Source organism: Babylonia areolata, chromosome 1 (genome assembly GCF_041734735.1).
Source record: "Babylonia areolata isolate BAREFJ2019XMU chromosome 1, ASM4173473v1, whole genome shotgun sequence".
NCBI lineage: Eukaryota > Metazoa > Mollusca > Gastropoda > Neogastropoda > Buccinidae > Babylonia > Babylonia areolata.
Genome location: NC_134876.1, coordinates 39,369,495 through 39,513,673, shown reverse-complemented (window position 1 = coordinate 39,513,673; position 144,179 = coordinate 39,369,495). Strand labels below are relative to the sequence as shown.

Genomic DNA, 144,179 nt, shown 5'->3' with positions numbered 1-144,179 from the left:
ACACACACACACACACACACACTCACACAGTCTCTCTCTCTCTCTCTCTCTCTCTCTCTCTCTCTCTGTGTGTGTGTGTGTGTGTGTGGCGATATTGGTTGTGGAAATGGAAATGGTGATAGTGTACTTACCTGAGAGACAGATAGATATATGCAATATATCAATGTGAGATAATCCATCACGACTGAAACGTAACTCGGAAGAAATAATTTCTTTTTGATGGATAGTTTGATTTGCATAATAGCATTGAGAAAGGAGATATTGTGTTATCCGGTTAAACAAAAAAAAAAAAGGAAAAAAAGAAGAAAAAAAGAAAGGAATTACAGCCCGGGGGCAGTGAGTAGAGACAGCCTGTGGTAGGTCATGACAGGACATCACTCTGCCCCGTCCCGGCAGGCCCAGCTGGGCTTCCCCAAACAAAGCAAGCAAACTGACATTGGAGCATGCCAAACCATGATAAACACAAGCAACAAAGATTTCTTGGCTTGGGTATTGCAGGTACCAAGAAGACACATCTCTCTCTCTCTCTGTCTGTCTGTCTCCTTACATTATTGAGGTTACTTTAAACAACAAAAATTTAAAAAAAGAGTGGGGGTTTCATCACACCTGCGCTTGTTGAAGTATGAAGTGTGGGGATAGATCTTGTTGGTGGTGGAGTGTTTTTGTTGTTGTTGTTGTTTTGTTCTGTTTGTTTGGTGTGTTTTTTAATGCAGAAAGGGACGAAAGGAACTCAGTCTGTCCGGCTCCATTTAATAATATGTCACTCTGCCCTAAACCGCCGTCCATCACACCATTGGCGGACAGGTTACATAGTTAGTGAAGACAGACAAATTCAGTCCATTATTAATCTAATCTAAAACAGCTAAAGCAGAGCCCGCAAAGCTATTCTGCCAGCAACGTGAATGGTCCAATTGTTCAACAACAACAAAAAGGAAAAGAAGAAGAAGAAAAAAGTTATTCAAGTTATCTGGACTGTCAAATTTGGGAGAAAAGGGATTGGGCTTAGACCACAGCCAGCTCTTAAGGAACCTGGACTGCCAGATCCTAATAAAGAATTATTTAGTTATTTTTCAAGCAGTTAGTTCAACATCAAAGATACCAGTAGGTTTAGAAAAGTCTGTTCATTTCAGGTATAAAAAGGTGAGAAGTACTTTAAGAGAAATCAGCGAGAAGAAAAACAAATACAAGCGTTTTCTAATCCAGGGGAGACGTTGTTAATTTACGAAGTGATCAGAAGACATTTAAAAAAACGCGTTTTCGGCAAATCAACAGAATTCATGTCTCATCCTCAGTTTGCATCTGCAAAGGGATATAGTGCCTAAATGGTAAAAGGTATGTTGTGTATTGTTAATAGATATCAAACGTTATTTTGTTTGTAAATAAAAGCACCTTTTGTGTTTTTGAGATATAGAAAATACAACTTTTCTACAACTGAAAATTGCTTACAGATGACATGATACCTTCTTCAGCAATGGTGTTTACAAGTTGATAGGGAGAATTAAATTATGGGACCATTTATATTTTCAAATTTATCCAAGAATAAGTACTTTTCGATTATTGTTTAGAAATGATAAAAGTAGTTAAACAGCCCATGTTAAGTCAGAAAAAAAGCCCACAAGAAAACAACTGGTAAAACAAAAACAAAAAACGACATTGTTCATCGTATTTTCAAAAGATTACCCAAACTGTTGTAAACCTGAAAATGTCATAACAGAGAAACAGGGGAGTGATGCTGAAAGTAAATCTCAACATTTAACACCTTCGTCAGACACAGTGATTCTTTTTCAGTGGGCAAAAATATATTTACGATATTTTTATACTTTAGACGGCTTAATGAAAAGTCTCTGAAGAATTGAATTCCGTGCTAAACCATTACGAAAGTGTGTGGTACTTTCAGAGACAGAAGATCATCGGTGGGGGTAGGAAGCTAAAGGTGAAAAGAAAAGAGAGAGAAGGGGAGAGGACATGAGTGCCGCGCGCGTGTATGTTTTCTGTGAAATCTGGAGCTGTATGTGTGATGGTTCCATGTGTGGGGTCCACGGGAACAGTAGCCGTGCCCGGCGTGGTCTGTTGCCACACGATGTGAGCGGGGCGCCCTGTGTGTGTGTGTGTGTGTGTAGGGAGATATCGGAATGCCGGGCGTGCCGGGGCCCAGCGGACCAGCAGGCCCTCAGGGTGAGAAGGGGGACAGGGGCGCGAGGGGAAAACGGGTAAATAACTGAGCATGGTGTCCACCACAACCTTAGGTTTGTCATGGCTCACTCCTCCCTCCACCCTCCCCCATCCCTTCCATCTCCTGTCAGCCCATCATCCCTGACAAACCACACTTTCCAGCTCACAATTTTTCCTTCATACCATCCCCCCATTCGTAGATTAATCTTTATAGGTCATCATATCTGGGAACGGCATCGTTGTACCAATGGTTATTATTATTATGGTCTGGTTTATCAGTACTTTTGGTGTCATATCTTGATAACACATTTGACTATCCAAATGACTTTGGTCATGTTTTTCCTACCAAATTCAACAGAGGACCATTAGTACAACCAGCCGTGTCCCTGTGCCGTGTCATAATAAACATTATGTCTTGACCTCAGTAATGAGTTACTTGCTGCATGGTGCAGACATTTGTTATGGTTTCAACCTCCATCACCCAGTGTCATCTTTCTGTCCTAATAGTGCGCTATCTTATAACCTTCCTTCATTTCTTTGTGTATGCAGATGATACGGTGGACAAGCGGACGATAAACAATAATGCCAAAGTCGGGAAAATCGTCATGAAATTTGCGTCTCACTGTCGAGAGATGCTTACTGTCATCCCCGTGTTCGTGATAATGCTTGTTATCGCTTGCAGACCAAACACATTTTATACAAACCATAAGTATTTCTGCGCGTTAGTTTACATCAAAGACATTATGAATTTCAGTCGAGTAAATATTTATGTTACAAGTTTTATTTTCACTTAAACAATGAACAGATTTACATTCTTCATTGTGCAGTTTTGGGTGTTTCACAATTTCTTTGTCAAATGATGAAATACGAATTACGAAAATGCATTACACAGAAACCTTTAATTGAGAATGATTCGGTGGACACGCTGCACAAAGGAAGTGGGCAGTTGATTTAACGGGGTTTCAGAAGGGTAATCGTGTTAAGAAATTAATACGAACGTCAAGTCGAAATATTATCTAATTTCTTATAATTTGCAAAACCAGCAGCAAAAGGAGGGATACAGCCTGCCAATGACGAAGTAATGTCTCAATTCAGTTCAACGAACACTTAGCTCTTGTCATCAATGCATAATGTTACCCTTCGGTTAGTATGCAAGACTTGAAGGAACAGGTCCGTACCTTTCCGGAGCTCTTGTGATTATGTGGTGTGTTTACTTTTCATCTACGCTTAGTTGGGCCTCTAACTTCTTTTGAGAGCATGGGTCATCAACAACAGGTTTCCTTCTTGTTCCGTCCTGAGCGGTCTGGGCAATCTCGTCGTCACAAGTGTATCCTGCCCTTCTCATGTGCATTGTTTCTCTGCCCTTGTGGTATTCATACAGTAGTCTGTCTCGTGGTATTTATTTGATTCATTTTTAAACAAAGTGTGGCCTTTCCAATGCCAGACCAAGAAATGTTTCCTCTGCATCTGTTCACATTTCTCCTCCACAAGTTGTTGATGATGGTCATCACAGACAGAGAATCCTACAGACACACACGATGAACTTCCACGGCCTTTTTATTACTTGTGACATTGATTCTTCTTATTTTGTGTCAAAAGTACAGGACCGACCTCGCGTTAGATATAAAATTATTTAGTTTCGTCTGTCTTTGATTTAATCTTTTTTTTTTTCTTTTTTTTTTTTTGTTATCATATCTCGCCACAAAAATGAAAGGCCCGTGAACAGTTTTGTTTTACATCTGTGCCGTTATTTTCATTCATTCATTCATTCACACACACACATACACACACACACACACACACACACACACACACACACACACACGGGGCGGGGGGGGGGTGCAGTTGGGTTTGGGACAGGGTAGACAGTTTAGTCAATGTGTTGTCACAACAGGAATAATCATGTGTGTAAAGAGACAGCTTATGCCCATGCAGTTTTACTGGTAACTTCCCAACAGACAACAGTAAATGGGACACCTTGTGGGGCCAGTTACGGCGACGTGTGCAGCAAAGACAGTTTGTTTATACCCAGTTTTTCTTTTTTGGATAGAATGCAGAGAATAAGGTACTGCTTTTTATTTTGACAGAATACAGATAATAAGCGTTACTGACTGTGCTCCCTTAAAGCCAAAGAAAATATAGTCACAGACGTTTGTGATGGGAGTCGGAATGCACAGTGTGACTGTTGTCATTAGCCTTGCTTTCATCGTGCTTGCGTGTGTGTGTGTGTGTGTGTGTGTGCGCGCGCGCACTAGAGACTGAAAGGAACAGAAGGATTAGACACTACGTTTTCACTGTATTGCACTTGCAGTTCTGCATTGGTGGTTTTGATGGTTTCCTTTTGAGTTTTGGTAACTGACTCTGTGCTGAAGTGTTGGCAGCCTGTTTTTTTCTGAGCACCTGCATGCAGACGGAAGCGTAACATTATGCAAATATTGCTAAAGTTTGTGTTGGAACAGCACTGCGTGTTTATATGATTTTAGGCGTTTTCTTTCGGTTTAAAAAAAATTCTTTTTTCCAGTGTTATCTGTGTAACGATTACAAATCATAATTTTATCTCAGTCTTAGAAGTCAGCGTCCACAGTCGTTGGTATCCTCGTGCTTTGGAAAACACATTCATTCGCGATCAGACAGCGGTTGATATACTCTGATAAATATCTGTTTCTGTCCATCTCTCTCTCTATTTCTCTCTCAATTTCTCTCTCTCTCTCTCTCTCTCTCTCTCTCTCTCTCTCTCTCTCTGCGTCACGCTGATCAAGAAACAAAGAATTTTACCCAATAACTGCATTTTTTATCATTACGATCTTGTGGGTACTGTTCCTCCCGTGAAATCTTTCACCCTCCCCTTCCCACCCCCCTTGTGTTGACATGACAAGCAGTTTTCTTTCACCTTACTTTAACTTCATTGTATGATTTGATTCTTGTTTGGATTGAGAGCATGGATTGTAAAAAAAGAAAAGTCGGTTCGTGCATTTTAAAGTGATTGATGCATTGGGTTAAATTCTTACCTGTGTCTTGGCTAATGCATTTCTTCTTTTGAAGATGAAATCTTGTTTTCACATTTGTGCATTTCTTTTCATTTTATTTGATTGTCTGGTTTTTAACTGTAATGGAAAAGATTTCTTGTTCAGCGCATCATAAATAAAATCTTGTGAAATCCAGATAAAGAAAAGTTTCTTATTATTCAGCGACAATGTTAATGTGACTCACGATAAAACTGAAGAGAAACTGATCAAACTGGATGTAAAGAGTAACAGCCTAATTGGATGCCAAGAATAATAGCCAAGCTAGATGACTGGAGTAATGGGCATAACGTGCGCTGCACTGTACCCGTAGGGTCGCCGAGGAAAGAAGGGCAAGGCCACCTTTATGGGCTTTCCTGGCCCTCAAGGCCCACCAGGACGTGACGGTGTCCCAGGACCCCCAGGACCCAAAGGAGCCTTAGGGCTTCCAGGTCAGCAGGTAGGGCAGCCCGCACACTTCTGCCGCCTTAGCTTTATCACGTCACCTACATCTTCACATCTTCATGACAGTCTGTAATGTTTCTGTTTCCAGCGTAGACTTTCTACCTCTCTTCTGTCACTGTCGCATGCTTCATATTTTGAATTGCTCAGTCACTTCTCTGTAGTCTTATAGTCTTGCTGAAGTCGGTTCGAACTGAGGAAATCATAGATAGATGTTCTTTTTTTGCATACGATCGTCTTCTGACTTACAGCATAAAACCTTATTTTTCAAGTGCATTATTCTTTCTGGTATTTTGTACTTTTTTTTTCAACCATTTTTATCTGTTAATTTCAGTAGTCACAGATACGAATACATAGAAGTATATAGAAGTCTAGTCAACTACATGGATCAGGCAGACCTCTCTGTGTGTGTGTGTGTGTGTGTGTGTACCCCAGAATTTGAGATGATTTGTTTTCTATAATTATTTCGATGATGATGAGTGATGGTGGGGTGTTGGAGATGCTGCTTTGGGAGTCGAGCTCTTTAGGTTTGGGACCACTTGACTAGACTGTGCTCTCCGTATAAATCCAGTCGTCAACCACATAATATATTCAGGCGTCAAACAGACTGAGATACACGCACCAGCAGTGTTGGTCACGAAATTTGAGCAACACGCCCAAAGACTTTTGATAGGGCTCAAATCTGCGTCAACCCGGTCGTCAGTCCGCGAAGCTAACCATTTCGCCACATCGGCGGGTAGTCTTTGTAACATGGTGCTGTGCGATCCAGAAATTTGTTTTAATGAAGTTTTGGTGTGCATACTTGGGAGAGAAGTAACAGTGGTCAGTAAGAGAAGAGAATAATTTTCGTGATCTTTTTTTTCTCTTCGGTAGTTAAACGCTGACGTGATTGTGGCAGTTTCGAAACAAATTGCATATTATGTGGCGATGTGGGAGAGAAGTGGGGAGGGGTTGACATAGCCCAACTGTCTGGGCGTATACTGGAAAGCATTTATGGAGAGAATTGTGGATTATATTTAGTCAAATTTAATTATTAGACAGTTTGTGCAACACCTGCGGAAAAGCTGAGGAAATTAAGTCAGTCCTTTGTAACCAGTACTTTCTCTTCCATTCTTGTGAGATTTTACTGATTTGATAGAAATTCTCTCTCTCTCTCTCTCTCTCTCTCTCTCTCTCTCTCTCATCACCACTTAGTGTTACTCAGTTTTTCCCTCACATTATTTCCTTGTTTTGTTCTTTGATTCTTTTCGTTTTTCCTTTCGTATCGATTATCTTCGAAGAGAGAAATGGGCAACGAGAAAACAGAAAATATTTGTAGTATATAGAAACTGTTACTGTAGCTGTGTCGAGCTTTGGTGTTCTCTCAGAGTCGACTTTCACTGCCGGGGCCATGACTTGCTGCCTCTTTATGTGGACCGTTATCGTTGCATACAATATAAGGTGTATATCTTAACTGGGTGTTATCCTTAAGTTGTTCCATTCCTGACGCAGTCTCAGTTTAAATCCTTTGATGGAAGATACTGAATGAATAGATTTCGTCATTTGTGAATGAATTTGTCGCTTCTCCTCGTGACATGGTTAATTGTTAGCCATTGCTGCGGTTTAACATTTTTTTTTATCAGCTTCCGCACAATCGGGAGTGACGGGATCAGTTGTCATTCAAACAGAGCAGCTTTTATCGTAATTCCACACAAACGTAGCATCTTTATATATTGGGGGGGGGGGGGGGGGGGGGGGACACTGAAAAAAAAGTTTGACTGAAGATAGTGCCAAATGTGCTTGCTTTTATAAGTGCTCAAGGCTTAGTTAGTCAGTATTCTTGAGTTTCTTGTTTGAAAGGAAAATGTATCAGATTTATGGACTATTAAAACGCTACAGCATACGTTCGTCTTCACTTTTGTATGACATAACCGAGATCAAGCAGCCCGGCGAAAGTCTTCAGAGTAGACTGAAAGCTCGTCACAGTTAAAACCTTAGATTTCGCAGGTAAAAGGATTTTTCTTTGTAAACGGCATATTCTGTGAACATATATATACCTATATGCATTGACAAGGACATTCTGAATAGGCCTCTCTCTCTCTCTGTCTTTCTGTTAAAGTCATACACTATATTTTGCACAATATTTTGCACACACATTTTGCATGAAGTTTAATACTTCTCTCAAATTCTTCGCATGGAATCCAAAGAGGTATTTCATATAGTCTTGGAGTGCATTTAAAGAGCAAGGAATAGTGAGGGGAGGTCTAGTATCATGTGTGGTGGTAGTCAGAGCAAAGCCTGAGCATGAGATTTGAACTTCTCTCTGTAAAAATGAGTAATAGACAAAGGTTTGCTGTTAAGTTTGAGCATGGTGTTGTGCCCATTCAAAGCCTGCCCCTGGCACCTTGCAGGGACAAAAGGGAGAAGCAGGAACGTCAGGCAAGAATGGACGTGACGGCAAAGACGGTATCGTAGGCAAACCTGTGAGTGCATGAGTGGATGCATGTCTTCTTTTGTTTGTCACCATTGTCACTAGGAAATACATTTGAACGTGAGGGGTTAAAGCAGTGTGGTAGAACTACGGATATGTGTACACTTAATAAAGCAGCATTCCAATGATAAACCTCCGTTATTAAGCAGAAATTTGTTGTTTAGTGTTTCAGTGCGTTGTTGGCATACTGATGTGGGCCACTTGGCATTTTTTCAAAATTGTTGTTTGTACATCATGCGAATATGGGTGAATTTATCAGTATTTTAAAGCGTGATTTGTCATCTACCAATTAAAAGAAAAATCACATCAAAATCAGCTTTCTTTTCTGAAGGATTTTTTTCATCATTTTATACTGAAAATCTTATCTCGGTAAATAATTTATGAAGATTTACTGACATTGCCAAACGGTTAACGGTTTCAGTCGTTCTTGAACTTCATTTTGCATGTACATCTTTCATGCATGATTTTCTCTCAAATTTCTGGCATGAAGACTGAAGACTGAATGATGCAACAAGAGATGGAAGCGTTTTAGATAAGGTGTGGATGGCGAAACTGGTTGTGAGATGAGGTGTTTACTGGCGCTTGTCGGATCACTGTGTAGGGCGTCCCTGGTCTCAAGGGAGACAAAGGAGAAACAGGACCGGCAGGGTTACCAGGCATGATCGGACCCCCAGGCCTTCCTGGCCCCCCTGTGAGTTCTCTGTCTGCATCAGACTGTCAGGCATCCACTTGTGACCTGTTCAGTTTTAGTCCTGTTTGGTTTGTGCTATCGCTACCATAATTTAGAATGGCGTTGATTTCAGTTCCCTCATGGTGATTTTTACCCTTTTTTCTGTCAAAATTGACAGTGTCACGGAGCCAGAAGTCAGTGCCTCAAAACTTAATTAGAGTAACTGTTGTGTTGTCCAGAACGTATATTAAGAAACTTTCATAAAATGAAAACCGGTAATGTCGGTCTTAAACTGAATATAAAGCATAAATAGTTTGCTATTGAACTTTAAAGGCAGGCACACACGCGCCATATATATAATATATAATTATTTTATGGTTGGAGCTGGAATGGGATAGTCGAAATCAAGATCTTGTTGAGTGGTGTTTTGTGGGATTGAACGAAGTTATCTCTACCTTGTAAAGATTCTGATGCTTTTGCCAGTGAAGGAGAAAAACTGTCAGTTGGGCACACCTCCAGGACAGAGTAACAAGTTTCGTTGCTATATTTGCTTGTCTGTGTTCGGTGTCATTGAAGGGTTGTTGCTGATAGTCAGATGTCAGCTTGTTTAGTTGTTGTGAGCTTATGTGTTGCATGTCCAGGAACTAATGCTTACTGTTTTGTTTGTGTGTTGCTAGGGAGAGCCAGGCGTGGTAGAGGGAGGAGGCGGCAGTGGTGAAGGGGTAAGAGGATTTCCATCTTTCCTTAGTTCTTGATCGACAGTGGTCAGTCTTGTCTCATTTATGTTTCCAACATTGTTCTCAGTTGCTCTTTCGGTGGACATGTCAATGTCCTTTTTCTGTTTTTTTTGTCAGGACATTATACATGGTGGTTGATGTTCTATTGCTACCAGACTGGTGGTTTAAGGATAGTCTTAATTAGGATCAGTTGATAATCTTATCAACACTTGTTTCAGCATTGTGGGTGTACACAAATAATAGACTGTCAGGCATAACCTGAAAACAGTGTGCACCACAAAATGTATAATTAATTCCAAGAAAATTAAATAGAACCAGTAAGGTTTCTGGCAAAACGGCAGTGACTGCAGATATTTTCCTACATTGAATACTGAGGTTGTTGTCATTGGTTGGTTCATAAGTCTGATTGATTCTGAAAAAAAAACCCTACCTGCATGTTTGGCATGCAGGGGTGAGGGCATGATGTCAGAAGGGTGTCGGGTGAACAGTTCCCTGTTTTTTTTCAGCTTCCCGGGCCCCCAGGTCCTCCTGGACCGATGGTGAGTTAGTGGTGTCTGCACAGGACTTTGGTTATCTAAAGGTTGGGTCAGTTGTTTGCGCTGGACTAGTTGTATCACCTGAGAGAATAGAAAAAGGAATAACTTGTAAGGCAAAAACAATGATAATGATAATAAGGGCATGTGTTAAACACACACACACACACACACACACACACACACACACACACACACACACACACACACACACACCAAAAAAACAAAACAAAAACAAAAACAAAAAAACACCTAAATATATGGAAATCAGCATTCAGAGATTAGCTCTATCAGTTTCTGTGTCTGTGACGGTGTCTGTCTTTCTGTCTGTCTGTCTCTCTCTCACTCTTTCTCTCTCGCAATTTTTTTTCTGTGGATGTAGTATCATGTGTTTGTGGGATATTTGAAACTGTGGATGTTTGAAATTGTGGATATCTTATATGTTTTGGAAAAGGCTTTATTTGTAAGCTGTCCGACAACCTTTTCCGGCAGTTTTATTACAAGAGATTTGGTAAAGGTCTTCAAGCATTTTTTTCCCCCAAGCATTTTGTTTTCGTAATTTCCTAGTCCATCATTTCAGTATATCATGTCAATAACAAAAAACAAACAGATAGTTTCCTCACCTTATGTTATGTCTGCCATCCATTGGAAGAAAACTTGTGCTTGGGGTCGTCAGTTGGTTATCTCTTCATCTTCATATCTTGTTCTGAATTGACAGTTTGAACACTTTTGTTCTTTGGTAGTCTTGAAAATTCAGTATCTTATGGAAATGAGAAATTGGAATGGGAAGGAAATATCAGGGCTCTTTTATGGTTAACGTTACACACTGAGAACATGTATCTGAATGCTGGTTTTCTATTGGTTTGCTTATCAGGGACCCATGGGATTACAAGGACCCCCGGGTATTAAGGTACTGTTGGTGTTGTGAAGTCTTTCCTCATCAGTGCACTTGGGTAAATAAGAAAATTGCAGACTATGCAGTCTCATTTTAATCATACAGGTTTCTGGCTCTTAATATGTAAATGTTTTCTGAGCCAGTTGTTTGATTGCTTTTCCTGAAAATTATGATAAATTTAGCCTATCCAAGTTAGTGTCCTTACTGTTTTTATTTGGTTGGTTGGGATTTTTTAGGGGAGGGGGAGAGGGTGGGGTGGGGGGGGAGATTAAAAGAAACTTTTTAACAGGTATGTTCATAAAATATTAAAAGCAAACATATTGTCCATTATTTTCAACTGCAACTGGTATCTTTTAATTATAATCATTTCCAGTACACACTTTCATGAATTTGAATCTTCTGAAATTCTAAGAAGAGTATAGTAAGAGCAGTAACTTACTTCAGAAAATCAGTTATTAGCATTCTCAATTTTCTCCAGAGAAACCCAAAACAAAGTTCTTTCTCTCATATATTAGATAAGAATTAGTTTTCTTGTTTGGCAGTGTTGCATTACCAAGTGGTGATTGGTACTTGCAGGGTGATCGAGGACCTGTGGGCTTAAAAGGGGACATTGTAAGTGTTCTGTGTGAACTTCCTGTCCATATTTGTGAAAAAGAGTGGATGTTCAGTAATTTTGTGCATGATTTCCAGACATGGAATTTAAAGATACCATTAAAAAAGATTTCATCTGTGTTTTATATATATATATTGTAATGGTAAATGTTAATGAATGTTTATAGATGGATTAAGCACATCTCATGAACATTTTGAAGGAATTAAAACCAAGTATCACTATAATTTTAAAGATAAAACAGGGACAGACTGAGACCATAATCTCGGATTAAAGAACTGAGGTAATTCTCTTCATTCCTCACTGTGTGATGTGTGCCCATGCATACTGTACTCATGATGCTCCAACCCTCATTCTCTCACATCACTTTTTTCAGCCCTGTCATTTCCTTCTGTCCGTTATATCCAAGCCCCATGCAGTATCCAAGCCCAATGCACAGGTGTGCACATGCTCATATGCATGTATGCACTCATACACATACACATGCATGCACATTTTTTTCTGCTTCCTACTTGATGTTTGAACTGTGTAACTCACATCAGTGACAGTGTCAGTGTATGTTTGTGACCGTGCTTTTTGGATGTCGTTAGATAACAGCGTTGCCAATGTGTCACGCTATAGCTGTGAAGCTGTGCCTTACTGTGCTGTGTTGTTTCTGCCAGGGACAAAAAGGTGAAATGGGTACTCCAGGCTCCATTGGTTTACCAGTAAGTGTATTTCTTGCAATGCATGACCTCCTTCTCTTTCTGCAGGTTGCCTCCCCTGCTAGGAGAGAGACTGTGGTGGTGTCTCCTTTTGCACTTTTTGTAGTGAAATGTTGGTATTGTTGTGATGGAACAAGTGATGTATTGTCTTTGAAGGGGTCCGGTGACATGTAGATTTGTGCTTATCTAACACTTTGAAGTTGTACAGTGCATTTTTTATGCTTACAAATTTTTTTTAAAGTAGTAGTCGACAAATATTCTGAAAATCCAAGGACAGTGTTTTATTTTGTGGATGATATTGAGAGTACCAAGATGACAGCATGTTGTCCGAAATATGTGGAACAGTATAGCTTCCAGCTGTTTTGCAAATTGTTGGTCACCTTCAGCTGTAATTCACATTGCAACAGTATTTCTGCAATTGCACATATAGTGTGCACTTTTATTTGTCTTGCTGGTATCCTTTAAATTTACTAAAACATATATACAATGATGCCCAGTGTACATTCTGCTTAAAAATGGGCATGTTGATTAATATACGTTTTGATTCAATGGGAAATGGTTCACAACAAGATATTTTCAAAACAGAAAGCAGTTGAAGATCAAATTTCAGTTGCTAAATCACAAAATAACTGTGTGTATTTACTGAGTTAGGTTCCTATTAATACCTAAAGAACAGATTTTAGATCCCCCTTCATTTCTACCTCACCGTAGGACAGGAAGGGATGTTCAGCACTTGAAAATTAGATATTGATTTCAAGTTTATTTGATATTTCTATTTCTAGTTCTGCTTTTCATTTTGTACAATTTTATTGTGTCTTGGTGTGTATTGGTCTCTTTCTTTAAGGGTTGTAATTTGCATTTAGTGTGTTGCATTCAAATCAAGCTTTCATTTGTGGATTTTCCTTTCCAGTAGGACTACATGACTATTTGCTTATTTTCCAAAGTATTCCCTCTCCAAACCACTACAACAAGAAAAAGAGTTGCCTACTTCAGATTTTCTGTTATATATTTTTACATAAACAGTTTAACACACAGAACCACAGTTTATTGTGGTTTTATCAGCATCCCTGGGTATTATTTAACCACCAAATTAACATCTCTGGCACCATCATTCTTTGATTATCGACATGTCTGAGAGTAACAGATAGTTTGGCATATGATGACAAATGTTTACAAATACTGGCCAGACAGATTCTTATTAGCTATCTTCAGTCCTTACCTGGCTTTGTTTTCATGTCTGATTAACCGTTCAAATAGAAATGGATTTCCAAATTTGTTTAACATGTAACAAAAACAAAGTGCCTTCAGTATTTTGAAGAAATTGATTTCCAAGTTTGTTTAACAGGCAGCATTAAAAAAAAAAAAAAATCCACTTGTATTCCAACAGGGTTTTTTTGTTTGTTTGTTTGTTCTGTATAACAAAATAATAAGTTCTTTTGGTATTGCAGAGCTAAAATGCTGTGTTTGCCTTTCCTAATGACTCATTTGAAACCAGTTATTTATTTGTCTATGTGTAGTGTTTCAGTAAATGACCTTCAGCTGTTCTTTCCTGAAAAAAACAACACAGATTGGGAAACGCATGTTTTCATTGTCAACAGTAGTTTTTGAATTGGATTCATATATATATATATATATGCCAGGGTGTTTCACACTCATTTTTGAATCAAACAATTTTTAGTAAAAATCACAAATTTTTAATTTGAATTTATGCTCATATACAAATTCAGTTTTGTGTTTTTTTGTTGGTTTTTTGTTTTGTTTGTTTGTTGGTTGGTTGGTTTTAGCAGGTGTCACTGCACCATGAAAAGAAAAGAAGGGGGGAAAAGGAAGAAGGGGGAATTGAGCAGTTGATAGTATATTTGTCAGGCACAGAGTACTGTGCATGCTTATAAGCAAGAATGACAAATTCAACAACTGTTTATTGACAGATTTCAGTTGTGATCCACACATCCACCATAACAGCTACAAGAAATGGCATATTTTGAAGGCTGGCTGACTTTTTTTTTTAAGTCCTAATACTGATTCTGCAACTTGTTTATTTCATCGTCAGACTGGCTTCTCCTGCAGGTTTCAGTAAGAATGTTCATTATGTACTGATTAGAATCACCCGTTGTCGTCCCATTATCCCTTTACTTTCCTGGTCCTATTGGTTGTCTCATAGCATTAGATTGCACTTTTTCATCCCGTTGCCATAACTGTAACCCCACCTTGTGTAGGGTTCAATTGGCCCCAGTGGTGCAGAAGGCCAGAAAGGAAGCAGGGGCGATGTAGGCCCTGTGGTGAGTTACAGGTTTAAACCCCCTGCCAGTCTCCTGCCATCAGCATTGCATGCTAACTAGGTAGTCTCCCCTTGTAGCTCTTCACTGTGGACATGCATGACATTTTGTAGGCAGGTAGGCAGTTGTGTGACAACAAAGTTTATTTTCTTTACTTTTTGCTGTAGAAAATCTCTTAATTAATCAGTTTCTCATGTGTCACAGAAGCAGCGCATGACTGATAATAGAAGTTTACTTTTTATCATTATTTTGTTCCTGTATTTTTCTTCTTTTTCCTGTATTTTTATGTTCATTTTCTCTGTTGAATGAATCTTTGATTGTAACCTACCTAGTCTACATTTGCAAAAATGAAAGGCATATGATGACAAATGTTTACAAATTTAAGAAATACAATGACAGATATACAGAGTACTAACAGAATTAACAAGAAATATTGACAAAGGGAACTCTCTTTCATCATCACATCTGCAACTGATGAAAGAATAAATAGATATGGACTCGCTTTTGTTTACACAAGTGAGTCAAAAAGTAAATCTTCAGCACTCTTCAGTCTTAATCATTTCCACATAAAAAGCTGTAACAATTAAAAATACAGTCATTGACATCCAGACTTGCAGGTTTTTTGTGAATCAGTTTCGTTAATTTCAGAACATTTTATTCATAACATGCAAACTGCTTTTTTCAGCCTGTACTATGCATGTCAGTCCAATTTGAACAGCAGCATTGTATCCAAATACATTTCATCTCTCTCTTTCTCTCTCTCTCTCTCTCTCTCTCTCTCTCTCTCTCTCTCTCTCTCTCTCTCTGTCTGTCTCTCTCTCTCTTGTTCACATGACTTGCTTACATTCTTATACTGTATTTCTAAAACTTTTTCGGCACTACTTGTACTTTAATCATCTCAAACATAAGAATTCTGTCAAATGGTTTAATTATTATTATGCACTTTTCAGATATAAACCTCTCTCTGTCTTCATCACTGCAAGTCCAGTTGTTGTTTTTTTATTCATGTTATTATGTTTAAAGTCCAGTTAAGCATTATAATTCATGGACTCTTCATTGGCATCTTCACAAGGTTTCCTGGCAGTTGAACTGTTAATGCTTTATATTTGTTAAGCCTGCCCCATGAACCAGGCTCAAAAACCTTTGATTTCTTCTTTGTGAATTTCTTCGTACAGGGAATCTGGTCTGTGAGAATTGTGTCTCAGTAGGGTTGCCAAGACTGGAGTGTGCTCCCCTGAGAATGTCTATTTTTGTGTTTGATTAACAGACTTGTACTAAATTAATGACACTTTGTTCTCTCTTGGTTATCTGACAGCATGTATCTTTTGTTTTGATGTTGATATTATTCTTTATTTGCTGCACCCAGGCTGCCTTCCTGTCTGTTGACTGCATCAACACCAATTTATTTTCTTCTGTTTTCTAATTGTGTCAGTTTTTGTCTGCTTTGGTTCTCAGTAATTGATGTGGATGATTTCTTTTTATTTTATCTTAATTTTTATTTTAGTTTACCAGATGGCTTCTGCTGAACATGTGTCAAATACTTCTATGCTTGCTAAATGCTCAACTTTTTTCTGTTTGTTCATGTGTCTGTTTAGTTCATCAGTTTGTTTTATGTGCTGAATAAAAGCAAAATGTTTGAAATGGTCTTCATTTCTTTCAACCTAGATTTTACTGATGTTGGTTATTTTAAGAAGACCAAGACTTGGAAAATGTGTGCAGGGGGAAATATGAAAAAAAAAAAAGATGCTTTGTTTTATGTTCTTTCTTTTCTTTTCTTTTTCTTCATCTAATATTTTTGATGGTCAGATGTCTTGTGAATTCCTCAGTGACAAGGGAAGGACATAAATCTTTCCATCAGTCCTGAAAACTTCATACAGAATCATGCACTAATCCAGAATGCTTTTCATTTTAATCTTACGAAGTAAGCTGGAATTGGGAAGGACAAAACTCATCCCTTCAAGTTAGTTCCTCGAGCCTTTTTTTTTATTTTTTATTTTTTATTTTTTTTAAAACTAATTCTATCAAATGCGCTTAATCGGTGGAATGACTAACACATTCCTTTCATTGTTTCATTAAAGTTATTCAGTAAATCTAAATAAAACTCTTTTTTTAATGTTTGGAAAAAAATTTTTTTACTTCCTTCTGTTACTGTTGTTTGCTTTATTCTTTGCTTTTGATGTTGAATCATTGATCATGTAACTCTGCAATATAGGACAGTGTAACTGAACTCTTCTGTATTGCCACGCAGCCTTCGTCTTCTTCTGTTTCTTTTTGTATTCATCTGCAACTTTCAGAGTGAATGTGCACAGTATGAAACAAGTAAACTTTAACTCAAGCAATACACACATGCATACACACACATGCACTTGTGCACACACACACATTCACATACTTGTTCACATGCACATAATCATCTGCTCAAGATTACTTTAATACACACACACACACACTTGCCTGCATGTATGCACATGTGCAACTACATGCACATATGCATCCGTGCATGCATGCAAATACACACAAAAAATATTGTGCACATATATTGAATTACACACAGAGATTAGATTAATAGCATTTTGTCACCATTTATCCCTGTTCTTTTTGGTTCAGGAAATAGCCATTTTTCTTCAAATGAATGTGCACACACAAGCACCTCACACCCCCAACCCCCACCTCCCATTTTTCATCATGTATACATGCATACTGACCACATGAACTTCTGAACGCATGCACACATCACACACACATGCATGCACATGCACACACACACACACATGCAAACTAACTCGTACACACAAACACACACATTTGTACTTATGCATACACACATTGACATTGTCTAGTATGCATATTTATATTTCCTTACACACAGGTATTGTTAAATATAATGAAGCAGATCTTTATTTACTTAATCAGATGTGTATTACTTTTATACGGTTTAACGAGGAAAACAAAACAGATCATTACAGTTTCTTTTTTCTGAAAAGTAATGAAATTGATATTGATGTGCTGAAAGCCTGTTGTGGACATGGTGTACTAAGTGTTTGATGATGTCCCTGACAGGGACCTCCCGGTCCCGCCGGACCAGTCACCTCAGTGGATGGACCTTGCAAGTGTGCAAAGGGAGACAAGGGCGACCGAGGAAGACCGGTATGAGAACCAGATAGCAAACTGTAGGGCTTGTTTTCAAAGCAAACTTCAGAGCTTGTACATAGAAGTTGCATTTCAGGTTCTGACTGATACTGTGCATGTAGGCTTTTATATGTGTCTTTTTTGTTTGTTGTTTTGTCATGTTGTGATTTTACATGACACAAAGAAGAAGGGGTGGGAGAAAAGGAGAAGGAATTACAATCTACGGAAATTTTGGAAAAAGTCACATTGGTCAAAAAGAATGGGGAAAATTGAGAAATGCAGAACATGATATGATATGTAGATCTGCACATGCACACAGATACACACCTCAACACATACACACGAGGATGCACATGCACACACACACATGCACACATGCATGCATGCACACACAGAGACACATGCGCACGCGCGAACACACACACACACACACACACGCGCGCGCACGCGCACACGCACACACACATGTGGACTGATGAAAAATTAGGTATCCAGAAAAAGACCAAGATAAAACAAAAAGAAATGTTGTTCTGACAGTCTGATATCTGTGTTTTAAAATATATTTTGCCAGGTACTGGGTTTGAACACACACATTTGTAGTAATTGGTTGGGTTTTTTGTTGTTGTTTTTTACATGATCAGTCTTGTGGCCTCGGAGCTTCCACAAAAACCAAAATAGCATACAGGTCTTTGTCGTACTTTCATTTTTTTTTCCTTAGCTTGTTAATAGTTAGAATGATTAATAAGTAGCTAGAATCGCCTATCAAGGTTTTCATACTGTTACCACCTGATACGTAACTGGAAGACAAAACCCTCATGATCATCAACTGACACAGATAGCCACTGCATTGTTAAGTCAGAAGAGTTAGGCAGGAAGTAGGCAAATGTATATTGAGAGAATTCATCCTCCCACAAAAGAAGGAAAATTCTTATCCTGCAGAATGTATACGATTGTTAGGGCTTTGGCATGTGCCTTTCAATTCTTTTTTTTTTTTCTGGAGAAGGAGATGGTCCAAGTCCTCTTCAGTTTGCAGTTCAAGGCATGGATGACCACCATTGAATAGATTCTGGTTCTTGTAAAAATAACCTTTGTGAATGGAATTACATACTGTTCTGAATGTTCTCCCCCTCCCCCTTTTTTTATATTTTTATTGTTCTTTGCTATTGTTTTATTCATACAATTAGGTAGGTATCCTGACATTGTACATGTAATGTTTTGTATCTTATGTACCTGTCCTGTTTGGGGAAAAATACATCTTTTAAAAAAAAAAGTTGATCCGTTCGGTTTTGAGAGTTGAAGGTTGCCATGTGTTGCATAATAGAGGTCCTTTGACTGATACTGTATAGGGCATTGGACATCCTGGACCACAGGGTCCGCCAGGCCCGGAGGTGAGATGTTTGAACCTTGTTCCTGTGCTCACAGTGCAGGCTGCAGACTTAACACAATGAGTGACAGTAACGTTAGCACAATTTACTAATATTGTTCTGGAACTTTTTTTTCTCCCCATGATGTCTTTCTTTCTTGTGACTTTATTGTGCAAGAACAGAACTCTTTTCTTTATTGTGCAAGAACAGAACTCGTTTCTTTCTTGTGACTTTATTGTGCAAGAACAGAACTCTTTTCTTTCTTGTGACTTTATTGTGCAAGAACAGAACTCTTTTCTTTCTTGTGACTTTATTGTGCAAGAACAGAACTCTTTTCTTTCTTGTGACTTTATTGTGCAAGAACTCGCCAGTGTTATGGGTTGATTGAGATTTGGGTCTAAACTGTTCTCTTCAGTTTGCCTTTAATCCAACATAGTAGTGGTGGAGTTGACTGTATATGTTATTATTGTTGCTTTTTTTTTTTCTTCTTTTACCTTGTGAGTAAATCTAATTTTCCACATATAATTCTCCATCCCCATCGCTCTTTATCTCTCAGTCTCTCTCTCTCTCTCTCTCTCTCTCTCACACACACACACACACACACACACACACACACACACACACACACAATGTTGGTGACTGAATGGCATTAGTCATTTACTAGCACACTTATATCGTTCTCTCTTTTTTTTTCTTCTTTTTTTTTAAGCAATCATTTTTGTTGTCTCATGAGTTTTTTGTTTCTGTAGAGATAATAAATCTAATGCACTTTTGAAACCATTGTATGCTGCATGTTATCACACTTGTGTGATCAGAGAAAAAACAAAGATGGACTTGGTCACTGCCACATGTAAAAGGGTCTGTCAGAATATTTGACAAGAAGTGTTGATGCATGTGGTTCAGAAACAGACAGTGAAACACCATCTTGCTGATCAATCCCATGGATGAAATTACTAAACGCATTTGTGCTGTTATCTCATGTCATTGGTGATCCCAAGAGGAGATCCCAAATGAGACAGTAAAGTGACAGGGTGTCAGATAAAAAGGCTTTGAACATTCAGTTCATTTATGAAATAATGCAGGGGTGCTTGACACAAGTTCAGGAGGCAAGACATAAGAATCGTGGCCATTAAAACAAGATTCCTGGAGAAACAGTCAAGAGAGCCTAGAAAGTGTGTCAGCAGTAATATTCAATACAAAGTTCCCCCAGGTAATCAGTGGAAACAACCACCTGTAGCTCCATCACACACTGACACTGTGCAAGATGTGGAACAGTGAGTGAGCACACAGGACACAGTACACACATTTAAGGAAGGATTTCTCATGGATGTGAAAACTCAGCCATGTAAACTCTAAAAGATAAGAATGGATTTCCTTGCTCTTGGAATGGCAGGACCAGAAACAAATTTTTCTTTTCCATGTGACAGACTTAATAAGCTGCATGCACTTTTTCAAATTACATTTGTTTTTATCGGTGTTATTATTTTTTTTCCGAAGAGAGTCCTCTTCCCTTCTGCATGCATCTTTCATAATTCATCTTTGGGTTTGTCAGTAAACTTTAAACTACCTTAATTGTTTTCAGCTAAATAAAGTAACATTTTCACATTCCTTTTATTTTTCTCCACCCCCATCTCTTTTTTCTTCTTTTGTCTTCTGGTCCTTCCTTCCCATACTGATCTTCATATATGCATTGTAATCAAATTTTGTCTGCAGCTGTGTCCTGTTTTACTCAGTGTTATTGATTTGCACACTTGCATCTTTAAATGCAGCTTTGTTATTTGTCATGGAGAGTACAATGTCATAATTTTGGTTGATGAATACTATGTGAATGTTGGTTTTTTGTTGTTGTTGTTGTTGAAAGGCCTCAGAATTTGGGGCTTTTTATGTTGGATGATGATGATGATGACAATGTTGCTATGAAGGTCTGTTAGGTGTAGGACTACATGACAATGCTGTACTGTACGCTTCCTTTCATGATGATATCCCAGTGTTAACCAGGCCCGAGAGACACAGCCATTTGCAGTGTTGGTCAGGAAATTTGAGCTGCTCATCCAAAGACACATCCGTGAAGTGGATGATACTCAGCTGTACAGCCCCAGTCTTCCCATTTAAGCCCATAGCACACTAAACTCTGATACCATGTGAACTTGATGAAGATGAGTGAATGAATAGGCAGAATCATTTTTATCTATGCAGGTCTTGAATACTCTTGCACAACTAATAATTTTTATTCATGAACCTTTGGATTAAAAGTCACATCAGTAATACTGGTTACAACAAGAAGTTTTTGGAGTGTCCACAAAAAAACCCCAGAAACTTTTATTTTAAGAAAAACATTTTCTTGCATTCTAAATTACTTGTGCTTTAATTAATTTTGGAATTCAACAGATGGATCATACTTCTGCTCAGTCTTTCACAAAGGATAATGATAGCATGAAGACTTGGGTAACAGAAGTGCATATAAAGTTTGTATAAATCTTTTTCAAAGTTTAAATCTGCATTCTTCAATGTTTGTAAAGGAAAAGTTGGGGAATGATTGGTGTACAATGTTCTGTTAGGTTGAAATCAATACAGTAACATGTGGAAGACAAACTAGTCTGGTGACAAACCTACACAGATACCGGTGATTTACACACTGGTACATGAAGTATTTTCTGCACAGAATCCGATAATAAAACAAAACAACAACAACAGATAAATAAAAACACACATAGAAAAGCCTGTTATTGTTTCGCCATACCTAATGCTAGCCGACTGTTAAAAAAATTCCTGCCACAGGGTAAGATTCCCCCCACCCCACCCCACTCTCTCCCTCTCTCTCTCAAGCACACACACACACACACATACATGTGCTTTCATGGACAAACATACATGTATGCTCACACTTAAACCCAGAAGTGCTTTGCCAATAGATGCATTACAATAACCACACAAGCAATATATGATGCAATGCACATGCATATAGACATAGTAAACAACACGATAAAGGGAATTATTTCTGCACATCTCATTGCATTAATTATCCTTATGTTCTGTGATGATGGAGTGAAGTATTCTTTGCCCAGGGCAAGAGAGGAAGACGAGGCAAACGCGGCCATAAGGGAGCTAAAGGAGACCAGGTAGGTCAACTTATACTGTACTTCTTGACTGCTTCTGCACAGGTAGGGCCCGTATGTCCTTCAGCACTGCTTATAGTCATTTGTGTGCTTTCTTTTGCCACTCTATGTTTGTATGTGTGCTTTTATTTGTTGATTTTTGTGTTTGTTTTTGTACTTTTAGTGCATATGCCTACATTTTGTACATTTGCAGAGCCTGCCATACTTTTTTCCAAATATTTTCATTCTTTATTTTTATTTTGTATGTAGAAAACAGGATTTAAAGAATGGGGGAGTAAAATTTTTTAAGAAAATAAAATGTTTCCAATCATCTGAAAGCCAGTTGAATTTCTGATGGTCAGTTGCAGCAACTGACTGCATCTGCATGGAAGAAGATTATACGCTTAACTCTAATAGCCAATCATACATCTTGTGAACGTGACTCTCAAGTGGCATGTTAGTATCCATACAACTGTGCATAAAATGTGGTGGTAAGAGTAGATGCAGCAACTATTGATCTTGTAAATTGGACAAGGATTTTACTAAGTGTTGTAATACTGAAAAAGAATATGTATGACTACAGTCACATCATTATTGTAAATTTGCTGAATCAGTTTTGTTAATTGTGTTTTGTGTACCTGTTGGTTCTATACTTCTTTTTTTCCCCCTACATTGTAAATTTTCCATTGTTTCCAGCTTTGTTTTTATCTATTTTTCTGTTTTGCTTTCTGTTTCACAATATGTCAAAAACCTTTTTCTTCATCAATCAATACGGCTTGTCGTCTGTGAAAATAAATACAAGCTTGTATATTCCATCATCCTGTAACAGAAATTAATCACTGCTTTCTTGTATAGCTGTAGACAGAAATTACAACTGCTGTTATGTAACCATGGTTCCATGGCTCTTAACTGCTTTCTGCTTGCAATAATCAGTGATTTGTATTCATTACTCTGCTTAAAATGTACAAGCAATTTACGCATCCTTAATCAGATTCATGCTTTTAAGGTAAGCACCAAGACAGGCACCATTTATGCTCAGTGTATGTTTTTGTAGCTAAATTGAATGGAAAAGTATTGTGTCACAGCTGTGGTACAAGTTTTTGTTTATTTCAGATGTTTACCATATTCTAAAATGGCTTTTAGAATGCGTTTTTGGTCTGATCCTGTGTGTAGTTATTTTTAAAACTAGAATGGATTTAACCAATGAATTTCTTTTTCCCCATATAACAAGAATTTCTTGGAAGAAAATTTGGAGCATGACAAGGAATAAAAAATTAAACTATTCTTCTAAAAAAAAAATGCACTGTGAAGAATTTATACTGTGTGTATGTAGTTACCTAATGTCTCTTGTAATATATGTCATGTTTGTTGAATATTACCAGTAAATAAAAATCAGCCACAGCATTTGTGGCCCAGTCAAAAGTGAAGATAATCTCTGGGCTGTGTTTAACAACAAAAAAGTGAGAAAACAGGTCATTAATCAGATATATAATCTCTCTCATTTTCTTTCACTGTACACCTTAGTATCTGTCAAACATCTTTTCTTCAGCTTATGTCTAATAATGGAACATTCCTGCTTGCTTATTCTGAAAAGGTATTCAAATACTAACATGAAAAATTATTGTTGCTTCAGCAGAAATGGTGCTATGAAAGCCTGTATTAACACATATAGTACACACACCCCAGTCAGAGCTGCCATCATGCCTGGTTGGCTCATGCCTGTGACTGGGGTCTCCTCTAGTCAGGAAGGAAAGTTTTGGACAAGAAAAGCTTTCTTCACAGAATGGCTGGTAGCAATGCCTTGGGTCATACTGAGTGATCAAGAAAGACTCACAGCTTTGTGCAGTGCTGTGTGTTGGGAAAGGAGGCTTGTTGCTGGTGTTGGTGTGAAGCTTTAGGAGAGGAGCACTAACAGTTGTGTGGCGGTTGGCTGCTGTCCCCACAGGGCAGTCCTGGCCTGGATGCTCCCTGTCCCCTAGGGCACGATGGCCTGCCCCTCCCTGGCTGTGGCTGGGTCCTGCCAGAGCAGGTAATGCTTTTGGCTTGCTGCGCTTGTCTCTGCATGCCTTGCATCGCTGGCTGAGCCTGGCTGCCCCTTTTTGGTGTCTGTGGCCTGCAGGGATGCTGCCAGTTGATTAAACTTGTCCCATTGATATTGTTTAGTGTACCCAGGCTTTGTGAACAGAGCAAAGGGTGAATGTCTTGACTTCAGTGTTGCATCAGTTTCTTGGTTTGCATTTTGGTACATTAAGCAATAACTTGATGAGGACTGTTGCATGTATGACAGTATTAGTAGCTGTCTTTCCTTACTGAAAATGAAGTTTGACTAGTGTGGTTGTGGACTGCCTCCTGGTTTTTGCCCAGTGGTGAGTGGACAAGCAGTTCTTTTCAGGGAAAATCAGACCAGAAAGAATAATGCACTGTCTGTTCAAAGTAGTGCATGAGCAAAAACAAAAGAAAAAACCCAAAACAACAAAAAAGTAGTGCATGAGCAGATTACTGATATTATTTGTGCATGTTCTCATTCGTTTGATTACCTGGCCTGGAAAACACTTGCTGCAATGGAAGACACAATAGAGTGAACATTTGTGTTCAGTCAGTCTCCTGAGAACATGATTCAGAATAGTGTAATGGCTATTTACCATGGAATAATACAGGACATTCAAGATCCAACAATACTTCATTGATAGAACTTTTGATTACATCATTAAGAGTGGGAAGGGGAACTTTTCCATTGCATTATAGATGGTGGATAAGGGAACTTTTTATCACATTATAAATGGTGGATGAGGGAACTTCTGATTGCATCACAAAGGGTAGGTAAGGGAACTAATGACTGCATCAAAGGGTGGATTAAGGAACTTATGGCTGCACCATAAAGCCTGGGCAAGGGAACTTTTGATTGCATCATAAATGGTTGGTAAAGGAACTTGTGGTTGCATCATAAAGCCTGGCTAAGGGAACTTTTGATTCCATCATAAATGGTTGGTAAAGGAACTTGTGGTTGCATCATAAAGCCTGGGTAAGGGAACTTTTGATTACATCATAAATGGTTGGTAAAGGAACTTGTGGTTGCATCATAAAGCCTGGGTAAGGGAACTTTTGATTACATCATAAATGGTTGGTAAAGGAGCTTGTGGTTGCATCATAAAGCCTGGCTAAGGGAACTTTTGATTACATCATAAAGCCTTGGCAAGGGAACTTTTGATTACATCATAAAGCCTTGGCAAGGGAACTTTTGATTACATCATAAGTGGTTGGTAAAGGAACTTGTGGTTGCATCATAAAGCCTGGCTAAGGGAACTTTTGATTACATTATAAAGCCTGGGTGAGGGAACTTTTGATTACATCATAAAGCCTGGGTGAGGGAACTTTTGATTACATCATAAAGCCTGGGTGAGGGAACGTTTGATTACATCATAAAGCCTGGGTGAGGGAACTTTTGATTACATCACAAAGGGTAGGTAAAGGAACTCTTGATCACATCGTGTAGATTAGGTAACATCTGTAGAGAGATTAGGGAACACTTTTTGTATCACAAAAGGGTGAGTAAGGAATAGCTCCTGATTGTATTATTTACAGGTGGATAGGTAATAAGTTTTGACTGTATCACCAAAATATGAGTTGATTCTGCATTTTTATTGCATCACAACTGGTGTGTAAAAAAAAAAAAGAAAGCTTTTTATTTTGTTTTTGATGGATGGGTATTAAGTAATAACTCTTGATGTTATTATGACTAATGGGTAAGGAAACTACTCTTGATTGTATCACAAACAGTGGGTTAGTGAACACCTTGATTGTATCACAAACGGTGGGTTAGTGAACACCTTGATTGTATCACAAACGGTGGGTTAGTGAACATCTTGATTGTATCAGGAAAGGGTGACGTAAAGCGACAGGATGAGCAAGGAACAGTGTCTGACAGTGTCATCAACTTGGAATGTGACTCATATGCATTGTATTCTAACTTCTGTAATGCCAAATGAAAATTGATATGTGGGAAAATGGTGCATGTATGAACATTTCTCCTGTCTCAACAGGCATGTGTTTTACACCAGCATTTTTGTCCAGTGTTTCCATGTGGTTTTTTCCTCTGTGCTCTTGCTCTCAATCCACATGTGAATAACAATTTGCACAACCAACAGTTGTCCCCCCCCAGGCCCCCCCCCCCAAAAAAAAGAAAATCACAAAAAATGACACTTGAGAGTGATTGTCACCCTACCATTTATTAGCCCTCCCGTTGGTTCCCCAATACCCCAGTGGATTTTGCATGCCGCCAATTGTTGCCTTGTGTGCCCCAGGGGATGCCCGGGTTGGATGTACCATGTCCTTTAGACGCAGACGGCTTCCCCATACCCGGATGTGGGCGGGACAATAAAGTGACTGCCTCTCGAGGTCGCTACCCATAAAGTGGAGGTAGGTAAGGTAATACATAATATCAGCATACTCAGGAATGAAGAACCACAAAGCAGTTTGCTAGTCATGGTAAGTCACCGTTAGTGATACAATCAAGAGTATTAAGTTGAGCATAATGTTTTGTAAGTTTTCATTTTTTTGTGTTTTGTTTTGTTTTATAAAGAAGTCTTAGATTTCTTTTGTTTTCCACCTGGTTTCTTTCCAGTTGAATAATGTTTACATGTGTACTTGTGTGAGGTTTATATGTGCAGAACCTTTGACAAGTTTGACAAGATATTCTCTTCTGATTTAAGTACAGCATTGAGCGGCATGAAATTCACTTTTTTTTGTTTACAAGACAATTGGGTTTCAAATGGTGTTTGGAAACTGGTTTTTAGTTCAGCATACAGAAAGAAAACCTTTCTTTACATAATATTTTGTGATGTTCTATGCAAGAGCATGTATCATGGGATATGTGCATCATTAGTGTTGCTGTACAGATGCATTTCTTACACACACACACACACACATACATCATGAGATATGTGCAACATTAGTGTTGTTGTATAGATGCATTTCTTACACACACACACACACACACACACACACACACGTACAAAGAAACATAACTTCCAGTAAGCAAGTACACCACATGAATTTCCACTCAAATATCACAGTTTTGTGGTTGCTTGCATACGTCCTTTATTTGTGTTTATCTTTCACTGTGTAAACATTTCTCGCAGCTCCCTGAGACTTGGGTTTATGTTGTCCCTTGAAATAAAAAGTACTTCCATCAGCAATAATCTTTCACATCAACAAAATGGGAAATATTGTTCATACTAGTGATACATCTTATCAAGATGTCAGATTTGAATTGTTATTGATGTCAGTAATAGAAAGATAATATTCACACACATCAATTTTATCAGATGCAACATTCAAAACGCTATTGTTCTGTTTGGTGTTAACCTGGAATGTAATTACAGGCAAGCATGTGTGTCTGAGTGGATGTTTCAGAGGGAATTTTAGATTTCTGAAACAGGTAAATTGAAGCTTTATGTTACACATCTTTGTTGTTTGTTTTCAGAGGTGAAGACGGATATGCGTATCAAGCTGTAAATATCTTGTTGGCCATGACTGGACTGGGTACATTTCTTCATCACATTTGTCATCAGGATCATCACTGTCATCTACAAGGACCGTCATGCCACTATCTTCATCATTCTCATCTATATTTACGACAGAGAAAGATAATTGCTTTGTATGAATGTGTGTAATAAGAATAGGAGAGTGTGTTTAAACTAAATTGAGTCCATGATTGCTCATGTTCTGTTTCAAAATACACAAGTTTGTTTTTGCTGTTTCTCATATGTCCCCAACCCCACCAATCCCACAATGTTTTCATTAAAAAAAAAAAAAAAGAAAAAAAAAAAAGAAGAAGAAAGCACCTGAAAAAAAAGAAAAAAAAGAGGAAGGTTCTACAAATTAGCATTTGGTACCTTCAATCTGTGTATACTGGAAATACGTATATATGCATTTTCTTTCTTCAATTTTACTTTTTTTTTTTCCCCTTTGCTGATGGGAATTCAAGCAGCAGACAGTAGTTATCTTTATATGTGTGTGTGTGTGTGTTTTACATTGTTTTGCAACTCAAATACTTTATGATTAGAAAAAGAACTATCCATTTTTACTCTTGGTAATATATCATTTAAGCTTATGTTTTATTTTGCAATGACTGTAATCTGGGTTTGAGTAAACAGCATTTTTTGTTTTTGTTTTTACAAATCAGTGACTAAGAAAGAAGGATATAGAGAGCTGTGATTTACATGACTGAATTTTCAAACAATTGAGAAAAGATGAAAAACCTGATGGCCTTTGATTAAATGGTTAAACTGATTGTTACGCCTGTGAATGCAATACAATGTTGACATCATTTGTGTCAAAAACTGCTGTGGCATAATTGTCTCCCTTAACCATATTGGCACAAGCATTAGGAGCTGCTCCTTGAGCCAGTTAGCATCATGGTGGAGAAGGACTGTTTGAACCATATGGTCCCACCTTGTCGGTTAGCATCATGGTGGAGGACTGTTTGAACCATATGGTCCCACCCTGTCAGTTAGCATCATGGTGGAGAAGGACTGAACCATATGGTCCCACCCTGTCAGTTAGCATCATGGTGGAGAAGGACTGTTTGAACCATATGGTCCCACCCTGTCAGTTAGCATCATGGTGGAGAAGGACTGAACCATATGGTCCCACCCTGTCAGTTAGCATCATGGTGGAGAAGGACTGAACCATATAGTCCCACCCTGTCAGTTAGCATCATGGTGGAGAAGGACTGAACCATATGGTCCCACCTTGTCGGTTAGCATCATGGTGGAGAAGGACTGAACCATATAGTCCCACCCTGTCAGTTAGCATCATGGTGGAGAAGGACTGAACCATATAGTCCCACCCTGTCAGTTAGCATCATGGTGGAGAAGGACTGAACCATATGGTCCCACCTTGTCGGTTAGCATCATGGTGGAGAAGGACTGAACCATATGGTCCCACCCTGTCAGTTAGCATCATGGTGGAGAAGGACTGTTTGAACCATATGGTCCCACCCTGTCAGTTAGCATCATGGTGGAGAAGGACTGAACCATATGGTCCCACCCTGTCAGTTAGCATCATGGTGGAGAAGGACTGAACCATATAGTCCCACCCTGTCAGTTAGCATCATGGTGGAGAAGGACTGAACCATATGGTCCCACCTTGTCGGTTAGCATCATGGTGGAGAAGGACTGAACCATATAGTCCCACCCTGTCAGTTAGCATCATGGTGGAGAAGGACTGAACCATATAGTCCCACCCTGTCAGTTAGCATCATGGTGGAGAAGGACTGAACCATATGGTCCCACCTTGTCGGTTAGCATCATGGTGGAGAAGGACTGAACCATATAGTCCCACCCTGTCAGTTAGCATCATGGTGGAGAAGGACTGAACCATATAGTCCCACCCTGTCAGTTAGCATCATGGTGGAGAAGGACTGAACCATATGGTCCCACCTTGTCGGTTAGCATCATGGTGGAGAAGGACTGAACCATATGGTCCCACCCTGTCAGTTAGCATCATGGTGGAGAAGGACTGTTTGAACCATATGGTCCCACCCTGTCAGTTAGCATCATGGTGGAGAAGGACTGAACCATATGGTCCCACCCTGTCAGTAGCATCATGGTGGAGAAGGACTGAACCATATAGTCCCACCCTGTCAGTTAGCATCATGGTGGAGAAGGACTGAACCATATGGTCCCACCTTGTCGGTTAGCATCATGGTGGAGAAGGACTGAACCATATAGTCCCACCCTGTCAGTTAGCATCATGGTGGAGAAGGACTGAACCATATAGTCCCACCCTGTCAGTTAGCATCATGGTGGAGAAGGACTGAACCATATAGTCCCACCCTGTCAGTTAGCATCATGGTGGAGAAGGACTGAACCATATGGTCCCACCTTGTCGGTTAGCATCATGGTGGAGAAGGACTGAACCATATAGTCCCACCCTGTCAGTTAGCATCATGGTGGAGAAGGACTGAACCATATGGTCCCACCTTGTCGGTTAGCATCATGGTGGAGAAGGACTGAACCATATAGTCCCACCCTGTCAGTTAGCATCATGGTGGAGAAGGACTGAACCATATAGTCCCACCCTGTCAGTTAGCATCATGGTGGAGAAGGACTGAACCATATGGTCCCACCTTGTCGGTTAGCATCATGGTGGAGAAGGACTGAACCATATGGTCCCACCCTGTCAGTTAGCATCATGGTGGAGAAGGACTGTTTGAACCATATGGTCCCACCCTGTCAGTTAGCATCATGGTGGAGAAGGACTGAACCATATGGTCCCACCCTGTCAGTTAGCATCATGGTGGAGAAGGACTGAACCATATAGTCCCACCCTGTCAGTTAGCATCATGGTGGAGAAGGACTGAACCATATGGTCCCACCTTGTCGGTTAGCATCATGGTGGAGAAGGACTGAACCATATAGTCCCACCCTGTCAGTTAGCATCATGGTGGAGAAGGACTGAACCATATAGTCCCACCCTGTCAGTTAGCATCATGGTGGAGAAGGACTGAACCATATGGTCCCACCTTGTCGGTTAGCATCATGGTGGAGAAGGACTGAACCATATAGTCCCACCCTGTCAGTTAGCATCATGGTGGAGAAGGACTGAACCATATAGTCCCACCCTGTCAGTTAGCATCATGGTGGAGAAGGACTGAACCATATGGTCCCACCTTGTCGGTTAGCATCATGGTGGAGAAGGACTGAACCATATGGTCCCACCCTGTCAGTTAGCATCATGGTGGAGAAGGACTGTTTGAACCATATGGTCCCACCCTGTCAGTTAGCATCATGGTGGAGAAGGACTGAACCATATGGTCCCACCCTGTCAGTTAGCATCATGGTGGAGAAGGACTGAACCATATAGTCCCACCCTGTCAGTTAGCATCATGGTGGAGAAGGACTGAACCATATGGTCCCACCTTGTCGGTTAGCATCATGGTGGAGAAGGACTGAACCATATAGTCCCACCCTGTCAGTTAGCATCATGGTGGAGAAGGACTGAACCATATAGTCCCACCCTGTCAGTTAGCATCATGGTGGAGAAGGACTGAACCATATAGTCCCACCCTGTCAGTTAGCATCATGGTGGAGAAGGACTGAACCATATGGTCCCACCTTGTCGGTTAGCATCATGGTGGAGAAGGACTGAACCATATAGTCCCACCCTGTCAGTTAGCATCATGGTGGAGAAGGACTGAACCATATGGTCCCACCTTGTCGGTTAGCATCATGGTGGAGAAGGACTGAACCATATAGTCCCACCCTGTCAGTTAGCATCATGGTGGAGAAGGACTGAACCATATAGTCCCACCCTGTCAGTTAGCATCATGGTGGAGAAGGACTGAACCATATGGTCCCACCTTGTCGGTTAGCATCATGGTGGAGAAGGACTGAACCATATGGTCCCACCCTGTCAGTTAGCATCATGGTGGAGAAGGACTGTTTGAACCATATGGTCCCACCCTGTCAGTTAGCATCATGGTGGAGAAGGACTGAACCATATGGTCCCACCCTGTCAGTTAGCATCATGGTGGAGAAGGACTGAACCATATAGTCCCACCCTGTCAGTTAGCATCATGGTGGAGAAGGACTGAACCATATGGTCCCACCTTGTCGGTTAGCATCATGGTGGAGAAGGACTGAACCATATAGTCCCACCCTGTCAGTTAGCATCATGGTGGAGAAGGACTGAACCATATAGTCCCACCCTGTCAGTTAGCATCATGGTGGAGAAGGACTGAACCATATGGTCCCACCTTGTCGGTTAGCATCATGGTGGAGAAGGACTGAACCATATAGTCCCACCCTGTCAGTTAGCATCATGGTGGAGAAGGACTGAACCATATAGTCCCACCCTGTCAGTTAGCACCATGGTGGAGAAGGACTGAACCATATGGTCCCACCCTGTCAGTTAGCATCATGGTGGAGAAGGACTGTTTGAACCATATGGTCCCACCCTGTCAGTTAGCATCATGGTGGAGAAGGACTGAACCATATGGTCCCACCCTGTCAGTTAGCATCATGGTGGAGAAGGACTGAACCATATAGTCCCACCCTGTCAGTTAGCATCATGGTGGAGAAGGACTGAACCATATGGTCCCACCTTGTCGGTTAGCATCATGGTGGAGAAGGACTGAACCATATAGTCCCACCCTGTCAGTTAGCATCATGGTGGAGAAGGACTGAACCATATAGTCCCACCCTGTCAGTTAGCATCATGGTGGAGAAGGACTGAACCATATAGTCCCACCCTGTCAGTTAGCATCATGGTGGAGAAGGACTGAACCATATGGTCCCACCTTGTCGGTTAGCATCATGGTGGAGAAGGACTGAACCATATAGTCCCACCCTGTCAGTTAGCATCATGGTGGAGAAGGACTGAACCATATGGTCCCACCTTGTCGGTTAGCATCATGGTGGAGAAGGACTGAACCATATGGTCCCACCCTGTCAGTTAGCATCATGGTGGAGAAGGACTGAACCATATGGTCCCACCCTGTCAGTTAGCATCATGGTGGAGAAGGACTGAACCATATAGTCCCACCCTGTCAGTTAGCATCATGGTGGAGAAGGACTGAACCATATGGTCCCACCTTGTCGGTTAGCATCATGGTGGAGGACTGTTTGAACCATATGGTCCCACCCTGTCAGTTAGCATCATGGTGGAGAAGGACTGTTTGAACCATATGGTCCCACCCTGTCAGTTAGCATCATGGTGGAGAAGGCCTGTTTGAACCATATGGTCCCACCCTGTCAGTTAGCATCATGGTGGAGAAGGACTGTTTGAACCATATGGTCCCACCCTGTTGGTTAGCATCATGGTGAAGGACTGTTTGAACCATATGGTCCCACCCTGTCAGTTAGCATCATGGTGGAGAAGGACCTAACCATATGGTCCCACCCTGTTGGTTAGCATCATGGTGGAGAAGGACTGAACCATATGGTCCCACCCTGTTGGTTAGCATCATGGTGAAGGACTGTTTGAACCATATGGTCCCACCCTGTTGGTTAGCATCATGGTGGAAAAGGACTGTTTGAACCATATGGTCCCACCCTGTTGGTTAGCATCACGGTGGAGAAGGACTGTTTGAACCATATGGTCCCACCCTGTCAGTTAGCATCATGGTGGAAAAGGACTGTTTGAACCATATGGTCCCACCCTGTCAGTTAGCATCATGGTGGAAAAGGACTGTTTGAACCATATGGTCCCACCCTGTCAGTTAGCATCATGGTGGAGAAGGACTGAACCATATGGTCCCACCCTGTCAGTTAGCATCATGGTGGAGAAGGACTGAACCATATGGTCCCACCCTGTTGGTTAGCATCATGGTGGAGAAGGACTGTTTGAACCATATGGTCCCACCCTGTTGGTTAGCATCATGGTGGAGAAGGACTGTTTGAACCATATGGTCCCACCCTGTCAGTTAGCATCATGGTGGAAAAGGACTGTTTGAACCATATGGTCCCACCCTGTTGGTTAGCATCACGGTGGAGAAGGACTGTTTGAACCATATGGTCCCACCCTGTCAGTTAGCATCATGGTGGAGAAGGCCTGTTTGAACCATATGGTCCCACCCTGTCAGTTAGCATCATGGTGGAGAAGGACTGAACCATATGGTCCCACCCTGTCAGTTAGCATCATGGTGGAGAAGGACTGTTTGAACCATATGGTCCCACCCTGTCAGTTAGCAACATGGTGGAGAAGGACTGAACCATATGGTCCCACCCTGTCAGTTCGCATCATGGTGGAGAAGGCCTGTTTGAACCATATGGTCCCACCCTGTCAGTTAGCATCATGGTGGAGAAGGACTGAACCATATGGTCCCACCCTGTCAGTTAGCATCATGGTGGAAAAGGACTGAACCATATGGTCCCACCCTGTCGGTTAGCATCATGGTGGAGGACTGTTTGAACCATACGGTCCCATCCTGTCTGTGTGAACTGTACACATTGGGTTTCCACAAAGTGCAACCGAAACTGATGGATTGAAATTATATTGAAACTGTGTGCGCACAGTGGCATGATTTGCAATAATGTTTTTTTAAGTTTATGCTATAATGACATAACTTCATGGTATTATATTGTGAAGAGTAAATACAATAGAATCTATTATCAGTCTGAATATTGGTACCAAGCATGTCTTGATTTTGAAGCTGTATCAGACTTGGGTATCTAGTCTTGGTTTTTCTTTGACTCTTCTGATTTGAGTATTATTATTCCACAGAACATCAGACCTGTCATGAAATAACGTCATTGATTCTGCTCCCAACTTATACAGCTTGATATCTGTTGTCTTCTTATGTGGAACAGGCAAGGTGCAGCCAAAGGTATCTGCCCTAAAACAGGTTCTGATTGGCTGAAAGATGGGACCCACCCATTCTTGTACATTGTGCTGTATGTGAAATGGATGGGACTAACAATGCATTTGATGTTCTACTCAAATGTTCATTCTCCATACAGACAAAATGCATGCTCATGGAGCAGTTCCTTCTCTTTAAACTCTGAAATACTATGAAATTGGAACAAAAAATGGTGTATGCTTTTGTTGTGAGTTTGGATGGGGGGAAATAGATTTTTCATTCATTTTAGAGTGTTGTGTATAATTGTTTTTTCATGTTTGATGAGGTAGCCCTTTATCTGTACAAAATCTTTCAACCCCCCCCGGAGTCATACAACTATGATCAAGTACTGAAAATGAATATTGAATTACCACCAAGAACACCAGAAGCCATTGTCAGGGAGTATATTTTATTGGATACCAAGGCCTGTGGCAAATTCTGTTCTGGTCATAAAATAAATGCTTCCATTAGAGCAGATATTGGAGGGGCAGCAGATACAATGCAGGGGAAATAATCCATCTTTGAAGCCTGATAGAGAAACTCAAGTCAGCTATATTCTCTCTTGTGAGAAATTTAAACCATACCCCACCCACTAAGCATTGCCCAAACAGAGCCTGTTTAACAAGCCAACAGCTTGTGGTGTAGGGTTTGAAGGTCCAGGCCATTCATGCAATGTCAAGTGGCAGATTATACAGTGTTGAATCTTCAGTTAACCTCTCCCCTGTTAAAACAAATTTCAGTGGGTTTTTTTTTCTTTTGGATATTCTTTTTCTTTCCTCAAGAGTCAGGGACCCAGGAGAACTCTTGTTCCTCAAGAGTACATCTTTGGTTTTCTTCATGTCACTTCATGCTTTTGTAAAACAAATATGTAAATCTGAGTTGGTGTCTTTTAATTGTTTATTACAAGGGAGTCTTTAGAACTGATTGTTTCTTCAGTCCACATATCAAGGACTTTCTCTCTCTCTCTATCTCTCTCTCTCTTTCTCTCTTTCTCTCTCTCTCTGTATGTCTATCATATCTCTGTCTTATTTAATTGATTTGTTATTTTTTCTTTTAAGTCTAAGATAGTTTTCCTATTATCCACTCACAATGTAGCATTGTATGTATTAATGTCACAAATTGGAATTATGAGCATTTGATAAATTTAGTCATGCACTGTTGCCTTCAGATATGTGCAGTTGAAGGTTCATATCATTTGTCATCCTGATTCATGGGTCTGCTATCTTAATCCTTTTTTCATATATTAGGTTAATTATCTAACATTGCTACATTTACACTTAGTGTGTTTCTCATTAGCTTTATTGTATTGTGCCTTTATGAACAAAAATGATTTTTTTTCCTTTTAGAAAAAGAAAATGGTATTGTAACTTGCTTAACAAAAAAAAAGAAAAAAAAAGGGGGAAATAAAGAATAGGCATTAAGGTGTTTAAAAAAAAAATCATTGTACCTTCCTGATCACAGTAATACATATATTGACAGACTGTCATGTTTGCTTTTTACAAGGGTTTTTTTGTTGTTGTTGTTGTTGTTGTTTTGTTTTTTGTTGGTGTTTTTTTTGCTCTGGCAATAAGTTTAGTAATGTTGTAAATGCTGGATTGGCACTAGCTGTCTGTTATGAGGTGTTATCCTATAGGCTTTTTTATATGTATTTTTGTGTAGCATTGAAGTATTCCTTTATCCTTTAGTCATTTTTCGTGATCTGGGGATGAAGAATCAAGTGGAAGGGCTGATGTCCTCAACACAGCTGAGTCTTATTTGACTTCGGGAGTTTATTGATCAAGATTATTAGTATGTAGATCTTGAACTGTGTGGTTTTGCAGTTTTTTGTGACAGATTTCTGTGTTCAGTGCAGTTGAAATTTTCATTTAGTTGGGCAGTCCTGATGTGGCCTTGTGCAATCAGTTGAACTATAAGCAGCAATGTCTAATGGCTTTGTCAATTCTAATGGCTTGTCAATTAACATTCTAAATAAGGATGGAATACTGAGTTAGCTGAGAAGACATCTCTGCATTAAGGCTTTTTTTTCATATCTGCCAGAATTGGTTCCTCTGTGTTTGCAGATACCTCAAGCCCAGAATGTCACATCACTATATGCAGTATCGTGATAACAATATCAATGGCCCTCAGGTTGAATGCTTTGGAAAACTATTGAAGGCTGGAGCAGCCTGTCACAGTATTTGTCTGTCTGTACATTTTTGTTGTTGTTTTCTTTTAACCACTTCATTCACCTGTAACAAGATAATCCAGAATGAACTTTTATATGACATGTGTACTTAATGTGATTAATACAGGATCCTTCCCACTTGTCCATTTAACTACCATTTCATCATCAAGCTGTACCAAGTTCATTTTCACTGTAAATTAACTTGCTTCATGTTATTCTGTGCTTACCTTTGATATAATAATGTGCTGTTTTGTTTCAAGCATTTTATCCTATTCAAAGTATTTTATCCTTTTTTTCCAAGATAATGTAACTGGAGAGATAAGTGGCAGTATTTTGCTGCCATACATTTCACATGCCCCACATTGTGTCACATGTGGCAGTTGTTGGCAAGGGGTGAGAGTGGAAGCTGAAACAGTTTTTACTTTTCCACTGGACACATGTATGTAGTGTTTGTTTTGTTTGTGTATGCATTGATTTTACCGAGGGCAGCAGCCTTAAACTGAATATATGTACCCCTCCCCAACCCCCCACTCCCCACCTTTTTTTTCTTTTTTAATGTTGTTTTTTTTATCGTATGTACTGTGTTGCCCTAAATGTGTGTCACACAAAAAAATCTGTACAAATACTGGGATATGAATATGTATTTTGAGTGGTTGCAATCAAGGTGTATCGGGCCTTTCTTTTTGTGGTTCTCCTGGCTTTTTGTGTCTTGGTAAGATTTCTTTGAATGATGCACCTATTTTTCCTCACAGCTAAGATATAAATCCTAAAAGGCAGTTAAAGGATATACTGAAGTTTATAGGCAAAAGTTATCAGTATGCTAGTACTCCTGTTTGTTAATAAAGGAAAAGAGAGCAGAGTACATTACTTTTTCAAAAAATGTTAATATTACTAATGTAAAGACAGTAATGAAAGTCACAGTTTTTATTGTTGAAGAGATTGGAACAATTCCATTTGACACTTGTTTGTTTAAACCTTAAAGTGTTGTTGTTGCTTTGTACTAAGAAAACTGATACACAATCATACTCTACAGTAGATTCCGCCGAAGATATTACACTCTGGTTTGTAAGATCATGATACACAGTTAAATATGGAGGCAAAATTGGAAAATGGTTGAGGGAGAACAGAGTGGAAACAGCTTCTTTTTCTGAAGTGCATTGGTCATATTTTGTGTGTGTGTGTTTTCCAGCAAAAGATTATTGACTGAAGGATTTCAGTACATAAAAAAGGATATAGAAATTTTTGTTATTGAGAAAAAGTCTTCATGCATCCATGCTTGCAAGTAAACACTGTAAAGTGTTTTCCATACAGTACCTTTGGTCTGTTCTTGCTTGATACTTTGAGCTCTTTAAAATATTGAACCTGAAGTGCAAGAAAACAAAACTAAATAATGACTATCAAGTCACACACGCATTGCCATACAAATTCACCTGGAGATAAGCATTTATATTTTCATTTATGAAATTATGTTAGTTTGTGGCACACTCAGTCTTGGTCTCTGTAATACATGCAGTTCATGTTTGAAGTTCCAGGGAATGAGAAATTCTATACAAGTGTTCTTTTCTTATAATCTGTGTAGGTAAATGAAAAATCATATCTTAAGTGTGGATTTGTTTGTTATATCCATATGTTGCATAGATCACCTGATAGACCAGCCAAACCCTTGCCGGGAGCTTGTGACCTCATTGTTGAGAGAGAGAGAGAGAGAACGAGAGAAAAGCAAAGAGAGAGACTGGCTTTGAGCTGCAGGAAATTGTGCATGCAGATGCCAGTATTATTGTGAATCATCTGTTATTGCTTCCATGGTTTGTCATGTTGTCTTGCCACTTAAAAAATTTGTTTACCCTGTCATCCAATATTTTATCCTTTTTTTTCTTGTAAAACATTGTACACTGTGTAAATGTTGAGGTGTTCAAGTAGTCTCACGCTTTGAATAAATATTGTTAATACATATGATTAATATTATATGATCATTTTACATAATGTTATTATCCCGGCTGTAATCAGAACTGTGCCAGTAGATATAATCCACTCTTCAGCAAAGTGTTTTGGACGAAGGACATATGTTGTTGTTTTTCAAACAAACATCTTTTGTCATTAATGATCTATCATTCAGAAGTTCCAAGGTACATTTCTCATGCTAGTTCCAGTTTAACAAGGAAATAGACATTAATTCAAAGAAGACCTGTAGTCCTTTTTTCATTGTGAATTCAGTAATACCTTGTTCCAAAGGTCAACTGAAAACAGTAGCACCAGATTGCCTTTGTGTAACTTACATTTTTGTGTGCGTTTTATTCAGTAAGTTTGAATTATTCAGTAATCTGTTGCAATGAAATGAGGAGCTGATCGATACTTGTCACTGCCTTGCAACAGAATATTTTTTAAATTTTCTGCACACACACACACATAACACACACACACGCACGCACACATGTAACACACATACATAGACACAATCATGTATATAGTTACACATGTCAATACATGTACCTTTAAAACACTATGACTTAGTCAGGTGGCTATACAATCCATGTGTTGATTAAAGAAAATGTGGCAAACTTTTTTTTCTGTTAAGAATACACACACACACACACACACACACACACACAGAGAGAGATAGATATATCACAATCAGAACAGACTGTAAGCTACATGAAGACAGAAAGTTTACTGCATTTACTTCAGTTATTATTGTGACAGATTTGTGTTATTAATAAAAAAAATAACATGGAACCACATATATTCTCTTCTGCTTTAATCAAGATGAGCATGCTGATGAAAGTGTGTGTGATGAATTGCTAATCTATTAGTGTAGCGGAGTCTACTTTTCATGAATTAAGACAAATGATGAAAAAACCCAGCAGATGAGTGTTGGTGGGGGATGCAAAGTTTGCCTGTGTAAATCCAAGCTATAAATGTAGAGCAGTCGGCCAGCAGTGTTTCAGTTTTAAGGTGCCAAAACATGTTGACTGATTCATGTATATATATGCTATACCACATTTGCTTAAAAGGCAAAGCTATAAAGTGTACATAAATAATACATGCTGAAGAAAACTGTTATCACTAAAATCGTTCAAGACCTTTCCCTGCAAGACCACAGAAGAAGGATTGCCTTCAGCAATCACATTCAGCATGAAAAAAATCCTGTCAAACAGCTTTTTAAACCAGGTCAAAGATTACACAAACTCCGGAATTGATTGTAAAACATGATACTCTTTAAAGAGTTCTGACATGTCTGATTGTGATTGTGCTTCACACTGTTCAGCAAGAGCTACTATCTAAATACTATTATTGTATTAATCATTATGGACAGGCTGTATGGAAAAGCTGAAGAACTCTTCCATGCAAACCACAGACTGTGTGTAAGCAACACTGAACTACTATCAAAAGCTGCATTATGAAATGAAATTTCTGCCTGAATCAATTCTTCACGAAAACATTTTAAAAGTTTCACAAAGTATACTTACCTGGTGGGGGAGTGGAGGGGAAGTACATAAAAAGGTACAAACATAAATAAAAAATCACACACAAACACAGATACAGTAGATATCAGTATACATACAGGTGCATATCAATACAAACACGTGCACACTCACACATGCATGCACACACACACACACACAGATACAGATATATCACAATTGAACTGAAACCTTATGTTACATGTGAATGGGGGTGATGACTAGATCTTCAGGTAGATGGTGGTTGATTGCACAATTCTATTTAATCATACTGGATTTGTTTGAGAGACAGAGAATTGACTGCTTTGGGGAATAAGGTATTGGCGAAGCGATTCGTCCTTATACTTCTGTACCCTCGACCTGAGAGGAGCATCTCGAAAATCCCAAAAGCTGGATGTGATTCATCCTGGCTGATTGATTTTACTTTTTTGAGAAGTTGCTCATAATATATGTTGTCTAGAGAAGGTAGATCAGCCCCAGTGATCTTGGTGGCAGTTTTTACGATTCTGTTCAGGGCTGCAACTTGTGCCTTGGAAATGTTTCCGTACCAAACAGTAATAGCGAAGGTTAACACACTTTCAATGACTGCTCGGTAGAAATCAACCATGATTTCTTTTTTAATTCCAATGCTGGAATTATTTCTGACCTTGAAGGTTTTCTTGAAAATTTTCAAGAGACATGCCAACCACTGTTCTTTGACCGTGCTCCTATGTGTGTGTGTGTGTGTGTGTGTGTGTGTGCATATTCAATGCACTAGGTTTTATTCTGGACAATGAAAACCTGTCCTTTCTCACACACCACACAATTTTTTTATGGATCCAGGTCAGATGATGATACATTTTGCTTCATTTTCTATTCTACCCATCTACTCAATGCAACTCCTCATTCAAGTTTTGGGAGAAACACTGGTGTGCTAATTATGTCCCTTTTTCACATTTACAATGATGGAGGAATAGTGAAAGCAAGATGGTAAGAGACTAGACACTGGATTTGCCAGAAGTACAGACAGTGTGATGATATAACAACAGCACCAACATAAGCCAAGTGTGAGATCAGTGCATGGAATGGAGTTGGAGACAAACTGGGACTCCATCCTAAAAGCAGAACCCTCAAAGTGATGAGAAGAGGGTGGACGAGTGAACAACAGTGTGAAGTGCAAAGGTTGCCTATGTTTACTTATACAGTACCTGTAAAATGACTCGGCATAATCTCGTGTAAACATTGGCTGAATGTGTTTTTATTCAACCGGTTAACATGGTATACTGAGCAAGGTACATGAGTAACCCACAAGAAAACATACGGTTGTGGCCACGCGATTTAACAATTACAATTGTCTGTGTTATCATTCATAAGAAAACAAACATGCACAGTGTGATATAAAGACAATGCCACCTGCATGCTGTTACATACTTTCACTGTTCAGATCTTTCACCCACTGTCTTTCACACTGAGAGAACAAAAATCCCACACACCAAATCGTTTGATAAAGTATGTATGACACTTTATTCACCCACTTTGGAAAGTTGTCATTTGGTAAAGCGCTTGTAGAAAACCATTTACATACACCTTTGAAAAAATGTTTACTTGCATCCAAACTGTACTGTAGTATCAATCAAACTGTATTCATGAGTTTATCATGTCTAAAAATGTACAAACAGAATGCTCAGAACTGAACCAGTAGGTAATAACCAATTTAAATATGAATTTTAAATAGTAATTGTTGGCAACTTTAACTAGCAATGAAAGATTGAAAAGGCACAATATCACAACCAAATGTTTCAAAGCATTGCAGCATTGGAAGCAAGCATGTCACTGGTACCTACAGAAATCCCCCCCCACCCCCCATTTGTTGCTCGGAAATGCTCATCAGCTAGGCTACATGTATAGCCAAGCGGGAAGAACTTCATCTGATGCAGCAAAATATAAATATATCAAACACACATGGAAGCAAGCATTTAAGTGTTTCTCACTCTGAAGGAAATCAGCCTATGTGCATATCATTATAAAGGCTATTTTTTGATTTGTTGTTAATGTTAATCATAATTTATTGGATGGCACTCCACTTCAACATGAACACTCCTTACACACACACATAAAAACACACTTCAGAACAGTTTCTTGTGTAAACACGTTTCCCTCTAAATAGTGTAAATATTTCAGCTCTGCCATCCACTTGCAGTAAAAGCAGGTAAGTACAGGAAGTTGTGACCTCGATAATGCATCCATTATCAGTCCAGTTATTTTTCCATTGCTATGTTCTCTTTCATATGTGGTAATATATTTTGAAGGGGTTTAATAGGGGTTAAAGAATGAAAAGTGTACGTGGTCTTTTTGTGTGTATTTGGATGGGTACAAAACTAAGTATATGCACTGGAACATTGTTGGTTCCTGTGACCTTTGATCACCATCTGAGGGGGGAAGCAGGAGTGGCCTCTCTTGGTATAAATCACTATATCCTCACTGCCTTTGCCTTCTCTCACCTAACTATCAGAATGAATTACAGATTATTCTAAAAATATTAATCAGCTTTAACACACATTTAGTATTCCAAAACAAAGATGTTTCAATGTAGTTCATTTTCTCCAGAAAACTGTCACTGCTGACATACATATAAAACAATGTAGGAATGTGTATTGTTATTATAAAGTAAAAACAATAACTTCAGTTACAAAACCTTGCATTTTGAAACTCATTCATTGCCACACAGTATAATTTTTTTTTTTTAAAGTTCAACCTTAGTTTTCATGTTCTTAACATGTCTGAAACAACCTCAATATGTACACAATATTACTATTAAGTTTATGAGTGAGAATGATCACCCAATTATATAAAATTTGATAAAATAAAAATCTTAAAGATAAAAAAACAACAAAAAAACACCACATGAACCCCACCACCCAAACACTACCATCACAAACAGAAAAGCTGTGATAAAACCAAAAAAACATGAAAAACAGCAACATCTATACGATGCCCACCACAGTTACATCAGTTGTTCATTTTATGCCCAACTCCACAAATGGAACGGGTCCTGCCCATTCAGATGAAAAAATATTGACTCGTCATTACATGTAGCATCACATTTATATCATAAAAGACCATCTGATGAACAGAACTTGTGAAATTCAAGCTGAAAGAAACATCAGAACCAACATACAAAAAAGTTTTAAGATGTTAAACACCATGGTGTTTTTTTGTTCTTGTTTTTTTGTTTTGTTTTGTTTTGTTTTAAACCATACATAATAAACAAAGTTCCCTCACCTTTCTGAACACCTTTTAACTTTTCAGCAGCCTGCCAGGTTGTTTTGTTTTGAACTATCAAAGGATTCAGACTAAGAAGGGTGTGCGTGTATACAATGCATGAGATGGGTGTTAACCATATCAAGTATATTAAAGGCATTGACACAAATGGCATTTCAAAAGAGGGCATTGTGATTTTCACTTGATTCACAGATTTGTCAATCTCTTCAGCTCTGTACCTCTGCATTGCTGGCAACACCAGAATCAACACAGTTCTACCCTAGATGAAATTCCAGACAAGGTTTTCTGTGAAGAGGCCGACTGGCAAAGAAGCAGCATGGTTGGTGTCACAGTCAATATCAAGAACACAATGAAGCATGTAACTATATTTTCTGCCAAAAAACTAAACCTGTCCTTGATTTTTTTTTAATTTTTATAAATGCAGTGAGGAAGATTTGAGGGTTGGGGTGTATCAGTCCTTTACCCCCTACCTCCCATGCACCACCCCTCCCACTAACACGATGAATGAAACTTGGCCAGATACATGTCCCTGGTGTTACTGTATATTTTCAACTTTCTATGGAGGGTGGTTGTACTGTTTAGTATTTGGTTTGTGCATGTAAATGAAGAAAAAAGAAGGGTAAGCAAAATGTATTGTAAGTTGTGATTTTAAAAATGTTGTGTGTACGCTTCTCTTTCATGTAAGTCTGAATTTTGAACTGACTTGCACCAAAGGTGATAATAGTGATAATAATCAACAAAATAGGATACAGATTTTTTGCAAGGCAGATGTGTTGTGTACACACCCACCACAACATACAGTTCTGCAAAACAAAAATAAAAAAAGCAGTAAAAACAAAAAAAGTTATTGATCAACCAAAGAATAGCAGACCTCTTTCTATGTACAGCAAATACAATGACTGTCTGGTATATTCAGGCCACATGCGTAGTCTATATGCCATTTGAACCTGAAATAAACAGCCCTGTAAGTCACATGCAAAAGATGTCATCCACACTACGAACCAGTTTTCTTCTCAATTTTTTATTAATATCATTCAAATGAAAACGCTCCAAATTACCTTTCAGTGGTAAATATACCTTTGAAAAAATTCTCACCAGATTAAAACTTTGAATCTTCCAGGCTAAAACACAAAGAAAGAAAATGTCAACATTTTCACATCTGAAATGTAGCCACTGTGCACAGATGATGATATAAAAATGACCAACCTTGGGAAGAACAAGACAAATAAAAATGGAGCAGTATCAGAAAGAAATGGCAATAACACCATTTCTGCATGTTACATAAATATTGAGAAGGAAAAAAAACCACAAAAAAACCTTCTCTTGAAATGGCAACATAAATATTTTAACTGACAAAGTTTGAAAGAAACAAACAAACAAAAATGGCAACAGCAACATTAAAAGAGAATCCTGACAGTAAAAGAAATTTATAGCAACACTGCAAAACATCCAGAGAGTAAAACTAAAAGAAACAACACTGAAAAAGACCCAAGAGTAAAATAACTCTTTCACAAAATATGAACAAATTCTAGACCAGTCAGAATTGAAAACAGACCATTTTTGACAGTAACTGTGTCTTCTGACACGATGATTACCCTTGGTTCCAAGTCTGTTTCAGCTGGAATCTGCTCGAGACAAATTTGACATCTGATATCCCAACAAATTCCAGACAATGGATGCCTAAAACCTTGATAAAGATTTAAAAAACAAAGCTTGCTTGCCTCCAGAGTTATGTTGGTTGTTTCATTTCTTCTCAAAACAGAGGAAATTAACGCAACAGAACCAAAACATACAAAACAGCCTCTTTCATTGTTAGCCTATGTACTAATTTCAAACCATTTTTGTGTAATATGTAATACAATGTTGACACTGGTGCTGACATGAACTATAGGTTTTTGCAGTTCAAAATTTTCATGAACAGATAAGAAAACTGAACCTTGATTTCTGTATATAAAACAAAAAACACACACAAAAAACCAAAAAAAAACACACACAAATCTAGTTGGATTTTTGTACCTGGAAAAATAAACCACCAACTAGATTTCACACACACACACACACACACACACACACACACACACAACCAACATCACCTAGGTGTCTGGCAAATGTTAAGTTTGTCAGACAGTTTGTGTGAACAAGCATTCTAATATTATGGGGTGGAAAGGAAGTTTTCACATTTCACACCACTTCAATGCTTAATTCATAAATATTTTCATGTACAGAGTACTGCTTGGACTAAACTGACTGCACAAGGTTATCAACTTTTTCCTGAACAAACCTGGTTTTAAGGCCTCCCAAGTATGGATGAATTAAAACTGAAGGGACAAAACTTTTGCTGACTAAGTGATTGGATTTTCCATTTTTCTTTCCTTCAAAATATAAAGACCAAATGTAACCTCACCATCAAGGTCTACTTCAAAACGTGTGTAAGACTGTCCAGTCTGTTCATAAATTTGTGTTTTTATAAGACAATGAAATATGCAAAGATGATTTGTGTAACAATGCAGTTTGCAGAGATGGTGTGCGCAGATGCTTGATTGTTTTCATGCTCAACTGAGGTAATTTGTGCATTACAGGTAGATGTATGCGCAACAGTTTTTGCCCATTATAAGTAATGAGCAAAGTGGCTTACCTGTTACAAGAAATAGGCAAAGTTTTGCACATTACCAATAACTGGCAAGCGTCTAACATTGTTCATTACAAAAGACTAAAGTGAAATCAGCTGACATATTTTCTCTCTCATGATTCTTTTAGCATCACCATATATAAATATATATGATGATATACATATTTCACTAATATTTTCTCACAGTTGTCAGCGTGGATCAGCAAAGCCAACACAAGTTTAAAGACACCAAAGCGCAACAACTTAACAATGATCACCATCTTTGGTTCATATAAGAGAAATTGCAGGCACTGAAAAACAAAGTATTTCAAAAGAGAAGACCAGGAAGATTCCAGAGGATAATGAAGTTTTCATAAGTATCACACTGTTACTTTTGAAACTGACGTAAAGCTTGTACTAACTGGCTCTAATGTCTATTCATTCCAGTTTTTTGTCACACTAGAAGTAATAAAAAATACTCAAGTTGGATGTGAATGTGAGGGAGAGGAAAAAACAAAAAAAGAAGTTAACATATATACGCAAATGTGAACTGGAAGCAGATCCAGATGATTCTGTCCAGGTGTGGGAACTATCAATTGAAAAATTCTAAACAGAACAGAGGTGCTGTCATGGAACCAATTTTGACGAGTTTTCACTCATGGACAGGTGAACCTCATCGATATAAAAATCATACAGTCAACCTTGTTCTCTTCTCTCCAACCTTATTCTCTTCTCTCTTTCTGTCTTTCATGTCTAAAGTTATCAATCAATCACTGGTACTGATCATGCATGCACAGGCACACACATACTCACATCCACATTACTGAAATTAACAGGCAGAGAGAGAGGGACAGAGACAGTAAGATTTTACATTATACTGAATTTTCTTTCTTTCAGTTTTATTCCGCCATCATTTTTAATTCTTGTTTTACTTGCTGATCCAAGGAAAAAGAAAACACTCCCTGTCCATTACTGGTAATACGCTCAAGCTGCCTTGCCCATCACTGGTAATGGTTAATTACTGGTATACAGCATGACATATACATGCAGATGCCTGTGTGATTATTATGCATGTTGTGTGTGAGTGCCCTATGTTGTATAAACTGCATGAGCTTGATTAGGGTGTGACAGGGTGTGCATACAATGTGTATGTGTGTGTGTGTGTGTGTGTGTGTGTGTGTGTGTGTGAGAAATTATTCTGTTGTGTTGTCTGTGTAAAAACTGAAAGTGTGTGGTTCGATTCTGATAGAAGAGAGAGGGGAGTTATGCAGGGGGGATATAGGGTCAACTAATCATGCACTCACTCACTCTCTCCTCACATCAATAGCAGGGCCACATGGAGTGGTTTTTATAGAGTGTTTACTTTACAATACAGCACACAGGAAAAAGCTCACCCTACACCTAAAGCAGCACCTATGAGCAGCACGGTAAAATTCACCCTAAACCTAAAGCAGCACACAGCCCAACAGGGATTTCCTTGTTCCTCACATCACTGATCAGTCAGTCACCCTGTGTCAGTCAGTTCTTCTGGGAGACAGCCAAGAACTGGCTGTGCTGACTGGTTTTATCCCTTCCCACAACATACTGTGTATACTAATGCAAGCTACAGAATGATCTGATTCGCTACAATTCAACCCACTTGTCTATACACATTCTATGATGACAAGTTCACCCATTTACGTCACAAAGAGATTGGGGAGACAGGACAATACAGCTCTCGGCCTGTTAGCCGGCTTGATCAAAGTTCGCATTAGCATAAATTCTCCCTAGCTTTCGTTCCGAAGACCCGCCATCTACCTCCGCCATGTTTGTGAACGGGGAGAAGGGGAACGACTTGAAAGACAGGCCGCCACACGGGATATACCAACATGCCGTGCTCGTCCGTTTCGAACACGGGGATGGTGGCAGACATCACGTAACTGCACGTATTCCTATAGCTGGGGCGGGTGACGCGGCGTCGCTGACCAAAGAGGGCCGACTAGGGAGTAGGGGTGAGGGAGGGTGAAAGGAGGGAGGGTGGCGCAGTGTCGGCGTGACCTCAAAGACTGGACTTTGGATGGCGCGGGAAGGGAGATAAAAAGGAGGGGGGGGGGGGGACGAAGGGATGGGGAGGGAAGGGGGACAGAGTGCAGGTGGTGGGGGGTGACACTACTGGCGCACTATAACACCCACCCCCGGCTTTTGAATGCAATGTCCTCATTGCTGCTGACCACATGCTGACGACTGCCGTCATCAATTAATGCTAATGGGGAGATTAGTTCTCTAACCCAAAAATTAGCAGAAACATAAACATGTGAAAATGAAGACATTACAGGACAAAAGAAACCACCAAAATTACATTTCAAAATGATACAGCTGTACATAAAACCATAACCCAGAAAAGCATACACAAAAAAAAATCAAACAGAGCCAGACAACGCAAAAATCAAATAGAGTTCCAGCTGACACACATCAGCGACCTCAAATCCTGGAAAGAAGGAAAACAACAACACAGCATGACATACAGTTTTCCTCATTCAGATTATCCCCTAGCAGGCTGTAGCAACAACTCTAACCAATGCCGGATGGCTTGCACGACTCCTGTCCCTGGCTCTAACCCTACAGCTTGATCCTGACAGTTTCCCAACCCTGTCAGTCTGAGCTAGGACCATGGCACCTGCGCATGTCCCATGCACCCCAGGCTTCGGATGAGACCTGGTGCCATTCTCACACAAACCGGTTACCACCGGTCTGTGTGACCATCCTGGAGACCTGACTGCATCCTGGCAGTCTCCATTACCTGTGCCCTCCCTTGTGGCACATGTACTAGGAACACCTGGATCAGGTGGTATGGGCAGCAGCACCCATTCACCCTGGCAAGGATCATCCTCACAGTCAACCCTTGTCCTGACTGGAGTCTTTTCTTTCAGACTCGGATCCTGCCTCCTGAGACTATTGGGCAAGTCTCTCTGGTTCTCATTGTGGAAATCTCGGTACTTTTCCTTGGGGAGAACCTTACCCACCTTTGGGGAAATCCCATTTCCCACCACTGACTGACCTTTCCCTTTCCTACCTCTGTTCCTTCTCTTCCTACCCACAGCCCTTTTCCCTAACACAGCCCCATCTCTCTGACTGACTAAATCTGACACTAACCCCTGCATGGACCTAATACTCTCTTCTAACAGTAACAGTTTATCTCCTAACTGTGCCGTCTGTTCCCTGGCCTGTTGCTGTCGTTGGTCCTCCTCCAGCTCTTGCTGCAGCCTCACAGCTTCATCCCTCGCCTGGATGAAGGTGGTGTGTGGCTCCCTCCTCACTACCTGGCGCAGCTCCCTTTTCAGCAGGAGGTTCCAGAGGCCATCAATGAAGTGGTCCCTCAGCATCTCAGCGGTGAGGGCCCCAGTGCTCTTCGTCCGGATGATCCTCCCCATGCTGCACAGAGCATGGGAGTAGTCCAAGGTGGACTCCTCTGGCAACTGCTCCCTGCTGAAGAAGGTGGACAGCAGTGTGGTGACATGCCGCCCGTCACCGAACACCCCCAGCAGAATGTTGATCACCTTCTCTGGGGTGTTGGTCTCCTCCAGGTCCCGCAGCATCAGCTCCCTGCGTGCGGTTCCCTGCAGATGGCTGTACACAAAGTAGGCAGCCATCTCATCTCCCATGGGGTACGCAGCCAGGACTCGCTTCACCTCCAAGATGAAGTCCTCAGCCGACATCTCGCCTGACTCACCAGTGAACACTGGGAGTGTGGGTGCCACGTACCACCCCATGGGAAACTCCTGCGCCATTGTAGTTGGGGTTGTCATCTCTGGGCTGTGCTGGGCTGTGTTACCTGGCTGTGTTACCTGGCTGTGTGCTGTTTAAGTCCTAACTGCTTAACCTTCCTATTGTGTCAGTAAATCACTCTACCTGCCTATCCTGTCGGCGACGCCAAGTTGTAAAAAGGTGTAAGTGTGGTTCGATTCTGATAGAAGAGAGAGGGGAGTTATGCAGGGGGATATAGGATCAACTAATGATGCACTCACTCACTCTCTCCTCACATCAATAGCAGGGCCACATGGAGTGGTTTTTATAGAGTGTTTACTTTACAATACAGCACACAGGAAAAAGCTCACCCTACACCTAAAGCAGCACCTATGAGCAGCACGGTAAAATTCACCCTAAACCTAAAGCAGCACACAGCCCAACAGGGATTTCCTTGTTCCTCACATCACTGATCAGTCAGTCACCCTGTGTCAGTCAGTTCTTCTGGGAGACAGCCAAGAACTGGCTGTGCTGACTGGTTTTATCCCTTCCCACAACATACTGTGTATACTAATGCAAGCTACAGAATGATCTGATTCGCTACAATTCAACCCACTTGTCTATACACATTCTATGATGACAAGTTCACCCATTTACGTCACAAAGAGATTGGGGAGACAGGACAATACAGCTCTCGGCCTGTTAGCCGGCTTGATCAAAGTTCGCATTAGCATAAATTCTCCCTAGCTTTCGTTCCGAAGACCCGCCATCTACCTCCGCCATGTTTGTGAACGGGGAGAAGGGGAACGACTTGAAAGACAGGCCGCCACACGGGATATACCAACATGCCGTGCTCGTCCGTTTCGAACACGGGGATGGTGGCAGACATCACGTAACTGCACGTATTCCTATAGCTGGGGCGGGTGACGCGGCGTCGCTGACCAAAGAGGGCCGACTAGGGAGTAGGGGTGAGGGAGGGTGAAAGGAGGGAGGGTGGCGCAGTGTCGGCGTGACCTCAAAGACTGGACTTTGGATGGCGCGGGAAGGGAGATAAAAAGGAGGGGGGGGGGGGGGACGAAGGGATGGGGAGGGAAGGGGGACAGAGTGCAGGTGGTGGGGGGTGACACTACTGGCGCACTATAACATCTGCATCACTGATGTTTGTTTTTTTGCAAAGCACTCTAAGACTATACAAGAGAACTGCACTAAAGAAATGTTTCACTATCATCACAATTACAACACTGTCCATTCCCTGCTGACAGTCTTTTTTCTTTCTTTTTTTAACATTGATTTAATCAATAAATGTTATTATTTCAAACTGAAGTCTTTATTCAAGATTTTTTTCCTTTTTTCATTATAAAGTTTCATGACTGTTTTACAAACAATTATGGGGATTTTCACTGCTGACACTGACATGAGTAACAGACTAGGATATCATATGGCAACTGCCTAAATAGAAAAAAAAAATCAAAATTGTAACAATTTCAATGATGCAGTTAACATCATGCATGTTGCCTTTAAGTAGCATGAAACTCCATTTATTTATTTCTGCCTGACCTGGATATTCTGAAAACAAAATGTCATTCATTATGTCCAATACCTTTTCAGCAGTCTTGATTCTATCAAACATGGAGATTATTTGTCAGTAAAACTCTAAAGGCCAGCACTTCTAGTTTTATCGTTCCAGAAATTTCAAGTTCTGCTAAGACAAGGTCAATTTCTGCTGCACAAGCAACACCACTAATGCTGGGTCAACTGCAATCAATAGAGCATTAGGGGTTGACAGAATTAAAATTAACCTGTTTATCTTCAAGTAAAAAGTTACAAAAGCAAAAAACAAAAACAAAAATTAGTAAAATAAGCTGGATTTTCTGTGACTGAATGAATTTACTGGATTACAGGTACAGTTCAATAACAAAAAAAAGGCTTGATCAACTGATTTACGTTTGTTAACTGACCAAAATTTATGCAAAATTAATAATGACATACACATTTAATGATACATGTAGTATAAAAAAAAGTTTACAGTGCGTAGATTCATGGACAAATCCTCTGACACTTATATACATCTAAAAATGGCAGTATGATCTGAAAAGACTAAGACAGGCATTTAAATGTTTGGTCTTCAAAAATTACCTTCACCTCTGCATAACTTTAATTCAAGTGTCCTTCTTCCTGCTTGTGTGAACGTATTTGGTTTTTGTGCCATTTTCATTCTATGGTTCTGCCTTCTCTGTAGATTCATTTGCACTTTGTTTTACATCCCTGAAAAATTTAATACTAAACAGAAGCAAGAATACTCACGATCACAAGTTCCACACAAAACATTCTTACAGAACTAAGACACTTAAATGGTCAACATGTCATTCTGGAGTGAATTCGGGTAAAATAAGTTACTGGTTAAATAAGCTGAGCTCTCCAATTGTTCACACAGTGCTCAATCAATATTTACATATACACATAATTCAGAACATACGGATAAAAATACGCATCACTCTATATATGACCCCCAAATGACCAAATAAAATCTTTTTTAATAACAAAAATGGACAAATAATATTAATAACAAACAAAAACATGTACAATGTACATGCACAAAATTTCAACATATTCTCAGAGACAACATAATGAACAAATAAAAATGTATAGACTGATCGATATCTGTTAAAACCTGATGTAAGGCAATCTTGAGTTCCAGTGTGCCCAAGCTCTAAGTACAAAGACACTGATCCAGCAGTGAGATTTGGCAAGAGGTGATGGTGGGTCACAGGCAGGGTTCACAAGGCAGTGTTGTACTGTTCTGGCTCCCTGTCTGTATCCCCACTTGCCCTGCTATCATCATTATCCACTACAACCCCCACGTCTGCATCATCCACATCACCACCAACTGCCCCACATTCAGAAGCAGACTCCACCACCTGTGCTCTGTCCACAGAACTCTTTTTTACACTTTGATTCTGGGGCTCTGAAGAACTAGTATCTGACACTGACTGCTGAGTAGCGTTGTCTGGTGGAGACGCTGAATCCCTTTCACTTCTCAACACATTCTCTCTACCACTTCTCACATGCATCTCCATATGATTGTCTTGAGTGCTGACACTCTGAGTTCCGCTTGCCATGCCCAGATCCAGTGAAGATCCTCTTTGGTGCTGAACTAGTTCTGATCCCTGTGCCAAATCCAAAGAAGCAGAACGAACATGACCAACATCCGTTCTTGAAGTTTGCTGCCGTCTGCGATTTGTACCAATGATCTGTTGTACATCATCTGCTGTCAGCATTGGGCCTGCAAATGACACATCAGCCTGAGCACTGCTTGAAGGCCAGGGCTCAGAATCATCCATTGACAAACGGGGTCGTGGATGACTATTGGCTCTGGAACGATAAGTTGGTGGACGTGAGTTGGGGGCAGAGTCGTGGCCTGGCGGGAAGGTAATATGTACACCAGAGTGAATAGTGGAAGCTCTGGAGCGGTAGGATGGAGGGGGAGAGCCGGGCAGACTGTAAGTGTCCTGACTGTTGTTGTTGCTGACCAGGGTGATGGTGTTGTTGTTGGACTGCGTATCCATCATCTGGGCATGGTACGCTTGCATGGAGGCTGCATAAGATGGAGGTGGTCGCCGGTACTGGAATTCAGGGTACAAAACTCCTGAAACATAAACAATAATGCTTTTACAAAATGCTAATGTATCCAGAATATATTTTGCTGAATATCCTACACCTTAATTGAACAATAAAATCATGGATGATAAAGCAGGCAACAGCCTAGAGACATATATCATATATATGCACAGTTTCAGATGAGGGTAAAACAATAACAAATTTAAATCACTTCAGAAGGTGCTCAACTTCTCTCTGGATCCTCCTCAATGGACCACAATAGAAGTGATGAACATTCTTTTATCTTAGATTTGTGAACATTGGTTGCGAGTGCCGAGTTCTCCAACTTACATATGCAAGAAACTGTCCTCCAAAACTAGAACAACTTCAAGTGGACAAGATAAATCCAACCCAAAAATTTGGATGAGACAATAAACCGAGGTCCCATATGCAGAATGCACTCAGCACATGTAAAAGATCCCATGGCAACAAAAGGGTTGTCCCAGGCAAAATTCTGTAGTAAATCCACTTCAATAAGAAAACAAAATAAAACTGCAAGCAGGAAAACAAAAACAAAAAAACTGGTGGCACTCTCAGTGTAGCGACGCGCTCTCCCTGTGGAGAGAAATCTGTTGTGACAAAAAAAGAGAAATATAATACAAATCTGCATTCATCATGAAATGGAGATCATGTCTTCAAATGCCACCCTGATCAAATTAATGACTCTTTATCAAGAGAACAAGAACATTAACATTTTAGATATATTTTATCATTTATTTCTAAATTCATTGCCTATTTGAAATAATGACTACAAGAACAGGTCAGTTATTTACACTGATTAAAAAAATGAAATTAAAAGCTTGTGATATACTTTAAGCATAACTGCTTTCTAAGAAATCTGAAAACAATGCTTCCAGTTGCTTATGAAACCAACTCATTCAGCACATAAAACTTCAGAACATAACACAATGGCAGACTATCTGTTTCATGGTCATGAAACCAACTCATTCAGCACATAAAACTTCAGAACATAACACAACGGCAGACTATCTGTTTCATGGTCATGAAACCAACTCATTCAGCACATAAAACTTTCAGAACATAACACAATGGCAGACTATCTGCTTCATAGTCATGTTGTCTGACTTTCCCAGTAAATGTTTCCAAAGAAAAGATTGAAATATTTCATCTTTAAGGTTTTCACTTTTCAATATTTAATTGGAAATACATATTTCTGAAAAAAACATGCTAAATAATCACAAGCTGCAAAATATGTTTGAATAATGCACACTCCTGTGATTGTCCCACTCTTTAAAAAAGTAAACAAATTTCCTGTGACTAAAATTCAACAACACATGGTGCATATGCCTTATTTCAATGTATCCCTGCATTCCTTTACTAAACAACACCTGTTTTTGATAATTTTTTTTTTTTAATTTTTATTTCTGTAACCCTACTGGTTGAGAACAAACTTTTGGTACATTCTCATATACACATGTTAACGCAATAAAATGAAAAGACAGGACTTTGTGTCTCTGGGAATAATGAAACAGGTGTGGTCTTCTGTCAAGGCAAACTAACAACAATTTTACTTCTCACCTCCATGCCACTGACCATCCCGGGTGCGGCGTGTCCTGCGAGGGCGACGCTCTCGGCGACTGCTCTGGGAATTGTTACCAATGTTGAACAGAGCATGAATGGGCTCTGCTCCTGGAGGTGTGGTCTTCCAGGTCACAAACACCACAGCAAACAGAAGCACACCAAGACCTGCACACAACAAACAACATATGACTGCCAAGGAATAACAAGAACAACAGCAGCAGTTAATTGTGCTTTCTAAAATCTCAAACATGTCTAAGAGCTTTACAATAACAGAACGTAAACATATCAGCCAGACACAAGGCACTCACAAACACATCCTATCATTCTCATTAACAATGAAAAAAAAGGGGGGAGGAGGGAACGTATCTCATGACTCTGCCAAATACATGAAAATAGGCACTAATCTCTTGCATGACCTTCAGGAGCAATGCTCACATTCTGCTAAGACAAGGTCAATTTCTGCTGCACAAGCAACACCACTAATGCTGGGTCAACTGCAATCAATAGGACTGCAACAAAAGACAGACAATGAAGACTGCAACTGCTACCCAATCGAGAGTTGACCACCTGGCCCCAGGACCTACAGACTCCCCTTCCGTGGCTGCCAACCACTGAGGAAGACTCCAAAAATCACAAGATGCAGCCTTCCAAAGACACAGGCACAGCCTCACATGCACCTGAAAAAGACAACCTGAAACTTCACACAAGCATTAGTGAAAAAATACAAGCCCGAAGGAAACGTATAACTTTATAAGACAAATCGCTGTGCTTATACAATGGTCACCTTAAACAGTTGGGAGAAGCAGCAGAACACAGCAAGAAAAACCAGTTGCTTTCCAAGAATAGAATGCCCTGTTTAAAACTATCATAAAATAAGCTGGTTGTAAAGAATGATTGAAACTACAATCTCTTTGACAGAGCTGTATGTACTCTTCTATTTGATAAACCTATGTCTTTCAATGCAGATTGATCTATACAATGCCTGCTTAATTCATGTGAACAACTGGGCCACGTTCCTTCACCAGTTCCGAATGGCATATTAAAAGATCTAATACAGAAATAGAAATACAAAACCTTTTTATAATCTGCAAACTATTTCAATGACAATATTTATGTTTCTAATTCTACAAAGTGTGGGAAAATTAGAATTTAGATGCTAATAACTATGTGCTAACTGCTGATTCTCTAATTTGAGTCACATGTTTTACATTGTTTTCTTTTCTTTAAATAAAAGCTTGGTTGCAAAAGTATGGTAATATTAAAGTTTTCATAAAAAGAAACAATCTATTGGAGTGATGTAACGGCAGAGGCACAAGGGTCATTCAATAGATCAAGCCCTTGAATATTGCTCTCTCTCTACTTCAGTTTTTGTAAGCAGTGATGGGTGGTGGCAGTAGTGTCTGTGTACAGAAATAAATATGTGTATGAACTATGATTATTATGTGTATATATGTATGCATGTGTGTGTATGATCAAGTCAGTCGACAAGTTTTGCTACCTGGGCAGCACCCTATGCAGCAACGGAGCCCTTGATGCAGAAGTGACACTGCGCATCGCCAAGGCCAGCTCCGCTTTTGGCAGACTCAACAACAGGCTGTGGAACAACAAAGGCATCAGGCTCAGCAACAAAATCAAAACCTACAGAGCTGTTGTGTTGACCACCTTGTTGTACTGCTGTGAAACATGGATGACGTATCACCATAACACTTTTTTCAACAGCTTGAGCAGTTTCACCAGAGATGCCTATGAAAGATCCTTGGCATAAAGTGGCAAGACAGGGTCTCCAACCTCCAGGTCCTAGAGAGGAGCGGCCTGCCCAACATTGAAAGCCTGCTGATCCAGTGCCAGCTATGCTGGACAGGACACGTTGTCCGCATGACAGACAGCAGGATCCCGAAGATCCTTTTGTATGGCCAGCTGAAGGAAGACCACCACAAACTTGGAAGACCCTGCAAGCGCTTCAAGGACTAGTGGCATAAAGATGTTTGAAAATAAGAGAACGCTGGCCATTAAGGAGAAGTGTGAGCAAAGGAAGCAGGGCTCAACTTCTGGAGTTGTTTTCCCTTGCAACACCTGTGGGAAGTGCTGCGCATCCAGAATCGGCCTCGTCTCCCATATGAGGACCACACACTGACAGATAAATCTGCCTGCCTACTCATCCGTCGGACCGACAGGAGACTCCATCATTGTGTGTATGATTGTGTGCGCATGTGTGTGCGTCATTCTGTGTGTGTGTGTGTGTGTGTGTGTGTGTGTTCAACACTATATCATGTCTGTTGTGTGTGTGTGTGTGTGTGTGTGTGTGAGTGTGTGTGTGTAACACTATATCACACGTCTGTTTAGTGTCGTCTGTCATTCTTTGTGTTCTGAGGGACATGTTCAGGACTAAAACTAGAAATGCTTCTATTTGCAGGGCATCCCTTCTTTCAATTTTCCCAGACCAATTACACCAACACAGTGATGAAAAGAATGACGCAAAACTAATCATCTTCCAAGCCATATCTATATAAAAAATATACACAAAATTTATAAATTCCAAATCTATAGTTAACTACTTCATGTCGAGCAACATAAAACTAAAGTGAATGAATAAAGTAATTCAAACTGACAAATTTGTCTTTCAGTCTTGAATTCTGTATACCTCTGAGTATGAAAATAAAACTACCATTGGCTAAAATAAAACCAAAGGAACTAAATTCAAGCAAACAAAACTGGTCACATACCATTAAGCTGTAGTGCAAAGTATGATAAAGAAATAACCTGCACCAATTCTGCCAGCATGGATTTAAGACTTTAAGTATCAGAATCACTGTTACGGAATTCAAGACCAATCTAAACCAATTTTGTCTGATTTTACATCTTTTATCTCCAATACATAATCAGTTTATATTGAAGTTATTCAATTCAAATCAAACCCATGTTGGAATGACTTCACTGACCCCAAATGGTAATATGAGGAGAACTGGTTTAATACTGTACACATACATGAACAGCAGTACACAATGGAAATAAGACTTCAGAGCCCTAGCGCTTTTGTGAACACTACAACATGACAATCAGGGAAGCCCAGACCAGTTTAGCAAGGTATTTCAGCTGTATGACAGACAGTGGCACAACACGGAGTGCAGTGAGTGTTCATCTGACAGCTTTTGGGCCAGGCCCAGCTGATAGGAGTAAGAGTATAGTCATGCATACACTTCACCTTCAAACAACATTTGATTTGATTTGATATGGATAGTAATAATGTATATGGGACATGGGGCATTTCTGAGAACTGGCCCTAACTGGTGAAATGTGATAAGGCTTTTTTTTATTTTTTAAAGACTACCATTATAGCATGTTATATATATATATATATATATATATATATATTTAATATGGTAAATCTTACTGCAGTTATATCAAATCAGTTATAATACACTTCATCAGTCACTCCACCAACTACCACAAGTTGCCCATCAACTGATCAATTTCTCAAATCAACACACAGTCGACTGATATTTTACTTTGTGCTAGTACCTGCATTCCCAATGAGGAATGACATAAGCAAAATGACACCAGCAAAGACCCCATGGTAAAATAGGCATTTCGTGGTTCAATGCTTCTCTGAAGATACTGAAGGTACAGTCTAAAACAGGACTATGGGCTTTGAGATAGTGACAGCAACTGTTAAAAGGTTGAAAACTGACACAGTGACAGCTTAACCCGCACAATTCATGGGAACAGCAAGGCAGTGGAGGAAGACCAGTGTAGGTTAACAAATTCTCTGTCATACAACTAAGAGAAAGAGATGGCTTGGGTGAAATAATACTAATAATACTTGTATGGTGCAAACTCCCCACAGGCTCTAAGCGCCATACATGAAACAACATGCATGTATACAATTGTGCATAATAACATACCCCTGCACATAAAAAAACAACACATCAAGACAATACTACAAATTGCAGGTATGAACAATGTATGAACAATTACACACACACACACACTCGCACACACACACACACACCCACCCACCCACAGCCACACACTCTACATAACTTCAGTAGTGGGTAAAGTGGGATGGGTATGAGGAGGAAGAAAGCAGACATTAATTAACAGGACTTGTATGAGGGAGATGGGGGGAAAGGGCCTGAGGGGGAAGGGAGTTGGGGCTGGAAACAGCCATTATACTGGAGGCTGTGGTAGTGGTGCTGATGAGTATCTTTCTCTCACGCACGAGTGCATGCAAGAGTATGTTAATGAAGGCAAATATGTGCACACAAACTAAAACAATACTGAGTAGTATCATTCAGAGTCTAAGCAAAACCGTTATTCATCTTTACACCATCTGTCTGTTACCAATAAATATGTAAGGAGTCTTATGACTTATGAACATTAAACCAACTGGAGAGTCTCTCTCTTTCTCTGCCACTTGCAAATGAAGCGATAACAATCTTGCAGAATCATACCATCGCCTACCACTGGCCCATACTGACCTATGAAGACCAATGCGTAGATGAGGAAGTTGTTGCCCACTGCATGCAGAGCCGCCATGATGACACCAGCCACCAAGAACAGCACTCCGAGAATGCTCAGCACCACAATCACCCAGCGAATAGATGTCACTGCCACCATGCACTTCACACATGGCTCCTTGCACCTGCCACTGTCTGCCTGTGCTGATGATGAGGACTGGGTGCGGCTCCTTCGCCGCTGCTGTGCAGAATGCCCGGAGCTATCCCTGCCCCCACTTCTCCTCCTCCCATGCCCACCACTGCTGCTCTGCTGCTGACGCTGTCGCTGTTGTCTGCTGACAGCACCAGCAGCTGTGGTGCCCGAACGGTGGTGGTTTGGTCGAGGCGGCAAAGCGTGTCCTACATTGTGGGAGTGGACAATGTCTGGTAGTCCGTCCCCACCCATGGTTAGTCGGTTAGTGACCACACTGGGGTCAGTGCTGTGATGGTGCTGGTACCCTGCCATGGCCAGATTGGTCACTGCCCCATGCCCCGCCACAGGGATCCCTGGGTGTGAGGTGGGGAGATGGGGCAACTGTGGGTACATTGCCGGCAGCAAGCTAGCAGCCAGCACCTGGTCCCCAGCTTCTGCAGGCAGAGGTGCCCGGGAGTACGGGGGCGCCATGGAGTAGTACTGGTGAGACACGGCTGCAGGCTGGGGGTCCACATGCTCTGGGTCAGAGTCAATGTGGGCCGAGTGACGTGTGCCAGCCAGTGTGTATTGTTGTGGAGTCAGCACTTGTTAAATAAGTTCTGGAGGAAAAAGGCCACTTTGGTGTGGACAGCATGGACGATTTATCACTGAAAGGACCTCAGCAAGAGTAACATGTAGAAATTATGTATACTGGATTGTCTATTATGGATCTCCCATTATGAGATTGTTTTCCAAGGTAAAAATTGGTGTTATTTTTACAGGCTTCCTTGTTGTGCTGGACTAATCACTCTGGTCTCTGAAACAAAGAACAATTTCCCTTTTTTTGTCTTATTCAGTGAGTCTGTATGTTGTTTTTCTACTCTATCAATATTGCCTTTTCAGTGGGATTTACCCAGTGTAACTCATCCCAAATAACCCAAACACAACACACACCCAGGCTCATCTGACAGTCCAAGTGCCAGTAGTACACAGGGAGCTGTCAAAGTTTGGTCAAGGCCACAAAGAGATACCCTACCTTCTGCCATGTTACTGGTTCAGTATATATAGGACACAATCCATTAATGAAACCCCTATTGATGATAATAATCACTCAGTCACAGAGCCAGACTGTGTGAGCATTTTCATATCAGTAACATCACTGTATCCTCAAACAATTTTGAAGAATCCCCATGAATCTGCCAACACAGGAGGCTTTGACAGGGTATCAGTACAAGCATAGAAATGGAGAGAAAATCAAAACTGAGGTCACCATGAAAGTGTGACAAGGAAGATCATAAAATCTAATGATGACTATATTGAGGATATGTATGACAATGGAGAGCCATCTTAGGTCTGGGATTAAGTGTCTATAACAAGGCTGTACTCAATACTTTATGAGTCCTGGTTTTAACCTGAAGTGGTCCCAAAGATGCAGTCTTGAAGTAACTAACACTTGCTTGTGTGGTCCCAGTTTTCCCATAACAGCCTCTGCAAATTCAACTGTCGGTAGGAGCCGACCACAGGCAACAACTTAAACATGACACGTCTCTCATGGAGTTCAAACCCCCATCCTCCAGCAATCCCCATCCATCCACAACCTCTTTCACATATTTCAACATCAAAGCATTTGATCATTCAAACTCTTCACAAGAAAACTATACTGATATTTTTTTATATATAGAAATATCAACAGAAGGGTCCACTGACCAATGCTGCATTTAGTCCGATATCGACATGAACTGTGATAATTTTTAAAAGGTATTCAAAACAGCATGAAATGTCATTATCTCTCTCTTTGACACTGGTAACATTTTATGCCACAGTATCACACCACAGCTAGTAAAACGCATTTAAGGACACTGAACACACACAGATTGTGAAACACAAAATGATTCTGTTACCATGACTTCAAGCTTCAGATTTTTAAAATCTCTGAATAACATTTTGAGTGGATAAAATTGTATGGGGATATTGTAAAGGAGGTGGTGTGTGTGTGTGTGTGTGTGTGTGTGTGTGTGTGCGCGCGCGCGCGCGCGCGCGGGGGGGGACACACACAAGGAGGTGGTGTGTGTGTGGGTGTGTGTGTGTGCATGCGCACGTGCGCACATGCACGCTTGTGCAAGTGCATGCCAACACATTTGTAAAGTGGTGTGCATGTGGGTGTTTGCAGATTACTGGTTCAGAGGACTTTTTTTTCATACTGAAAATCACTCTAACAGATGTAGCTATTGATAATTTCTTTATATACTTTTTTCAAGGGCTACCTTCTTTTTCTGTGCTCTTAGGCTGCCACACCCTGGTTCACTCATATAGATCAATGAATGGGGGTTCAAATGTATGACCAATTTAGGCAGCCATACCTTGTTTTGGGGTAAGCATGCTGGGTGCTGGGTTCGTGGTACCTATGTGTTTCCATAACCCATCAATCTCTGACATGGATCACAGGATATTTATTATGCTTTTTTTTTATCTTCTGCATGTGTATACACATGACAAGGATTGGGGCATCTGCAGATCTGCATATGTTGACCTGAAAGACCAGGTAAAATATCTCCATCCCTTAACAAAACATGTGCAGATACAGAATTCAAACCCATGGCCCTCTGACTGAAAATCCAAGACTGTTATTACTCACCTATGGTATATGTCCAAGGCCTACCAAAAGCCTTTTTTCTTTTCAACTGGAACTAGCTGTGTCAATAAGATACTTTCTAGCTTAAAAAAAAAAAGAAAAAAAAGGACATTGCAAATCATAAATATGACATCTCCCCAGAACTATCAATTTACAAGATTGTGTGATGTGAGGGGAAGTGGGTTTTCTGTTTTTATGTGACAAAAATGGAGGATGTGTGCGTGTGTGGTGGAGGGGTGGGGGAAGGGGTGTGTGCATGTGTAAATGCGCAAGCACATTGTATGCATATATGTGTATGGATGTAGCCTGCATGTATGAGCACCCAGTGGTGTAGTCAGTCAAGATGAAAGTATGCTGTGACATGTTTGAAAATAGATACCTGTAAAAGCAAATAAGATACATGTATAAACAAAAGTGTCATAAGAAAAAGCAGTGCAATGTAACCTGTTGAAAGCTGTCCAGAGGAGATGCAGACCCATCAGTGCCTGTCCTGATTCCAGGCTTGTAGCTTTCTCCTCTCAGTACTTCACAGCAATTCATTCTGCAGGTTTGCCCTCATTTACCCTCCTACAAAGCAGGAAGTCACTCTGCACCTTCTCTACAGTGTTCCTCTTTGCATTGTACACAACTTGTTCACTTCTTGACTTCACACATGTTATTTTGCTCCTCTTGTTTTTTACACTTTGCCAGATCTGTCATCCAAAGCTTATCAGAATGCAAGACTCGACTGTGGTAGGAGAGGAGATATATATGGCTCTAACATCTGAAACATGAACCAGGAAGAAGAGATTTAGTTACTCAGTGATTACTACAGAGCTGCCTTCTCTCTCTTGTCTCATTTTCCCAAGCACACAGGTATCCAGTCACACAAACTTACCTCTGCACCCTCTCTTTCCATTGCCCATCTGCACACATCCTACACACTGACGATCTACATTCACACATCTATCACCCAATCTTTCAATCACTTTACTGTCTGTAAAAAAGAGAAAAAAAAGAAGAAGAAAAAGGAGAACAGAATGCACAAAGCACAGTAATTTGTTTTCAGGCTTGTCATTAAGATGAATGTGAGAACTAAATAAAAAAACAAAATCAATCATTCCACTATAAAATTAACTCAAATGAAAGTAACATGAATAAATCATGTACACAATGATCCCTGGCCAAAAGGGGAAGGGGTGGGGGCAGGGACATAATTTAAAAGGAAAATGCAAAATGTATACAATCACAGTCACCATCATTATGATTTTTATTTTTAGTATCACATTATCATTATTTATTACTATATGACACAAAAATTCAATGTATACTGATTAAAAGAAAAAAAGAAAAGGAAAAAAAAAAAAAAAAAGGACAGAAGCTTTTTGAACTTGATCTTCCAGTTGTCTGACAAGAGTGGCAGAAGAGTGGGGATGTGGAGTGTTAGTGAACTCTTTGTGGTGAAAGTGACCTGTACAGGCTGTAAGGGAGGAAAGAATGGAAAATGTGTACAGGAAATGCTAGCGCACACACACACACACACACACACACACACACGCACAAAGCAATAATATAGTATGTAAGTAGCTGAGCTACTCCAAAGACTATTAAAAAATATAATTCTAGTATAAAAAAAAAAACTAAAAAAAAAACCCACTTCATCTATCAAATCAATCAGATAAATTCCTTATGAAAATCATTCAGTTAAAAAACAGACAACTATGGTTTGTGACTTGTTTATGCAAGAAAAAGTTCAAAATGGACATTTAAACAACAAATGATAAGGGCAAAAAGATCTCTCAAAATGCACGCGCAAACACACACACACACACACATGCACGCATTATACACATAAAAAATTAAATAAGATCCATGCACACATCAAACATTCCAGGCTATAAATAGTAAATGTACTTCTGGTCTTTCGCCTGGACAAGTGGTGCCATGAACAGAGCAGCAAGTAATAATATCCATAATTAATCTGACAAGTTATAGGTGTGCTGTAGATGGACAAGCACAAGCAGGTCTAAACAACGTACATCAGTCTATTTGCACAGCTGAAAAAAAACAACAACTCAAGAAAACATTATGTGTGACGCAAAAGCTGAAAGAACCAGTGAAAAGTTTTACCTGCAGGTGTATTTTCCTCCTTTTTCTTCTTTTGTCAGTTTGCTTCTTCCCCTTCTCTCTTCCATAACCTGTACTTCAACACTCTGGGTGTGTCTCTGTAAAGCCACTGGCGCGTAATATGTACAACACTATTCACTGTCAGAGTGACAATCCTATATTTTACACAGTTCTCTTTATGACAAACATATATATAAAATACATGTCTGTATACTCTGTAATCATGTACACTCTCTATAATCAATGTTCAAAGAATACTGTACACTCTTGGTCTTGCAAAGATTTTATTTTATACTAGTATCAGTTGTAATTATATTGTCAATCTACCTGTGTGTCCAAAATTAACAGAAATGTGCGATAGTAAGCGAAAAATGAGATAAATATGGTCATCTTTGTTCAGCATAAAATTATATTCCTAACGCAGTTACAGAAGCAGTGCAATTCATCTGAAATAAATATAACCTCTCTAAAAAAAAACACTTTTCATGTGTCTACCAAACACACAAAAAAATCCCATTCTGAAAAAGCGTGGTTTAAAAAAAACTTTTTTAATTTTGTGCAAAGGAGATCCTGCACATCACAAATCAAGCCACATACACACATGTGTAATACAAATGTACAAAACAATGCTTTTGTGAACCCCATTTTGCATAAATATGAGTGACAGTGACAGATAAGAATGTGATGGAGGAGGCGTATGGGTGTAAAGCCTAAAAGAAACAAAATAGTATATATTTATTATGTAAGTACACAACTTTCATTTTCTCCGCATAGGCGGATAGTAGTTTGCACAGGACAGGAATGCCAGACCCCTGTTGGAGTCTGCAATAGTGGGTCACGGTTAAGTATGTGTAATTAAATAGTATAATGTAAGTACACAAATCAGATCACACACACACACACACACACACAAACAAAAAACAACAACAAAAAACAAAGAAAACAAACACACCACACACTGGAGAAGCTGGGAAAGAGGGGATAATGTGGGACAAAGAGACTGTGAAAGACAGAGCTCCAGATTCACCACACTGGACAGAAAAGGCAAAGAGTCCAGGTCAAGGGACTGCCCATAAATCTTGTCAGAAACTTTATGGCTTTGCACATACCTGGTGGATAGCAATGGTGATCCAAGCTGATAAATACAGCTCTCTCTTTGCCTATGGGTCTATATGTATCCTGTCAAGCTCCAGGGAAACTAAAGCTCTGCCCTTTTTTTCTGTGAATCAAGAAAACATTTTAATGATTCAAGTTTATAGCCATTTACAAGATCTTCTGCAAATTTTACTGTTATTTTTTTGTTCACAACCTTTCATAAAATATATCAATATAAAATTAAATAAAAATCATAAATGGAATAATTCAAGACAAGCAAATTAAACAATACAGAACTTTTCATTTAAATCATTTTACCAATTGAAACCAAAAAAAAGCATAATTCATAAATTCATTTTCAAAATGAATAATGAAAAAGTCACATAATTCAATAAATTATTACAATAAATCTTTTGGTTCTGCCTGACTGAAGATTACCTAATAATAGTAATATTGCATACTTCCTGTATATAATATATATACAAACAAAGAGAAGATTCAATACTGGATGTGAAGGTTATACAAACAAAGAGAAGATTCAATACTGGATGTGAAGGAGAAGAATAAATGAAAGTACTACTTGTGTACTTGTGTGCAGTTTTGATCTGTAGATAACAACAGAACTATACACTGATCACAGCTCCTTTTTTTATAATCAGTAGCAGTCTACAGTAATAAAACATTATTATTTATTCTGCCACATAAAAAAATAAAACAGAAGACACTGCATATATATTCTTTTTAATAGAAAATGTTGTAATACTAAGTACTCACACTCACAGCCTCATCTACAACAGTGAAGCCAAAACTGAAAAATGGTGTTTTTGCCTATTTTCTTAAAGCTCGTAACTAGAGCAATGTTCAACTTTTGATACATAAAAATGTTTTATACATAAATATGGAAATAAAGTTGAATATCTCCTCTTCTCAATGCTGTGTTATGAAAAATTTAAGTTTAAACTAATAAATAATTATAATATTGAACAGACTATTTGATACACTCATACAGCATTTCAAAAACTTTATAATAATCAATGAGTATAAATGCTAGACATAAATCATTAGAAGATCGAAATATTCATATACTGCATGCTAAATCAAACAATGAGTAAATAAATAACAATAATAATTATTATAATAAGTTTATTCATGTGGCGCCAAATCAAATGATTTTGCTTTGTTTATGATATTAGTTCTGTTAAAAAAAATTTTTTTAAATAAATAAATAAAATAAAATAAAACAAGCCATCAAAACTTGCTGGATGGTCCGACTAACATTCATTTATAAGTAAACAAACTTTACATTTACATAAGACATTGCATAAAAAGTGTACACTTTGTTCAGTGTCCCTAGCAAACTAAGTGTCAAATATAAAAGATGCATGATACATGCATACCTACACACATACATGTATAATAATAAATATTATTAAAAATAATAATAATATTAATAACTGAATCCACAGATAGGCTGTTATCTGCAGAATGTCTAAGTCTGTGTAAAGAAATGTAATGGTGATGATCATGACAGTACTGCATTATACTCAATAGATTGTGGAACAAAGAAAATCTCAAGAGACTGTAAGAATGCCGTGTCTGTTCCTGAGGAGAAGTTGAGCATAACTGACGAGATTGCAAACTAAAAACGTAATTGGCAAAAGAGCCTATTAAGGAGTTTCTGTTCAGTGTTTACAAACAGAATTCAAGTCATGCTTTCAGAAAAAAATATCATTGTCACTGGTCTTCTTCCTCTTTACTTCAGTTTGATAAAAATGGTTTGCTTTAAAATGGCTTTCTTCATATCTTTCAAATCGTCAACTCAAGGTTAAAGTAAAACATAGCACCTCTAAAGTCATACCTCTTGTGTTTGGTGTCCCTCAGGGATAAGTCTTAGGGCCTATCTTGTTCACTTTGTGCACTCAGCCTTTGTCTGTCATCTTCAAAGGGCACTCATTTGGTTACCATAAATATGCAGATGACACAGAATTACAAAAAGCCGCTCCACCATCTGATTTTAAAACAGTCATTACTGAATTGGAAGCTTGTGTAGCTGATGTAAAACCATGGATGGACAAAAACAAGCTAAAGCTCAATGAAGACAAAACTGAACTCTTAGCCGTTGGAGACCTAATTCGTCTTAAGGCAGCAGAAAAGGACCCAGTTACGTTTGGCCCTGCTTCAGTAGCATTTCAAACGTCAGCCAAATACCTGGGTGTATGTATCGATCGAACCTTGACTATGAATGACCAAATTTCATTCTTGTGTCGCCCATGTAATTTTCATCTTCAAAGGCTAACATCAGTCAGACCCTACATAACAGAGAAAAATATGGCTCAGTTGGTTTCCTCTTTTGTCCTGTCCAGACTGGATTACTGCAATTCCATTCTCACAGGTTTACCATCTTCCTCCATCAACAGATTACAGAAAATTCAGAACAATGCTGCACGACTGGTTCTCGCCAAAAAGAAATTTAATCACGTTACACCTCTGCTGAATCAGTTACACTGGCTTCCATTTGAGTCCCGCATTCATTATAAGTTAGCAACACTCGCCTTCAAACATTTTTACAAGTCTCTTCCATTGTATCTCTCCTCTGTATTGGAAACATATGAACCGCACAGAACATTAAGATCCAGTTCTGAAAAGCTGCTTAAAGTTCCAAGGACTAATCTGAAACGCGCTGGAAATAGATGTTTCTGAGCTCAGTTTCCCCAAGTGTGGAACTCTCTACCTTCATCTCTCAGGAATGCCTCTGATCTACATTCCTTTAAGTCAGATCTGAAAACTTACCTTTTCCGTAACAGCATTTTTGTTCTGAAGAAATGGTTAAACCAAGGTAAGTATCTTTGTACTAGTATTTTTGTAGTCCTGTTTTAATGCATTGTGTATTTTATGTAGTTTTGGTCTTAGATATGATGGCATTTTTTCTATCTGGTTATTTTTTAATGGGCGTGTGTGTGTGTGTGTGTGTGTGTGTGTGTGCGCGCGCGCGCGCATGTGTTTGTGAGGGTACAGTACTCTAGTACGCGTGTGTAAGTGTCAGTATGTCTGAACAGAATTGTATGTTAGAAAATAAGAAATATCTAAATGCTTATGCAATTTTGTTTTTAGCGCAGTTGATATTAAATGTCAGCGTGTGTGTGTGTGTGTGTGTGTGTGTGTGTGTGTGTGTGTGTGTGTGTGTGTGAGTGTGTCCGTAAGGGAGGGACATCTATATATGCGTGCGTGCGTGTGTGTTCTATGAAATGCATTTTGTTTTAATCTAATCCTTATTTACTTCACAGCTTTTATAATCTGATTCATCTCTTAAGTGTGCTTTTTCATTCATATGAACACACTGGATGTTTTCCATTGTCAGATAGTAGTTGATGTGTTTTTTAAGGCATGTTTATAGTCAACTAGATGATGTAATGCGCTTTGAGCAACATTGGTGCTGGATATCACGCCATAGAAAAACTATGTATTATTATTATCATTATTTTGTAATTTTACTGATTTCGCAGTATGATGCGCAAATGCGTATTGTGCAAGTAAACTTGAATCATTATTATCCATGTTTCAAATATTTAAAAAATATCCTAACAACATTCAAAATTTCAGTGGTATGGTACAAACCATAAATGATGGTTGCAAATATTAACTTTGTGAATGTGTCAGTCTGTCTGTGTATATGAATCACATGCATGTGTCAGTGTGTGTATACAAGTACATCAGGATCTGGATCAGAATTTGGGGCGCTGTTATATACAACTTAGTCATATTTGGCTTTTTATGCCCCTTCAGATTTTAATCCTTTTTATTGTTGGTCAGGTCGTTGACTAGCTCAGTCATTTTATCCATAAAAGTCTTATTTCATGTTTGTCAATAACTCATGTTTATCTATGAGGTTCTTAAAAGTATTTATACTAGGTGCACTTTTAACATTGTTTGTTAATTTGTTCCAATAATTTGTTACTCTGTTACTAAATGTAAACTTTCTGACATTTGTTCTGGAATATTGTTTAAATATTTTGTATGTTATTGTACTGTTTCTTGTAGTGTCTACCTTTGGAGTACAAAAAAAACATGCTTTGTTTACATCGTCAAACCCATCAAATATTTTGTACGTCTGTATCAAGTCCCCTCATTAACACAGACACCTAAAAATGCTAGGGATCAGCATCATTATTCACTAAATACATACTGTTCTGTGCACATCAAATCATATTTATAAACATTCTTCGGCAATGAACGAACACTCAGCACAAACACTTTTTTGTGAAAAAGTGCAACGTTCTGCCCTTCTGGATGATGTGGTTTGTAGACCAAAGGCCAGCAGTTATCCGTGTCTCTGTACGCTTGTTACGAACTAGACCCTGACTACAAAGACTGTATAACGATCGCGAGTACAACAAAGTTCCTTCTTGATAACTATCTTCTGCTATCTCATACCATGGTGATGGTCCCATGTACACTGCTCGCTCACTCGGAACTACTGCGTTAATGTGACATACCATGTATTCACTTCAAGCTAAAGGAAAAACAAAAAAAACTAACCGTTTGCTAGACACACAGTGGCTGACACAGAAAATCTGAAGCCAAATGTTCACAAAGTTTTTGACATTCTCTGAGCACCTGCCGTTGTCGCTGTCATTACTTTACAGGTGCACCGCAGTTGTTTCTCGCAACATCACGTCAATTCGCGCGATTTCACGATTAGCTGCAGCTTCCGCAGTGACATACGTTCAGTCTAGCTTGTGCACTCCATTTGTATACAAGGTTATGGATAGGTTAGTGAACAGGCATACATTCATTGTTAAAGTTTGAGCTTGCACGGACCGCCAGGAGAGATGTGGCAAGTGCGAAAGTTATAAACCATTACAGAAATGATGGTGATATTTTCAGTCTCACCAAAGTTATCGACCGCGTTGTTTACGCTGTTTATGAGAGGTAAGTTTCAATGTGTCGACACCAAAAAGCACATGATACACAGATGATATTGTTTTTTTTTTTATCCGTCATAGCATCTCATCAGAATCAGATACTGCGCATAGTATCACCATCAGGCACTGAGCCCAGTCACAGTCCATGTCATGACAGTTACTTAAAACTTGCCGCCAAGTGGAGGACTATCGCTAGTATTCCGAGGGATTCATGCTACTGGCAAGTATTATATCCCCACCTCCTCATTCATTCCTGCACGGTAAATCTTGTACAATAAACCAGCCAAACAAGCATCAACTCGGACTAAGAGGCATCAAAAAAACACATCCATCCATCAAGCAGGATGGCTCAAAAAATCTTAGCCCTGAAGGTAATTTTGAAACTATTTTCAGCATTTAGTCTGAGGATGAATGTGTAATATGGGTGATAAGAGCATTAAACTCATTTAAATCAGAGGCTCCTAATTAGTTTTATCATGGTGTCAGCACCTGGTGGTAAAGTGGAAAATTATCCTATATCCCAGGTCAGCAGATATTTGTGCCAACCTGCTTATGCCTAAACCCACTTCATATGAATACACATGCAGAAGGTCAACACAGGCTTATAAGATCCTGTGTCCAATCTGTGTCAACAGTTTGGTGGGGAAAGAAAGACAGAAAAACCCAACATGTACTGAACATGACAAAAATGATTTTTGATTTGGTCCTGTTTTATATGAAGAAGAAAAAGAGTATTAACACAGTATTGTGTATATTTATTGTATACAATTAACAAAATAGACTGCAACATCAAATCCAGTTTTTAAAACAGCATGTATCATATGATTGGTACCCTGGAATGATAATAGCTAGGTTACTTTGTGCTATGCACATTTAAATTAAACATATAACTTAGTTATGTTTGTTCAACACAAATATGATTGATTTCGCAAAGTGAACAGATGGCAAATGTCTAGCTTGAAAAAGGTGTACATTTTAAAGGAGTTGTATCTGAATCTGATGCATGGTGACTTGGTAATTCAAGTTTCAAATCAAACATCTAACAGTGTTGCACTAGTACTGACTGCAATATTAATCACATGTCAGTAGACTGTAGAGTTATTCTTCAAACTTCAAAGGAAATGCAATAAAAATTGAAAATAAGAAAAAGATTTAAACACTACATAATTGTGTAAGTTGCTGAAACTATTTCAGCAAGTCTTTAATTTTAAGTTTAATAACAGGACAGGAATGTCAGACCCCTGCCAGAGTCTGCACTAGTGGGTCACGGTTAAGTATGCTATTTAAATGTAATTTTAGATAGAAAATTTCCTTTTAATGTTGAATGTGGTGCATTGTAATTGGAATGAAAGGATCTACTTGTAATATATTAGTACACTTGTCAAAGGGCCATTAAAGGTGGTAGTGATTCCAGTCTTCAGTGTCGGTCAATTGTACCTGCACTGGTCTTCCCAAAGAACTTAGGAGCTTATGCCATTGAATATAGGTTTCTTGTTTGTAGCCGTTCATTACCATGTTTGTGGGCTGAATCCCCATTTGAGGCATAGCATTGTGAGTTTTAGTTTGTTTGTTTGTTTTTTTCATTTTGTTTTCTTCTCTGGTTGGCTTCTGTTCATATCTGGGTGTGTTGTGGGCTAGGCTGATCAGAGGACTCAGATGGAAGATTGACCCCACACTGATAACTGTGATTTATGTCACAAACATATTTTAAAAAATGCTCATATTTCTTGACCAACTGTGTTGCCATCACAGTTGTCTGGTTGAAGCTAGGACTCATTAAAGGTAACTGATATACTGCCCTATCACACAGTCTGATACCTTTGTGATTTCCATATAACTTTTTTTTAGCACAGCATGACATCCTTATTGGGTATCCTCATCCTTCATCATAAAAACAACAGAATTTGTTTCCAAGTTCTGTGGCCTTTCTTGCCTGGCTGACATTGTAACCTTTGTTTTGATTATGCCTGTCTTAGGTTGATTTGTGTTGGTCTTTTGTTTGGTTAGATACATGAGGCTGTTGCTTGGAAACATTGTCTGTCTTCTGTGAAACAAACTCAAACTCAAAGGCTTACTCATTCTGGCACTGCAGCTCATGTGTTTTTTGTGGTTGAAAAGGAGCATTGGGCCTGGTAGATGATTTCCTGTGCACATGACTCAGCAGCAGTGCAGTCTTTCCTTTGGTTGATAGTGCGAGTGACCTGAATATTTAGAGATCTCCCTGAATGTTTGGTTGAGGACTATGACAGAACAAGCCTGGATGTGATTCATGAGAGATAAGGGATGGGCATTTTGAAACAGCATGAAAGAACAGGGTCCACATAAACTTGATAAAGAATGTTTCTTTTTCAGTCTGGAAGATTGATATTTTTTGTAGCAGCATGTCAAAATCATAGAGTAAATATATTTTTTCTTCTTCTTTTAGAATGTGGATTAAATGTCAGATAACAATAGTCTAATAGATGTCAATTTGTGAGAGTTCTTCATTTGTCATTTTATGATTATTAGATCAGGCTTAACAATAAATGTTTCCTGGTTTATTTTTTATGATTAAAAAGAAAAGATATTGCAGATAGGAAGTATTAAGGTAGTATCACAGAGTGAGGCTATGGAAACCAACACATACTTTAATTTTTCTGAAAATCTATTACACTACAGTATATTAATTCAAAACTATGGTTTAACATCATCAGACAATAACTGAAGTAAATGAATTAGAGTTCATCAAATATTTTCTTATATGATTTAATGGATCAAGTTTTGTAAAGAGTTTTAAAATGTGTTATATATATATATATATATATTATATATATATATATATATATATATATAAAGACGAAGTTTGCAAAATTAATGAAATTTTGGGCAGATTGTCTCAACTTTCAATTGAAATAAAATAAAATGAATAAATAAAATAGAAAAAAAAAACAACAACAAAAAACTAACTTTTTTGCAGGATTTTTTTTTTTTAAACAGAAGGCAGATCATGATTTCAGTTTATTTATCACAGCATGATCCCATTTAATACTGGATTTTGTATTTTGTGCTATCACAAGTTAGATAGATTTTAACTTTGTTCTTTAACGAGCTTGGCAGACTGTCACTGATATCTTGTTTGTTGCAGTTTTATTGAACTGATAGCAGAGGAGGCTGTGTAGATCACAATAATAATGGCTACCCAGGAATTGATTCAAAACACAGTGGAGATCGTTGAATCAGCTGGCAGCTATCGGCAGCAGTTGTGTCTGCTCCTTGATTCACTGACTGAACTGGAAGAACAGGTAAAGAAATTGGCTGTAATTTAACAAAATATGATACTTAATATGTATGTTAGTGTGGGGTGTGATGTTTTGTTCTGTTTTGTTTGATATTAATCTTATGTACCCTTTAAACATTTTAAACATTTGATTATTGAGTTTCTAATGATACAACAAGGATCTTATCAAGGCATTTTTTCCAAAACAGCATTTCCATGGAAATGTTTTGCTATCAGTATCACCTCACCTCTACTAAAGTACTGTGTGCTGTTCCGCTATGATAAGATAATTTGGTGTCATATACTGTACCATGTCAAACTGATGCAAACTAGGCCTATTGGTTTGCTCTGCTTGGCCAAATTTCGCGCGGCTAACAGTGAAAAGACGGGCCCACCCGCTCTCAGCCAATCAAACGCCTCTAAAAACTATAAGCGCTTAATCATTCCCTTTGGCCAAGGCTCTCCACGCCATCTTGTCAGGTTTACGCTCTGTCTCGTCTTACGCTTTTTTCGGCTGTTCAGCGTATCCTTTTGGCCTTGTTTTGTTGCATGCGGCTTGTGTTTATTGTATGCTTACATTCTGTGTACTCGATTCGACTCGGCACCCTCAATTCGTTCGATTTTTTCTGCCTCTAAGTCGATCCTGTCTTTCCTTTCTCTGTTGGGGGTCGGATTTTCGCTGGGTGCCTAAGCGCGGGTTCCATGCCTCGTGTGCCATACCACGAAGGCAGGGGATCATGATGCTGGGATCGAGACTCGGTAAGAGACTCTCCCAGGCCCAGAGCTCATGATTCCTCCCGATACGGACCGCGGCGATGCGTCGTTAGACGCTGATCGCGGAGGCGACTTTCGTACCAGTAAAACGGTCATGAAGGGGACCGGGGGGAAAGTGGTACGAGCGTCGCCTCCCGAGGTGTCCCAGCGTGAGGCAGGGAGAAGGGTGAATGGCAAGTCATCTCCGTGCTGTGGGGACTCGCAGCTAGGCGCGGACTCCCAAGGGGAGGCCGCGCCCGGCCATTACCCGGGTCCCCACTCGGAGACGGCCCTCACGTGCCCCATTGTTGTTCCCCCTCCTCCCTCCTCTGTCGACCCCCCTCCCCCACCTCCTTTTGGGGGGGGAGAAAAATTTGGTTCCGGGGGGGGGATCTCTACTTTGCCCACCCCGGGCCAAGCCACCCCAGTCTCCCCACGGGATGGGATTCGGGGTGCGTGGCAACCTGCTCTGCAGGTCTTCCCGCTATCCGGCCGGTCTCCCCTGCTGGGGGAGGCCCGTGCGTGTCAGGCGGTTCCGGGCAGTCAGCCCGCTCGTCTTCGGGCGGGACTGACACCCAAGTCGGACCTGACCTCCCTCCGACTTGGCCAGGTTGTTCCCTTCATGGAGGTCAACGCACCAGTGACCCTTGGGGTTCGGGTCACAGTATGGCTGGTGCCCACGGGTAGTTACCCCCATTCTACCTGTACTGGGGCGCACCTAGGGTGCACACTGGGTGTCCGGGAGCACAAAGGGCCAGCACCTTGTCCGCTCCCCACCGGACCCAACCCAGCACATCTCACAGGGTGACACACACAGCCCCGACAAGTGGGATCGACTTCTTGTCGGTCAGGTCGAGCTCCTCGACCAATATTGCCACTCTGTCCACAAATCGGGCCTCTGTCAACCCACAGGCGACCTCCACGGTCACAACGGCCTCCTTGTCAGGACCGACGGCTGCCCAGGGGCCCTACTCGGCCCGGTGGAGCCGGCAGTCCCCACCTGCCCAGCCCTCGGTCCTACAGTGAGATGAGTGGGTGTTTGTCCCCACACAGCACTCGTGGGTCACTCTTGCATCCAGGGACGCCCTCTCTGAAAAGGTGTGGCACCCACCATCCCAAGCATGGTTGGACCTACGGTCCACACGCTCCCCACCCGCTTCAGGTGTCAAGGACATAACAGTGGCGGCCATGGTCCCGGCTCGGGATCGTCCCAGCTCATCCCGCTGGGCTGACCACAGCTCACAGGACGCCCCAGTGGGTACATCCACTTGGGATGGCACCCAGCAGGGGATGGACTGCGAACCAGAGTGGGAGCCCATGTCTTCGGATGAGGACGAACAAGCAGATGAGCACTCTTCGCCCACATCCCAGGGGGGACAGATTGAGCCCGTGCCTCCCTAGGGACCAGCCTGAACGAAACTCAGACTTTGCCGAGCTCGAACTGACCCTCCCCAATAGGGTCACGTATGCCGAATCAGTCCCTCAGGCTACTTTGTTACCCTTGACCCTCCTTACGCCATGTGACTCTAACTCCAGAACCACAAGGCAACTCAGAGTGCCAGAAATGGTGCAGGTATGGCTTAATAAGTCAGCCCGCACTGTCAGGGGTGCTGCTTCCATCCCTCCTCCAGGCAGGGAGTCCCTCTCTGCCCCGGGCGTCTTTTCCCCGGGAAAGTTTCTTAAAGATTCCTCCAAGGGAGGGGTGTGGTCCTGGTACACACAGGACCACCCTGCCTACAGCGGAGCAGAGCCCTCCGCACAGGACAGGATGTTGGTCTCACAGTGCACCACCTTCCCCACTTCAGCTAACCTATCCTTTAAAACGTTAGCAGAGTGGGACAAATTGGCCCGCCGCTGCCCCCTCGAGGTTTCCACGGCGTACACCTTCGACACGTTCCTTCACAGGGCCAATGAGCTGTGGGAACAGTGTCCGGTTACTCAGGACAAGGGGTCTCCTTCCTCTGTCCCGCCGGGCCTCTTCACCGACCAGAGGTTACACGCTTTTGGCAATAGGGTAGCATCTGGTCTCACGGCAGCTGCAGACACAGCTACCAGCCTTCACTTCAATACTGTGCTAGCGCGGCGTGATGCCATTTTCAGCCTCTCTAACATTCCTGTGGAGGAGAGGGCTGCCCTGCGGTCCATCCCAGCACAGCAGCACTCCCTCTTCGGCCAGTTCCCGCCCCATTTTGTCAGCCACAGGGCAGAGACAAACAGGGAGGTGGCCTCATATTTGGCCCACACCTCTCATGGGCTCCAGGGTTCTATGCCATTGAAGAGACCGGCCACTAGGGCCCCTCCATATACCACGCCGCCTGTCAAGGCAGCGTGTGCTGAATCAGTGGCAGAGGAATAAACCACCTTAGGTCCGTCCAAGCCGACCGGCCATGCCCAAGGCCAGAAGGCAGCACCCCCAATGACTGGGCCCCGATTCATCACCGCCAGTCGTTCAGCCCCTCCAAGTAGGGAACTTGTCCCGGCATGCACATCAGTGGTGTGCTCTGGGACTTAATGACGGGACTATGTCGGTGCTAGAGTCTGGGTACATGCTGTCTTGGGTGGAGGACCTCCCCCCTCTAAGATCCACTCCTCCTCCTTAGGTGCCCAGCTCGACGGAGCAGGAGGGCGTCCTAGAAAAAGAGATATCGCACCCACTCCTCATGGGGCTATATCTCAACTCTCGGACCCGGGCCCCGGTTTTTACGGCTGGTTGTTGGTGATTCCAAAGGTCTCGGGAGGGTGGAGACCAGTTTTGGACTTGTCCCCCCTCAACAAATTCCTCCCCAAAATCAAATTCAAGATGGACACACAGGCACAGATTCGGGAGACCATCCAACAAGGTGATTGGCCTACCTCTATCGATCTGGAAGATGCTTATTTTCATATACTCATCCATTCGGCATCCCGTCGGTACCTGAGGTTCGTGTGGAAGGACAAGGGGTTCCAGTTCCCGGCCCTCCCATTTGGTCTGTCCCTTGCCCCTTTCCTGTCTACCAAGGTGGTGCGGGAATTGGTGTCCATCGTCCGCTCGGAATCCATTTGTCTCTGTGTGTACCTGGACGACTTGCTTATCCTGGCCCAGTCGCAGGCCCTGTGCCTGAGTCATACGGCCAGACTTCTAGACCTTTGCTCCCAACTGGGCTTCCTCATGGACCAGCAGATATGCGATCTGTCCCCACGTCAGTCCTTCGACTTCTTAGGGATGAGATTCGACACGCGGTCTATGATAGTCTCTCTGGCGCCAGATCACTGGGACCGTCTGGCAGGCCTCCTCAGCCACTGGCGCCACTCCTCCCAAGATACAGCGCAGACACTTTCTTCCCTCTTGGGCATGATGGAGTCCACGGCACCTCTCATTCCCCTGGACAGGGTTCTCAAGCGCCCTCTCCAGAGGGCACTGAGGTTACGCCGGTCCCAGAGCACTCAGCCATGGGATACCCAGATATGTCTGGGCGAGTGGTTCCTCGAGGTGACATCAGAGTGGTTAATCACCCCCCTTCGGACACAGGGGGTGCCCTTAGCCCCACCTACTCTTCAGGTGGCACTCTTCACAGACGCCTCCTCCCTGGGCTGGGGAGCCCACATGGACTCACTCTATGCAGCAGGGACTTGGTCCCCGGAGGAGCGCCTATGCCACATCAATGTTCTGGAACTGGAGGCAGTTCGCAGGACTCACCTGCACTTCATGGGGGAGGCCACTGGCAAGACCATCCGCTTGTTCACGGACAAGACGACGGTCGCATGTTATGTGAACAAATGGGGGGAGCGCACTCGGCAGACCTCTCCATGCGGACTGAGGCTCTCCTCCGTTGGTGCCACAGCAAGGGCATTGCACTTTCAGCGAGACACTGAGCAGGAAAAGCCAACTTCTTGGCAGATGCTCTTAGCAGGTCCAAGAGTGTCATACGCACAGAGTGCACCCTGGACAAGGACAGCCTTCAGGGGGTGTGGGAACAGTGGTTTTGGCCGATGGTGGACCTTGTTCAACAAGAGACTTCCCACTTCCGTCTCTTCGTTTGCCGACCCAGAAGCGTGGGCAGTGGATGCTCTCTCTCTAGATTGGAGCAGTCTGATTGCCTCCGCGTTTCCTCCCTTTCCAATTCTGTCCAAGGTGATACGGAAAGACAGATTGGAACACCCGCAGCCGATCCTCATTGCGCCGAAATGGCCAGCCCAGACCTGGTTTCCGGACCTTCAGTCCCTGACACATGTTCCCACCCCTGGAACTTGAAACCAAATCTCATCTGCTGAGGCAGCCTCGCTCGGGCACTCCGCATTCCAGTCCTCAACTGCTCCACCAGCACGCATGGCTGCTGTGCGGTCGGAACTGTCAGCATCACCATTGAAGTCCTCGACCCCTCGGTCAGCCTCTGTGTCAGCTGTGCTGACCCAGGGGTGTGCCTCCTCTGACCTCCTCTCCATAGTCACCAGAGCAAGGAGGCAGGGAACGGAGACTTTGTATGACTTTCGCTGGAAGAAATGGTTGCGGTGGTGTACAGCTCAGGGCATTACCCCTACGAACCTTACGAGCATGCAGCTGGCCAACTTTCTGGCTCTCTGCTCCTCGGTTCATCCTGTCTGCTAGTTCTGTGCGAGGGTACAGGTCTGCCTTCTGTACCACAATGCAAACAGCTAGGTGGTTCCGCCTTTGAAGCGGATTGCCTGCTCAGAGAGGTGGCTAGGGGTGCCCCTCTGAAGGAAGCTAGAGACCCCAGAAGAGTGCCCCTCTGGGACTTGTTCCTGGTGCTGGATTTCATTCGAAAACAGCCCTTCCTACCATTGGGGACTATTCCTTTTGACATCCTCACCCTCAAGACCACTTTCCTTCTGTGGCTGGCCACAGGCAGTCGTAGAAGTGAGCTGCATGGGCTTAGTGGAATGCCACAAGATCTGGCCTTCCACAGAGATGGTTCCATCACTATTCGTTTCCTTCCAGAGTTTCTGGCTAAGAACCAAGACCCTGAGGTTCCTTCCCCTCTCCGAGGGTCAGACCTTTGTCTGATATTCTTGCCCAAGATGATGAGGATAGGCACCTGTCCTGTTCGGTGTCTCAAATATTATTGGGATAGGTCTCGCCATAGGCGTTCTTCTCAGAGGTGTCTGCTCATCTCCCTCAATGAGAATTACAAGAAAGACATCGCTGCAGGCACCATTTCCCGCCAGGTTTCCCAAGGCATTCGTAGAGCCTACTCTCATGCACACAGGGATATCAGCTGTCTTCATCCCAGAGCACACGAAGTGCGGGCCATAGCTACTTCGGCTGCTTTCCAGCACTCAGTGCCAACGCAGCATGTCTTGGAGGCAGCCTTCTGGCGGTCTGAGAATCCCTTCATCAACTTCTACCTCAGGAATTTCCGTATGACCAGGGCTGACGGTTCCAAGGGGATTTCCTTTGTCGCGGCTAACACTGCCGTCTCAGTTACAAGGGCTCCCCATATGAACCAGTAGGCGTTGCCCTCCACCATTTGCTTTAAATTCTGCATCAGTTTGACATGGTACAGTATATGACACCAAAAGGAGGAGTTTGTATTATACTCCATGTTAGGTGTTAAATATACTTAACATGTCAAACTCGAATGCCCGCCCGTCCGTCCCCGCATCTCCGCCGTGGTTCTCATGGGGCATTTTTGTTCATGGCCACGGAATGATTAAGCGCTTATAGTTTTTAGAGGCGTTTGATTGGCTGAGAGCGGGTGGGCCCGTCTTTTCACTGTTAGCCGCGCGAAATTTGGCCAAGCAGAGCAAACCAATAGGCCTAGTTTGCATCAGTTTGACATGGTAAGTATATTTAACACCAAACATGGAGTATAATACAAACTCCTCCTTTTTCCTCCCCACTGTATTTCCCATAACATTGCATCCTTGTCAGATACACATGTGTTTCCTGAAGACAAATTACATCTAGTTTATCCTGTTTGAACAGAGAAAATATTGCGTTTCTCTTTTATATTTTGTCTTTTTTATTCAAAGAGAGTTGTTGTCTCTTTCGTCATTTATCAGATGGATTCCCCTTTCTCCTTGACGAAGGCGGCAGTACATCGCATGTCCTCCAGTCCTCCGTAGAGCTTCTGGGCCGCTGGGATTGGGTTAGGCCAGGTTTTCTCTCAGAGCGCTTGGTGGAGTGGGCAGGACTGCAGCAGCTGTTCTGTTGTTTGGCTGCCTGTTCTGCAGGGGCACTGCTCTGTGTTGCCGATGCAGATTTTTGTGTATAGGTGGTGTTTCAGGCGGTTGTGGCCTGTCCTGAGCCTGAAAATGGCTGCCTGCTCTTGACGAGTCAGCAGGTAGTATGGGTCTTCTCTGTTGTGGCGTGGATGCTGCTGCTTCCACTTGTTCTGCAGCTTGGCCTTAATGATGGTCCTGAATTCAGAGTAGCTGGTAGACCTGCCCGTCTGTTCTTTCGTAGTGCCTTCCTTTGCCAGGGAGTCAGCAGTCTCGTTGCCAAGCATGTTGCAGTGGGAGGGAATCCACTGCAGGGTGACTGTGTGACTTGTGCAGAGAGGCAAGAGAGGAGGACAGGTCGTTGAGTTCTGGATCTGTGTTGGACCAAAGGGCCTGCAAGATGGACAGGGCGTCGGTCAGGAAGACAACGTTGTGGCTGGCGTAGGGGCTGACCTCGATGTGGGCTGTTGCTGTTTTCAAGGCTTCTGCTTCGGCTCTGTAATTGGTGGAGTACAGGCCGGTAGCGAGGCAGATCTTTTCTTCTTTGCCTTTTGGATACTGAACATAGACTCCTGCCCCTCCGTTCCGAATGGCATCTGCCGCAGAGCCGTCGGTGTAGACATGAATCCAGAACTCTTTGTGGAACTAGGTGTGGAGGTGTTCACGGGTGAGGGACTTTCTTTCAGGGCCGCTTTGGGAATCTTTGGGGCCAACACAAGGGATGCTGCACTGGATGAGGCAAGGGGTTCCTTCGCTCCAGGCAGGGACGGCAAGACACTGGGGTATCACTTTGGGGGCATGGTCAAGGATATCTTGATGTTGCCGTTTTCAAAGAGAGTATATCATATATGTTATCTGTCACAAGGATTATCATTATCCATGTTAGTTTGCCAGATTCATATTTTCATACACATGGTGTGGTAACACCAATGTCGGTTAGTCAAAACATTACTGTGTTCTTTGTCGTCTTCTGTAATTTGTCTGTCTTGATGGTCATGTTGTTGTTTGTGTCTGTGTTGGGATGGCGGGTCTGAGTCCTAAAGTCTCTTGGCTGAAGCCGATGTAGACATGTCTGCTGGGCCTTTCTAGTGTATTTCTGGTTGGAAGTGCAAAACACTTTGTCCCTTGTTGCTCTTTTTCACAGTTTTGTCCTGTCTTGTCAATGGTCTGCCTCTGCTTGCTGTTCTGGAACTGACTTTGGTGCTGGGAGATGTAGTGCTGATTGATGACTTGCGTGTGGAACACCCAGTGCTCTTTTTACCGGGCTTGTCACATGTGGGAATTTTACTCATTCTGCCGTGACCAGGACTTCAACTGGTTCTGTCACAGTCAGAAAACCTGATGTGGCTCTCACACTTGGGACTCTTGCTGACCCTGTCACTAACTGGACTTGTTCTGCAACAACTGCTGCTCTCCCTCTGAACCACTGGTGTCATATCATACAGAGGATTCCCCCCTTTGTGGCCATCTTTATAGCGCTGGCAACATGTGATGGGCCTGATGCACACTGATGACTGGTGCCCCCTCCCCAGACATTTTCCACACTCTGCCTCTCTCTGTTTTGTGGCCTGGTTCTGTTCCTTGTGGATAAGAGAGGCTCTAAAAGCCCATATCTCAATAAACTTTGGATGGAGCTCTGTTGGTATATCATATATATGTATACAGAAATGGTCTGCCAGTCTTCCATCTTGTGAGTTTGTCATTGCTGTCCCTATCTCTCTGGGCAGTCAGTTTTGACCATACAATAATGTTCAGATTCTTGACAGCATGCAAGATATCAGTATCAGAGAAGGACAATGGCACAATGTTTATTTTTAGTTTTGTGGATGGGATTTCCCTTTCCTCTCCATCAGGAGAAATAACCAGGAAAAGGTTTCTGTCTTTGATTTCTACATGTATACATGTACCCCTCTGACTGAAAACCCTTGGATCAGAACTTTTTGCCTGGCATCAGAGGTGCTAGGATATCCTCCAAAGTCCTCCTATTCACTGAGCTCCCTTTCATCCAGTATTCAGTGGTAATTTATGTGGTCTTCATTTCCAGATCCTGGTTTGCTTATTTTCAGTACTGGGAGGTTAGAGTACACTAGTCTGCTGACATAGAGTGCATGTATTGTACACATGCTGTTGCTAACAGTTTATCATGTACATCACATGTGTTCACAAGTAGAAAAGTACTGTTGACAGTTGGGGACAGGTCTGTTGACAGACAGACCCTCTCCACCTAATGGACTGGCTATGAACAGTGAAAATGTACACTCTTCATCTTCTCTCCCCCTATCCCCACACACTCCTGTTCTCTTTTGCAGCAGTTGCTTTTTGTGTGTTGGTGTCTGTTGATGGCCTGCCTCTGTGCTGAAAGATGGTATTTTTCTGCATTGCTCCGCATTGTATGTAATTATCCTGGTGGGCTTACTGTGTGTGAGAATCTTTTTCCTTGGTTTTCTTTCCATCTTTAAAAAAAACAAAAAAAACAACAACAACAACAACCCAACCTGGACTGGTTTGGTTTGATTGTATTTAGTTTTCCTTTTGGGTGAAAAAGTTAAGAGGCATTGGTGTTTGTTTATGCTCTGTGTGTGTGTGTGTGTGTGTGTGTGTGTGTGTGTGTGTGTGCATTTAAAAAATGTTATGAGGTGGTAAAAAAAATATATACGTATATATTTTCATAGACAGATATTATACATACATCATATTCTTATGCGCTTATTATGCACAGTGTAAGTGTTAGCAAATATGAGTGTGTGTCAGTTGTATATTGTGTTTTTGTTTAAAGGAGAGAATTTGCCTTTACACTTTTTTAATGAAATGCATGTTAATCAGTACATTCTATAACAAAAAGCTGGAGGAGGAGGAGGCTTATAGTCATGAATATTTGCTGTTAATGTAATGCAGTCTTAACAAGTTAATGTCTGTCTATGAATGGTCATAAAAAGTGTCAAGAGGAAAGCTATAGCTTTTTATGACTTCACTTTTACTTCACTGAGCTCACAAGGCAGGCTATGATGGAAATCATGGCTACTTTGTGAGTGTAATTTCTGCATTAATGTTTGTTTTTCCTTCCAGGTAATAAACTTGATATGATCTGTTAGACAAGGGTGTTTTATATAGATCTGTACTTAAGAAAATAACATTTAAAAAAAATGGGGGGGGGGGGGGCTAAGGGGGGGCATGAGGGTTGCGGAGACATCAAGATATTTCAACAAAACTCAGAATGCTTTGTTTGATAAAATTGAATGATTGATATGAATTGTTTGACCATCTCATTTCTTTCTGTAGAAATGTTTATGAATGTTCTTATGTGTGTTGCTTCGTTGCATGATATTGTGAAGGTATTCTTATGCATTCCTGAACGGCAACTATGACACTTGTTTCCACAAATGGGTTTTTACATTTATGACTGTTATCTTATCATTTAGACAGTCATACTCCATTTCAGATGATGCTGTGTTTAGAGCTAAAACAGAAATTAAAAAAAATTTGGCTAAGTTCTTTTGACATTATGATTAACAGCATCAGATCTCTGGAAGTAACGAACTACTGGTATTAACCCAACTGAATGTATCAGTGACTTAATTAGTCATACCGGAGATTAGAAAAGAGAGATAAACCACTTGCAGAAATTGCTGAAGCCAGGCAGCCTGCGCCGCGAGACGCATTCATTATTCATGAGCTGCCTTTGCCCTGCCCAAACTAAGGGAAAGCGTCAGTCGAACGCAGTCTCCTGAGTGATTTTATAATTTGGATTACACCTTTTTTCCCTTTTCTGTTTGCTTCATCCCACGCAGATGTCAAACTCAATTTTGTTGTGAATAACATTCCTAAATATTTATATGTATTGGTTACTTTTATTTCCCTATCACCACAGCACCATTTTTCACGAGTCGAAAGATGACCTCCATTGCGGAAAACTATAATATTGGTCTTATCGAGATTCACTGTTTGTTGTAGTCTGTCTGTTTCTTGCTTAAGGGCATTTAATTGATTTTGTAACCCTATGGGTGTGTCAGACAAGAGAACAACATCATCAGCAAATAGCATTAAGAGCAAATCTGTTGCGCCAGGTATTATTTGTATTCCATGTCTCCCCTTCTTTGATAACTCCACTGCCAATTCACTGATGAAAAAGGAAAACAGCTGTGAGCTTAGCATACAACCTTGTTTAACCCCTCTTGGACACTGAAAAAAGTCTGAATAAATACCTTTGTCACGAACACATACTAGTACAGAATCGTAGATGCTTTTAACAGCCATGTAAAACTCCCGAGAGAGACAGAGACAGAGACTTAGAGAGAGAGAAAGAGCACAATACAACGGTCTGCTCGGGCAACATGAAGCGTTCGTATATATATGAATTATATATATGATTATGTACATATAGATAGATTTAGATTTACATACTGATAGATCTATATGAAATTATGTATGTATGTATTCATGTATGTATGTATGTATGTATAGACAGATGTTAGAAGAGAGACAGAGCTGAATATGTGTTTTATGTTTTGATATATATATATATATATATATATATATTTGTTGTTGAAGAAATGGTGATGTAAACCAGAAAGTGTGAAGAAAAAGTAGCGTTACGAAAACGCAGTTCAATAATTTACAACTGTCTCTCTCATGTGCAACATTGCGCTGGGGGGGAGGGGGGGGGGGGAGTTGGTGGTGGGGGGAGCTGCTTTATTTTCTTTTTATATTATCTACATTCAAGCAGATGCAAACGTGCTAAAAACCAAGCAAAAATGAATCGGTTTTCATTGTATACAGCGAATCTTACTACACGTGGGAAATTCCAGGCATAACTTAACTTTCGCTTTACTGCAGCTGAACCGTCAGAACCGACTAGTTTCCTTCAGGTGGGGAAGGAGAGGGTGATTTACCCCCACCCTTCCGCACTGCGTGTGTGCCCCAAAACGGCTTCAGCACTGTTATAGACAGTAAGAAGGGGCCTGCCGCGAGTAGTTTATCTCTCTTTTCTAATCTCCGGTCATACCAACTTCATTTGGGCACAACAGCTGAGTGGTTTAAGTGTTGGACTTTCAATCTGAGGGTCCCGGATTTGAATCTTGGTAACGGCGCCTGGTGAGTAAAGGTTGGAGATTTTTCTGATCTCCCAGGTCAACATATGTGCAGACCTGCTAGTGCCTGAACCCCCTTCATGTGTGTATGCACGCAGAAGATCAAATACGCATGTTAAAGATCCTGTAAATTAATCCATGTCAGCATTTGGTAGGTTATGGAAACAAGAACATACCCAGCATGCACCCCCCCGCCCCCCGAAAACAGAGTATGGCTGCATACATGGTAGGGTCAATAAACAAAACGGTCACACACATAAAATGTTACATATTTGTCAGAGTGTGCATGTGTGCTTGCCTGAAAAGTGAAATCTGATTGAATGACACAGGAAACGAATGATGAGCGCCTAATGGCAGCCGTCAGTCATCTCTACCCATGTAGGCAGCCTGTTGACCCCGAGTTTGTAAAGCGCTTAGAGCTTGGTCTTCAACCGCGGATAGGCACTATATATAAGTATCCAAATCATCATCATCATTATTTATTTTTTAGTATAACACTTCAGCCTTTACACATCCATGGGTTGTGATATTTGTTTTGTTTGATTAATAAGTGAAATAGCATTCATTCAGTGTGATGCATTAATTGATAATAATCTAGTATATAGTGTGATACAAAATGCAGTGTAGAAAATGGTACAGATTAATTCATAGCAAGCTGCATTTTCATACTTGCTATGACCATGATGATGGTTTCAGGTATGTAGCAGTAAAACTCAGGCGGTGGCCACACTCACTTCTCACTTCAGCAGCATCAAAGATGCTGTTAACAAAGCTTTGGATGTCCGGCTTCACTCACTGGTTGAAGAAGTGGAGTGCATGAAAACCACTGCCCTGCAACCATTGAAAGAATGCAGGACATTGATTGAGAAAAGCGTTGAAACTGCTTCCCTTGTCATGGAAGAGGGTGAGAATCTCAAGAAATAATTCTCGTCATTATTAAAATTGTAAGCTGTGCCATGGACATCAATTGATTGTCTTGTCATGATAATTATACTAAATAATGTACAATTTTTTTGTTGTTATTTTCATCACCACGATAAGGCATCTTAGACAACATGACAGCCACATCTCATATGCTGTTTGATTTTTCCCCTGTCAATGTGGTGATATTCTGGTGTCAATAGAGCACAAGAGACAACACTTGTAGTGTTGGACAATCATGAGTTTGAAGTCCATGAAGTAGATTAAATGCAAGTCTTGCTATTTGATCACCAGGTTCAGAGAAAGAAACAGACACACTATATGGGCTACTGGTAGGAATCAAAATGACAGTCTTTCACTTGTCATTCTGTGGACATTTTTTTTTTTTTTTTTTTTTTTTTTTTTTTTGCTGCCACATCATCTGCACCATTTCAGTGGCATTATTCCCACGCCGCTCATTTAGATTCCTCCATACACTGTTACACCCGAGTTCATCCGTCACAGTTCCAGCGTCGGCAGTCTGCAGGGAACCATCGATGTTAGGTCATCAGAAGGCCACACACCAGAGGAGACCCTGCACTGCTGCTGAGTCACTTCGGTGGAGTTCAGTGGTGCCTTTTCTGATTCAACGTACTTAGGACACCCCCTACTAAGCCCCCTACTAATGACAATAATGGTTTAGTCGCGGAGCCAGACTGAGTGAGGCACCCATGAATCTGCCAACACTGAAGACCATGACAGGACTCACCCCAAGCACAAAAGTGGAGGGGTATCGAAACTGAGGTCACCATGAGAGCAGGACATGAAAGGCCACAGACTTTAGAGACTGTTTTGTTTATATTGATGATGATGAAGGAGGAGGATGACGATGACGATGTTGCTATGGAGGTCCATTTTGGTTTTGGGACACGTGACAAGGCTGTACTCTACGCTTCCTCTCATAATGATATCCCGGCTTTAACCAGGCCCGAGAGATACAGACACTTGCAGTGTTGGTCAGGTAATTAGAGCAACACACCCAAAGATGCATCCTTGAAGTGGATGACACTCAACTGTGTGGTCCCAGTCTCCCCATTTAAGCCCACAGCACACTCAACTCTGGGTAGGAGCCGGCCATGGGCCGAGAAACCCACCTCCGCTGGGATTCGAACCCATGTCCTCCCAGCCGTCAGTCCGCGAAGCTAACCACTTCGCCACGGCAGCTGGTTCTGTGGACATTTATGGCTCTGTCATAGTGACTGGGTTGTGCTACAAGGAGTTTCCCTGCCATACCACCCCCACCCCCAACAACCTCTTACCTCTTGCTGTCCCAGGGTTTGATCATATGTGAGCAACAATATATATATATATAATTGAACAATATAATTGAATCAGGATATTTGCACAAGTTGTTGTGGGTTTTTTTGACAGGATATTTGTACAGATTGTCTTCTTTTTTGTTTCAAAATATTTACACAATGTGTAGTATTCTTTTATGTTATCACAAATTCCTCTATTTGAAATTTATGTGACATTCCAAGGGAAGAATGGACTGCCACAGTATCATGTGTCACCTGTGTGTGTGTGTGTGTGTGTGTGTGTGTGTGTGTGTTTAAGTGGACTTACAATATCAACAGAGAATTTTGCTGAAGACTTATGTAATAAGTATTGTATTTTCAGGAGGAGCTATATTGACTTCAGATCCTGAAAACAATCTTGAAAAAATACTTCAGTTTAAAGACAACCCACTCACAGAGTGTTTGGCAAGGTATTTGCTATTTCAGTTCAGTGTGTGTGTGTGTGTGCTTGCTCATGCACATCTCTTTTTTTTTCTTCAATTCATGTGATTGTTATTTCTTTATCAGCAATTTTTATAAAATTGTTTCTGATGTTGTTTTTATTGTTACTTTTTAGTATTTCATTCTATATGCATTGCATATTAAAGTATTTTTGTAGTTGATATTAATAACTAAGTGATTACCAATTATATTTTTTATTGTTTTTCTCTGTCTCATGGTTCAGTGATGACTTACATATATTTTATGTGCTTCAGCATAATGATGTTAATTGACCAAGTGAGATAAAGTACCATTGAACTTAATAGGGTTGCAGGGAAATTTAAAACTCCCACAGTTTATTCACGTTTGGTCCCTATTTCCAGGTATCTCTCTAATTACATATCTTTACAGTGTGTGTGTGTGTGTGTGTGTGTGTGTGTGTGTGTGTGTGTGTGTGTGTTACAACATATATGTAAAACAGTTACCTAAAGCATTTGACATTGTTGCATATATGGACCTGTCACATTATATCACACTTATCTAAATTGAAGTTCTTATCAGTTTTCTCAACTGTTTACTTTTTTTTTTTAACTCATATTTCTTACAATTTACATTAACATCGGTCAGTGGAATGCAGAGTCTGTGAAAACAACACCAGAAACTGCACTTGCTCCATTATTCTCTAAGTTTTCCAGAGTTACCCTGTCCATCAGAGGTGGCCTACTTCACAGTGGAGACATGTGCCAGCCTCCAGGAACAGCTAACCACGTTGATAGAGCAGGAGGCCCGGGTTCTCAAACAGCCCCCTGTGCAGATTGTACAGACAGATGAGAAACCTGGTGGTGTGACTGTATACTGGGGGGAGGTAATGACAGTTTCAGATGGGCTAACTATTTATTCTTTGTTAATTTTGTTGTCATGTTACAGTTGTAATGTTATGTTTATTATTGTGTTACATATTTGTCTATTGTTCACTGTTAGTTTTATTGTTATGATACAGACTTGTTTTCTTCATAGTTGATTGTTCACAGCAAAAACATAGTAATCTTAACTGGTTTACTAATATTTTAATCATGCTTTTTGTAAGCTTGTTCCGGTGGAAATCAAATGACCAAGTAGATAAATGTTAACAGTTAAAAAATGTTTGTGTGAAATGACCTGGATCAGTGAGAGATGTGTAATCCCCATTCTTTAAAGGCCTGATGGACTGAGATGTCAGGAAAGACACTGGAATAATGGTTCCAATTCATAATGAATTAAAAAAAAATTTAGTGCTGGTCTTGGTATGATCTGGCTTTAAAAGCATGCTTTACTGTGGAGAAGCCGGTTGCCATGTGCGTGTGGCAGGGTGCTAGCAAGTATCCATGCATTCGTGTGTTCCGAAAGATCTAGTCATCAGCCCCATCCACATGTAATACGCAGCTCCTGTTCAAACGTGCGCACGCACATCTGTGTGTGTGTGTGTGCATATGCATAAGTTTTTATATTGATATGCACTTGTATGTATCCTAATTTCTACTGTATCTGTGTTTGTGTATGATTTTTGATTTATGTTCTTAACTTGTTATGTACTATCCCCCCCAATATTCCTTGTGACACGGTACACTTAGTAATAAAGACATATTCTATATTCTATTCTATTTACGTGCCTGAATGCATGTTGCAGGGATGCGTTTTCTGGAAAATGTCAGGGGTGGGTGGGTGATTTCCAATGTTTAGTTGCGTGAGTGTGTGTTGGTAGATGCTTCCGTGTGTGGGGGTGGGGTAGGGGGGATATGGGTAGGGGAGGTGGGGAGTGGGGAATGAAGTGTAAAGCGCTTTGAGCAGTATTTCTGTAGAAACGCGCTATGTAAATGTCCATTATTATTAACATTCTGTAATATCTGATGTTGGTTCTTCCACCAGTGCTGACTGTCCTGATATAATCTTCAAGCACATTGGTCATGATGCATGAACAGCATAGGAGACAGAAGGCAGCCCTGACAGACTCTTGAGATATTTCACAATTTCAGCCAAGTGAAATATGGATGAATGATATGGATACTTCTATAGCACCTGTACATGGTTGGAGACCAAGCTCTAAGCGCTTTACAAACATGGGGTCATTTACACAACAGGACGCCAACCTGGGTAGAACCGAATGATGGCTGCGATTGGATGCTCATTATTCATTTCCTGTATTATTCAGTCAGGTTAAGTCACATACTCATACACACTCAGATGTTAAATTTAACATGAATGACCATTTGGAAACACTTTGGAAGCATGCAAACAATCTTTGCTACGTACTCATGACCACACAGATAACGCAGTCATTAACACATATTATGATTATCTTCAGCCTAACACATGTGCATGTTGAAGTGCATAGACCAGTTCAGTGATTTGTCAGTACTGGCATACATTTCCACTTCCCCATATGTTTTTGATTTTGATACTCTGTACTAGATAGACCCACCAGGTATATTGAATGTAATTTTAGAGGAAACATTTCCAGTAAGGCTTACCAGCGATTTCTGCTTCGTCGTTATGTTTCAGTCATAATGTGTTCATATGTCCACAGGTAGAGGATGACTGTGACTGCAGCGAGTTCATGCTGCAGTATGCATGTGGAAAAGCAAAGGCAGATGGAAAGGAAGACACCAAGCTGCTGTTCCACACTGTGTATGAAGGTCCGTCAACAAACTTCACGGTCAAAAATCTGCGAACAGGTGCTCCTTACTCATTCCGTGTGCGTGGTCGCTGTGACAAGTGTGCACCGTGGAGCTCATGGAGCCTTCCTCAGGTGGCCTCCACTACCATCCCCCATCACCGTACGTTTTACCTGGCTTTAATTATATGTTTCCGTTTTGTGTCCATTTCAGATTATAGGTCAAGGTTAAGTGGTAGCATATACATTCCTGGTAAGGAGAACATAGAAATCTAGATTGAAATTTACTGTGAATGTCAGTGTGCTTCTCTGCACTTGCACATATCAAGACATGCACACACAAACACTGACAAACACATAGACACTACACATACAAACCCAAGCATAGATTATCAGATACACACGTTCACATGCCCAATCACACAGATTCACGCACTCAGTTTTTTGTAATAGCAGGTATGAAATATATGTTTTTCTTTTTTGACTCACTTGTGTAAACAAAGTGAGTGTGCGTGTATCCGTGGTAAACCTTGACATTGACATTTTCTCTGCAAATACTTTGTCAGTTGACACCAAATTAGGCATAAAAATAGGAAAAATTCAGTTCTTTCCAGTCATCTTGTTTAACTCTTTCCGGACGAAGGAATGCTCACGCATTCCTACACAAAACGTATTCGGTTTCGGACGAAGGAATGGAATAGCATTCTCCGAAAGTAAAATTCCATCATACGCTGTACACATGATTTTGTGATTAGCCAAGCAGAGTGCGCTATTCTGGGTCACTCCACAATCGAATGGTATGATTGGTCAGCCTGGGATGTGTGGCCCGTCTCGCACACACGCTGACAAAGTCACTGACCAGTCGTCTGCTCGCGTGCCAGCCTGTTAGCAAAGCGGGCTCTTCTCAGAATGTTGTGAAGCGAACAAGGCAGTGACGGCAACGTTTTAGGGTTGCCGAAGTACTTGAAATGCTACAAACTGAAGGGTCGGACATCATTGAAGAGGTGGATGATGACGAAGAAGAAAGTGAATTTAATGCAGAAAGCGAGCATGGGTATGGTGATTCGGGGTGAAAAATTGGCAGTATTTTCTACATATGGCAAAAGTGTAAAAATAAGATGAGAAATTTGATTTTTTTTATATGTAATAGCTCAACACGTAATAAACCAGTTCTGAAAGTTTCATTTTCTTACACAGTATTTTGTATTTTTTGTCATTTTTTTTCCAAACCCTTACAAATGGGCCGTCTGTGGGGAAAAGCAAGGGAGAAAACTTGTCGTCCCGAGTGAGTTAAAACAATATTGCACCTCTGGGATGGGAACAAAAAAAAAAAAAAAAAAAGAAGCCAAATTATATGCAAACTGCATTTACTGTTATATTTATATTTTTTGTATTCTCTAAACTTGGCACTTTGATCTGGTATACTGACACAACAACAAGAGCAGTCATTATTATCATTTTTTGTTCAAACAGGAACTTCTTTTGCTAAGCATGGAAGTTATATTTATTTTGCAAACGTTTTGGTGCAGATAGTAAAAAAGGGAAATTAATCTGTAATTAATGCTAGGGGACTTAATTTGCTTTAAACTGATCTTTCTCATCTTAAACATTACATTTTGAAATTATACTCAATACATAAAAAGCTTGTGTGTTTTACTCTCAGTGTACAGGGCTTTCACTATGTTCATTCGCCCAAGTGGTCTTTTTCGGAAAATACTAAAATCAGTACGAGTGGACTTTACAGATCTATTGGCTGAGCCCTGAAGGTCATGGGCAAAAATCAGTTGCGTACACATATTTATACACATTCAAAGCGCGTGCTCATATTCTTCATGAACGCAAACGACGCCATTTTGTTTCAAGTTGTTGACCTGCCCGTTCAATCCTATATTCAATGGACAATACACGATAACGTGATGGAAAGTTGGAGAAGGAGACCGTTAAATATTTATTCAGAGAAAGATTTGTGAACACCTCATCACTTACTGAATTATGCCCCAAACTGCCATAAAAATATCCACAGAATCAGTTGGAATTCACAGTTTAAAATTGTAAACCATGCGAGTTAATACCCTTGAATTGATCACGATGAAACAAAAAGATTTCAAGTCTTGACTTTTCTCAAAATGAAGTCCTTTTCACTTCATACGACGTTTAGAAGTACTTGTACTTGGCTCTACATGTTATTAGTTTAACAAAATATTAAATTTTCATATCAGCTTTAAAACTATAAAACTAGAATAAACATAAAAGAGAAATTGAATCGACCTACATTCCTGGCGGGTGTAACTAAACTTTTACATCTATCTAGATCTAGAGAAAACGGCTAAATGTTGCAGTGTGATTGCGTCGATAGCCACGTCTCATTTACCGCGGACTTAAAAAGAATTTTTTTATTGCCCTTAAAGATTTTTTGAATGCCCAGGATACACCAGAATAATATGATTTAAACAGCGTTCTCACTGCAAATACCGCAATTGATTTATCGCCCTTTAAAAAAGTATGTTCAAATATTAAATTTTAGAACGTCAGTTAAGGAGTCACAAAAGTGTAATGGGTAAGACAGTTTCTTCTCACCCGAACATGCGGGGTTCGAATCTGGTTAGGACTTTTTTTCTTCTTTTTTTAAATTTTTTTATATTTGTTTATAACCTGAAGCTTTATAATAACAAATACAGAACACATGTTAACGATTAGATTTTTTTTTTTAAGTGTATCACAAGTGAGTCTTGAAGGCCTTGCCTCTCTTGTCTTTCTTTTTTTTCTTTATTGTGTGTGTTTTGTCTATTTAGTCTCTCTTTTTTTCCTTATATATGTATGTGTGTCAGTTGTCCTCGTGTTATAGAAATGGAAATTTTAAAAAAATGTTTAAAAAAAAAAAAAGTGGTAGCATATCCATTCCTGGAAAGGAGACCACAGAAATCTTTGGATTGAAAATTACTGCGAATATCAGTGCTTCTCTGCACTTGCACATATCAAGCCAAATAGGGGGCATAAAAGTCTTATTCTGCTCTGCTAATTTAACTAATCATTCACAGAGTGGTTGCTTTTTAAATGCCTGTTGACCAGTAAACAATCGCAGGAATCCAAATAGGGTGCATAAAAATCATCTGAATTTATAAGCATGTACTTTTTATTTTAGTTGTATGGCAGGAATTTCTGACTTGAAACAATTTTTTTGTGTCATTACTATTGACAGAATGGGGAGATGGTGGAGAAACCTACAGTCTTAGTAATGAAAGGAGGACAGCTACACGGACAGGGGAAGGGTTGACCTGCGTTCTTTACTCGGCCAGCAGCAGCTACACAGCAGGTGACACACTCATCTTGCGTTTCCTGGATTCTGCTGATGTTTCTCCTGGTGATGGACTGGCCATTGTTTGTGACAAGCACGATGAGGATTCTTGCAATAGAACTGGTGCAATATTCATCAATACTTATGGTGGGTATTGTAGGGGAAGAGATGTTATTTTCTCTGGCCTCTTTTTTTTTTTTTTTTTTTACTACCACTATCACTACTGTTCCGCGCCCCACCCCCCCACCCCCTCCCTCACACCTTTTTTCTATGTTAGCTGGTGTCATTACTCATCACAAATTATCTATGCTACACCCAAGCTTGTTTTGTTGAATTCCCAGAGCTAAATGTTTCCATGAAACTAATCTTGGGTGGCCTAAATGCATTGCTGCTGAAATTCTTCACTGGCAGTCATTGAGGTATAACTGATTAACCCCTTGCCTGCCAAACATTTTAACAATTTTGTCATCCCTGTGTGCCAAGCAAAATTCTGGATTTCCACCAAAGTTAAAAAATGTATGCACTACTTCCTCAAATGTAAAGGTGTCTCCTTGAAATGTTGCATGATGATTGCTCATACATTGTACTTTAAGTAGATTGTAAAGTTGTTATTATTCCATTTTATGTAACTGTTGTTATTGTGGTTTTAAATCTGAGTCAAAGAAAATTTCCCTGAAATCTGGTGGTTAGAAATTCTCTGCATCACAAGTAATTCAAGGATTTCCTGTCAAATTTGTTTTCATTAGGTGTTTGTGGCCCAGTATTACATCAGAGCTTAATGAAAAAGAAACTGGCCAGCTAGATGTGTGTTGGAACCCAGCCAATAAGATACAACCCTCCACTCTCCCTCCCATGCACATGGTGAGCCTGACTCACCACCCCTCTCCTCATCCCTTTCCAGCTATATATGAAGTGACAGTGCTTGTGCTTCAAACTGGTTCATGTTCATTGTCATTTTACTCCTGACCTGCTACAGACACAGACTAATCAGTCTCAGGCACAAAACTTAATCACTGTCACTTTCACTCTGGTGTCACTAAGTGGGTTAATAATAATAATAATAATGGATACTTATATAGCACACTATCCAGAAATCTGCTCTAGGTGCTTCACAAAACGCTTTTGTTAACATAAAACATTATATCTTTGTTACATACACACACCAAAATGTGACCACACACGCACGCACGCACGCACACTGCATACATACATTTTAACATACATGTGTATCTAACAGCTACCCTAACACATACACACACATAGGCAGGCACAAACTTACATAAACACGCGCACACACAATACACATTCATATACATGCATGTACTTATGTACACATACATATGTATACACACATAGTCAAGCACACCTAACGAAAAGGAAGTGGACCTGCCACAATTGAACTTATTGCTGAGGGAAAAGGTGAGTTTTGAGATGAGATTTAAAAGATGTGAGGGAATCAGAATGACGGAGGTTATCAGGGAGTTTGTACCACGTCTTTGGCGATTGAAAAGAAAACGATCTGTGTCCATAGGTCTTACTTCTGACGTGAGATATCCTGAGAAGTCGAGTATCAGAGGAAGAATGGAGCTGGCGAGACGGGGTATAGATATGGATGAGTTCAGAAAGATACTTGGGGCCAGATCCGTTGACTGCAGAAAAGGTCAGAGTGGATAACTTATAGTCTATTCGATCAGAAACAGGCAACCAGTGGAGAGACTGAAGGAGAGGAGAAACATGGTCAAATTTAGAAGCTCTGCAAATGAGTCTGGCAGCGTTATTCTGAATTCGTTGGAGTCTGTCTAACAGATATTTGGGAAGGCCGGCCAAAAGAGAGTTGCAGTAATCCAATCTTGAGAGAACCAGAGAGCATACAAGTGTCTTGGTTGCATCGGTTGAGAGATAGTGGCGGATAGAGCTGATTCTACGCAGTTCCAAATAGGCAACTTTACAGATATTCGAAATGTGCTGTTGGAAGGAAAGAGACTGGTCCAGGATTACACCAAGACTGCGAACAGAGGGAGAAAGTGAAACAGGTGTGCTATTGATCAGAACAGAGTCAGGAAAGGAAGGATGTTGACGAAACTTCTTTGGACAGGTTATCATAAATTCAGTCTTATCATCATTTAATTGCAGCTTATTGAGTCATCCAGTCCTTTAGGCCAGCAATGCACTCCTGTGTTTGAGTCACCAGTGCATCAAATTCAGCTATGGAAGCTGACTGATAAAGTTATGTGTCATCAGCAAAGCTCTCATGCGACATCGCATGATGACAGATGACATCCGACACAGGAGCCGCATACAGCACAAAAAGGAACAGGACCTAGGATGGACCCTTGTGGGACACCATATTTCAAGGCAGATACTCTAGAGTATCTACCATTTACACACACTTTCTGTGTACAATCTGACAGGTAAGACGTGATTCATGCTAGTGCAGTGTCACGAATACCAAAGGAAGTTTTAAGTCTGTTCAAGAGGATAGAGTGGTCGATAGTGTCAAAAGCTGCTGACAAGTCTAAGAGAGCGAGATATCTTATCCTCATCAAATCCCGAAAGCAAATCATTCACTATTCTAAGAAGGGCTGTTTCGCAACTATGACCACGTCTATAAGCTGACTGGTGGGAATTAAGTAAACCATTCTGTTCCAGATGAGCTAAGAGCTGAGACAATATGATCTTTTCTAGCAGTTTTGATAAAAATGACAGATTAGAGACAGGTCGATAATTTTTCAAACAATTATGATCCAAAGATGGTTTCTTGATGAGTGGACGTACAACAGCAGATTTGAAGCTTTCAGGGAAACAACCAGACAGTAAGGAAGAATTGATGACATGAGTAATATGTGGCAGTAGAACATCAATACATTCAACCAACAAAGAAGACGGGACAGGGTCAAGCTCACAGGATTTCGGACAAGCGCTCAGACACACTTTCTTCACAAAATCTTCAGTAACCGGTTGGAAACAATGTAAAACAGGACCACTGTACACGCGTTCTTGAACGGGTGAAGAAGGAGACACAACAGAGTCAAGCTTCTCACGAATACATGATATTTTGCCGGTGAAGAAGTCAGAAAACTTTTGAGGGAGTTCCTGCACCGAAAATGTTGTAGGGAGAGGAGTGTTTTTCATTTTACCTAGTAGAAGGGTTGTGACTGTTATCATCATAATCCAAATCTGCACCTGAATCATCACCCTCACCACACTCCACAGGCTTTCTTTCTTCCCCACTGTCCAGATCTCCCAGATCTGGACTACTTTTGAGGCTATAAACCTTTGAAAAATGAGCCAAGATCGATCTTTGCTAGGCAGCACTATTTTGACCAAGCATGTACACATATGATTTAGGAATTTCCTACTGCCTGTGAGTCATTCAGTGCAGACTGTACAAGTGCAAGGGATGTAAACAATCTTCAGACTTTCTGGAAGTTGGGGAGAAACAAAGTAGGTTATTTCCCTTCAAATATCAACCTTGACTTGCTTATGAACTTGAGAGATACGTCCTGTAGGCATAGAACAGTGCAACAAAAGGGATTTAACCGATTAAACATATAAGCAGAACATCAGCTTATCCCACAACTGAAGACAATTGCTTTGACACATAGACACCATAAACATAGAAGTGGGATGAAATAGAATATATATATATATATATATATATATATATGTGTGTGTGTGTGTGTGTGTGGCATCATCAGAGCAGGGCATAAAAGGCCACAGAATATGACAATTTTTAAAGATTATTTTTACAATATTAGTATTTGATGTTGATTTTGCTATGAAGATCCAGTTAAGACATGACAGTTCTGTACTGCACTTATCCTCTTGTCATATATATCCCAGCATCAGCCTGTCCAAGTTACAGACTCATTAGCTTGCAGTGTTAGTTGAGAATTGTTACCAACTTTTCAGAGGCATTTCTCTTTAACTCTCTCCATACGAACGGCGAAAGAGACGACGTTAACAGCGTTTCACCCCAGTTACCATCATCAAAATATTGCAAGCGGAAGGCTCTTATACTGAAGAGGTGAATGTTGACAAAGAATACCACAATTCTGACGACGGAAGTTAAAGGTTGAGTCATTCAGACACCCACTGGACATCCGAGGGGTCTGTGTAGAGGAGAAGAGAGGACTAGCCGTACTGAGTGAGTTAAATGGAAGGTGCATACTCTGTTCCAGGCCTACATTACTTATTAGTATGATTCTGTATCACCAGTCTGTAATTTTTCTTTCTTTCTTAAGTGTTTCTGTGTGCTGTTAAGAAATAACTTTGCTTTTGCAAAGAAATAACTTTGCTTTTGCAGAGTTAGTTCTACTTCTAGTCATTGATACCAGCTGTCAGCTGTGTATCTTTTTAGCCAACAAAAATCAATAAATGAATCTGAACTTATGGGGGGGAAAAAGAGAGAAGGCTGCAATTAGTAGAATATTGAAATCTAATCAGAACTACTAAAAAAAAAAAAACAAGATAAGGTTGTTATGCAATGTGGATACATCATTTCATGTTAATCCTTTGACTGGCAGGGAAATAAGATTTAAGTGAAATCTTTTTGCCAAGGTTTTTATAAAAAAAACAAAACCAAAAAACAATAGGTATATATTTAAAAAATTCTGTGCGCTTTGTTATTGGAGAGAAACCCATAAAAGTATATATTTTCTGACAGGTAAATGAATAAAGAATACAAAACACATGATGTTTTCCAATTTTGTATATTATTAGTGACATGCAGTTGTTTTGAAATCAGTGTTTTGTTTTTTGTCACATTTTCAACATGTTCATTGCAAACATTAGTCAGGTATATGCACAGTGATATATTTTCTGGACAAATGGATAGCTGTACACACAAAGCATACTAGAACAACCACAATAGAAAGAAAAAAGACAAATACACAATTTATTGTGACTAAGTGATGACATATGGGAGGCCATGCCCCCTCGGGCTCCACCCGCTTCCTCCTCAACCCCTGTATCCCGACACTTGTACAGTTGTGTTCAGTCCTCACTGGCCCAGTGCCAAGAATGTTGCTGGCAGTGTGTGCTGCAAATAATTTGATATTATTTCTGTCATCTGCTCTGTACAGCCCGCATCACTCACTGCTCATTGTATCTTGCTCCCTGTATTTTCTGTTGAATCGTCTAATAAAAGTTCATCTCTGTTTTCTTTTTCGAGTTGACACTATAATTCTTTCTGAGCATCAGCTAAGCTAAAGACAGCAATTTTGGTTGTTTTAGTGCACCACAATAGCATAGCTTGACCACAGTGTCCAACATTTTGCTGAGCGAGCGAGGAGCCAGGCAAAACACTGCGGCAGTAATCCGACCAAATTCTTAAAACCATTCAAATGAAGGTCTGCCTGATGACATAGATGGGGTTTCTAGCTATCAATTGAATCAAGAAAGATTCCCCAAGCTAAAGCTACCAGTAGTTTTGTCAATGAACTCAATACAAACCAGGGAAAAGTCAGAATATGTCGCTGACAAGTTATCTTGTCATTGTGGCAACAAAGCGTATATGGTTGCACAGATGAGTTATCTCGTCATATGGCAGCCTTGGGGTTAAATTCCACCTTTTTTTCTCTTTTCTTTTTTTCATCAAAACCTTCACTGCATGAGACTGAGTGAGATTTCTTCTATATATAAAAAAAGAAAAAATGGATGTTGTTGCCTGATTTGGAGAAGCTGCTTTTTGCTTGTGTTGGAGACAGGCTGGCTTTGCATTTTGGCAATCTGGGATAAGACCCGAGTCCCAAAGAATGAAATGGACATATTGGCTTTGATTGCAGTTTAACAGTACACCTGCTTTGTGGATGACCTAGAAAGAGGCTGAGCTGTGAGCACTCATGGCTTGTTTGTGATTCAGTCTTGTTCCTGTTTATTTGACCTGCTGTCTTTGAAATCAGGAGGTATTATTTCAATGTACCTTTTCACTATCACTGCTTGGTTTGAGCTGACTGAAAGGACTGAGAGAATTACTGGGACAGATTTTGCAGAAGACTATTTTATATATGTGTATGTATGTGTGTGTGTGTGATTAATTCAATTACTCTGTAATTACCATTTTGACATATGTAATGAACAAGCATGTATGCATTGCAGGAGAGGTGTTTGTTGATGGCAAAGAAATGAAAACCAAGCTGCCAGCCATCAAAAAAAGTACCACGCTAACTTTCCAGACTGAACTGCTCCCCAACGGGAAGGTCAGGGTTAGTGTACAGGTGGACAACAAAGAGGTCACGCTCGATTGGAGAGTCTACTCCTTGAAAGATGCCGACCAAGAACCACGGCAGATTGTGTCACCATCCTTTTATTTTGCACTGCGCTTTGCTCAAGAACACTGGAAGATTGGAGTGGAATGAAAACATCCTTGAGCTGGTCAGCACAAGCAGCTGCAGTGATTTGGTTTTGCTGCCCCAGCTTCCATGCCATTTAAAGGCATTTCCACACCAAATCCACCATATACTTCCTCACCTGGTCTTCATCGCAGTATCGGTGCACAGTGGACTTTATTAGTTTAATGAAGTCAACATTAAAACAAATCCCATTCATAACTTCTTGATGATGTGGATCATTTCTAAGTCTCTTTAACTTATCAGTGGTTGTCTTTGATCTCAAACCTGTCAAGTCTTGTTGTTTTTGTCTTTCACTGATGCCACATTCTTGGTCATGTCTTTCAGTTTCACTCATGCCTCATAGAGATACAAAATGATGCGATCTTTTCACCCTCTCTTTCTCCCTGTCACATCATAAAATTTGCCTTGTAACATGACTTGAAGTGCCTCATTTTATATCACAAGAAAGTGTGAATGAAAATAATGACATTTTTGCAAAATAAAATTGTACACAAATGTGTAAGTGCCTATAGTTATAATCAGTCAGTTTTAAACATGTATTTTGTTTCAGCTTCCTGACTGTAATTCAGCTGCTTTGGAATCAAATTCATTTTTTTAAACACATTTTAATGTTTTTGTTTTCATTCTGTATTGTAAGGGATGCTCATATTGGATTTGTACATATACTGTGCACAGATTTCCGTTTTTGATATTCTCGTTTAGTAGCGAGTGTGACTGGACTTGAAAACTGCATTAGCGTATGGCATTGTTTTTGACTCAAATGCATAAACTAAGTGAGTCTGTGCAGTCACCTTGGCGTGTTTGTATACCATGCGTGTGTGTGCATGGAAGGGAGAGATAAGCTGCGATGTCTGCATTTTCTCAGTTACCACAAATGGCAGAGCAATCAAACATGGTAAAATTATAGTTAGAAATTTACAAACAGCCCTTTTATGACAAGGAACAGGGTGACAGATCAAAGGTCATGGTCATCTCTTTGCAAAATAGAGAAAGCTACCAGACACATTAGTGCTTGCGTCTAATCTCAACATTTCAGTCCAGTTTTTATCAAATCATGCCCATGTGTTTTCTTTCAAAAGTCAAGATCAGGGCATCAAAGCTTACAGCAGGACATATTTTAGAGGAAAAAAAGGTACAATTACAATGGAGGTAAGACTGTGCATCCTCTCTTCGCTATCATGAGAGCAACTGGCCAAAACTGGGATGTTCAGGGGTTCAAAAGTCCAGTGTCACAACACAGCACATAAGTTGTTTGTTGTTTTTTTTAAAGGAAAAGGTTGAAGTAATGTTGATTGTGGGTTTTTCATCAAACTTTGTGCAAGCAGTGATTTATTATCACCAGACCATAAACCCTTTTGAAGAATCAAAGTTCTGTGTCAAGAGTTAAATGTGTCCAGAAGTGAAGGTTAGAGGGCACAGGTCAAGTTGAGAACAGTGTGTGATTCAAAATGTTCTGTTGAAATGTAAATCCTTGGACTGACCATTTTTCTGTTCTGTAATTTTTGTGTTAGGTTTAGTGAGTATCACATGTGAATTGTGCATGTGTGTGTGTGGTATTAACTCTTGTTATGTATATGTGCACAATAACTTGATAAGGCAGGTACATCAAAATTGATTAGTGAATAATATCAGTTATCATATTATTGTTGTCAACTTACAATGGCTATCAACATTTGACAGGTATGGTTGGTTTTTTATGTTTTACTTGTGCCTGGCAAGATTCATGGTACTGGTTTTTTTCTTTTTTATCATGTGTCCTAAAAATAATTAACATTTACAAGGTGAATGGTCTAATCATACCTGAAAAGAATCACACAAAAACATTCAATGAATGACTGGGTGTTTCTTCTTCTTCCATCCCTTTACTCTGAAAAGTCATTGGGGCGCTGCACAGAGCTGTTCATCAGATTCCTCCTATCAGTTGTATGTCAAAGCCAGTGTATCTGCAAATGGTTTTCTTGACTATCCTGCAGTGTTATCTACTGTCTTCTAAACTGGCGTTGAATGTACATCAAATTATGAGAAATTACTGGTTCCTTTACCTGAAAATGAGTAGAGATTGTACAGCTTGGTAATGGTAGCACACCTCACACCTTATGAAATACTGTTTTATACTGCTTGAGTTTTTTGTTTTTGTTCTCCAGAAATTACCAGTCCTGAACCAAGTTACTGGAAGGATCAGTGTCTAGATATTTTGCTGTGTTGAATGAATGGAGATAAGACACAAAGTTAAAACAAAACAAATACATTGTAATTTAAAAAAATCAATCAAAACTGATTAAATCCTATAAAAGCAAGCCAGTGCTGAGCAATCCAAACTGTTGAAATGCTTCATATACAAGCCAGTGTTTTAGAGTGTGATACCGTCTCTTTCTGCATAAAATGTGTGTGTGTTTGACCATGAGTGTATGTGGGAATTATGTGTTCATGTCAAAATAAAAAATTAAAACATATTTGCTTTTTGTTTTTGTTTTTTTTGCTGCCCCATCATCTGCACCGTTTCAGTGGCATTACTCCCACGCTGCTCATTTAGATTCCCCCATACACGGCCACGTCCGTCGCAGTCCCAGCGTCGGCAGTCCACAGGGAACCATCGACGTTAGGTCACCAGGAGGCCACACACCAGAGGAGACCCTGCACTGCTGCTGAGTCACTTCGATGGTGTTCATTGGTGCCTGTTCTGTTTTAACGTACTTAGGACACCACCTACTAAGCCCCCTACTAACGACAATAATGGCTTAGTCGCGGAGCCAGACTGAGTGAGCATCCCTCCCAGAGTGGAGACCGCCACCACGTCCCTCAAACAACAGCCCCCCATGAATCTGCCGACACTGATGACATTGACAGGACTCACCCCAAGCACGGAAGTGGAGTGGTATTGAAACTGAGGTTACCATGAGAGCAGGGCATGAAAGGCCACAGACTTTGAGACTATTTTGTTTATATTGATGACGATGAAGGAGGAGGAGGATGACGATGTTGCTATGGAGGTCCATTTTGGTTTGGGACTGCGTGACAAGGCTGTACTCTACGCTTCCTGTCATAATGATATCCCGGCGTTAACCAGGCCCGAGAGATACAGACACTTGCAGTGTTGGTCAGGTAATTAGAGCAACACACCCAAAGACGCATCCTTGAAGTGGATGACACTCGACTGTGTGGTCCCAGTCTCCCCATTTAAGCCCACAGCACGCTCAACTCTAGGTAGGAGCCGGCCACAGGCCGAAAAACCCACCTCCGCTGGGATTCGAACCCGCGTCCTCCCAGCCGTCAGTCCGCGACGCTAACCACTTCGCCACGGCGGCTGGTAAATTAAAACATGTTTTCTTCTGGACAAGTTTATGTGGTAACTTCAAAAGAAAGGTTATGGGCATTGACAATGGTACACCATGTGATTGGACTTCTGTTGATCTGTTATTCATCACATATTGAATTACAAGCTATCAGTACTCAGAATCGTCCAGTTCACTTTATGTTGATTGTTATCTGCTGAAAATGATTAGTTAATATCTGTTCAGCATGTTACAGTATTTTGGGGTGTTTTCTTTTAACATTTAAAATTTTTAATATCAGGCACCTGACCAGTGTTTATTATTTTAGTAAATCGTAATACTTTTACGTAATTGAATGAGTAAAATTAGATAATCTAGTGGTAGTTATAACACAGTCTCCTGTAATTACTGCATGTGAATGTACTGATCAATAACGATATTTCATATTCTGGGGCCAAATTCAAACTGTCTTAAGTGCATTGGTACAAGAACATATTTCTGTGCTAGAAAAATAATGTTATTGCTGCATCACCCTCATTTACATGCTGAAATGGTTATTGTAAAAATGCACGTCTTCTCTGAAAAAGAACAAGTCATGTTTTGAAAGCTGAAAAGGAAAGGGCTGAACAGAAAGGGCAAAACTTTTAGTTCAGTTTATCTTATGTCTGGAGAATGGTTTGAATTTCTTGTGGTAAAGAATTTGTTGTGTTGCGCGCTACATATGTGTCAGTATTGCTGATATTTGAAGTGCTCCTTCATTGGTGACTGAACATGGAATAAAGCATTATTTTATCTATTGTGTGTTTGTTCAGATAATTTGTGTGTGCATGTTTAAAGAATTTGTAATCAGATTGTTTGCAAACAGTGCTTGTCATCTTGTTATTTTTTGCTTTTCTTGAGGGGGAACAGTGGGAGGTTTGCTTTTCCAGCAGTACACACTTGGTTTGGTCTCAGTCAACAGCAAGGGTCATGACTGAACATATCAAAATACAAAACATCATAAAAGTAAAAACATTAAAATTCTTCAAATTTTAGAATACTTTAATCTGTCATTCCCAAATTTATCTACATGCAAAAAACAATCGTACATTACAAAAAACAAACAAGTTCTGCTGTTTGCATGCATGAATAAAGTAAGCTTGCATGTGCAGAGTATGGATTTGTGGAAGAAAGAGATACATTTAAGGTGGTGTTATCAGAAACATAATTTGAATTTCTAAAGCCTCCATCAAATCACTCACTGGGTCTCACTTTCTCTTGTACCCGGGCACATTGCTGAAATTGGGGAGAGAACACTGCCAGAGCTGAGCCATGCTTTCTCTCGCTCAGGTGTGGGTAATTTAATGAGCACTGAGGTAAAAAAAGATTTTTTTATTTTATTTTTTTTTAAGAAAAAAGGTATACTGTATTACATCCTCATCCTGAAACTTTTTTTTTTTAATCACAAATGAAACATGCTGATCACAAAATGAAGTACAGAACATGGAACATCATTCATCTGATACCATTTCAACTGTCAATTAGGTTAAAATTAGAGATTTTAAATTTGTCTGTGAAAAAAAATTTTTTTTTTTTTTTTAATCCATGTTTGGAAGAATATCAATGCAAAGTTGTCAGAAGAATATCCAGGTCTGGTGCAAATGTGCTGAAAGATTTTCACTCACTATTACAGTTTAGTGTAAGTGCCATCTGGCGCAAATAAACACAAGTAAGTCCTAAAGCTTGCCAACATTAAACCCTGCAATGGTAATACAACTGAAATTATCTGCCTGTCAAGAAACTTATTACAAGGTACTGATGGTAGTGATGACATATTTATGCACCAGTTGGACCAATGAAAACAGCATAACATGTGTAAATGAAAAATCTAAAACAAGCTTCTTGTCTTTGACTGGTGGTAACTATACTATTTCTAAAGACATTTTAAAAAAGACAATAACAAGTTCAGTCAGAAATGAAAAGCACTGTTCCAATAAAACAAAAGAAATGTGTTCAGACTATAAGACGAGTCCATTCAATACATCATGAAAATCATTTCCCGAAGAGAAAAAGCAGGTTCCACAAAGAACTCTCATCCAGAACAACCCCTGCATCCACAGTGAATACACTCCACAATCTTGCCCTGCAACAAACATCACATAAGTATTCCATCTATATACTGGTACTGAATTTTTTTTTCATTTGTTTTTATGTTTTAAAGTATCAGATGTATTCTTAAACATTCGCAGACCACTTTACAGGTTTAGTTTAATGAGTTTTCAATTTTGCACTGAAACAAACCAATGCAATTTTCATTTAAAATTTGATGCACAAGTTACATCACAAACCAATGCAATTTTCATTTAAAATTTGATGCACAAGTTATATCACATACATAATGACATACAAATATTATTACACATGGCTATCAGTAATATTCTATCAGTAATATCTACTGAATTAAATATCAAGTGACAATAATGTAATGATTGGTTGTGTTGTAATGACTGCAGTTGGCGATGTCTACTGGCATTAACTCTTTCATCCCTGCAGCACGGTTTTCCTGTTTACAGGATTTTTACCCTTCATTCCTGGAAGCCGGAAAACCGTGCAGCAGAGAATTCCCCCTTTCCTTCCTGCGGCACGGAAAATCGGTTCTCGCGGTAAGCGCTTTGAACTTCCGGCAAGTCGCGTCATCAGTGCGCGTCATCTATCCTTGACCGGGTCACTAGCAGGGCAGTGTTTATGAGTGGAATGGATGCCAGACACCCCCTTCCCCCTCCCTAGGCCGTGGGAAAGTGGGCGCCGCTACATTCTTGCTGATGTGCTGTGTAGACACATGGGCACAGAAAAACGGAATGTGTAGAAAGTTCGGATTGTGACCAGTTTTCTGATGATGAATTTCACAACGCTCTAACAGATAATGATTTCGATCTGTTTCAAATGAATGACAAGGAGAGAGTGCAATTAGCTGTTGCTACAGAAGCACAGATAGCGGGTGATGAAAAGTTAAAAAAGTAAGAAGTGTAAAAAATTGTTGTGTATACTTGTGCAGTAACTGGCATGACTGCTTCAAGGTATATCACACACATGTCACCTTTGTGTGGCATATTACGTGATGATTGTGACATGGACATGCGTATTTAGAGACAGTATCGTTTCTGAATAGTTTTTGTTCAAGAATTGTGTAGATAATGAACTGATTCTGGCTCAGTGACTGCTAGTGTAGTGAAAGGCATATAATATTCTCTTTTAGACAAAGTTCAAATCATTCATGTGATAAGGACAATAGTAGTGACAATTGTGACAGTTTTTCATGGATATGACTAGCAGTGTGGCACTGAGATACATGCGAGGCACTACTTGGTAAGTACCTGCATGATGTGCATACTCTGCAAGCAAAACACTGTCCTGCATGTAGTACGTAGTTGTATGCATTGTGTTTGACCCCAAAGTCACCTGTGTTACACCTGAGTGTCACCAGAGATATCACCCTATAGTGTCAACAGGGTCTCAGACAACTTCTCACATCAATTCTGAACACAACAGTATATGACAATCTTAGTGTACTGTAATGAGCCGCGTTACCGTAAGCCTCCAAAATAAGTACCCTGCTTCATACTTTCTTTCTCTTCTCTAAATCCAGGAATGAAGGGAATATGCGAATGGTAGGGATCTCAGAACAAGGGGGAGTAATGGTTCATAGTAAAATAGGAACGAAAGAGTTAAAAGAATAACCAAGTCATTGTGCCATGTGCTTTGTCAAAGATTCTCTATTCACACTCCACACACATCCATGCACACATGGAGTGTTAGCTTAGTGGTAATGCATCCGCCTAGGAAGTGAGAGAATTTGAGCGCACTGATTTGAATCCCAGTGGCGGTATTTTCTACCCTCCACTAGACGTTGTTAGTGGTCTGGACGTTATTCATTCAGATGAGACAACAAACCGAGGTCCTGTGTGCAGCATGCATTTAGCACATGTGCTAAAGGGTTGTCTCTGGAAAAATTCTAGAAGGAAAATGAATAAAATTGCAGACAGGAAAAAATACAAAATTGCGTGGTGCTCTCAGTGTAGTGACCGCGTGTCACCCTGGGGAGAGCAGCCCAAATTTCACAAAGAGAAATCTGTTGTGACAAAAGAGAAAAATAATAAAATACAAACACACACACATTTCTCTCTCTCTCTAAAACTGTCGCACACACACATTCATACAAAGTACACCCATTCTCCACATGTAAAGGCTGCTTCCTGCACCTTTTCAAAACCTTTTCCACATAGATTTGTTCATCCATCACACCACTACCAGCTTCCAATGCTTTCAAAAAATTTTCTTCCCATCGGAAAATTACTGTCTTTGAGACCAAAAGCATTTATCCAGTATTCAGGCATCAGAGTAGCCCACAGCCTCTAAAAGCAGGTGTCCAGGGGCTGCCCAGACCCTGGTGGATGATGGAAGACATAATACTTGATAGTGATTAAATACTGATGAAGATGGTGCTGACACTTGTTTGCAGGAAGTGCGCAAAAACAGAATGAGTTGCTTAAGAATACCACATATTTGCAAAAACAAAACAAACCATTTAAGAATAGCACTTGAGAATAACAAAAATTGAATCTGTGGCTGCCTGAGCTGAAACCACGGTAGACCAATCCTTTGACGTTGCCAGACCTGCGGACTGACGCCTGAGCATTCCTCTTTTCCCCCCAACACGAACATAAGGTAAAGGCTAATTGTCCCACAGCTTTTCACAGCCATCAGAGCAGTGAAATCATATCCACTGTTTCTAGGGCTCCACACTGGAAGGTGCGGCCCAATCCTCTCCTGTTTTATCCTTCCCCAATTGCTTGGGGATGTCAAGTACCTATTCTGAGGAAAATCACATTTAAATACCTTTCTTAAAGTCACAACACCATGCCAAAATGGGGCTTCAATCCCCAATCACTGGTGAATACCTGACTGACAACCATGGTGCCTACATATACACTGCATGTGTTTAAGCCACATTTCAGCTATCCTAACTTTCCACTGCTTCCTTTTTTTTTTCTACTCCAGGCAGAGCAACAACAACAACAAAAAAGGCTCCCACACATACACACACAAAAACGAATGAAAACAAAACTAAGTATCGGTACTACTTTTTTGTTTTCATGTCATTTAAGGTTGTTGTTGTTATTTAAGCACTATGTACTAAACCTCCATCTGTAAGAAAAAGCATGCATGATAAGGACATTTGGCAGAAAGCAATGTTACTGAAGCAAGTGTACTCACTGTCTCCAACTTTGCTTTTGGCACTCTGCAGATGCAGTTTGTGCTGAAGTTGGTGTCACGAGTCTGGATGCATCGGAGGCAGCACAAGTTCTCATAGCCCTGCTTTTTCCATTTTGCTATCAGGTTTTTGTCTGCAATGTTCTCCTTCAGGCAGTACTCATAAAGTTCTGAAAATTGAAACCGTTTAACAATAACAAGTAATGAACAAAAACAATTCAGAAATGTTATAGCACTGATATTGCATAAAATATGGCTGAAGACACATAACTCATCCAAGTACACTGAGAGGCTGAAGTCACATGCTGAAATTTATTAGATTTGACCTATTCCACAGTGGTGTATAATCCATATATACATTTAGGATAAAATTAAAAAGTTAATGTAAAATCTTCCTTTAGAGAAAATGCTTTTGCTATCTTAGCATTTTATTCTGGTTGTTCTTAAAAAGAAAGCAAATAAAATATATACTTAATAGCATGTAAATGCCACAGAAATTGAATCCTGACGTTCTCCTGAGAGAAAATTAGCAATATGATAATTCATGTCTTCTGACAGATCTATGCCATGAAAAGGCTAACTACTTGGACACAGCAGCTCCGTGTGTGTGTGTGTGTGTGTGTGTGTGTGTGTGTGTGTGCGTGCGCGCGCTCGCGCTCTCGTGTGTGTGTGCACCGCATACATGCATATTCACATCAAAGCAATTCATGTGACTATCAAGTATTAGACTGGAGGTGTAACATCGTATGTCACAGTGTGTGTGTGTGTGTGTGTGTGTGTGTGTGTGTGTTTGTGTGTGTGTTTGTCTCTGTGTGTGTATGTGTATGTTTACATGAAAGCAATTCATGTTACTATCAAGTATCATGAACTAGAGGGATAACAATCGCAACACTCATTCACACCCTGACCGATTCAAGGCATTCATATGTGACCTGAAATAGTCTCCTCCTTTTTGACTTAAAAAAAATAATAAATAAATAAACATATCTGCATATCTGGATACAAGGTAAAATACTGTTCCCTAAATACCCTTTCATTATTCAAACTTACATGAGCTTTGAAAATCAAAGTTGGAAACACCCTTATAAATATACTGATCCTCCCACTGGTCCCAGTATAAGTTCTCATAACAACCAACCAAAAATCAATAAACATTAATGAATTAAAAACAACAACAACAACAATAACAAAAAACTGGGTTCTTAACCAATATTGTAATTTCATCTAAATTAACATAAGCAAGTTGTTCAGAAACACCATACCTCTGCTGATAGCCTTGCGTCGATAGAACAGGTCATAGATGTAACGAGATTTCTGGTGGTGTAGACGGAAGATGGGCCACAAGGCTTCTACTTTACGCTTGCCTTCATGTGGTTCAGTCTCAGCTGTGGGACAATACCATAAAGTAACCAAATCTAAAATACTGACACTCCTGAAAACCAAAGTAACTAAAAAAAAAGGGTATTCATGGTATGATGGATATAAATATGTGTATACTCATCTAGAGAAACATTTTATTGTAACATATCTTGTACTTACCATACAAAGTAAAACTGACAGGTCTGTAATTGTCATGGGTCTATTGTCTTCCACAGTATTCTGGTCATCTGGGATCACTCCAATTAATAAGGCAGCTACAAAAGAATTTGTCAACCTTAAAACCAAGGCCATCATATGGGGTGACTACAATCTGCCAGACATAAGATGGAGGGACACAAGTGTCAGAGGATGCCAGTACCCAGAGCGCACAAATCGAGAGTACCTTGACTTGGTAGCAGAGTACCTTGATTTTGTAGCAGACAGTGGCATGGAGCAGCTTGTGGATTTTCCCACTCGAACAGACGCTACTCTAGGTCTGATTGTTACCACCCACACATGCCTGAAACAGGGCTGCAAACCCCTACCATCCATATCAGTGTTGCTATGTCCACCTGGTAGCTATCAAGCATTCTAGCAATGAGCGCTGTGCACCTTTCTGGTCTGTCGTCTCTGTCTAAAAGGGTGCGAACATTCCAGGCACCCAGAGTCAAGGCATGACATTCTTCTGTTGTTTTCGACCGCTAGTGTTGGATGTCCAAGTAGGTGCGGTTTCCTACTAGGTACGAGGCAAGGCAGGCTTTGTTTTGGGATCCTTTTATCTCTCCTTCCCCATGTGGGGAGAGCAGTGCTGTTCCTAAAAAGGGCTGCTCTGACACTGGGAGGATACGGGCGCCGCATCTGCCCCAGTCTACGGCGGACAACCATCACCCCACAGCCACCTGTGTGCAAAGTCGTGACTAGGAACTACCAGTAAATAATAGTCTACCACTAATACGAGTGCCAAATTCTTATTTAATAAAAGTTTAAAGGAAGGGAAGGTACCATTCAGCTGAAAACCAGCAAAGGTTAAACCTAGAATGAACCAAATAAAGTTCTACTTCTACAAACCAGTTAGTCTTACATTACATGTGTGGTAACTGGTATGTAAAGCCTGTGAAGGTATTATCAGAGTTAGGCTCAATAAACATGTAACTGAGGATCTTTTATTGAATTACCAGTATGGATTTACATCTGGAAGGTCTTGTGCTACACTATTCTATATCAAATACTATTCAAGACCGGGTGATTATGAGAAACAAATATGTTATATATCTATGGACATTGAATACCCAGACCTTCAATTTGTTCAAAAGGCCTTTGAAAAGGTTCCACAATGACATAAATGACTAATACACATAATGAACGGCTATGGTATTAGAGGTAGCTTACTTAGTTGGATAGAAGACTTTGTACATGTATAACAGAAGCCAGTATGTAAGCATTTCAGATGAAAGGTCAGACACATCAAGTGCAACCAGTGGTGTTCCTCACTCAGGGAAGTGTTTTGGGGCCGACATTACTCATTTACTTTATTAATGATATGCCAAATGTGCTGGAGTGTTTTGTAAAAATATTTGCTGATGACACAAACGCTTACTGTGGAATGAATTATAAAGAAAAGCAAATTCTGCTTCAAGAAAACTAGTATAATAATTCATAAATTAATCATAAATACACTAGTCAAGTTAGCGCAGATGTAACCAGTCCGAAAAGAATGCATAAATTTACATGTATTTAGTCCATTTTTGTGGACTGTTACAATGTGTTGAAAAATAATATATAGATGGCTATGAAAACTTTTAAACAATTATTTGAAACCTGTACCTAGCATCTGTCCGAGGATGAATGTGTCTAAGGTCACGGCCTTGGTTCATTTATTTAAATTTAATCCTGTGACTTAAGTTACTAGGAGACTTCACGCTCTGCATTGCAACCACAGCCTGGCGACCTTGCCAGCTCAGCATCTCTAATGAAGGTAAAATTTAGTTTTGTTAATATCATGGAAGATTACATTTTTCGACTATAGAACGATAAGAACATCGCCGATCACTAGACAAGTAAACTATATCTAGACATGATCCATGCGATTCATAATAACTTTTTCTGAGTTCATGAATGGAAACGATCGATCATTAAGCCATAGCACAGCCATGAAAAAGACAAAATGATTTCAGTAGGTGGCAATACATTTAATTAATGAATTATGTGTTGCAGAATTCAGTGTATTATTGTATCAGAGTTTCAATAATTGAAAATATTCAAGGCATTATTTTGAATATTATTATTTTAAGCTGGTGGAAATGCATAATACTAATGATATGGAAAAAATGAGTTGTAGAACTTGGTATGCATGTCAATATAACAGGGTTCCCAGGTGGTGGGCATGAAGCCAAAAAAGGACCTTTAAAGGACTTTATAAGGACCTCAAATCAGTTTAAAAGGACCTTTGCCGACATGACTTTACAGTACACCCCAATCTATTTGACATGCAGAACAGCAGACACTTACCTCTCATAAACGGAAGAACAGCTAATCCCATTTGACTGTCGTATTTAGTCTTTGCAATTCACGTCACTGTAGGCTAGGCCTAAGCAAAGCAGCAGCAGCAGGCGTGACTCACAGCCACTGTACCACGCTTCGCGTCTGCCACCGAGCAGAAAGCGTACTACTGTTAGGGCCTAGGCCTATAGGCTGTATCCTCCTACAGTAAGTACTGAGTTTCAGACGATCGCGTCGGCATCTTTCAACGCGCTTTGCAACTTGCGGTTTTGGTGTCGAAGGTGTTTCAGTTTCGTTCTCAAGTCTCTTTCTCTTCATAAAACAGGACTTAACAGTACCTTTCAAAAATTAAAAGGACCTCCTGATGAGTTAAAAGGACCAACTTGCTGAATCAAAGCACTTAAAAGGCCTTTTGACCAAAATCCAATTCCTAAGGACTTAAAAGGACTTGAAAGGACCCTATGAACCTTGTATAAGGATACTGATGGTGATGTATATTAGGAATGATAAATAATTTTTGTATTTTATTTTGGTTGTGGTTATCTATCGCAAGATTGTTTTTTGTTGTTGTTTTTTAAATTGAAAAAAATTTTTTTGCTACCCCATCATCTGCACCATTTCGGTGGCATTACTCCCACGCTGCTCATTTAGATTCCCCCATACACAGCCACACCCGGGTTCGTCCGTCACAGTTCCAGCATCAGCAGTCCATAGGGGACCATCGATGTTAGACTGTCAGGAGGCCACACACCAGAGGAGACCCTGCACTACTGCTGAGTCACTTCAATGGTGTTCAGTGGTGCCTGTTCTGATTCAACGTACTTAGGACACCACCTACTAAGCCGCCTACTAATGACAATAATGGCTTAGTCGCGGAGCCAGACTGAGTGAGCGTCCCTCCCAGAGTGGAGACTGTCAACACGTCCCTCAAACAACAACCCCCCATGAATCTGCCAACACTGAAGACATTGACAGGACTCACCCCAAGCACAGAAGTGGAGGGATATCGAAACTGAGGTTACCATGAGAGCAGGGCATGAAAGGTCACAAACTCTGAGACCGTTTTGTTTATATTCATGATGATGGAGGATGATGATGATGTTGCTATGGAGGTCCATTTTGGTTTGGGACTGCGTGACAAGGCTGTACACTATGCTTCCTGTCATAATGATATCCAAACATTAACCAGGCCTGAGAGATACAGACACTTGCAGTGTTGGTCAGGTAATTAGAGCAACACACCCAAAGACGCATCCTCGAAGTGGATGACACTCAACTGTGTGGTCCCAGTCTCCCCATTTAAGCCCACAGCACACTCAACTCTGGGTAGGAGCCGGCCACAGGCCAAAAAACCCACCTCCGCTGGGATTCGAACCCACATCCTCCCAGCCGTCAGTCTGTGACACTAACCACTTCGCCACAGTGACTGGTGCATTAGAATAATGTTACCTGTAAAGCATTATGGAAACTTGCTAATACCGTTAAAAGAAACTCAGTTTCCAAAGCCAGTGTTAAATGACAAGTTCATGGGAACATATTCAGATTGTTTTTATTGTTATTATTTGATTGTCACTGGCATTATATTTTATTTTGTCATTATAGGAGTAATTATAAATATTTGGTTATGAATTAATTAATATGATAGGTCACAAGAAATTCTCACTCAGTTGAGTGTATCATTTATGGAGATTAACTTGACTGGAAACTGTTAATCTTGAGTAGTGTGTGTGTTGATACAATGACAGAAACACTTTTTCTGTTGCACAGAAAATCTATTCTGTTATACAGTTATGGAACAAACATCAGATAGTTTGCTTGGGTCAAAGTAGAGTCTTTTTGGTATTTGAAAAAAATTAAATTACTAGATCAAATTGGACATAATTTTGATTCCATTATATGTGTGTGTGTGTGTGTGTGTGTGTTATGAACTAGATGTTCAGAGTGATTGTCACTGAATATGTGGCTATGTCAGTATGTGAAGACCTCATCATAATTTTTGTGATAATTTGGTGATAAATGTTACATTGCTGCTACATCTGCTGGAGTATACATTCTGTAGTTGTAATCTATTTTAAAATATCAGTGATAATGGAAATACTCTTATTGTTGGTTATGCTGATTTTATCAGTAATGAATGTGATATAAAGTAACCCTTAACCATTGGAATACAACGAGCTTGCAATGAGTACAGGTTATAAAAATATAAGATATATATATATATATATATATATATATATATATATGTGTGTGTGTGTGTGTGTGTGTGTGTGTGTGTGTGTGAAAAATTGTTGTGCTAAGTGAATGAGTAATCCTACAAAATGTAACAAAATTCTTACCAGCTGTTTTGTCTGATTCAGGGGCACTTCTTCTTCTTATTATTGTTATCATTATTTTTTTCCTCTTCTGATTTTGTTAGTCTGACTGATTTGGGGCCATCCACTGTTGAAAAAAATTATGTGAACCACCATTTTTATTTAATTTAAGAAAATTATAAACTATGATAAAATCCATTGCTCCATTTTATTATATTGTGAGAAAGGCAAACTGTTGACCGGACCCACGCTGTGAAATCACTCCATCCCATCCAGCCAAAACTCACTACCTACTTCCACATGTAAAACATACACCTTCAGCCATATATTCCTATACTCATTCACAGGTTTACCAAGCAAATTATAGTGACGGGCAGTATGTCCGACAAAGAGAGACTAAATAGTTTGAAACTTCCAAGCCTTGAATATCACAGGTAAAGGGGTGATATGATGGAGACATATGATTATAAACTTCTACATGGAGTATGGACATTACAAGAGCACAACACAAAATCGTTTCACTCTAATACTTGTCTAAAGGACAGTACATACCAGGGGACGCCCACAAAAACTAATGAAAACATTCACCAAATCAAACCTTTTTTCACATTTTTTTTAACCGGGTTGTTACCTTGTGGAATAATCTGCCCAGTAACATTCATACATTGTGATTGTCACTGCAGGAACACTAACAATTTTACGAATTTATTAGGTAAACATTGGGAGGATTATGGCTTCCAAATAAATTTATCCATAGGAAGCTAGCCATAGCAACTGTAACTGCGCACTCTAGGACTTCCAGCCAAGGATAAGAGCTCCCCCTGCCCTTTGGTCATCCTCTTCCGCCTTCACAGCCGTTGGGAAAGGTTTCATCCTCCACCTGGTCCCTGGCTGGGAGACTTCACAAGCAGCAGGTAGTACTGGGTTACATGGTACCAGTAGCAAGGGCTATGCCCCTGACCTGACATACCAATGATATGGTTATGATTAATAACGCCAGTCATCTGGATTCTGCGACATTAATCTACAGATACAGATGATGAATGAAAGTTCTTGCAGAAGCGTACGTGCGAATCCCGCCCAACAACAACAAACAAAAGAAGAAAATGAATAAATAAAGTAAAAAGAAATAAATGAAGATGAATATTTGATGGGGACATAAAAAAAGACCGAGAGGTCTAGGCAAATGACCTGCCAGACCCTGCACGACTACTACTACCACTATGATACGAAAAACTCAAAAAGCCAAAACCGAAAACGATTTACTTACCTTCCCGCATTTTCTGATCAAGCTCATCTATTGTTGGCTCAATCAGTTCCCATCCATCAGGAGGAGGTTTTCTACTTCTCCTCACTTTCGGCATGGTGTTCTTTATTGCGTTTAAAAGTAAATGTTTGGGATAAGTAGTAGCTTACTATGTGCGAACTCTCAAACGTACGGTAAGGACAGCTACTCTGAACAACTTTCTTTCATTTCCTGTTGTACAGGGGGGTCTCTTTATTCTATTTCATCGTATAACTTTTATCAAACTATCACCGAAAGTATAAGAGACTAGCCCGTACTGTTAGTGCAGTAAACGAATATTTCAGTTCAAGACAGCCAGCTTATATACCTTTTTATGTTTCTTTTGTATGTACACCATGCACTAGAGAAAAACTGTTGCAAATGGCAAATGGTTACTCCCCGCTATCGAACATTTCCGTTGGAGATCGCAACACACGATCTTTTTGCCAACTTCGACTAAAAAGTGAAAAACTAAAAAGTTTTCATCATGCCAAGAGGTGAGAACAATTATAGATAACATATTCCTTTAGAGTAACTACAAATATCATTATTGTGAGTGATATACTTCTGACGAAATACTCCCCTCCACATGGTCATGTTCTGATCACTCCACCAGCTGTGGAATGGGGGAAAAATACGTACAAAATCGCGCGTCATTACTCATGGTGATAGTGGTACTGTTCTTTTGTTTTCACAATCTACAAAGGGGGGACGAAATCGGAATTTTCTTTAATTCGTTTAAACATTTTAAGATAATACAAGCACTGAAGAAGACAAGTTTTCTTTTTTCTTTTTTTTCTTTTTTTTTGGCGGGGTATAGAGGTCGGCGAGGTATACATTATAAAAAGATATTGGCCGGCGCTGGGCACCGATCCAGGATCGATGTGCAGAGAACAGCATGACAACGGATATAAAGTTGAATTTTCGGTCAATGAAAGTCTATGTGGACATTTCTTGATTCTTGAGTTTGTTCTGCATGGATGATTCACCAATGGCTAATACTAATTGAACCGTGCACATTAAAGTCCAAACAGAAATCACACTCTTGATCAACAAATTGGTCACATGACCCACAACACATCGTCCTGACTTGCCATATCTCCCACCAAAATTACCAATGAACTCCCACTATTTTATTTGTTTTACTTTTTGTGTGTGGGTGTGTGTGTTTTTTGTTTGTTTGGGGTTTTTTTGTTTACCAACGAACTCCCACCAAAATCATTATATGTTACGATTACCAATGCCATTCAAAGACGCCACGAAACACCGAACATTGAGAATCAACACCCATTTACTTCAAAAGATATTGCCCTTGTCGTTACTCTCCCAGCACGATACCCTCTGTACCTACCTCACTACCTGATTCTTTCCCTCAGACAGATTCATTGATAGACAAGTACAGCTGTAGAGTCACTTTTTCTTGGCAAAACTGTCCAGTTGTGCATGCCTAAAATTTGTGTTATTGATTATGTCACGCTCCATATGAGACCGGACGAATAACCCCCACCCAACCCAGCACTAACACCCTGACACCACAAACACAGACTATAACAGGAGAAGAGTTCAATATAAATTTATTAAGCACATGGAGCAGACAATACACAGAGTTTAAAAGACGACAGAAAACAACAAAGCACACAATTACGAAGACAAGTTATCCAGCAAATTAAAGGGTGAAATGGCACAAACGTGGGAATAATCACAACTGATCCTTCAAGTGAAGGGCAATGGGCTCATGAGTGAATAAATTCACTTCTGGAGGAAAATAGACGAATAGCACATGAGTGTGTGTGATTGTGTGAATATGTGTGTAGAGTGACATGGAAACAAGCACAACGATGAAGTAATGACGACGATGATGAAGTAGCGACGGCGAAGAGCGAAGAACAGTAAGTGACGACGACGAAGAACAGGTAACAGTAAGTAACGATGACAAAGAACAGTAAGTGACGACGACGAAGAACAGTACGTGACGAAGTCGAAGAAGAGCGAAGAACAGTAAGTGACGACGATGAAGAACAGGTAACAGTAAGTAACGACGGTGAAGAAAAGTGACGACGAAGACGAAGAACACTGACTACGACGACGATGAGCACCGAGACAGCTGAGCACCAGGCCAGAGAATGCTGGCGACGGAAAGCAGTGGCAGGTGGCAGCAGCCCACGGAGGCTGGCAGTGGAATTCCAGGGAAGACAGTGGATGGTCAGTGGAAGGGTAGAGAAGTCCGTGGATGGACAGGGAAGTCAGTGGAAGACACGGAAAGTGGGAACGCAGACTTTCTGGTGCAAAGAATAGAGATCAGGTTGGATCACCATTGTGTTCAGCTTCCACAAGAGTCACACCTCGTGTTACATGCAGGAAGACCCAGACACTGTTGACCTGCCCAAACAATCCCTCTTCAGCCTGGACAGAAACTGACCTGGAAACTTTTATTCAAAGACAGAAAATTATCCCAGTGCTGATAACCACAGTTACAGATCTGAAACCCAAGAGTTCTAAACCGTCGAACCTCTGCTTGACCAAACACCAGTGCTGATGATCACAACTGCAGATCTGAAACTGAATAGATCTAAATCGTCGAACATCTACTTGACCAGACAGCAATCAGTCTCACATTGACCAAACTTAACAACGCTAACTCAACTATAATTATCTGAACAGTGAACGCCACTATTAAAACATAGATCTAACCATATAGATTTGTCTGCATTTCAAAACCACTTATGGAACTCGTGTCGACTAGGCAGTAAACTTGCTTCAACCCAGTGAGCAAAAATTAATTATTAGGAACTTACAGACATTGAGAATGGTGAAACAGATTTGAAGTAGAATCCATTTAATCCCTTCCAAAGCAAAAATACCACACTCCTTAAATCACATAAGTCTACAACAATTCAAGGCATATTTTGCACACCACGAACTCATTGCAAGCTTAACCTTCACGTCTCTTCACTCACCCCCAGAAAAAGACAGTTACCACTCCGCTAACCAAAATCTGTGACACTGAACAGCTTATGCTATTTTGGATCAGCGTCTTTGATTGGACATCCTCTCGTTAGACCACCATGATGACTGATCTTCTCACTGGATTGCCCCAGAACGTTCTGCCGACCGGTTGAAAACCCAACACTAGCTACTCTGTCGGAATCCTCCTCTCTTATTAACGGACATGAACATATACCGAACAGAAAAAAATTCTTAACACATAAGGATTAAACAACATGGCTGAACTGTCTATACAGTCTTGTCTTACCTTTCAGGCAGGTACTGCTACCCAGATGCTGAAAGGCACAGAACACCGAATGAAGAGCACCAAACACTCGGAGGAAAAGCTATCCCCACTGCAGAGTGCAAAACCGGGCAAACAGCCCTGAAGAGAGCAAAGCAGACACGACTGCCTCCAGTGCTAGTCGCGGGCGAAAAGCCTAGAATCCTGTCACTGACTGACCAGCTCAGGAAAGGTTGATCACAGTTCAGTGACAGCCTGAACTGAGACACAGATTCCCGTGCAGTCAGCACAACCCCCACCGCTCTCCAGCTGAATGGGGTGGGAGAACAAGGAGGGGTTAAGGCACACACACCTTGGTTTGTCATGAGATGTGACAGATTACTGAATTCTGCTTTCTTGTAAAATTCCATGAATGTGTTCTCATCTGACCAACTAGCTGCCTGGAGAATGGTGGCAAGCTTTTGCTGCACTTGGGCAGTGTGTGGCATGTGTTTTTCAGGCTGACTCTCACAGTCTCAGCAGATCTGATATTTTCAGCGGAAGAGTAGTTGATTTCAGAGGAAAGAAATTTTCAGAGAAAAAATGATGAGTACATTTTATTTTCGACTTTTCATCCAGTGCTCATTATTGTTTTATTTTCAGCTTTCTGGATAGGCCCCCAATTCTCTTAGAAATCATAAATTTCGTTTTCGGACCACTGCACCTAACAGGGGGCCTAAGGCAGCCCCTGGACCCCAGCCGATTTTCAGAGGAAACTCCTGGACAGTTCCTCAGCCTGGTTTTTTGTCCTGCTTGAATGCTCCCTCTGAAACTAGTGAAAGATAATCATTACAGCATAGGAAGAGCAACCCTCGAAACTGAGCCTCTCAAACCAAACACAAAAGAGTACTGGTGGATGGATCATATCTGATCTGTCACCTGTCATTTGAGGAGGCCTGCAAGTGACAGTTCTAGGTCCTCTCCTCTTGTTCTTCATTCATGACCAATGAGACCAACTTCATGCAAAAATTTAACAGTTTGCTGATGACTGTTTCGTCTGTCAAACTTTTCAAAGTTCAAACCATCATGACAAAGGAGGACTACAAGCTTCTCCAGGAAGACATCAACAGCTTGATAGCCTAGGAGCAAGAATGAGGCATCGAGTTTCACCCCCAAACGTTTTATGTTCCAGTCTGCATAAGACCCAAAAAGTCCATCAGCTTTAACCCCATACCTGCCAAACATTTTGACAATTTTGTCATTGCTTATGCTATTTGTGGAGGAAAATCTTGGGGGTTCCACTTAAGTGCAAAACAAATGTGCACTACTTCCTTAAATACAAAGATATCTCCTTGAAATTTTGCATGATGATTGCTCATACACTGTACTATATGCAGATAATAAAGTTGTAATTCCATTGCATAATTGTTGTTTAAATCTTAGGCCAAGATTATTTTTTCATGAAAACAACTTAATAAGTGTTTAGAATTCTCTTCAATACAATTAAATCCAGGATTTGCAGTCAAATTTGTTTTCATTGGGTGCCTGTGGCCCAGGAATACACCAGGGCTAGATGAAGGAACTGGCCTGCCAGCTATGTGTAGGCACCCAGACCAACAGACCATGGGCCCCCCTCTCCCTGCCCCCTTGTGGTGAGCTTGACTGACCACCTTTCTACTCAGTCCCATTCCCTTTCCAGCTATCCGTGTAGGAAAACAGTGCTTGAACTTGCAACTGTTTCATGTTCTCTGTCACTTTACTTCTGGCCTGCTACAGACACAGACTGATCAGTCTCTGGTACAAAACTAAAGCACTGCTACTAGTGTTAGTGACTGAGTGTGAGTGTTACTTTCATGTTGTGTCATGAAGCGGGTTGTGAATTTATTATTTTAATCCATATCTATACCAGAACCATCACCCTCATCACTACACAGGCTTTCTTCCCCAGTCTCCATATTTTCCAGTATTTCCTGAACCACTTCTAAGGCTGTAACTCTTCGAAAAATGAGCTGATATTGATCATTGCTGAAAAGCATCATTTTAACCAACTGTGTCTGCAAGTAGCCTCTCAAAGCCCAACCCCTCGTCCTCGTCGTGGGAGGTGGAAACAGGTAATGCTGGCCAACGGGGCTCTGGTGAAGCTGCGACAGGCCTAGCAAGCCGGCGGTGGATTAACTCTTGCTCAAGAAATTAAAAGGAAAAAGAAACGGACGGATCAAAATGGAAAACGAACTGGAAACGGAAAAGGACAACGAGAAAGAACTAGTACTTGGAACATGTGTGGACTCAGAGACAAGGAGCCAGAAGTCATTGACTTCATGAAGAGATGGAAAATACCAATAATGGGAATCTCAGACTGCAGACGGAAGGGAACTGGAATCAAACAGATCCACGAGGACTATGTCCTCATTTGGAGTGGTGTGGATATAACAACAAGAGCAACACATGGCGTAGGTTTTATCCTGCACCCAGACACAGCAAAGAATGTGCTGGAAACAGATTTTATCTCGGAGAGGATCATCAAAATCCGAGTAAGAGAACGGAAGACCGTAAACTTCATCCAAGCTTACGCACCTTGCAATGACTCTTACAGTGAAGAACAAAAGGAGGAATTCTTTGAGAAGTTAGCAGACACCATAAGCACAGTCCCAGACAAGGAAGAACTTATTGTCATGGGAGATTTCAACGGAAGAGTAGGCAAAAGAAGAGCACCTTGGGACCAGCACCTTGGCCCACACAGTGACACTAACACAGAGTGCAACTACAACGGGGAACAGCTTTTAGCACTGTGTGCAGAACATGGCCTATGGATCACAAACACTTTTTACCAACACAGACCCAGCCAGAAACAAACTTGGTACAGATGGAAATATCTGAATGTGTCATCACAGATAGATTTCATCTTGACACGTATAGACGAACGGAGCAGTCACAGATGCGAGATCCATTCCAAACGCAGCTTTGGACACTGACCACCGTCCGGTGATCCTATTCACAAAACAGAGGAGTGAAAGACCAAGGAGAAAGAAGAAGAAAGCATCAGACAAGCAGATCAACTTAAGAAAACTCCAAAAGGAAGAAGTAAGACAGGAAGTGGAAACTGAAGTCACAAAGAAGCTTGAAGAAGTGGACAGCACAGATATGACAGCAGAAGAAGCATGGTCAGTGTTCAAGAACACACTGACAGAGACACTCAGGAAAGCATGCGGTACAAAGAACACCGGAAAAGGGAAGGCGAAACAGACAGCTTGGTGGAATGACACAGTAAAGGAGGCCGTCAAAGAAAAGAAGGAGCTGTTCAAGGTGTGGTTAAAATCAAAGCTAGATGAGGATTATGTGAGGTATAGACTGGCAGGACGACACTGTAAGAGGACAGTCAGAAGCGCCAAGGAACAGTCATGGAAGAAATATGGCGAGGAATTAAGTGAACTGTGCAAGCAGTCACCACGACAGTTCTACAAAAGTGTCAAAGCAATGAGACTACGAGATGAGCCATACAGCCCAACAACAGTGGTCAATGACAAAGATGGGAACCCTCTCAGTAAGGAAGACAGCATCAAAAATAGATGGCAGGAATATTTCAAGGAACTTTTGAACCCAAGCAGCCAAAATACCACACAGATCCAGTTTCATCCACACCACCCAGAAGAAGAAGAACCAAACATTTTAAGATCAGAGGTACAGCAGGCACTAAAGACCAGCCCAAGGAACAAAGCAGCAGGCATTGATGGCATTACAACTGAAGCCATCCTGGCATGTGGAGAAACAGGAATCACCTGGCTGACCACAATATTCCAGAAAGCATGGATGGAGAGGACAGTCCCGGAAGACTGGCAGAGAGCAGTTGTGGTACCAATCTGGAAGAAGAAAGGCAGCAAAAAAGACTGCAGCATGTATCGAGGAATTTCCCTCCTGAGCCACACAGGAAAGATGTACGCTGATGTACGCAAAGATCTTGGAACAGCGTACAAGGTGGAACCATTACTGAGTGAGGCGCAGATGGGCTTCAGAAAAGGAAGAGGGTGTACAGACGCTATCTTCGCTCTCAGGCAACTGAGCGAAAAGACAATCGAGCACAACAGAGAACTAAATCTTGTGTTTGTAGACCTGGAGAAAGCATTTGACCGAGTGGACAGAAACAAGCTATGGCAAACGCTCGAAGAGTACAGCATCAGGGGACAACTGTTGGACAACATCAGAGCCATCTACAACAACAGTATGAGTGCAGTCCGCACCCAAAACGGACTCACAGACTGGTTCGAGGTGTCATCTGGAGTGAGACAAGGGTGTGTTCTATCACCGTTACTTTTCATCATATACATGGATAAAATCACAAAAGAAGCAAACCCCAACCCAGAAGATCTGAATGAGATGCTGTTCGCAGATGACCAAAGCCTGGCACATGAGAAAGAAGAACAACTTCAAGAGCACACAGACAGACTGAACACACAGTGCGAGGAGCTCAACATGAAGATCAGCATCAGCAAAACCGAGACGATGAAGGTCAGCAGAACACCTGGCAACCTAAACATCAACGTCAATGGAATTCCGCTGAAACAAGTCAGCGAGTTCAAGTATCTCGGCAGTATTTTCTCGGAAGATGGACGTCTCAACAGAGAGATTGAGACGAGAGTACAGAAGGCTAACAGCGTCAGCTACCAGCTTGCCCCACTCCTCAAACATCCCAACATCCCCATTGAGACCAAAGCCAAACTCATTACCTCCATCTTCATCCCCACCTTGACCTACCAGTGCCAGACATGGACCCTGACAAAAGGTCTGGAACGCAAAATAACCACTTGCGAGATGCGATGTCTGAGGAGAGCCGTCAACAAGACCAGACGGGACATGATCAGAAACACCAGGATCAGAGAAATGGTGGGAACAACACCTGTCCTCCACCATATCCAAAGGCAAACGATCAGATGGTTTGGACATCTAACACGTATGGCACCTCACCAGATGGCCAGTAAAGCGTACAACAAAAGGATATCAGGATACAAGGCAAGAGGAAGACCAAGGAAGACCTGGATTGACGGTGTGAAAGAAACCCTGAAGACCCACAACATTCCACCCAACGAGGCCTTCCAGCTTGCCAGGGCCCGTCAGCTCTTTCTCCCCTCGACGCCCTAGATGGTACAAGAGGACGGATAAAGAAAGAAAGAAGAAGTGTCTGCAAGTGACTTAGTATTTCCCACTGCCTATGAGCCAAACAGTACACTATTACACTGTCTGGAACCCCCACAGAGAAGACCAAACAAAGAAAATGAAACAGTGCAAAGAAGAGCTGCAAGATATGTTACCAACCAGTAAGAGAGGAGGGCATAAATTGTGAGTCACTGAAGATAGCGCACACCAACCTTCAGCTTCTACTGTCAAATAAGATTATCAACAATATGTTCCTGTCGTTCTCAAAAGTTCAGGCAAGAGTCAGCTGGAACTGATATCTTTAAATTTAGCTTCCTTCCAAGAACTTTTCCAGTCTGGAACTTCAGCCATCAAGGGGGGCCTGAAAACTGTATTCTTTTGAAGTAGATCAGTGTTTCAGGTTTAACCAAAGTAGGGCAGATGAAATCCAAACTGTACAAAACCCCTCTAAGCTAAAGTTGGACTTGAACGGGGCAACGTCAACAGGGCCAAGGGGACATCCATGTTCTTCAAAATGTAACAGGTTGATTGCATAGGAGTAGACTGAGTACACTGGTGACTGTTTCCATTCTGCTGTTCAGTTGCTGTTCTTACCAAAATCAAATTATTGAATAATTCTGTTTTGCTGAATAGAAGGGCAAAGCCTGTGCTGTTCTTGATTGTTGTTCTTTCTACAGGTTCTCAGATTCATGGAATCATATTGTTCCTGTTTTAATGTTGGTCTGGATCTTCCGGTGACAAGAACCTTCGTGATAGTAAGACTGGAGTTTGTCCTGTGCAGGGTTGTGAGGTGGATGAATTTTTGATGTTCCGTAAGACGTGGGAGTCAAGTCTTGTAACTGTACAGTTGTAGCATGCGAGTCATGCAATCTGGATCCCTGGACCTATCTGTGTAGGGGCCACTGCACCATTTAGAGTGGCCAGTTGCAGGTCTGCGTAGGTAGCTGCCAACTACCGCTAGCTTTTTTTTCCTTTTTTTTTTTTAATTGACTACTAATGACTACAGTAGTTACATGTGTTGTCCCAAATCTGTTTCAACAGTGGCCAAAACTGGCCACTACAACTGAAGTGAACATGAGGTGAAATAACTTCTTCCAGTCCTGAAATCTCTTGGACAACAGACCTCAGCAGAACAATGGGCAATACTTAGTGTGATTTAATAATAGTGCAACAGAATTATTGACTTATAGTTCATAAGCCATACTTGATTTCTGTAAAGATGGACATTGGCTCACTGTCCCAGTAGAGAACATGTGAAGATTTATAGCTTGCAGACTACCACCCACAAGACTAGACCCACAAGACTAGTTTGCAAATGAAACTGGATCACATGTGTCCTGGCCTCTGCTACAATTGATGTTTTCAAACATCACCAATGACTGCGTTTTCAAAAGACTGTTCAAGAAAGAGTCAAGACTAGGCACTGGAGGAAGGGACAGGCTGTTGACAGTCCAATCCATATATATAAGTTTTCTTATGAGAGGTCTGCAACAGACTGACTAACTCAAGATGTCATTGGTTTCCTTATTTATGATTAACTGTCAGAAGAGTCATCATAGTAAACTGATATATATATCAGTAATAAATTACCTTATTCCCATTTTCAAGGTTCACACGGTGTCTTTGAAAAATGACAAGACAACTTTCAGGACTGGAAGAGACTTTGAGACTCCTCCACACCTTCCCCCAATATCATCAAGAAAAGTCTTAGAATTTTCATGAAAACTTCTCCCCAAGGCTAAAATATTGAATATATCTTAATATTTTATGGTAGAGTGGTAGCCTAGTGCTAAGATGTATGAAAATTTGAAAGATTCATGTTAAAAGGGTTGTCCTGGGCAAAATTCTTTAGAAAAAAATTCAGTTAATAGGAGAACAAGTACACATATAGGCAGAAAAGAAGGGATTGCAATGGAGTATGGACTGTAGTGACATGCTCTCCCTGTGGAGGGCAGCCCAGATTTCACATTGAGAAATCTGTTGTGACAACACAATACAATACATTGCAATACAATACAATACAGTGTAAGGGCATGCAATGTGTACTACTGCCAGGAGGGGGAGGAGGGTGCACAATAAAAGATCCTGTCATCAGGGCTTATTATTATGCCTAAAAATGCATCCTTGATGCTTTAAAAATGGAAAGGACACAGAGCATGTTCATCAAGTGGATCCATTGGTTCTGAAAATGTTGACAGTTGGATGAACACATTCAAAGCATTAAAATCCTATGACTAGGCTTTTATTAGTAACGTCTTAGTTTTACACTAGTATGATATACTCCGAAGAAAAGTTGTTTCCCTTGACGTTTTGGCCCAGACATCAAGTCAGTTATGACTAGAATGTTATATATATGTCTGCCATAGTATTAGTGTAGCAATGCTGATTTCATTAGATTTAGAATATGCATCATTAGATTTAGTGTGACCCTTGAAGAGTGAAAGGTAATCAGGGACCACGAAGAATTGCAGTAAAAGTTACTAAAACTAAAAGAATCCCCAGGACCCCAAAGATTTTTAACTTATCAGAAGCCCTGGTTGTCATCGTCACTGAGGCATTCTTGGTCTTGCAGGAGGAGGGCGTGGAAAACGTAGTCACAAAGGCCAGAGGCGGCAGTTCACGCAACCTGAAGATCTCAAAGCTGCTGCTGAGAAGGAAGAACGAGAGCGACAATGGAGGGTAATCAGAAGTTGTTGTTTTTTACAGACAAAATATATGGTGTTTTACTACTGCTAGTAGTTAAGATATCCATCAGCATATCACTTCCAACAACTGTTAACAGTGAACAGCGTATTGTCAGGAAATCACTGTCACTGCACAGAGGTGTGTTTGTCAACTGTATTAACTTTTGAAAGAATGCTTATTATAAGAGGAAGCTGATTTGACAATGCTAAAAATAAAGATAAGTACTAGGTAATAACCATGCTTAGAGAAAATGTTTATTCTTCAATCTTTTTATTACAAAGCCCCATTTGATTTTTTGTAAAATTGTATACAGACAATACATGTACATAGTTATATTTTTTTACCAGCCACTGTAGCAAAGTTGTTAGCCTTGTGGACTAATGGCTGGTAGGACATGGGTTTGATTCCCAATCAGGTGGGTTTTTCAGCCCACAACCAGTTCCTAACCAAAGTTAAATGTGCGCTTAAATAGGAAGACTGGGACCACACAGTAGAGTATCATCCACTCTCAGGCTTGCTTAACTCCAAGATATCATTATGACAGGAAGTGTAGGGTACAACCTTGTCATGTTGTCCCAAACTTAATGGACCTTCATAGCAACATTGTCATCATCACAGTCCTCCTCTTCCATCATCCAAATTCTGTGGTCTTTCATGCCATGCTCTCATGGTGACCTCAATTTCGATCCCCCTCCACTTCCATGCTTGGGGTGAAGGTCTGTCAAAGTCTTGGTGTCAGCAGAATCATGGGGGACTGTCAGAGGGATGTGGTGGCAGTCTCCACGCTGAGGGAGACGCTCGCTCAGCCTGACTCCGTGACTAATCAGTTATTATCATCAATAAGGGGCTTAATAGGTTGTGTCCACAGAATGAGCAGCGTGAGAGTAATGCCTCTGAAACGGTGCATATGATGGGACAGCAAAAATATATATATACATGTATATGTATTTCCACAGAGGCAACGAGGCATTGATAGTGACGAAGAGGAAAAAGGAGAAGAAAACAAAGAGAAAACTGAGGAAGGGGCATCTGCTCCCGCTTCCACTACTGCTGACAAGTCATCATCAGAAGAAGAAGAGGAAAGCAGTGATGAGGTAAGGCTATTTTGTCTCTTGTTAGAAAGAAGAAATACCCATTTTCTTGACACTATTTGGAGTATTATTGTACTGTGGAAATAGCGCGTTTGGTTACGCTGCTGGTCAGGCATCTGCTTGGCAGATGTGGTGTAGCGTATATGGTTTTGTCCGAACGCAGTGACGCCTCCTTGAGCTACTGAAACTGAAACTAAAACTGTGGAAATAAAGAGTCTGAGGTCATCTTCATTCTGCATGTTAATGAAATGTGATGAATCCAGGGCTTGACATTTACTTTTTTTCCCACTTGCCCAGTGGGGCAAGTCACTGGAAAATTCACTTGCCTGGACAGAATTTTCACTTGCCCAACTTTCAGAAACTTACATGCATCACCAAATGCTCACATGCGCTCACACACAAACACACACACACGAAGTAGTCAAACCCTTTTCTTTAACTGATGTTTGTTTTGTTGGGTTTCACCAAAGATAACTGTTTTATCTCAGTCTCACTTGACAAAACACTGCCTTTGGCATGTTTTTGCAGTTGACTGTCAGCCACAGAAATTATTTCTTTTTTTAACTTCCACTGCAAACAGCAACATGCAGAGTTAAAAAGAAAAGCCAGCATTTGCACTGTGAGACAAACAATGTCAGGAACTAACAGATCAAAGTACGATTCTGTTAGATGGGGTCAACAGTTTCTGTTTCTCACTTGCCTGTTCGGACAACTGTTGAAAATTCACTTGCCAGGATGGCCACACCAGGATGGGTTTCACTTGTTCTCACCCGGCATCAGAGACACAGAGAGAGAGTGTGTGTGAGTGAAAGGGGATGGTGAAGGGTCACAGTTCCAGAGAGGGAAGGTGGTACAGCTGTTCTATCTACATAGAGGTTGCTCAGCAACGGAGCTTTCCACACTGGCCTTTGATAGTGTCGATCCCCTCAGCAAAACTTGACTTTGACCCTTACCCTGCCTCCATCCTTTCTACTATTCCCAGTCTGACCATGTAAAAAAGGGGGGGCGGGGGAGGGGGGGTTAAGGATAAGCAAGTCTGTGATATGGGATGTGGTGTCTGGCAGAAGGGAGCAAAAGAAGGTTAGGGTGGGGTTGAAGGAGTGAGAAGGTGGGAGGATTGTGGAGGTCATGTCTGTGTTGACTTAGTTTAAGTTATGATTCTACAGAATGGCCGTTTCCGTTTTTGATTAACCAACTTGACCTAAACACTGAGACTGAGAGGTGAGGGAGAGAGAGTGAGAGAGACAGAGAGAAAGAGAGACTGAATGAGACAGAAAGGCAGTCAGATCACGGTCAAAGAAATGGAGGGGAGGGTGGTGTGATTTTGACAACCTTGCCAGTGGAGGGGTGAGGTGTAAGTGGAAGAGAGGGTGGGAGGGGGAGGAAGATGGGCACAGCCATCCATGTAGGTTGCCCTCTTGTACTGACTACAGACAGGTTGGCTATCATGTAATACAGACGGGCAGGTGCGGTGAACTTTTCACTCTCCTCCAAAGAACCAGTCACCACGCGAGCAGTGTCAAAACTTTGCTGTTGTGGACCTGGAACTCTGGTTGGCCAAAACATTTTTTTCTATCCTCCTAAGTTGTACTGAAATCTATTTTCGTGTACTGGTGTATTCAAAGTCAAAATGATGTACAAATTACCCCAAAATGGTACTGGTAAACAGGCCTGTCATAGACACAAATTCTGTTGTTTTTTTGTTTAAAGTGGGATGACATTAGAGTATGTTGCGACATGATTTTTTATTTGTGATGTGATGGGCGGAAGATGAACTACGCTTTAAGACAAATTACCATTGGCTCTCCAAAAATAGCAACCAATGGCAAATCACCTTTTACAGCTGCATGATAGCTCTCTTTTTCTGGTGACCACTTGTCACAGTCAGACTCAAAACATCGTCTGGTAGAGGAAGAGTGTCAGACGATCTGGTGTCAGGAGCGTGATGGATATTTTTGAAAACAAAATATGCTATTCTTGGAAATTATAACTTGCCCCATTGGGCAAGTTCGGTAAGGGCAATACTTGCCCGACACGATGATCTACTTGCCCCGGGCAGTCAAGCAACCATTAATGCCAGACCCTGAAATCCCATAAAGCATTGTGCTAAACATTTTGTAGTTGTTGATTTACTCCAACAGGACATACTGTTATGAATTTACTAATTATACAAAATTCATGCTTGTTTGTAAGTCTTCTGAAGAAAAAAAAATCTTCAAAGGAATATATTATTTGGATGCCAGAACTTCAATTTCCCGTTACTATTTAGCGTATTCTTTTGTGACAGTGAAAACTAAATATACACACATACACAAACACTCACACACACTGATAATAATGTGATAATATATGGAAATTAGGATGTTTTGATGTTAACACAATAATCATCAAAACTGGGTATTCATGAATTTTAGAGCAGCCATGACACATGTAGAAGAGTCATCACTGCTTTCATGAAGTCTTACTGAGGGAAGTGGTACCAGGTTATCGTGTTTTTGTTTTGTTACAGGATAATCCAAGAGCAAAGGGGGTAGAACATCTGATTGCCATTGAGAACCCAAACAGAGCAGGTGGCAAACGGAACAAGAAAGTTTCAGAGCTTGGAGATGCTCCTACAACAACTAATCTATCTCGTCGAGAAAGGTGAGCAGTTAATCAATACAATGCTCACTGGCCTTTGTCAGCCATTTCAAGTACTTGTACTTGCATTTTTCGAGAACAGACACAGCTAGCTATTCTTAGTTTGCACATAAACAGGTCACCAGGGTCAAAATCATAAAAAATCTCAATTTTTACACATTCGCATCTTTTTGTTTTAAGTCCTTTCTTTGTTGTCGGTAAGTATTTTGGCACAAAACACCTGAAACTATAGTATAATCTGTATTCATATTCATGCCTGTCAAAACCATCTAAAATAAAAGAACAGAAAAAAAAAATGCACTAATTTGCCCTATTTCAGTGTCAAGCTGAAAGCAATAAAGACATGGAATTTTGCCTTGCAAAATGATAATTTTTGATATATGGAAATGAGCAGTGAACAGGCATTGGTAGTCTCCCAGAGAACCTTCTGAATCATGTTAACATATGAGCACAGTGTTTTTTACTTGCTTTTCGCTTGCTACCCTCGAAGAATTGCATCTTTAGCCAGGTCACTTAGAATTAAGCTAAGTTTCTGACTCAAAAATTTCGCTACATTGTTAATTCTATTAAAAGTTCAGGGTTTCTGCGATACATGTATCGCTACATTGTTAATTCTATTAAAAGTTCAGAGTTTCTGCAATACAGTGTAATTAATTAATGTTTCACTCACAGTTTGTGTGACTTAAAATAATTCAGAGAAAGACACATGAGTGCCGCCCATTTGAACCCCTTGGAGCAAATTGTTGAGTTTTCAAACAGCAGTACACCATTCAACACTGTTAGTCTCCTATATGCGCTACAGAGAGAAGAGGAAAAACCCAACAAACATTCTTAGATGTGATGTCACCAACCACAGCTGTTGTGACTCAGCTGCCAATATATCTGATGACAAATTTGGGGATCTAAATTACTGCCACCCTCTTGACTTCATCCGTCCTGATAGTGAAAGGCACATTTTGCATCTGTTCTGTGTTTTGATCCAACAAACTATTGCCAAACGTTATACTTAGATATGAGAGTAAAACATTTTAATTTTATCAAATTTCGAGATTTATTTCACAAGTGCACATAAATTGAAAACACCAGCAGTGCAAGATTCACTCTTTACTTTGCAACTTTCAGAACATTTGGGTCAAGGCTTTTTGGAAAATTTGTCAGCCTGTGATGTGGCTATACACATCATGAATGTATTTAATAAACATTGTTTAGATCTCAGATTTATCAGCATTACAGGCATGAAATATTAAGTTTTGTTCAAATGCGCATGCAGCATGTCACTCCTCCACTACTCTGTATTGTATTACGTCACTCCTACACTCTTTTCCACCTGTTCTGTAACACTGTCAGTGTCAGTTTGTGTTGGCTGGTTGGCTGGCTGGTTGGTTGTATTTAGATTGCCGATTGCTTGTATATTAAAATTTGGTGACCATTCTTGACTTAACTACAGAAACTATGGATTTTCCAGTGCTTTTTTTTTCATATGGAAATTTGTAGTTTATTTAATTCTGAATCTTTTGACACCAAGTTACTGATCAGGATGATTCTTTTTCCAAAGTTACAGCAGACAAAGATGTTTGTTTTTTGTTGTTGGTTTGGTGGTGGTGTTTTTTTTTTTTAATGATTCGATTACTCCCCTTTCAGGAATACCAACTTTGAAAAAAAAAAAAAAAAAAAAGGAAAAAGCTACGATAGTCAGAACATTTCTAGTTGTTTATTTGTTTTTTGTTTTCCTTTGATGTTGTTTTTGCATGTTAATCTGTGAATTTAAAACTCAGAAAATACGTAAACGTCAAAAATGATAAATTTGCTTTGGTCTGGTTTTCACTTGCTGTGTCACAAAACAGATGTGCTTTCAAATAAAGTCTGTTTACACAAGCATAAAACAAGCAGAAGCAGCTCATCAGAATGATGAAAAAAAGATGATAAAATATACCTCTCACAATCACATTTTAATTTCTATAAGAACTTGAACATGTAACAATACGTATTCTAGCCCATTTGTTTTTCTTTCTTTTTTATTACACTGTCAGCATTGTTCATTCTAAATGATAAGCAAACTAGAAACTTCCCAAATGAAATATGAGTCAATTAGAATTGAAAGCCTTGTTCACAAGTTCCTTTAAAGATATATTTTTTATTCAGTATGTCCATTAAACAATATGCTGCTTTTTGTCATTTTTTTTTTCTCAGAGAAGAATTAGAAAAACAAGAGGCTCGCCGGCGATACCAACAGATGCATGTTGCTGGCAAAACAGAAGAAGCACAAGCTGACCTGGCTCGTCTAGCAATCATCAGGAAACAGCGTGAAGAAGCTGCACGCAAAAAAGAAGAAGAACGGAAAGGTAGGGTGCACATAGGAGTAGATCATGTGTGAGTGCACATTGTTTTCTCCTTTTTAATGATTCATTTGGTGGTTTGGTTACTTTTCTCCAGGAGTTTCGTATTGATCAATTTGAGCCCCTCCCAATGTAATTCCGACTTCTTTTTTTATTTTTTTTATTTTTTATTTTTATTAGATTTAATGTGTGTGCTGAAAGGGATGTTTCATTAATCCTTTTGTAAGTGCTGGTCAAATTGACTTCAGTTTTGAATCAAAGGCAATTTAAAAAACGAAAAAACAAAAACTTTCAGCTTATGAGAAAACCTTTTGTCTCCCCAAGGAAATGAAAGCATATTATTAGATGTGTTGTGCTGTGTTTCTGGAGTTTTATGAATATAAATTGAACATATTACTGTGGGGAACTTAGGATTGGGGAATTTGTTCATATTGATATTACCTGGTATACCTGTTTAAGTGGGTGGGTGTAATGTTGATAGAAAATTGTATATATGTATGACAAGTTGATTGAAAATTGTACATATACATATGAATGAGTGGATGTAATAATGACTAAGATGCAAGCCCATGGTTCTGGGTTTCTTTTACTCTGTGCAGTAATTTATTTCTTGAGACAAAACTAGAACATTATTAATTAATTCTGTATGTGTTACATGTGTTTTACAGCCAGAGAAGCAAGCAAGGATGCAGCTGCTAAAACCAAGGGAAAATCCTGACCCAGCTTTGAAGTTGCTATGCTAGGTGTTTACACAAATTACAGTGTTGTCTTGACCCTGGTGCTTCCACCAGCATTTCTGCCATGGCACGTTTGTAAGATTTTAACATGTTCTGTCCTCAAAGTTTGTTCAGTGATCAGTGTGTCCAAAGTAATATGAGGGCATTACATACATGGATGCAAAATATTTTTGTCATTGGAAGATAGGTTCGCAGAAAACATTAGCTTATTAAAATGAATGGAATTATATGCACTGGGTGAATTAGGGTCCACTCTTAAGATGACTTCATGGAAGAACAAGAGCCATCATCTGTGATTTAAACAAACTCATTCTAGTCTTAAAGAACCTTTGGGTGTTTAGTGATAGGTTTCAAGGTTCCTGAACTAAATTTAATTTCTTGGGTTGTTTGCCGTCTGATCTCTGAAACAGACATTAGTATCTAAACGAAAAGGCTTACTAAAGACTTCTATGCTTTGTCTTTTTGTGGCAATGTAGATGGTAAAAGTTGAAAGAAATAAATATATATAATATTCAAAATGATGGATGACATTTGTCTGTCAAGATGGATGCTTCTTTGTCAGGATGGGTTATGTGTCCAGTACAGAAATTATTCACTGCAAATTATATTTGAAAAAGTCCATTACCAAATAACCCTCAAAATAAAAACAAGGAACTGTCTGTTGAGACAGATTTCTCTACCACCACCAGAATACTGCAAATGAAATTAAGGAATACAGACAGTATGAAAGTTATATTTGTAAATGATCTAGTATGAGAGATAGTTCTTTTAGTAAATAACCTCTCCGAGATGTATCCATGGCACAACACTCAAGAATATTAGTAAATGATCTAGTATGAGAGATAGTTCTTTTAGTAAATAACCTCTCCGAGATGTATCCATGGCACAATACTCAAGAATATTAGTAAATGATCTAGTATGAGAGATAGTTCTTTTAGTAAATAACCTCTCCGAGATGTATCCATGGCACAACACTCAATAATAATATGAAGAGGAAGAAAGCCACTGAATAAAACCAATAGTGTTTTCTCAGCAGACAAAATTTTATAACTGACTGTTTCTTCTTTCTCAGTGATGTCAAAAAGTATGGCTGTTATCTGAAACTGAATAAAAGCAGTATATTTGCTACTTTGTCCTATAAGGAACATGGTTTGGAAATGTAACTTTTCATGAGTGTTTTTTCCTGCATAGTTTGGAGAAAGAACTGATTTGTTTGAAGTCCAGAATTGAGGGAAATTATGTAGGCCTGTCTTTTTTTTAACTGCAGAAGGACAAGGGCTGGGGTCAGACCTTTCACATGTACATATTTGGTTCATCAAGCTAACACCATTTTCAAACTATATTAAAGTAGTTGTGATGAAATTGCCTTTGTATTTTTTATTCAATCATTGTTGTCGTAATGGTTTTGCTTGATCGTTGGATCCTGTTTACTTTGAGGAATGACAATGTCCTGAGAATGCTTCTTTTTTTTTTTCCATTTGGCACATATTTGACCTAAAGAATACTGTCAAATGAAAAGGTGTGCAAAATGTTGGAAATGTCCAAAATACGCTTACAGCTTAAAGTATTTGTTTTTTTCTCTTCATGCTAGACTATGGTTGAAGGTTGAAACATGTTCAAATTCATGACACCCACAAATGTTATGAGGATGTAATTCTCAAGCTATACCCTATTTCTTTTTGACTTGCAAGTGAATCAAAAATGAATTCATGTAATCACCCACTTCAAGTTTTCAGTTGACCCATCTATGTGTGGGTGGGGGTCGGGGGGTGGAGGTCTGTTTAATTATGTGTGTTTGTGTGTCTTAAACTTCATCAATAGCAGTTTCTCACCTGCCACAGATGAAGAGGAATCAAATTTGAATAATGATATAAGTCCAGGAAAAGAAAGAAGGGAAAAAAGAGTTCCATCAACATTATTATGCAGGAAGTTTTAGAACTGAAACAAAACTGTTTCATAAACAGACACATCACTTTGGTGAGGATATTAAACAGTACTTCCTTTAGCATAAGGAGGAAAGAATTCTCAGTTTAGAACATCTGAAAAATTCAGATGCATGGAGAAAATTTAGCTGAAGGTGTACACATCAAAACTTGACACGTCTGTCAAGAAACAAGTACTTCCTTCTATTGACATGCAAAACATTTAAATACTTGTGAACAGAGTCCAGCAAATAGGAAATTCTTTCACTTCTCATTTCAAAGCAGACTGAGGAATTTTGTTGTTAACCTGATATCCCAGGTACAGCATCATTTCATTGAGCAGTTATACTTTGTAAACTACAGTGTCTGATCTGGCTTATGATAATTCCCCCACCCCCCTCCCTCCCAAAAAAAGAAAAAAAATGCAGACAGAAGCAAAAGCATTATAAATTAATACATTTTTTAAAATTGCTGTTTTATACCACTGAACCTCACATCTGTCCATTCAAATATGCTAGGTCACGCACACTGATTACTCACAAATCTCGCCTTTCCTTGGTCAGTTCTTAACATGACTGCATAGTGTGAAGCACACTGGATCAGGATGCAAGCAGTAGAGTAAGCAAAATATATGAGGCCTCATTCATCTGCCTTACAAAAGAACACACACACACACAGCAAACCAATTTCAACAATACCATCAAGCATCTTTTTATTTAAAGAAAATACTATCCAATTAACTTTATCAAATAATTTTAAGCATGCATAATATTTTTTTTAAATGTTTGAAAACAAATTGGTAAAACAGTGCACTTACGATCATTCACAACAATTTTTTGTTACATCTTCTGCAATATTCAATTTTTTTTTAATTAAAAACTAATTGAACCAGTTTCTTTCTCCATTTTGAATGAAATTATTTTTTTTTTTATATACAGTTAAACAACCAGTGCCTTTAACTTTTTGAATAAGTTTTACATTTGCATATCCACAAACATTTACTAAAATTTCTACGTAAGTGTAAAACATGCATTAACCCTTTGACTACCAGAGAAAAGGATTGGATATTAAAATAATGTATCAGAAACAAAAATTAACCCTTTTGCTGCCAGGAAAATAAGATTTAAGAGAAATCTATTTGCCAGGGTTTTTTCACAAAAAAACTGGTATAAATTTTCAAAAAAGTCTGTGCTCTTTGCTATTGGAGAAAGACCCATAAAAGTATATATTTTCTGACAGGTAAATGAATAAGGAATACAAAACACATGATGTTTTCCCGTTTTATGTATTTTTAGTGACATGCTGTTGTTTTCAAATCAGTGGGTTTTGGGGTTGGGTTTTTTTTTTTCACATTTTCAACTTGTTCATTACAAACATTAGTCAGGTAATTTGCACTAAAATATATTTTCTGGACAAATGGATATCTGTACACACAAAATCATACTAGAACAACAACAATAAATTTTGTTTAAAAAACAGATAGATACACAATGCATTGTGACTTCTCCAAGTGATAATATTGATGTAAGGCCACGCCCCACTCCTCTTCACCCCTCTCACACGGTCACTTTATCCAGTTCTCATCAGACTGCGTTGGCTGAGTGCCAAGAAAATCACCCACACTGTGTCCTGCTAAAAATTCGGTCACTTCTGTCGTCTGCTAAACCTGTACAGCCGGCATTACTTACTGATGGTCTATCTTGGCCACTCTCTTGATTGCTCCCTTTAGTTTCTATCAAAACGTCCTATAAATGTTCATCATTGTCTTCTCCTTCGAAATTACGCTTCAAGTCTTTCTGAGCATCAGCTAAAGAAAGCAATCTTGGTTGATTTAGTTCGCAACAATCGCATGTCTTGAGCATGGCGTCAGTCCGTCATTTTGTTGAGCGAGCAAGGAGAGGAGCCAGGCAAACACTACGACAGTATTCCAACCAAAACGTTCAAATAAAGGACTGCCTCATGACGTAGATAGTGTTTCTAGCTATGAATAGAATCTAGAAAGATTCTGCGAGCTAAATCTACCAGTATTTTTGTCAGCGAACTGAATGCAAACCAGGGAAAAGTCCGAATATTTTGATGACGAATTATCTCGTCATTGTGGCAGCGAAGCGTACATGCTTGTGATGACGAGTTATCTCGTCATATAGGCAGCCTAGGGGTTAATAGAAGCATATGTGCCAATGAAGTACATCCAACAATAAAAGGCTCATATGTAGATGTATTTATAAGCAAGTTTTTATGTGTATGACTATTTTTAACTCCCCTTATAAGCAGCCAAACTCCCATTTCCAGAAATGTGCATGTTCATGTTTCTATCACCATCCAAACCTTGACATGGATTTCAGGTTCTTTACCATGCATATTTGATCCTTTACTTGTGCTACCATAAAGGAGATAATCATAAAGGCACTGGCAGGTCCACACATAAGCTGACTTGGGAGACTGAAAAAAAACTCCACTCTCTTGATCCACCAGACACAAATACCAGAACCGGAATCAAACTCGCGACCCTCAGAATGAAAGTTCAAAGCTAGTAGAAACATATAGCTATAGCACCTGTCAATGGTGAATTCAGTCATAATAATTTTATTGTGTTACAGACTGATAGCTACCAACAAAGATAACCTTGATTTATTAATATTATTTTCCAATGGAAATGCAGTAGAAAAACATTCAAGTTTATGACTTATGCAAGGAATTATTTTTAAGATTAGATACATGGGTAAATATTAATATGAACTTATATAAACACAATGAGAATATGGAATGGGGCATCAGGAGACCAAAAAATTGTGTGATTTTTAGATGATCATGAAATGCACTAGATAATTCTGTACTGTTAACATCAAATCTGTCGTCTATGCCATTTCTGTTCTTCATATTACCGATTTGTGTGTGTGTGTGCATATTTTCTTTTCACATTCTGACAACAGCCTTTTCCTCCAACAAACACAACCACACTCACCATCAGTTGATGTTCCTGGCTCTCTGATGTCATTTCTGGATGCAAATTATCAGTACCAATTAGATTTAATTGATCACCTTCACCTCTAACAATGCTTTCATTACATCACTTTCATCTGTTAATTCAAACAAATAATGATCCAGACCGCAGTGACATGTTTTTGACTCTTCGTCCTAAAGAAAAATTGAAAGAAAAATGGTTAAGAACCTACCTCAGAATGAAAGAAAATAATACCATTTGTGTTGAATCATCAACAATCACATGACCACTCATCAAACAATCAGAGCACTGTACAGCAGTGCCGCCTGAACTACAGATAATTCTACAGCCAGGTGAGATCTTTTCTCAGGACACTTATGCTAGCCCTGAAGCTAAATCAATTGACCCCTGTCCTGACAGGTAGCCTCAAGCATTAATCTACCTGTTTTAACTTGTTTCAGGTGTCTGCTGGCACTTTCCACACCAACCCCCAGTTTGAAACTGACCAGTTTATAGGATAAAGAAAAACAAATGCTTAATGACTAGAGGTGTTTCCCAAATCTCCCATATCTAGGGGAGAGAGGGAATGATGAAAATGATTTAGCATCCCTGCCCTTCAGAGTGAAGGGTTAAGAGAGAAGAGGTTGTAAAAAGCAAATAGTTTTCTGACCTATGGAGCAAAGGGATGAAGGTTTTTTTTCTGTTCCTCAAATATTGGAAAATAAAAGCATAGTTCGTTCTGGGGTCATTCCTACACAGCCAGGTTTTCTTTCTCATTAAAAGCTATGTTTTTGGAAAATGATACAGTGAATGCATATTGATAAGTTGCTGAAAACATGCCAACTTGTGTTTGGCTTCGTTCGTTCTTTAGTTTAACGTCTTTTCACTGTGTTTGGCTCTGTGATGTGCAATATGCATAACAGATTGTTGAACTTTTGATCTGTGAAAAAGCAAGGAAGGGTTTTTATGTGACTTGTCAGTTTGTTTTTTAATGCTACATCTCTGTTGCTTTTTAATGCCACATTTAAGTGAGACATGACCATGTCAAAGTCAAACACACAGCATGAATATACATACTACTCAAATGCAACAATCGGCAAACACAAACATATTTCTGCCATCCCATATACACACATGCAATCAGCGTGACACAAACATTGTACACAAGTGCGCGAGCACACATACATAAAGTAAGAAAAGAACCATTTGTCTTTTTTTTTTCTTAAATGTTAAACTCGAGTGATACAAGAGCTCAAGTGAACACACACAACATAACACACATGGTGGCACTCTTGAAAACATGGTGGTGCTTGTATTCACACACACAGATGAATGCATACAACACTTTGAATTAGAAAGGAACACAAGAGCCTGTGCACCCACATACAAATTTTGGAGAGAAGGAATGGAAACTTCAAACAGCAGAAGGCAGCTGATGATGTTTTTGAGAACTTGGGTTTTGCATTCAACAGACATATGCTAGTAGAATCAAGTACTGCATTGTATGTCCATCCATCCAACAGCCTGTCACTCCCTCCTCCCTATCTCAGAATCAAGTATTATGTATTCTTCCACACTCACATTCCCTCACAGGTAATGTTCCATATTTTTCTGGGTGTTCCAGCCAGGATGCCTTACAAAATAGTATGTGGAGATTTTGGCAGGTATCCCATTTACACGAATTCTTCCATATCATGTTTGAGATTCTGGTTTAGCTTGCTACAGATGAATACTGAAAGATTACCACATCAAGCGTATCAAATGTCGCTGGAACTAGATAGATCTGGTTATCAAAGGCATCATAAATTTTGTGTTCAACTGGTTGACTCACTTGTGTAAACAAAGCGAGTATGTTTTAACCTGGTGTTTGGTTGTCCATGTGTATGTGTCTATGTATGTCTGTGGTGAACTTTAACATTGTCATTTTCTCTGGAAATACTTTGTCTGCCAATACCAAATTTGGCTTAAACATAGTATGAAAAAAAAATCTTCACAGTTATACCAATAATAGGTTGTAAGTCTCACACATTAAGCAGTATTTCCATATCATTAACAGTTTTATTTCGTTAAGGTGCATTCCAAAATCCAAAAATTCTAAAAACCGCTTCCCACTGATTTGTTGGAAGGTAGGTTGAGTTCTGTGAGAAGATATGACTTCATTTTTCTAGTTCACAATTAAAAGAAAATACAAATTCTGGACAGAACACATACAGTGAAACTAACTACACCATGGATGTGTTTACTGCATATCAATATCCTAAAGTGGACATTGAATTAACTAGAATGAACATAAAAGAAAAATTGAATCGACCGTTTCTTTGGCAGCCCCTTTGTTGACTGGTTCATGCAGATCTAGAGATCAACCATGTGTTGCGATGTGCTGTGAAGCGATGGAAATGTCTCTTCCTCCAAAATCAAAGAATAATCGAGATATAATAAAAGACACAAAAAACATGATTTAAAGGGCGCTATTACGTCCAGTACAATGGCACCTATTTGTCGCACGAAGAAAACATCAACATTGCCTTAAGCGTTAAATTTAGTAAAATGACGTCAGATGCGCCGCAGCAGTGTAGTTTAGTCTGCTTGCTTGGGAACTGAACATGCATGGATTCGATCCCGCTTGCATGCCCTTTTTTTCTCCAAGTTTATTATATATATATACATATATTTTTGTTTTGTTTGTTTTTATCATATTTAATTAATATAGAACACTTTTAAACAAATTCTTAATCTCTTTTTCTCTTCATGATTCCTTTACTGGATAAAGCGCAAAGCACAAGTGAGCCATGAGGACTTGGCCTCTTGTTTTTGTGTTGTTTGGATGAAACAGGGTGCAGGAAATGTAAAGATGTTCCTCAGTGTATGAAAACAGACTTGTTGACATGTTCATTGAAGAATGGACCATGATAGATATGAAAATTATAGATTAAGTCTGTCTTTGAAGAAGCAAGATATATTTTAGATATGGATACATATTGCTTCCGTGTTGCCACTACACAAACAAGATTAAGCGTTCTCCCACTCATTAACGATTTACATTGTTACAGTCGATCAGAACAGGACAGGGCGTGCCCATTTTGCAGGGATCAAGTTGAGAACTCACAGCTTTTTTATTCAGTTGCTTCATGTATGAAGATTTAAGGAAGATATTATTCTTTCACCGCCACATTTTTGTGTGAAAAACACCCCCCAGTGCCAAATACGACTCAATACAGTCAGGTTCTTTTCAAGACAACACAGTGGACTTGTTTTCTTCAAACTTGGTCTGGTGGTAAAATTAGTCATTGTTCTATTGCCCAGGAAACTGGCTGCAGCTGTCAAGCTTTGTTACAATGTGAAAAATGGTCCTTATAATATGACCCTCAATGTTGACTAAAGTCACCTGTGGCAGCGCATTGTCTAGCTGGCTAAATTTGCCTGTGGTGGTTAAAGAGTTAAAAGAACTGGCTCCACTTCCCTTGCATGTTTTGCTTTGAGCAACAAATATTAATCATAGACATGATGTTTCAAGATATGTGTTTCATGCTACAGAAGGAAGAAGTAAATTTGTTGACAGTGATCCAGCATGGTGAAGTACTATATGTATACAATATTTATATGATGGGTATATTAAGTGTATATTCATTATGACTGCGTGTTGTTGTTGGGTTTTTTTATATATATATTTGCTATAGATAACACAGTGTTATTTAATGCAGCCCCCATCTTCCTACCCTTGCTCATTGTATTGTGGCCCAAGGCTGATGTACATTAAAACCTTTATGAATTCTCCATGTTCCATATTTCTGTTCAACGGAGAGAAAGGCGGTTACAGCAACGCACTGTGGAGTGCAGAGAGCAAGATGAGACACCAAAAGGATATCTTGATCATCCACTGCATCCGTGCTCATCCTCCAGTCGTCTCAACTTAGTCTTGCCTCTGGAAACTGGTGAACCCGGACAAGAGAGTGAGGTCGATGTTGCGTAACTCCTCTTCACTTTAAACAAATTCATCGCCCAAGTCATCAGTCATCCTTAATGGCCTTTCATCCTTCATCCTTTCATCACCCCCAAGTCCTGTGGCGACAGGCGAGCGACGAAACGACAGGTGTGGGTACACTGGCAGTCGCAGCCGCAGACCTGCACGCAGGCGGCTCAGGCCATAGGGTCGTTCTTCATCAACAGGACCAGCAATGGAGTTCGGCAGCCGTCTGAGCGTCTGAGCAGCCCTCTTTAGGAATGCACTGCTCACCTCCCTGGCATGAAGGGGCTAGAAAAGGTGCCCTAAAAATTGCCTGCTCCATATCACCCTGGCCAGCATACCGCGGCTGGTGGGGACCCTACATCAGCGGTCGAAACAAAGAGAAAGAAAAGAAAAAAAACAAGGATTGTTCCTCTCACCATTGGTGCTTAGAACATAAGGACTCTCCTGGACAGAGATGACGCGGACAGACCCCAAAGGAGAACGGCACTAGTTGCATCCAAACTCGCCAGATACAATGATAGAAAAATACATTTCACAGTAGTACACTTTTGCTAGTGTGCATGAAAGTGTGCCAAAATAAGAGTAATTATGAAATCGAAGAGTACAGAAAGACTGAGCACTTCCATTACACAATTCAGTGGACAGACTTTTTATGAATCTATTGAACTAATTTCTTACACTGCTGTCAGTACTCACTATATATATTTCGTTTGTCAACTTTTGTTTGAAGATGGCTTGGCTTCATACCTAGTCTCACGGATTGGTTGATTACTCAACAGGAGGTGGAAGACTGCCCACTGGCTGTACTGAATCATGGCTATCGCAGCTATATCAGTATACTAAGGAAGCTTGTTTTCCGCCCCCCCCCCCCCCCCATGCCCCCTCCATGTAGAAGGGTTCTGTTCAGCTCAGTCAAGGCTTCAATTGATTTCATACATGATACCAGTATGGTTCTTTTTTTTCTTTTTTTTAATTTTTTTTATAAGTACCTTTTTTTTTTAATGCCACTCATCTTTGAACATCCCCCTGAC

At 40.2% G+C, this 144,179-nt stretch overlaps 5 protein-coding genes and 1 long non-coding RNA gene across 16 annotated transcripts in view; 3 read left to right on the top strand and 3 right to left on the bottom strand.

The window, feature by feature from the left end:
• Positions 1 to 27,958, top strand: part of LOC143282841 (uncharacterized) — a 146,847-nt gene extending 118,889 nt beyond the window's left edge. For 3 of the 6 annotated variants that reach the window (XM_076588673.1, XM_076588708.1, XM_076588683.1), the window contains 14 exons: positions 2,121 to 2,210; positions 5,509 to 5,634; positions 8,027 to 8,098; positions 8,708 to 8,797; positions 9,454 to 9,498; positions 10,020 to 10,052; positions 10,921 to 10,956; positions 11,518 to 11,553; positions 12,214 to 12,258; positions 14,472 to 14,534; positions 17,592 to 17,678; positions 22,090 to 22,143; positions 26,421 to 26,535; positions 27,602 to 27,958. In XM_076588673.1, the coding sequence (XP_076444788.1) occupies positions 2,121 to 2,210; positions 5,509 to 5,634; positions 8,027 to 8,098; positions 8,708 to 8,797; positions 9,454 to 9,498; positions 10,020 to 10,052; positions 10,921 to 10,956; positions 11,518 to 11,553; positions 12,214 to 12,258; positions 14,472 to 14,534; positions 17,592 to 17,678; positions 22,090 to 22,143; positions 26,421 to 26,528 (885 nt within the window). In that variant the 3' untranslated portion in view covers positions 26,529 to 26,535; positions 27,602 to 27,958. The remainder of the gene's footprint in view (positions 1 to 2,120; positions 2,211 to 5,508; positions 5,635 to 8,026; positions 8,099 to 8,707; positions 8,798 to 9,453; positions 9,499 to 10,019; positions 10,053 to 10,920; positions 10,957 to 11,517; positions 11,554 to 12,213; positions 12,259 to 14,471; positions 14,535 to 17,591; positions 17,679 to 22,089; positions 22,144 to 26,420; positions 26,536 to 27,601) is intronic. The other 3 variants (XM_076588699.1, XM_076588691.1, XM_076588716.1) reach the window with 3 other exon arrangements.
• A 104-nt stretch (positions 27,959 to 28,062) lies between these two features.
• LOC143282866 (uncharacterized) lies at positions 28,063 to 29,710 on the bottom strand. The gene is made up of 2 exons (XR_013055322.1): positions 28,623 to 29,710; positions 28,063 to 28,572 (listed from the first exon to the last, which is right to left on the bottom strand). It is a non-coding gene; the product is annotated as an uncharacterized LOC143282866 (long non-coding RNA).
• Positions 29,711 to 50,830: 21,120 nt separating this feature from the next.
• LOC143282819 (uncharacterized) lies at positions 50,831 to 70,008 on the bottom strand. 6 transcript variants are annotated; one of them, XM_076588626.1, is made up of 7 exons: positions 69,877 to 70,008; positions 65,355 to 65,464; positions 64,249 to 64,354; positions 62,584 to 62,902; positions 59,357 to 60,324; positions 54,876 to 55,043; positions 50,831 to 53,325 (listed from the first exon to the last, which is right to left on the bottom strand). In XM_076588626.1, the coding sequence occupies exons 5-7, from the start codon at positions 59,997 to 59,999 to the stop codon at positions 52,457 to 52,459; spliced, it is 1,680 nt and encodes a 559-aa protein (XP_076444741.1). In that variant the 5' UTR covers positions 60,000 to 60,324; positions 62,584 to 62,902; positions 64,249 to 64,354; positions 65,355 to 65,464; positions 69,877 to 70,008; the 3' UTR covers positions 50,831 to 52,456. The 6 variants fall into 6 exon arrangements, with proteins under 6 accessions (XP_076444741.1, XP_076444748.1, XP_076444730.1 ...); XM_076588633.1 differs by having other exon boundaries at positions 64,249 to 64,343; XM_076588615.1 differs by lacking the exon at positions 64,249 to 64,354.
• A 67-nt stretch (positions 70,009 to 70,075) lies between these two features.
• On the top strand, positions 70,076 to 105,148 carry LOC143282805 (cytokine receptor-like factor 3). Its single transcript, XM_076588591.1, has 8 exons — positions 70,076 to 70,269; positions 73,387 to 73,543; positions 86,214 to 86,421; positions 88,098 to 88,185; positions 88,883 to 89,060; positions 90,759 to 91,008; positions 94,045 to 94,287; positions 100,240 to 105,148. The coding sequence occupies exons 2-8, from the start codon at positions 73,433 to 73,435 to the stop codon at positions 100,497 to 100,499; spliced, it is 1,338 nt and encodes a 445-aa protein (XP_076444706.1). The 5' UTR covers positions 70,076 to 70,269; positions 73,387 to 73,432; the 3' UTR covers positions 100,500 to 105,148.
• LOC143282812 (protein BUD31 homolog) lies at positions 104,786 to 116,650 on the bottom strand. The gene is made up of 4 exons (XM_076588603.1): positions 116,456 to 116,650; positions 110,278 to 110,400; positions 109,019 to 109,185; positions 104,786 to 105,887 (listed from the first exon to the last, which is right to left on the bottom strand). Exons 1-4 carry the CDS (start codon positions 116,547 to 116,549, stop codon positions 105,837 to 105,839), a joined length of 435 nt encoding a protein of 144 aa, XP_076444718.1. The 5' UTR covers positions 116,550 to 116,650; the 3' UTR covers positions 104,786 to 105,836.
• Positions 116,651 to 116,861: 211 nt separating this feature from the next.
• LOC143282798 (uncharacterized) lies at positions 116,862 to 140,144 on the top strand. The gene is made up of 6 exons (XM_076588578.1): positions 116,862 to 116,967; positions 127,399 to 127,505; positions 128,468 to 128,605; positions 131,112 to 131,245; positions 133,433 to 133,584; positions 134,247 to 140,144. The coding sequence occupies exons 1-6, from the start codon at positions 116,958 to 116,960 to the stop codon at positions 134,294 to 134,296; spliced, it is 591 nt and encodes a 196-aa protein (XP_076444693.1). The 5' UTR covers positions 116,862 to 116,957; the 3' UTR covers positions 134,297 to 140,144.
• Positions 140,145 to 144,179: the final 4,035 nt, after the last annotated feature.

Bases quoted from the DNA above. Each gene is read 5' to 3' on its own strand.
- LOC143282819 (XM_076588626.1), bottom strand. From the start codon at position 59,999: ATGGCGCCCCCGTACTCCCGGGCACCTCTGCCTGCAGAAGCTGGGGAC. The intron at 55,044-59,356 runs GTCAGTATGGGC...TGTTGTGTGCAG, and splicing joins CTACGCATTGGTCTTCATAG to GTCTTGGTGTGCTTCTGTTT. The intron at 53,326-54,875 runs GTGAGAAGTAAA...TTTATGTTTCAG, and splicing joins GGATGGTCAGTGGCATGGAG to GAGTTTTGTACCCTGAATTC.
- LOC143282805 (XM_076588591.1), top strand. From the start codon at position 73,433: ATGGCTACCCAGGAATTGATTCAAAACACAGTGGAGATCGTTGAATCA. The intron at 88,186-88,882 runs GTATTTGCTATT...TTATTCTCTAAG, and splicing joins CTCACAGAGTGTTTGGCAAG to TTTTCCAGAGTTACCCTGTC. The intron at 91,009-94,044 runs GTACGTTTTACC...TACTATTGACAG, and splicing joins CACTACCATCCCCCATCACC to AATGGGGAGATGGTGGAGAA.
- LOC143282812 (XM_076588603.1), bottom strand. From the start codon at position 116,549: ATGCCGAAAGTGAGGAGAAGTAGAAAACCTCCTCCTGATGGATGGGAA. The intron at 109,186-110,277 runs GTATGGTGTTTC...TTCAATTTTCAG, and splicing joins ACGCAAGGCTATCAGCAGAG to AACTTTATGAGTACTGCCTG. The intron at 105,888-109,018 runs GTGAGTACACTT...TGTTTGTTGCAG, and splicing joins CAAAAGCAAAGTTGGAGACA to GGCAAGATTGTGGAGTGTAT.
- LOC143282798 (XM_076588578.1), top strand. The intron at 127,506-128,467 runs GTAATCAGAAGT...GTATTTCCACAG, and splicing joins AACGAGAGCGACAATGGAGG to AGGCAACGAGGCATTGATAG. The intron at 128,606-131,111 runs GTAAGGCTATTT...GTTTTGTTACAG, and splicing joins AAGAGGAAAGCAGTGATGAG to GATAATCCAAGAGCAAAGGG.